Below are 144,179 nucleotides of genomic sequence, written 5' to 3' on the forward strand. Positions count from 1 at the left end.
GAAATTAATTATGTAATTGTGTTTTTTTTATCATCTTAGATTGTCTGCTACAGTGCTACTTGCTCTGCATCATGAAAAAGTTTTATATGCACACGGAGAGCGCTTGATGAAATATTGTAATTCATATTGTGTAAATCTGTGTATTTTTTTGATTTATGGTTGTATGAACTATTTGAAATTAGTCGCATTTTTCATCTCCTACTTGGCATCTGACTGCACCATTTTCATAACGTTACTGCTTTACGCCTAATTTGCATGTCACGTGATAAATTAGAAATGATGCTTACATGTTACAAGTATACAGTTTGTTCCTAGGTAAACTTGTCTATCAGAAAGAGAAATTTCTTATCAGAATTTCCTATTAACAGTTTTATGACCTTTTTCTTTCCTGTTCAGAAACTGAATCGGAAGCTTGTGCATATAAGCATTGGGCTAGTTTTCATGCTTTGCTGGCCATTATTCAGGTTGTCTTCTCATTGAGGTGTCTTTATCTTGTTTTACCAGATGTTTGTTGGCTAGAGACTCGTCTCTTTTCATATTATTATCAACATTAGATTATATTGATTCGTCTAGTTTGGAGTGAGATTTGTGGTTTTTAGAACCCTGATTTGAGACTTTCTCGTTTGTTTTTTTGTTTTCGTATATTGATTAAGGATGTTGCTTTGCTATATGCCCGTCGAGAGAGGAGGTCGATAAGGTGAGTTGCTGCAATTGTTACAGTAAGAAGACTTTGCCTGGGATTAGTTTTTTTTAAAAAAAATCTTATTTCCTTGTTGAGTCTTCCGAAGTTCCGGAAACTGTTGAAGAAGACGTATAAATTTAAAGTAATCTTCGAAACATTATTTACTACTTTGTTCATTTTCAAAACTGGCATTTAATAATTTCTTATATAGTTGAAAATGTTGGAACGCGCAAGACTCGAGGACGTACAATTTTGAAGGAATTATACCAACTTCCTCCTGGGCATCGTGTCAAAGTTTCAAGAAACGATGCCGGTCAACCTATTGGCCCAGAATCACGTCTTCTAGCAGGTTACTTAGGCATAGTTGGACGTAATGTGAATATGTTACCGATCAATTACGAGTCATGACGCGAAATGCCTAATAGTAACAAAAATCAAGTGTTGGATTTTGTTAATGTAATAATGTCATTATAATACATACTCTATAGAAATTCAATACTAATTTATACTTACGGTGCATACTTATTTGCTGTATAGGAGAAATTTTCTTTAGAGGTCTCTGATGATTATGTGAAGCAAACGTTAGGGAAGAGATGGAGGGATCATAAGAGCTCCTTAAAGAAGAAATACTTCAAGAATGATCTCAGCCTTGAAGAGAAGTTGCAAACAGTCCCACCAGGAATGCTCAGGTACCAATGGGAAGATGCAGTCAGATTTTGGAGTTCACAAAAAGGACAGGTATGATGTATTTTTCAGAAATAATTGTAACGAATTGTAAATCATCATTAAAAGTGGTTGTTTGACATTGTAGGACCGAGAGCATATTTGTGTTGCTAGCAAGCAAAAACAAAAGTTTACGTACACGGCTGGATCGAAGAGTTTTGCTTGTATAGCTCATGAGGAGGTATTATAGATTATTGAAATAGTTTTTTGTATTCCATGTACATACTAACTCATAGTAATTATATTATGGTACATTGTAGGAAAATATATCCGATTCTAAAGTTGGTCGAATCCAACTCTTCGACATGACACATACGAAGAAGGATGACACTCTTATGACTGCTGACGCTGCAGAAATTATGGTACGTTTTTTGGGTAGATGTTTTAAATTTACCAGACTTTATTTATATTTGTACCATGACATTTTTTATTTTAATTAATTATTCACTTTATTAGGAAAAATTGAAGGAGAAAAAGGTGGAGTATCATGTTACTGCTTCGAGTCAAGGTATTGTTAATGATGATGACATTGAACACCAAGCTATTAATGACGCTTTGGGTCTTGAAAGATATGGTCGGGTGCGCTATCAAGGATCATTCGTTACTCCCACCAAATATTTTGGATCTAGTTCATCACAGTACATGCCATCACAGTCTCGATTTTCCCACCAAAAAGTTTGTCGTTTAAAAGAAAAGTTGGCTGAGATGGATCAACAAATGGCTAACTTGAAAGCGGAAAATGAAGCAAGGGAAGCAGAGAGAGCAGCAACAGAAGCAGCTAGAGAAGCAGCGAAAGCAGAGAAAGAAGCAGCGATAGCATAGAGAGAAGCAGCGACAGCACAGAGAGAAGCAGCATATCAGTAGATATGTGAAGAATTTGAAAAACGACTCAATGATATGATGCTGATGATTCAGAAAACGCAACCTCAGAATCCACCATCGTAGTCTCATTTATGTTATGAGCATTCTTCTGAACCTTGTTTAATTGAACTTATATTATGTTAATGAAAACTTTTATTTATTATATTGGATTTGATGTTGTTTGTTATGGATATAGATTTTGATGTTATTATTATTTTGTTTGTTGGATAATGGAACAGGTTGAAAAAATAGTTTTAGGGTAATCAAGCATAATTTTTAGGACTGTTAAATTCTGTGTTATTTAGCGGCGTTTGTAACAAAAAATGTCGCAATATACCATACATTTATCGGTGTTTTTATCCTAGAAACGCCGCTATATACAGACCTTTACCGGTGTTTTTAGCAAAAATGTCGCAAAACATCAATACCTACTGCGGCATTTGTGAGAAAAAAACCGTAAAACATCAAAACCTACTGCAGCGTTTGTGAGAAAAACACCGCAAAACATCAACACCTACTGCGGCATTTTAGAGAAAAACGCCGCTAAACATCATAACCTATTGCAGCGTTTGTCTAAAAAACGCCGCTAAATATCAACACCTATTGCGGCATTTTTCTGACAAACGCCACTAAATATCAACAAACGCCGCTAAATATCAATTCCTATTGCGGCGTTTTTTGTTAAAAAAAACGTCGCGAACTTTAGCGGCGCTATTTTCAACGGCGGTTTTCGCGGCGTTTGTCTTAACGCTGATAATTAACGCCGCATGTGTTTTTAGCGGCGCTTATAAACACTACTAAAGGTAAAAAACACCGCAAAAAACCTGTTTTACTGTAGTGATACCATATCACCATTCATGTTCATGTAGACATGTCACATCAACATTCTTACTTATACAAATCTGATTAGACACCAAGATGTGTTGATTATTAGCTAATAGTTTTAATTCACATATAAGACATTTTGATTCAAAATGAAACGTTAAGGAGTTTCTATGCAACCAAAATGGAAGATGGAATTGAGCTAACCATACAAGCTGGTTGAGCCCTAAATCCAAGAATGATGTTCCTTCTTTGGGCTTATTCCCTATGTTTTCTCCTCCCAATTATCAAAATTAAAACATCACAACAAATAAATGTTGGGTGTAATAAATATGACAAAATCAAACACATTGTAAGGACGAATAACCACGAAATTCAGACATAAAATATTAAACAACAATAAAACAAGACTGTATATAAATATTAAATCAATGATAAGTAGAATACAAAAGGAGATGCCATGTATAATATGGTGGAAAATGGTTTGCATTTGATCCCAACAGCCAAATGCTAATAGCCTTATAGTTTGGATCAGAACATTTACAACATAAATATATACTTGTAAACAACAAAATCAATGATTATTCATTAAACCCTTTAGTATAGATAGATAATATCTGGTTTATTCATCGAATTTCTTATCACTCGATTTTCGATCACTTGAAGAAGGACTCACTTCGATCCTTCATACTCAAAGTACTTCTGATCTTCCTTTTAGTCTTGTTGATAAAATCCGAGAAATGATGATCCTTACTATAACCATGTCCGACCACTTTCTGGTAATTACCTCCATTTACTTGACGATCATCCGACATCAACTTCTCCCTTGTTTGATAGATAAATGCATCAAATTTAGCATCATAATGTTGTTGTGTTGGTTTCTTACAAGCTTCCCCCTTCTTGGCCTGATGTTGCTTCAACTTACTTGCAGCCTGCTGACCATTACCCGAAACAATCGGCCTCGGTGTTTTCGCCTGCTGAGCCACCAATGGCACAGCTTGGGTGCCATTGGTACCGTTGGGGGCTGCTGTTTTCGGCTTCGGATTAGGCAAGCGGCTGGTGGTATAGTCAAACTTGATGGGAACTTCCGATGGTGGATTCTGACTACATTTGGCGGCTGCCGAAGACGGTGTTTGTTGGCGGTTTGAGATGCGGCGAATTGTAGTGAAAGCAGGACTCAAAGTGATTGCCCTAAAGATCTTCTCATACACAAGCTTAGGGCAACTAGTTTCATTCTTTTCCATTGATGTATATAAGGAAGGGGATAAATTCTTTTTAGTAGGGTTTTGGGTGATTGAATGACAAGTAGAAACTGGAGAAGATGCTTGTTTAAGATGGATGAGCAAACACACACTGTTTTATACTTACCATATATAAGCCTAACAAAAAGAGCTTTAGAATCATTTAGGAAAGTGGGAAACATATATCGTATTTATTTTCAAATTTATCTAAGAAAAGGATTAATTGCATAGCTTAGGTTAGGCAAAGAATGAGAGAGAGGGGGAGTCATTAATGAGATAGAATTCTAGAAGGGATAGAATTCAAACCTTTTGTCAGGACCTACGTGTCAAAGGACATTCTTAGATAGACAGCCCCTACGGGACGTATGCCTCCCAAATGGTAATGGAGGCGTGCACAGATTTTCTGGGGCCAGGCGGAGAATAACCCTCGAGTGCAAAGGCAGAAGGAAGCTTGATTGTAAAATTCACCCATCGAGCAAACCGAAAGTCGACCTTGGTGATAGTCCTGAGTGAAAGACATATAATCAAAATTGTTCCTCCAATAGGTATCTCATGCTTTTTTTAGTACTGAGAAGAGGGTTAAGTCCTATATAAATCAAGCAATAAATTAACTCGTGTTTTAAACATAGTTAATGTTATATACGAAATCAAACAATAGATTAACTCTTGTTTTAAACATATTTAATATTATATATGAATCGACATTTAACGTTCAAATTAATAACCAAGCTGACAATATAATATGATTAATTAAAATGATAATACTTTGAGAATTCAATTAAAATATTCTAAAATTTAAAAATCAATTTGAAATATAAACAATAATTCTAGACGAGTTAACCCTTATTTGAATCATCGTCATGCACCATGTGTAAAACAAAGAAATGTATAGCTTAATAATAATAATTTGCAGAGTTTGGACGGCAGTTTTAGGTTAAGATTCCCAATTAATAATCGATTGATTGATTCCCTCTGCCATGTTTTTCAAACTGATGCGACGGATGAAGGAATTCAGGATCAAATTCCCTTCCCTTTTCCCATCTCCATAAACCAGAATCTAACCTAAAGTACAGCTTAAAAAGCATGCAAATCATTTCTCCTTGGCTGTTTTTCATGATGAAAACAACTGGGTAAAAGAAACCAAAAGCTTGAGGAAATTGAATGGGGTATCAGATTCAGTATCAGCCAATCTGGGTTTTGAAAATTATGAAACAAAAGACATCAAAGAAAGGGGAAAAACACAGTAATTTTACCGGTAAAAGTTTTGATCTTTGAAAAGTGAATATGCGAAGTTACCTACGATGAACATGGAAATCTCCTTGATCTTTCATGTCTTAAAGGTTAAAGATGAACACATTTGAAGTATATTAATATAATATAATATAATCACGTTTTGTTGGTTGAAATTTATTTAAGTGGATCACTTTGGAGCATTGATCAACAAAACGCTTTACGAGATTCCATTGATGTTTCTTCCCAACATTAAGAATTCCTTAGCATTACTGGTGTTTTAAAATACCATATTACATGCATGATAGTTTATTATTGTTATTATTATTATTATTATTACTACTACATGTCAGAAGATATTTATAATAAACTAATGGTTTAATATAAAAATAAGCATCTAAACTATATTTTTTTATTTAGGTGCCTAAAGTATTTTTCAATCAATTATGGTATTTAACATTTCCAACATTACACTTTTACGTGTTTAGACCGTCACAACCGTTAAATTTCTCTGTTAAATGACATGTGTCACCTTTATAAAATTTAAAAAAAATGGTTTAAAAAATACTTAAAACATTATTTTAAAACCCCCGTTTTTTAAAATTATATATTAAAAAACCTCTAAATCTTTTCAAACCCTAATTTCAATCCCTTTACCACCGTCGACCGCCACCAACACCGCCAATCAACCAGAATTTCAACTGCGTGTGACTTGTCGAACTCGCAACGATCGAAATATCCTACTCCAATCTCTAATTGCAGCAAAAATCGATGATAGTGTCGAAAATAGATGACTGCAGAATATTGCATTCATACACCCATTGGGTGTTCGATCGATTGCGAAAGAAAGGGGTTTTGGTCGTTGGGCGGTTGGCTGGTCACGTGTCATTGAGTGTTCGATTGATTGACAATGTTGATGGTGACTGATGGTGACAAATGGATTGAAATTAAGGGTCTAAAAGATTTTGAGTTTTTTTGTAGTTTTATAAATTTTTGAGTTTTCTTATTAAACAAAATATCATTTGAAGTTTTTTAATTTAAATAAAATTTTTAAATTTTATAAAGATTATATGTGTCATTTAACGACGATAACATTTCATACACTTAAAAGTGTAACGTTGAAATTGTTAAAAACCTAGATTGCCTGAAAATAAGTTTAAGCACATAGATGTGAAAAAGCGTATAGTTTGAGCACTAATTTTTATTTTAAGTCTAAACTAATAGTTTTTAGGGTAAGTTACACATTTAGCACCTAAACTATCGGTTATATTTCATTTTAATATATAAATTTTAATTTTTTTCAAAATCATACTTAATATTAAATTTATATTTCAATTTGATACATGCTATTAAAAACATAACGGCACAGTTTTATGATATTCCACATACATATTATCCACGTCACCTTTATACGAGGAAATGTGAAATATTAAGGCGTAAAACTCTCGTACTTTTTCCCTCCTCACCCCTCTTTCAATACCATATGGACACTTTCTCCGCAACAGCCCCTTTCTAAATTTCTTCTCTGAATCTTTTCTCTTCTTCGTTTTCTTTAGAAATGGTCGTGGGTCGCTAAAAATCCATTCTCAGAGCAATGGAAGGCAAGGAATCTCGAAACGACTCGGTCTTGGTTTTGGACGATATTGTCAAACCATACGAACCTATCGGATCAAAGAAGTAGTTGGATAATCGTATTATGTCATATAACATCAACAAGTTTTTGTTAAATTGTAATTATATCAAGAAAGTAACAATAAAGTAAGTAGTATAACATTGATGGGAGAGGAACAAAGACTAAAATGATGAAATTTTTAAATATGAAAGGTTAAATTTCTTGAATTATTTTAGAATATGACCTAATATATAAACTATATAAGTTTTAAGGACTAAAACTATTATTACATTAGGTCACATCACTGATTCTTCTAATATTCAATGAAGAAGTGATCTGGTTATAATAATATTTAATTAAGTGACATGTTTGTAACTTTTAGAAAAAAGTGGAATGCTTGTTACAAACTAATAATTAAGTGACCTTGAGTGTAGTTTACCCTAATTTCTATTATATGAGAAAAAATTGCCATGTCAATCAATGATGTATGTCATTTGTTAAAACTTTTTTACACGGTTAAAATTAGTATTGCAACATGACTTTGGATAATAGTTAATGACAGTTTAGTCTTCAATATTTTTATTAATTATCATGTATTTCGAGATAATGCACTTAATGAATTTATATCTATAAAAAGATTACGAATTTATCAAGTGATCTTAATGTTTAAAAAATATTTTTTCTCTAAAAGATTTAGATTTGAGTAGTTACATCTACATGATATATACACATTTAACTAAGATTCTTTAAAAAAATATTACATTGTAATCTCATGTTTTAATCTTAAAAACTAAAAAGATCGTATGATAGTTATTTTTTATTTTTTAAAAATGATAGAGCAAAATTGATTTTTTTTAAATTATATGAGGTGATTATAAGGTAGTATTTGTTTCAAATTTCAAAATCTTTTTTAACCATTGACAAACACACAACTTACTAACACAATTTCTCGAACTTAAGATATCTAGGGATGATAACACTCCCTTTACCACTAAGATCCCTTGATATGTTAAGAAAAACTAGAACTTTAAAGACACAATATCATGCATGGTTTTATTTGTTTATTTGTCTTGTTTTGATAGTGTTAATATGATACCAACTTGTTCTCTGCAAAATGGACATTCAAGCAAATTATTGCATTTGTTCTACCAATCATTTTGGATTGTTTGCGGCTCTGAGAACGATTTGTCTTTCCATAAAGTAAACGTGGCTTAACTAAGCGTTTAAGGAGGTTGAGCCTGCCTTTAATCTCCTATTTGTTTGGCTTTAAATTATGATTTCCACCACTCTTGCATGCCACTTATGTATCCCATATTGATCATAACCACCTTTCCAGCTGATGAAGGGAAGTTTAAATCTTGACGTATTAAAAAAATTGAATTAAAAGAATAATCTTATAACAAACCTTTTAGGGTGTGTTTAGTTGGTTTAGCAGAAATGTAAGATTACAGTGTTTGGTTAAAGGAATAAAAGATTATTGGAATGTATATTTGACTAAATTGTCCTTATTATATATATATATTTTTTAACAAGTTGAAAAATATTTATATATTTTCTTTAAAAATTTAAATTCATAAAATTTATATATATATATATATATAATATTTTACAAAATTGAAAATATAAAAAGGTTTAATGAAAGGGTAAAATTTTATTTTAACCCCTGAACTTCATATAAAATTTTAATGATAGATTTTTTTTTTAAAATCTAAAATAGTTTAAGGATAAATTTGTAATTTAACCTTCGTTGAATTTTTATTATTCAATGACATAAGAATGATACTTCTGAAAAGAATTAAGGGCATTTTAGTCCAAAATGCTGGTAATCAACAATACCTAAGGAAATGGAGGTAATGATATTCCCGATAATATACCCCAAAAAATCTACTATTAGTAATAAAACATTATCGGGAATGAGATTTTCGACCAACTAAACATGAAAATGTGGATTATATTCCCATGAGAATCCTACATTCCTTGAACCAATCAGCCCCTTAAGGCTTAAATTAATTAACTGATGAGTTGATATCAATAATTATAAAAAAATTATAAAAAAATATCGATTTAATTTGTAAATAATGAATTTTTTTGGCACACCATTCAATATTTGATCAAACTATTATTAATTATATTCACATAACCGTTTGGTTTTGGTTTTAGTCCTTTTATTTTTCTAAAATTTGTGATTTGATCCTATAGTATGACATAATTCAGTCTCTACTTTTATAAAGTTATTAGTAAATCCAATCTCATAATCAGAATTTGCTGAATGTCTCTCCATAAATGGTTTAATTAAGCCATAATTCAATTGATATTGTTGTTGTTATAATAATATGATGATTATTTAAAAAAAAAATATTATGATGATCATCTGTTTAAGCAAATAATTGTTTTCGATTTAAGAGTTTTAAGGATTATAGGTAGTGTAGGCATTGCATTTAAAAATTTAATCAACCGAACAAAACTTAGGTTAGACTTTCATATACACTATTGGTTAATTTATAGTTTCGATCCCTCTATTATACCAATATTTTGAATTAATCCTTGTATTTTAATTTGACCTAATTTAGTCCTATACTTTTATTATTTCTTTAGTTAATCCAATTAGTTATCACTATGAACTATTTTTATCAAAATGCAGATTTGTGTTTTCCCATGCTCATTCCAGCATAAAAAAAGTCATGTTAGCATATTTTTTAACTGAAATAATTAGTGCATTTTAACTATTTGGACTAAGAAATCCATTAAGCGACCTCAGTGGTTAAAGAGAGTGTTGTTCTTATATTATAAAAAAATAGAGGATTAGATTATGCCAAATTAAATTATAAGGAGTAAATCTCCAAATTAAACATAGTAGAGGAACCAAAACCATAATTCAGCCTACACTATTCAGTACTGATCAAAGTATGGCATTGTCATATAAAAACTGTGTAAACCAATAGGAAGTACAAAGTAAATACAACAACAATAACATTCATCTTTGGTCAGTTAACAAATGGTGAAGTCCCCAAATGAGGTGAATCTGTGTAGTTTCCTGTTAGAATTTGATCTGCAACAAATCTATTTGCCGCTTCAGTGTAATGAGTCCCATCCCAGTTTATGTACTCAGCTGTATTGTTACATGGATTTGCCGTCACAATGGTCCCGTTCAGATCCTTAGTCACACCACAAGGTACCCGGTTGTAGAAATTCAATGGAGGACCACCGTAGCCACAGCATGCTGCTAATGGTTGCTGGAATCCTGAAAGCGAAACCCGAGTCGATTCGAATAAACGGGACGATGAACATAAATGATTTTGAGTATTAGGGTTGCTTACCGTATAGCGAAGAGTTTGAAATAAGGTTTAGTTTAATCGAGTAAATGTTGGCGTATGTGATGTTGGCTTCGGGCGATTGCGCCAAGAACTGCAGGCAGATATCTCGGAGTTTCTGGTTGAAAATGGTGGCAGCTCGGTGTTGGTTTTTGGCAAAAGTCCCACATTGGTTGTGTATAAGGAGGAGGGGAAATTCTTTTGTTATAAATAAAGCCCTCCTCCTCCTTAGTTAATCATCCCACAAATATAAGCCTTCTTCTATTTTAAAGGCTATTTGTATTCTTTCTCTCTTTGTAATATTTCCTCTATTAGTGAAATATTTTGGTGTTCTCTTTTATGTCTATTTAATAGCTATTGTCGGGTATAGTTGTTAATTATTGTCCTATTAAAATTACTTGTCTTGGTAGTTCTGTCTAAGGAAAGTGGGTTTTAAGAGGGACCATTGTGACCCATCCTCTTTCCTGGGAATCTACCTTGGGGTGATTTTTAGTACAATCATTTTTACACTAGTCACCTAGATAATAGTTTTCAAGGTGAATCTGTTATTGGTGGAAATTAACCCGAATTCCACAACAATTGGTATCAGCGCTCTTGGTTTATTTTAGTATGCTCTGTGGTTGCGGCTTAGGCTGATCTTCCACATCAGAAAAATTTCCTTGGGATAATTGACATTCCGCATTGGCAGCTATTAAATAGAATTTGTAGCAGAAATGACAGACGCTTCTTCATCTTCAATTTTGGCAAGAAATGCTATGACAAATGTTAGATTTGTAGTGGAGATTTTTTATGGCACCGGTCATTTCGGCATGTGGCAAAGCGAGGTTCTAGATGCCCTATTTCAGCAGGGTCTAGACATTGCTATTGAAGGAGAGAAACCAGATGATGTTGAGGAGAAAGAATGGAAGAGGATCAATAGAATGACATGTGGTACTATTCGATTGTGTCTTTCTAGAGAGCAGAAGTATGCATTTTCTAAGGAAACTTTTGCAAGTAAATTTTGGAAGGCACTGGAGGAGAAATTTTTGAAGAAAAGCGGTCAGAACAAACTCTACATGAAAAAGAGATTGTTCCGCTTCAACTATGTACCAGGTACCACTATGAATGATCACATTACTAGCTTTAATCAGCTGGTGACTGATCTAATGAATATGGACGTGACTTTTGAAGGCGAAGATCTGGCTCTGATGTTGATGGGATCACTTCCTGATGAGTTTGAGTATCTTGAAACTACTCTACTTCATGGGAAGGTTGATGTGTCTCTCAGTGAAGTAATTGCTGCCTTGTATAGTTATGAATTGATAAAGAAAGACAAACAAGAAAACACAAGTGTCGAAGCAGAAGCTCTTGTTGTTAGAGGCTGTTCCAAGAGTCAGAATAAAGGAAGCAGAGGGAGATCGAAGTCAAAGTCCAGATTGAGCAAAGATGAATGTGCCTTTTGTCGAGAAAAAGGGCATTGGAAGAAAGAATGTCCCAGGCTAAAGAATAAAGGCAAACCTGAAAGGGGGAAGGCTGTCTCAGAATCAAATGTGGTCGAGTATGATGATGGAGATTCAGATTTCGCATTCGCTGCTACGCCATCAACCAGCTGTTCCAGTTCATGGCTGTTAGATTCAGCTTGTAGCCACCATATGACCCCCAATAGAGAATGGTTCTTTGATTTTAAAGAATTAAAAGGTGGAATTGTCTACACAGCAAATAATTCCCCTCTTGACACACTTGGGATTGGTTCAATTCGCTTGAGGAATCAGGATGGATCAATCAGAACCTTAACAGGTGTCCATTATGTACCAGATTTAATGAGAAATCTCATCTCTGTGGGAACCTTAGAGTCAAAAGGTTTAGAAGTGAGGGCAAAAGATGGGATTATGAGGATTATCTCTGGTGCACTGGTGATAATGAAGGGAATCCAAAAAAGAAACAATGTGTATTACTTTCTGGGTAGTACAATTGTTGGGACAGCAGCAGTGGCAGCTTCTACTGATGAACAGGAGTCAGAAGCAACCAGGTTATGGCACATGCGATTGGGGCATGTTGGTGAAAAATCCTTGAAATTACTGATAGATCAAGGATTATTGAAGGGTGCTCGGGCTTGCAAATTAGCTTTTTGTGAGCATTGCACCAAAGGGAAGAAGACGAGGGTGAAATTTGGAACAACAATCCATGATACTAAAGGTATTTTGGATTATGTTCATTCAGATGTATGGGGGCCTTCCAAGACAACTTCATTGGGAGGAACACACTATTATGTCACCTTTGTTGATGATTTTTCCCGGAGAGTTTGGGTGTATCCAATGAAGACAAATGATGAGGTGCTAGGATTTTTCCTTAAATGGAAAAAGATGATGGAGACTCAAACAGGCAGAAAAATCAAACGTCTCCGTACAGACAATGGTGGAGAGTACAAAAATGATCCATTTCTGAAAGTCTGTGAAGAGGAAGGTATTGTTAGGCACTTCACTGTCAGAGGTACACCACAACAGAATGGGGTGGCAGAGCGTATGAACCGGACATTAGTGGAGAAGGTTCGGTGTATGTTGTCTAATGCTGGGTTAGGCAAAGAATTTTGGGCTGAGGCTTTGGTCTATGCTTGTCACCTTGTCAACCGCTTACCATCGACTGCTATTGGTGGTAAAACACCATTAGAGAAATGGTTTGGAGTACCTGCTACAGATTATGATTCCTTACATGTGTTTGGTTCCACTGCATACTACCATGTTAAGGAGTCAAAGCTGGATCCAAGAGCAAAGAAGGCGATCTTTATGGGGATCACCTCTGGTGTGAAAGGCTATCGTCTTTGGTGTCCAGAAACAAAGAAAATAATCTTCAGCAGGGATGTTACCTTTGATGAATCTACCATGTTGAGAAAGGTGACTTCAGAAAAATTAGAGCAGACATATGGAACTCCCAAACAGGTGGAGTTTGAAGGAAGCAAATTTGTCCCAACCAGTAAAGAAACTGATGTTGACTCTCCTATGGTAGAAGAAGAGTCAGATGAAAAAGAGGTTCAGACCCAAGAACCTCCACAGCAACATGAATCAATTGCACTCAGAAAGGGAAAGAGGACCATTAGACAACCTGCTCGTTATGCTGATATGGTCTCTTTTGCATCACCAATTGCAATTGATGACATTCCTGCCACTTTTAATGAAGCAGTTCAAAGTTCAAAACATAAAAAGTGGAGGATCGCCATGAATGAAGAAATGCAATCCCTTCAAAAGAATCAGACGTGGAAACTAGCTAGTCTTCCGAAGGGAAAGAAGGCAATTGGGTGCAAGTGGGTATATGCAAAGAAAGATGGATTTCCTGACAAGAATAACATCCGCTACAAAGCAAGATTGGTGGCTAAAAGCTACGCTCAAACGGAGGGAGTTGATTATAATGAAGTATTTTCTCCAGTTGTAAAAAATTCATCCATCAGAATTTTGTTGGCTTTGGTAGCGCAGTTGGATTTGGAACTAGTTCAGATGGATGTAAAAACTGCATTTTTACATGGAGACTTGGATGAGGAAATCTACATGACTCAGCCAGATGGATTCAAAGTTGCTGAAAAAGAAGAGATGGTGTGCAAATTAGAAAAATCATTGTACGGATTGAAGCAATCTCCAAGGCAGTGGTACAAGCGATTTGACAAGTTTATGATAGGGCAGAAGTACACAAGAAGCAAATATGATCATTGTGTGTATTTACGCGAGCTAGAAGACGGATCCTATATATATCTTCTTCTTTATGTTGATGATATGCTGATAGCTTCCAGGAGTCAGACAGAAATTGCGAAACTAAAGACTCAATTGAACAGGGAGTTTGAGATGAAGGATCTTGGTGAAGCGAAGAAGATTCTAGGCATGGAGATATCAAGGGATAAGAAATTGGGGAGGCTTTGTTTGTCTCAGAAAGAATATCTGAGGAAGGTACTAAAATGTTTTGGCATAAATGAGATGTCAAAACCAGTTAGTACACCTCTTGCTCCTCATTTCAAGCTCGGTGCATCCATGTCACCTAAGGATGATGCAGAATGGGAATACATGTCAAAGGTTCCGTATGCAAGTGCTGTTGGTAGCTTGATGTATGCAATGGTGTGTACGAGACCCGATATTTCACAGGCAATTGGGGTTGTGAGCAGGTATATGCATGATCCTGGAAAGGAGCATTGGCAAGCTGTGAAATGGATTCTGCGGTATATTCTGAACACCGTAGATGTTGGTTTAGTCTTTCAGCAGGACAAACAAGATGGTCAGTGTGTAGTTGGATATTGTGATTCAGACTATGCAGGTGATTTGGACAAGCGTCGATCAACTACTGGTTATATGTTTACATTTGCAAAGGCACCAGTCAGTTGGAAGTCCACCTTACAGTCAACAGTGGCTTTGTCTACTACAGAGGTAGAGTATATGGCAGTTACAGAGGCTGTGAAGGAGGCAATTTGGCTTCAAGGGTTGCTTGGTGAATTGGGAATGGAACAAAAGCACATCAAAATGCACTGTGACAGTCAGAGTGCTATTCATTTAGCAAAGAACCAGGTTTACCATGCAAGGACGAAGCACATCGATGTTCGATATCACTTTGTACGAGAGATTCTAGAAGAAGGTGGAGTCATAATCCAGAAGATTCGGACCACTGAGAATCCTGCTGATATGTTGACAAAAGTGGTAACTGCGGTCAAGTTTAAACATTGTTTAGACTTGGTCAATATTGTTACAAATTAAAAGATTGTTTTTTTTTAGAGATGTGTGTGGAATTTGCCAAGGTGGAGATTTGTTGGTTTTTGGCAAAAGTCCCACATTGGTTGTGTATAAGGAGGAGGGGAAATTCTTTTGTTATAAATAAAGCTCTCCTCCTCCTTAGTTAATCATCCCACAAATATAAGTCTTCTTCTATTTTAAAGGCTATTTGTATTCTTTCTCTATTTGTAATATTTCCTCTATTAGTGAAATATTTTGGTGTTCTCTTTTATGTCTATTTAATAGCTATTGTCGGGTATAGTTGTTAATTATTGTCCTATTAAAATTACTTGTCTTGGTAGTTCTGTCTAAGGAAAGTGGGTTTTAAGAGGGACCATTGTGACCCCTCATCTTTCCTGGGAATCTACCTTGGGGTGATTTTTAGTACAATCGTTTTCACACTAGTCACCTAGATAATAGTTTTCAAGGTGAATCTGTTATTGGTGGAAATTAATCCGAATTCCACAACACTCGGTTGTGCGAGGCGATGCATGTCGATGTTCGACTGGTTTTTTTGGAATGTAGCTATGATTCTCGGCAAGCATCCGAGGGGACCTGTGTTGTGAACCCAGAAATTCCTTGCGCCTACATCGTATAGTCTCTGGAAAGGGGAAAAAAGAAGCATAAAATAGCAGGAAGCCAGGAATAGCTAATTCATCTGTGGTAGAAGCAGGATGAGAACTTGATGGAACCTTCATTCCGTAGTTGAGATCCGACATAAGCTGCGAAACGAAATCGAGAACTAGTTTATCTGATGCCAGTGAATACAACGCGCCGTCGATATCGTTCTGGCCGATATCGAACATGTAAAGGGCCTTGTTGAAATAATCTTCCGCAGGGAGATATTTCTCAAGTTCCTTGTCTGAATTGAAAAACAGATAGAAAAACAGGAGCCATTTCCGTCACAAAAAAAGCTTTTTCAAAAAGGAAGTACCTTTGGAAAGTAATGTAAGAACTCGTTTCTTGAATCTGAAGAATTGAGATATCTGGAGATTAAAGGAAAAAGGGTTCGTTGAAGCTGCATTTGCAGGTTGAATAGTGTCCCCTCCGGTAGCAAAATTGCACCCTGTTTGGAAACTGGGAGAACCAACAGATTCCAAATAAGGGTTCATGTATGGAAGCTCCATTGCTTCCACTGCACCAAAAAATAAAAAATTGAAAACATGTTATTACTACTGAATTCCTCTCAAAATGCAGATCAAATGAATGGAATACAAAGTATGGGAAGATTACAGAGTTTCAAACTTTTCATTCAAGGAGTACAGAGTTTCAGCCTTAAAGTTGGCTCCTTGCTGGATTTTTTTACTTCTCCGCCTGAAAGTAATCAATGATCAACAAAACAGAGAAGGGGAGATTACCTCAAAGAAGGAACAACATCTAAATTGTAATCCAAGTCTAGAACTTTACTTGTTTAATTAAAGGAAACTAGCTAAATTTTAAGCTTGAATATATTTATGGCTTGAACTCATCTCGATTTGATTGTCGAAACATAAATATTAAGAAATGGTTGATGTTTAGATCAATTCTTCAAAGCCACAAATATATATTTAGATAAGTTATTTGAGATTGAATATTTAATTATTTCGTTAGATTATTTCAGAATAAATTTATTTAGTTATTAGATTTATAAAAACCGAACCGATCGAATGTGTATTTCTCGAAGTATTATTTTGGGCCTAGTAAATATAATGATAAGGCCATAGAGTCCATGCCTTACGGATAGCTAATGCCGTGCTTAAAGGCCCAAAAATCAAAGCTTTAGTAAGTAGCCATTACCGGCAAACCAATGAAAATTAAACTCACCTCCGCCTCATACAGTGTCCGCTCCATCAAATTTTCATTTTGTTCGAATCTTTTAGCAAAACCCAGAAAACCCTCTCTCTTTCTAGGCAGAGGAATCGAAATCATTGTAATCTTATTCTTTCTTTTATTTTGTTTTCCGGGCTTCAAAAACATACTGATATACGTATGTTTTCATTCAATTGAGTTTCGAAACTAATGTTCCCCTCTTCATTCTCCAATGGGTGTCCTTTTTTCTTCTTTCTATTTTGATTGGTGCAGTTGTTCTTTTCGTATTTCAAAGATTTGGTGGGAAGAGAGGTGACGGTGGAGCTGAAGAACGATTTGGCAATCAGAGGAACCCTTCACTCCGTTGATCAATACCTCAATATCAAGCTCGAGAACACTAGGGTTGTCGATCAAGACAAGTATCCTCATATGGTATCCCACCTTTTTTATGATTTTTGTTTGTATGATTTTTCTTTTTCATGAGTGAAGCTGAATTTGGGGCTCATCTGTGTTCTTTTATGTGCTGCCTTTCTTTGTTGATTGTTTATTTAGATTTTCTTTTGTAGCTAATTTTATACTGAATGTATATCACTGCGTGCTTTTATTATCTGTGGTCAAATTCTCTTCTTTTATCAGCAATCTTTCCTTTAATATTATGCTTTGCATGAATAGTCTTTCTTTGTCTCGTGCTATGTCAATGAAAATTTACTTCTGGGGGGGTTTATGTGTATGTGAAAATTTTGAGTAGTTTTCTGAAAAGGGAATGCTTGAAATTCAACATTTAGATGATCTGATTTATCAATAAGAAGAAAAAAAAAGCATTAATCCAAAACTATCAAATTGAATTTTCGTTCTTAGATTAGCTAGCTAAGGTAGGGTGTCTGAGGATGGGAGTCCCTTGTCAACCTGGGGCATTTGATCAAGGCTTAACTCAGGAGCTTGTCCGTTTTAGCCTGTTGAAGATGGTCGAAATAAAACCAAAAAGGTTAAAGAAAACGTGAAACCTTGGTCGAACGTGATCCTCTCTTAAATTAGAAGTTAATTGGGTTCAATTTTCCTTTGAGATTTATGATGAATTGGTTAGCTAGCTACATTGATCCTATAGTAATTAAAGGAGTACGAAACTGTAAACCTATCATAATTGTCAAACTTTAACTTAATAAAACAAGATCAAAACTCAAAAACTATCTGGTTCAACACACACCTTCAATAGATTTCGGAATATAATTCCTATTTTGCACCAATGGTTATAGAGCAGCCGTCAGAAAATTGGATTCAGGAACATGGTGTTTTGTAGCATTGAATATGCACTGTCAATGTTTGTATGATGATACACGAGCTTGCATTTGCCACTTAGGGTTGTGACACTATATGAGCGTTCTCCACATTATGCTCCACCTGAAAGATTTTCATCTTATTCTTTGGCATTGGATTTAGCTAAGTATAAAATCAAACTTGTAATTGATGTTGCCAGGAAGAGGCTGGCAGGAGAGCCTATTCAAACAGCACAATATACATTTCAAGCACCTTAAGAAAAGAGTAGCAACTAGCAACACAATTTAACTTGCTAATGTAAAAAAGAAAAAACTGTTCAACTTGTTTGGTGATATAAAGGACATGTTAATGTTGGAACCAAGTCCAACCACTTGTCACCTTTTAGTTTCTGTGCCACAAGTGCAGTGATGTTGGAGTTTGACAGATTGGATGTCAGCATCTTCTGATGCTGATCATTTTTTGATTTTAGGTTTTGCTTTCTCCCCTTTTTTGCTACTTTTCTTTTCAAAATGCATTTGTTTTGAAATTCCATGTTTTCCTTTTGCCTTATAACTATGTCAATTCATTTCATGTTGAGTATTGATTGCTTTCTTTGAATGGGGTTTGGCTATTGGACTTGTAGATCATATGACACTTGTGTATGGAAATCCCAGTTTTAGTATCATATTCGGTCACCTTTTATGGTTTATGAGAAACAAAACTACTTTCGTACTTTCGGTGATCTGTTAACTCTTTGATTTGGAGACTGCTATAGCTTTGAAGCACTTTATTACTGCTGAATAATTTTTCTTTACTTTGTATATGGTTGGTTCCTTCAATCTCTTCCAATAGGTTATCAGTTTTCCTCTTCTTGCCATTCTTCTATTTTTCTTTCAACTTCAAGTTCCACCCTTCAGTGCCAACTGCCAAGCCTTGTAATTTCATTACTGGTTGAACTTATACTGAAAGTATAAGACATTGTTGTAATATTCTGTTACCCCTGCCCATAAAACATGTATTGGTTCAGTTTTCTCCTACATCGGCTATCTCAGTCTCGACAAAACCCGTCTTTGTTTTTATCGTTACAATTTTTTCCCCAGCTGAATTAAGAAGCAAATGTCTGGTTACAGCTTTCGGTAAGGAACTGTTTCATCAGAGGCTCGGTTGTGAGATATGTTCAGCTGCCTCCAGATGGTGTTGACATTGAATTACTTCATGATGCCACAAGAAGAGAAGCTCGCGGAGGCTGACAAAGCTTATCTTGACAAGTTAATGACTTTTTTTTGGCATTAATGTAGACAAAACTGCTATTGGTTTGGGTATCGAAAATTTTGATTCGACAAAGATGATGTTATTCCTCATGGATGAAGTGTCTTTAGTGCTGGTAGCTGGTTTAATTTTGTTATTATATCTTTCTAATATGATATAATAACTTTTTATTTATTTATATTAAAACTATTTTATTTTTACATTTTATTTATTTATGCTAAAATACTGCTCTGCAACCATACTTTTACCAACAAAAGTCATAGAGGCACGGATCCAATCGATTTCAAAATATTTTATTTTTCAATAGAAAATAATTAACCAACCAAATCATTGTTCATGATGAAATGAATAAAAAATTATGATGAAAACAAAACTGGAAATAGCAAAAAAAAAAAAATCTCCGTTGCCAGCCATGTCTGGGGTTTCTCTTAATCACCTTGGACAACCATTGCATGGTTTTTCAATCAAACGAATCAGCAAATTCAAGTCGTTCAATCTGGTTTCAAGATCTCCTTTACTACTTGCTTTGAAATACTCAACCGGCCGCTTCAAAATCTTGTCAACGATCTCTCTACTCATATTCTCCACCAACAATTTATCTTCATCACACGTTCCCTTTAACCTTCCGTTTATCTTCTGAATCTCCACCTCCATTAACATCTCCACAACTCCCCTCAGCCTGCACATAACCACTTCAACTTCTCTCTCCAATGTCTCATCGTTTCGCTTGGTTTTCATCCCCAGATCTTTCGAAAGCTGTCCCCCCCAACTTGAAGAAGACGTTGGTAAACTGTCGTTGATTAATTCATGGAGATTTTTGGATTCGTAAGATGTTTTCAGCGTCGATGAGATGATTGGAATGGTGTGGGGTTGATGGATGTTGGAAACGGAACGTGGGGTACTGGGAAAAGGGTTGATTTTGGGGTGCAATTTGATGGAGCATGGAATTGGCAAGATCGCCATTGTTGGTTCTGGTGATGTTGGGAAGGAGAGCTGAGAAGGTTGAATATAATGAAGTCAGGGCAGTGGTATGTAATGGCGGCGGCCAGCTATGGTAGGCGTTTAATATATATTGACTTTGTTGCCCGCCGTCAAGTTTTCAACTTTGCGGGTTCAAAACTAGTTATGGAAATTGATTTCATATAATATATATTGGTGTACGTATCTTCGACCTAGTTATATATTATAAAAATTTACTACTAGTCCTACTAAAATATCAAAAAGAATATATTTAAATATCTTATAATATATTGGGATTTCGTTAATTATTTCATCTTTCTCCTCCAATTAATTCTGAGTTCTGTCAGTTTCAATATATTTATTGAATTGTAAATAAATAGTATAAAACAGTCATTTTATTTACAAGAGCATATATTTAACACTGTAAACTGAAAAATTTAAGTAATCTCGATAGGAATATTATTATTTATTGAAATTTAAAGTTCAAGCACGATATTTGTAGAAATTAAATTACAAATTCCAATAAATTTTAAGCTCCCACAGTCCACTCCGAAGTTATGATCTTTAAGGAAAGAATAAATTGCAATGTTTGTTTGTTACCTATAATGTTGTGACTGTGAGTTCAGTTGAGTATTTCCATACACCTTCCTAAACCCTCTCCCATCACTCTTAACCTACCCTTTTTAAAATATAAATCATTAATTAATTAAGAATAAATATTTATTATTAGCTTATTGTTGATATAACATATATTAAATTATTGACATACCATAAAGCAAAAAAAAATCATATGGCTTAGTCTTACCCAAAAGAAAGGGGTTTGGGTATACCTCAAGCTGCAACAGTAGACAAATAAGACTATATTATATGTAGAGGTACTGTGTTGCTCCTGTGTTAGAATGATCTAACTTTCAGGTTTTGGAACGGGTCGAGATCTGTAATCTAACCTTAGTCTTTCCGTATCCGTTTATAGTCCACAAAGACTAACCTTTCGAGGTTCATACATACATGGTCAGGCAAAATGGTTGAATAAACATATCTCCGATTCATTAGAAAGAAGTCATACAATCATCCATCTGTGTTATTTCATACATTAAGTGAAGTTGCATTTTTACATCCAAGCCAAGATGCTCTAAACATGAAAAAGAAAGATCAATCCGACTCTGAACAACAGACTCTAAACAAAACATTTGTCTTGCCTACTATATTTAAGATTCATGCCTAAGATAGTTGGTTTGCTACTAGAGGTATTAACTACCATAAACAAAATTTGCCTTTTTTTTCTTTTACACTAGACATGCCTAATTTTCTAACTTTGCCTAATAAGAGAAGTTACAACACACGGTAAGGAGAGTAAGATGCACGTATTCGGTTATGCTTTGCATGGCTAAGATCGTTGGACTTTGCCTAAGATCTCCCTGTTTGTGAATCATCCATAGATTTCTTTGTCATTTGTCCCTGCTTGCCTTGAACACCCTGAATGATATGAGAAGGTAAATTGAAGGATATTAGTGAAACATTCTGTAGGTCTTTGAAAGTACAGAAAGCTTATATCTCGTAATGTCTTTGATGGGACAAAGTATAATGTCAATCAATTTCATGTCGGTGCGACCTATTGTTGTAGATTGAGGATAAGAGAGAAGAAATTATCGAAGAAGAAAGGTTGTAGAAGAAGAAGAAAAGGGATTACAGAAAGGGAATTCTCATTCATTCAAATCATAGAGAAGAAATGTGCTCTACAAGAAATTGATTGACAATCATAGAGAAGAAAGGTGCGACCTATTATTTAGTTACAAATTCGTACTGGTAAATCTAGTAATGCCAGCTGGCAATCTTCTATAATTGAATTGCTTAACAAACTGATTCCTTGTGTTGTTCAGGTATTGGGCCAATTGACTGGGCCGCTCCATCTCGCACCAAACTCCCTTGGCCCGCCTCCACTTCATCAGATAAGTCAAACTCCCCTCGTTTTTCAATTCCTTTTCTGATTTCAATCCCCAATATACTCTCCCAAATCCCTAACCCTTCTTTCTCCAGAATCCCAACCCTCCTTTCTCCATTCCCAAATTCTGCTCGTTCCTTCGTTCTTCGTCTTCTTCTTCTTCTCCAACTATAACAATACCCGCCCCACGAGACGAGCCTTGTCCCCAAGGATCAAACGTAGGAAACTGGCCACATAGAAACGAATAATCTTCCCAAGTATCATTCGATTCATCCAAGTTTTGCCATCGAACCAAAAGCTGAGTAACTGGTTTTCCATTTCTATTTACGATTCGTCTTCCCATAGTTTTCCAGGGTTTTATTTGCAACTGACCATCTTCGTCTATGACAGGAGGATCTGTAGCAGTCACTGATGAATCCCCGATGAATCTCTTCAGAAAACTTACATGAAATACAGGGTGGAGTCTCGAAGAATCAGGTAAATCCAGTCTATAAGCTACTTCACCTATTTTTTCGAGTATCTTGTATGGTCCAAAATATTTTGCTGCTAACTTAAGATTTTTTCGCAGGGTAATCGAAGAGTGTCTATATGGCTACAACTTCAGGTACACCAATTCTCCAATTTGAAAAACCCTTTCTGTTCTACTTTTATCAGACTGCTGCTTCATTCTGTTACTGGCTAATTCTAATGGATGCTTGACTAACTGCCTTATATACTCCCTGTTAGTCATAATTTCACTAACTGACTGAACTGTAGTATATGTTAGCCAAAGCATAATAGGTGGTTTGTACCCATATAAAGCCTAAAAAGGAGTTAATTTTAAAGTTGTATGGTAAGTGGTGTTGTACCACCACTCTGCCTGAGGTAGCCATTTAGCCCAATATCTAGGCTGATAAAAACAAATTCCCCTTAAATATTGTTCTAAACACTGGTTAACCCTCTCTGTTTGTCCATCCGTTTCAGGATGATAAGCAATGTTGAACAGTGTCCTTGTACCCAATTGTTTCATCAATTCTTTCCAAAACAAACTAGTAAAGGTCTTATCTCTGTCAGAAATGGCCATTTTAGGCTGACCATGTAGTTTATAAACACTGTCTAAGTAGAGCTTAGCAACCTCTGCTGCAGAATAAGGATGAGATAGAGGTAGAAAATGGTTGTATTTGGTGAATTTATCCACAATTACCAAAATACAATTTTTCTTGAAGGAAGTAGGCAATCCTTCAGTGAAATCCATAGTAATGATTTCCCAAGCTTGATTAGGAACAGGAAGGGGCTGTAGCAAACCAGGTTTTGCTACATGTTCCACCTTAGTTTGCTGGCAAACTTCACAAGATCTCACATAGGTAGCAACCATAGCTTTAAGATTTGGCCAATAAAAATTTGACCTAATCCTATAATATGTAGCATGTGCCCCAGAATGTCCCCCTTGAGGAGAATCATGCAAAGTCTGTATAACTTTCAACCTAAGGCTTCCATTAGCTCCAATATAAACCCTCCCATCATATCTAAGAACAGCCTTAGAATATTTCCATTTATTGTCAGCAGCAGGATTAATAGTTAGAATGGAAATCCAATTTTGAGCTATAGAATCATTCTTATAGTTGTCTTCAATCTCTTGAACCCAAGTAGGAACCAAAACAGTCACTCCCATAGCCAAACAATGAGTTTGATCCTCCCATGTTCTAGATAAAGCATCAACAACTACATTTGATTTCCCCTTTCTATATTGAATAGTATAGTCTAATCCCAATAACTTGGTCAACCCTTTCTTCTGAATAGTGGTAGTTAACTTCTGCTCCAACAGAAATTTTAATGGTTCATGATCAGTTTTAATAACAAATGGTCTATTCTCCAAATAATGCCTCCATTTAGAAACAACCAATAGAATAGCAAGATATTCCATTTCATAAATAGATAGAGCTGAGTGTCTAGGACTTAAAGCTTTACTTAAATAAGCAATAGGTCTTCCCTCTTGTGAAAGAACAACCCCTATACCCCCAGAACTAGCATCTGTTTCCAGATAAAATGTCTTAGCAAAATCTAGTAGTGCTAAAACTGGAGCATAAGACATAGCTTTCTTAAGATCCTCAAAAGCAGAATAAGCAGCAGAAGTCCATTGAAACCCATCCTTTTTAACATCTGTGTCAATGTTCTGCTAATAATGTCATAATTCTTAATAAATCGTCTGTAGTACCCTGTCAGACCAAGAAATCCTCTAAAAGATTTAAGGGATTTAGGCTTGGGCCAATTATGCATAGCTTCCACTTTACTAGGGTCTGTAGACACCCCTGCAGCAGATATAATATGGCCCAAATACTCCACTTTAATCTGCCCAAAAAAACATTTGGAAAGTTTTGCAAATAATTGGTTCTTTTGCAAAACTTCCAAAACTAACTGTAAATGTTCAACATGGTTTGTCATACTGCTGCTGTACACCAAGATATCATCAAAGAAAACCAAAACAAATTTTCTAAGGAAAGAATTAAACAATTCATTCATAAGGGCCTGAAATGTAGCAGGAGCATTAGTAAGGCCAAAAGGTATTACCTTAAATTCATAATGGCCTTGATGTGTTCTAAATGCAGTCTTATAGATATCTTCTGGTTTAATTCGAATCTGCTAATAGCCTGACCTCAAATCAATTTTTGAAAAGTAAACAGCCCCATGTAACTCATCCAACAAATCATCCACTATAGGAATAGGAAACTTATCCTTAATAGTCAGGCTATTTAGTTGTTTGTAATCCACACAAAACCTCCAAGTGTCATCCTTCATTTTAGTAAGAAGGCAAGGAGAGGCAAAGGGGCTCCTGCTAGGTTGAATGACAGAAGAAGAAAGCATTGTAGTTATCTGTTTTTCAACCTCAGCCTTCTGATTGTGAGGAAATCTGTAAGACCTTAGATTAACTGGTATGGCATTAGGTTTAAGTGGAATGGAATGATCATGAGACCTCTGAGGAGGTAAGCCTTCAGGTTCAACAAAAACTGAGTTGTATTTCTCCAATACATGTTGGAGTTCCATAGGAATATAAGAAGAAGCTCCTGCCATAGTCAATAGGACAATATGGCCCATAATATCATAATCCCTTGCACTCATTTTTAGTAATGTAGCCCCTGAAATTTGCTGCAATTCATTTGAGGGTTGATGTCCTTGAATACAAATTTGCTTCCCTTCATGATCAAAACTCAGTCATATTATTGAAGTCCATTAGTATTGGACTAAATAACTTCATCCAATCCACTCCTAAAACCATGTCACTTCCACCCAATTTAAGTAATCTAAAATCATGCAAAAAAGTATGTCCCTGCATTTGCCACTGTACTTGATTGCATCTAGCAATACTGAATAGTTGTTGGTCATTAGCCACAGTGATGGCCAAAGGATGAGGGGTAGTAATCTGAATGCCAGCATCAGCCCATTTAGGAGTCAAGAAACTGTGTAGTGTCACTATCAATTAGGATACTTAATGATTTTCCTTGTATGGTGCCCTGGATTCTCAATGTAATATGACCAATAGAACTAGTAATTGCATTCATAGAAATTTCTAAGGTTTTTTCTTCTGTTTGTGGAGACTGATCTGAGTCTATAGGCAAAAATTCTACTGGAGAAGTATCAATTTCCTTAGTAATCATGTTCAGTTGTTTGTTTTTGCACTGATGACCTGGGAAGTATTTTTCACCACATTTAAAACAAAGATTGTTCTGCCTTCTGTACTCAATAAGATTCTGTTTAAGAATGGATGTTGTTGTAGGTTTCGTAGTTACTGGCAGTGAAGATGTTTTTGAAACAGTAATAGGGTTTGGGTAGGGTGGGGATTTAAAAGAAGGCCTCAACCTTCTGTTCTCAAACTCCACAGATAGTTCATAGAGTTTAGCTTGCTTACATGCTTCAGACAAATTCTTAGGATCTAAAGCTTTAACTCTATGCTTAATATCATCTCCGAGTCCACTAATAAAAAGTGACACAAAAAATTCCTCAGTCAAAGTAGGATTCTGCAAGAGCATATTAGGTTGTAACTCCTCAAACTTCTCCTGATAATCCTCTACAGTCCCTTTCTGAGTCAATTTAGTAAACTCCTCTACAATATCATAAAAAGATCTGTCACTGAATCTGTAACAAAGATCAACCTCAAATTCATGCCATGTAACATGGTGTTTTTGCATAATATACCCATCAAACCATATTTCAGCCTTGCCTGTTAAATACATAGTAGCTACCTCTACTCTCTGCTCAACAGGAACACCACAAATGGAAAAATATTTTAGACATTTCTGAATCCATCCCCTAGGATTAACCCCCTCAAAGAATGGTAGCTCTATTTTAGGTCTATGCCACATAGTACCTGAGCTGTTAAATGAATCCCCTGAGCTTTTTTTCTGTTTCCTGACCTAACAGAATAGGTCTAGATTCACTATTTTCACCTTTTAGATTTTCATGTCTAGAACTATTCTTAAGGGCTAAACAATCATCAGGTTTAGTTCTTAATATCCCAGGCTCATCTGTTTTATAAGCAAATCTGGATTTGTCCTTAACCACAGTTACCAAAACAGGATTTTTCTCTCCATTTTTAAAAGCATTAGGAGTTTGTACCTGTTCACCATCAGCATGTTCTTGCTCCCCCGTTATGCCTGTTAGAATCTTTAACAACTCTTCAACATACCCTTGATTAGTAGCCATCCTTGACTCCAATGCTGTGATTTTGTTTTATTGTGTTTCCCACCACTTAGGTGGGTTAGCTTCATCCTGTCCCTGCTTCACTAATGCTGTCAATTCCTCCATCTGTTTTTGCAGGCCTGATAGATCAACTTCAGTCATGTTCTGAGTCTTCTTTGTCATGCCCACTGCTTGCCAGAACCGAGACTCTCGATACCAATTTGTTGTAGATTGAGGATAAGAGAGAAGAAATTATCGAAGAAGAAAGGTTGTAAAAGAAGGAAAGGGATTACAAAAAGGAAATTCTCATTCATTCAAATCATAGAGAAGAAATGTGCTCTACCAGAGGTATTATTTAGTTACAAATTCGTACTGGTAAATCTAGTAATGCCATCTGGCAATCTTCTATAACTGAATTGCTTAACAAACTGATTCCTTGTGCTGTTCAAGTATTGGGCCAATTGACTGGGCCACTCCATCTCGCACCAAACTCCCTTGGCCCGCCTCCACTTCATCAGATAAGTCAAACTCCCCTCGTTTTTCAATTCCTTTTCTGATTTCAATCCCCAATTTACTCTCCCGAATCCCTAACCCTCCTTTCTCCAGAATCCCTAACCCTCCTTTCTCCATTCCCAAATTTTGCTCGTTCCTTCGTTCTTCGTCTTCTTCTCCAACTATAACACCTATTTGTACACATGCACTTCCAAATAGGAAGGTTTGGGAGATAGCATAGATGGAGGATGCCCAAAAGTTTTCTTTCTACACCATATATAATCATGGACACGATTTAATTTATCTCCAGGGTCAACTAGGAGTATCACCAAATAATACTCCTTTTAGTTTGTTACTTCGCTAATGGTCTAACGATGCAAGCAAGAGACACATGATATTAAGAAGTAAATGTTGTTTACTAACTGAAGGCTTTTGAGCAGTCAATCTACGACTGTATGGAGCACGTGCAACAGATGAAGCCGCAGCAGCAGCCACTCGTATCCTTTATAAAAGGGAAAAATGATTATTTCATGTTCAATGAAATAATTAGCCAAACCGAAAGAGAGAAAGCATAAACGAAAATAGATGAAAACCAAAAAAACAGTACCTTTTATGTACATCAATATATACATCAGTCTCATCAACAATTTCCTCCTACAATGTAGAAAGGGTTCAGTAAGTACCACCTATCCAATTTGCATAATGCATTTAAAGAGAGACAATCTAAAAATTCCATGGTAAAACACATTTTTAGAAAATTAGTTGCAAACTACCGAGCTTAGTAAAATAAATTGGAAGATTAAGTCGGGTGAAAAAAGAATTTAATTTAGCTAGAAGAATTAGTGATAGAACAGACAGAAACAGAACATACTTGGAGAAGTTCTTCGAAAACATCTTCTAGGGTAATAATACCAATGACTTCCCCATCTTCGGTATCCTCTGAAAACTGCTGCAAGGTACCGGCTGTGACACCATTAGGTAGAAGAGTTGTCTTGATCGTGATAGGCCTAGGTTTCTCAACATCAATAACACTGTGGTTTAATGTCATATTTGGTCAGCAAAGGGGTTGTTAGTTGAGAATTCCCATTGGTAACTCTATGCTCATCAAATTTCTCTCCATAATCAAGGTATTGAGGGTCTTCGGTCTTTCCTTTAACCTTCACTACAGCTGCCAAATGACTGCTTCCCTTTTGAAATTCATTGAGGATATCATACAAAGGCATATGTGCTGGAACCCTGAGATGTTGATGCATGAGAAGTCATACTTTCTTCATGTATAGAGAGAAATAAAAAAACAATGGTATTACATGTATATACCTAGGAATTCTGCGAATGGAAACAGCACTAACTGGTGTCTCAGTCTCCGGACGTACTGTGAGAAGACTTTTCACCTAAATCTCATAGCAAAGGAAAATTTGTAAGAATCTTTAGAAGGAAAATTTAATTCAATGTTGAACTGCGACCAGTAACTTTCAATATAAAGAAAACCATTGGAAAGCCAATGGGTAACTTAACATACCAGTAACAACCCGATGATATTTTTCGGCTTCCCAACATAGACAGGGATACGACTATGACCACGTGCAAGAATTTTTCCAATCAACTCCCTGCACCAAAGGCAGATAAATCGATTTATGACCCAACTCCGATACTAATATTGAATGAAGCACTTAGGATTTTAACACCGAGAGGGGATGATCTTTAAAGTCAATCATGTTCCAATAGTGTCATGCTAAAAGAAGCGGCAGGAAAAGCATTAAAGAAGTAAAAGAAGGTATGCTCCACATTAGGATAGGGTTCTTAATCTAAGCCTAAAACTGTAATATTCCAAATTGCAGAACCAACTAGAAAATAAGTCCACCTATCACAAGATCCACCACTCATAAGAAAATTCATTTTCCACATAAACTCTTATTAAACTTCTAGCATGCCTAGTTTGCATCTTACCAATATAAGGTACAAATTAAATTCAATCCTTTCCTCAAATATACAGATAGAAATGTTCTCAGTTTTTTACTCTTTTCTTTCCCCAGAATAGCAAAGCAATAGGAGTGTGTGTCACCTCTAACTTGTTTCAATGGCTAGATGAAGAAACAAAAATGATGTGATAACAGAAACAACACCATCCGGATGAAACTAACCAATCCAATTTCGAATTAACATCCAAGGAAAATGTTGATTCAATGGGTGTCATAGCTTCCTTTGCAGTCTGCATGTACAAGAAGCATCATGATTGCACCCATTTTACAAAAGACTCTGGCAATGGACTTTTATCAACTTCTGAGCTATATAAAAGTGGGAAATTAAAAATGAAAGTAATAAACTTCAAAAAGGCCAAGCACTTCAAAAAGGAAGAGAGAGGGGGAGGGGGCAGCTTTAGAACCTTTAGAAGGCTATCAAAACCTTGCAGATTACAACCTAAGCATTTTGGACAGGGAAGTTTCCAAAACGTCAGAGGCAGGTGTTCACTGTCCAAATTCCAATTAAAAGATCTGTTACTATTTCGCAACTAGAACTAGTTAGTTTTTGTTAGAATCAACCGTGTAGAAGTCTTGTTTGTTTAGGAGTCTTTTATGATAAAAAAAAGGACAAGTCTTAGAAATCTTTGTATTCTCTGTCTCTAGATAGAATTTTATCTTTAGCAGATAAGTCCTATTAGAAGTCAACAATTCAGTTTATTTAAACTACTAAAATCTCCTAAATTCAATAATCATATTTCTCTTTCACTACCTATTTTATTCTTTCTCTCTTCTTTAGTTTATTTCTTTAGATTATAACAGATTTAGTGTTTGTATGTTTTATCAAGCTGCTTTTGCATAAATAAGATCCAGATTTCAATGTACTTGTTCATAGTGTGTTATCAAATAACAACATTTACTAATGGAATTCAATTCCAATAACAACATTTACCTTTTCGGTTAAATCCAGTGCACCACTAATGATGGTTGCCTCATCATGTGTTAGTTCACCACCTTTGCCGGCCTATAAAGGACACAAATGACAAGTCAATGGAAGTTCAAATGAAACAAAGACAACTTACTTCAGCAATATTATCTGGTCTAGTTTAAGCAGTTACCTCTTGGCTGTGGATGGAGACAAGGGCTTTTAATTGAGCCCGTCTAAACAATGCATCACCATGACCGATCACAGCATCCAAAACCTAAAGCCATATTTCCCAAGAACGTAGGAGAATAAGTAGAAAAGGGAATGCTATTTCAGAAGTTTGTGGTATAAAACCTCTAACAGAGTTCAACATCCAAGAAACCACAACTCTCAAAGAATATCATATACCTAGGGGTATCCAGAATATAATTGGACTGAATGGAGTAAAAAGGTATCAAGATTTAGGCATCAAATACTGAAGGTTCCAAGGCACTTTGCACACTACTGAATTCATTAGAACTTGTTACTTTGCTCAATGCAAATCCTCTAAAAGACCTACTAACACTTAGAATCGTATTGAACAACAACCCTTTTACTAACCAAACACGAATGCTTTCGAGGTGATTGAAGTAGTATAAACTCAAAAGGGAAGCTACCTCGTTATCCAAGTAATGCCAGTAGAATACTATAATCACAATTTTTAGTCAAGGAATTACGACGGGATACTACCTTTGCGATTGGGTAAGCAATGGGATAACAAATGATCATCAAAATACGCACGAGCCACACAAAATTCGCACCAATAGCGAGTCCGTATCTCGAACATGCTGCTTGTGGAATTATCTGATCCAAAAAAAGGACTTATATAAAGTAAATAAATCCCTTCAAAAGGCTTATATAGCTGAGAATGAAGCATTAAGAAACACAAAATGTAATACCTCTCCAAAAAACAGAACAAAAGTAACAGACAGCAACACTGCAACAAAGGGGTGAAACATTTTATCAAGTGTTATAGGAAGAGCCAGCAAGAACACAAAATCAAGAGCATAAGGATAAGGATAAGCAAAAGAAATGCTATTAGCTACCCAACTATATATATATATATATATATATATATATATGGCGTCATTAAAACCATCAATAATTTTAATAACAAAATATAAACGTTCACCTCCATGGCACAAGCATTACACAGAAGCAAAGTTACCAGAAGCTGACGTTGCTTTTTAACAACTGGTAAGATAACAGCTGCAGACATGCAATGATGTCAATAAATTATAATAATTGGGCATTAAACAAGGCTAAAGAAATTATGGGTTTTCACTCTGGTCTATGATATCAAAATTCTATAACTTGAAACAGTAAAGTCAGCGTATTTAATTACTCGGACTAGTTGTGGAAAATCGAAATAGGAATTTACCAGCTTGCTTCTTCTCGGTGATAGTTCCGCTTCTCTGTAGAATTTCGAGGTCAACAAGACTCAGAGACATCAATCCCAAGGTAAGACCGGACATTATGCCGGCAAAGAGCACGAGAAAGCAGGAAATTCCCGCAAAGAAGAACCACTCAAAGGAGCCGAAAGGGATGTCATCGGGCTCGAAGACGATGTCCTTGGGCGACGGCGACGCCATGAATGTCCGAGCTACGGCTCTGGCGTTTCCCAACAGCATTCCCGGTGAAGGGTCTTGCTTTTTGTTTGTTTGATTTTCTGAGTGGTTGGGGTGCGGTGCGACGCGTACGACTTACGAGTGAATGACAAAGGGACAGCAACGTTAGAGATTTTTTAAAAGAGAGATCAGAGACGTGAACAGCGGTCAAATTAGAGTTGAGAGCTTTGTTATTTATAAAATCAGTCTCCATTTCTACGTTATAATAATGAATTTTGCTGCTGTTTTTGTTCGGGAAACCCCATTATCGGCCCAAAATGCTGCTATGGGTCAAACCGACAACAACCTCAATTCAGGCTTTTTTATATATTATAAAAAAATACTCTTACAAATTAGTTACACAATTGTAAATTTATTTTAGTACAGAATAATTATAAATATTTATTTAAAAAAATTATAATTAATTGATAATAAGTGTAAATAGACACATATATCATACGAATTTCACTGCTCGAACCTAAAACCTCTAAAAAAAATAATATTTTCTTTTAACTACTTTATGGAAATGACAATTTTTTTATATAAACGGTAGAGTATATCTTTATCTGCCGTGAAATGTTTAAATACATAAAAAAATATTTTATTGGTTCAAATAAACAACGTGGCTAACGGAATATACATTTTAGATTTTTTTAAAAAAAATAGTAAATTGTCTTTTGAAATCTAATGTTAGTGTTTTATAGTTTTGGTTTAGGATTTTATAGTTTTGATTTTATATTTTATATTTTATGGTTTAGTTATTTTTAAGTTTTATTCGTATACTAATTAAAAATTTGTTGATGAATACATTGTATATAAAATGAAATATCTTAAGAGTAATTTTAGTTTAAAATATATGTATCATTTAGGAATTTTGGACTTTTTTTATATTTGTGAATTTATATTAAAGACAAAAGCCTACTTTTACACGTTAAAGATTAAGTACTTATTTAGATATCAATCAAAGTTTAAGCGCTTATTCATATCTGATTTGATCATTTGAATAAAGTATAAGGGCTTATATCACCAAATTTACATTTGTTTTGGAAATACCATCTCATGCAATTTCAGTAAACATTCAATTTCTGAGGATCCATATTTAAAAGTCTCAACAATTTGGTACCTAACAAAGTCTTCACACTCTATGAATGGAATGCCAATAATAATCAAACTCTTTGAGAACCTAACTTCTCTAATTAGCGTCAACAAACCATCCCTCATTCACTTTGTCACCCCTGTTGTTTAATCTTCTTAGTTGCCTCAAATTAAACAAAGCACCAACTTCATGAAATCAAGAGATTATATAAATTGAAGTAACAACAATGGTGAGAACCCCAAAACCCCCCTGCTTCACCGGTGCATAATGAGTAGGGCTGGGATTCCGATACTGTTTCTCGTCTCGATGTTCTTCGTGGCCTTGCCTACTCCACTGCCTATAATGCCACCAAGGCGAGAACTACCACCGCCCCACCTCCGTCCGCTATGCGCTTCCCAACTGACCCTAGTGAACTTCGCGTGCGGAACGATCCTGTTAGTCCCGTCGCCTTTTCAATCGTCCGATGCAACGGACGAAGGAAACGGACGTAGAAATGGAACTAGAAGTAGTCGTCGAGGAGACGGAAATGGCACGGGGCGGGAAGGAGACAGGCACAGGCACAAGCACAAGCATAGGGATAAGCCTAAGGGGATCTCGCCCGAACAAGGCTACTGTTGCCGATGGCTGAAGATGGTGGAGACGGTATGTGTGTGCGATATTCTAACACACTTGCCTCTCTTCCTGTCGTGGCCTCTGCATCGATACATTGTCAGTGTCGGAGAAGCCTGCAGTGTGACTTTCTCATGTGGAGGAAGACTAAGATCACCATGATTTTCACTTCATTCTCTTTGTTCTATGTAACTTATGGATAACGACTTTCATGCAAACATATATTAGTATTATCATGTTAATTTTTTTAAATCAATGTTCCGTTCACACGATAAGATGATATGAATAAAACAACATCGTTTTATTGTGATACTTTCTTATGTAACTTATGGATATCGAGTTTGATGCAAAGATATATTGCTATTATCATCTTTACTTGGGGGAATATCTTAATAAATGGGCATAGTTTTTTTTTTATTACTATCTATAGCAGAACACAAGAATAAGTGGTAGGGTGGTGGGTTTTATGTTGTTCCATATGCCTCAAGCTTTTGTCTGATTTAAAATAATCCGCCGCCGAAACCAACTATTGGACCACTGGGCAACTTTGTAGGTTGGAGAAACCATCCTTTTCTCTTTGGGGTTAAAGAATATATTATATACACATGTATCTATTTTAATGTCAAAGCTCAACCGGTTGTGCGTTTTCTTTTCACGGATATTATCGGAATTTGTCAGTATTCGTTATACACATTCAAATATATAAAAATATTAAACATATTCGCAAGAGATATATACACAGTATTTGAAACTCATCTTGGGATTTAGATAATATAAATTGCATTTTATTCAAGGTTTTCAATCCATACTTTGACATTCCTTTTCTCCACCACCATTGATTCTCTCGTGAAAAACAAACCCTAAATGATATATGAAGTGAGAAGATGGAAGGAAAAGGAGGAAGAGTAAATGCCCAAGAAAATTGTTGATTTCTTAGTTCGTTTTCTTGTTCGTTTGTGGGTCCAATGGCACATTTTTATTTATGCCACTGGGATATTGAAACTATATATTATATGTGAGTGTGAGGCCTAGTGGATCAATAACCCCCTTTATTTGTAAAAGTAGCCTATATTAAAAAGTAGGGAGGGGGTCAAGCCTCAAATCACATTCAAATGATCCCTTTGTTTCATGTACTATATTTAGAATCCCTTAATAAAAAAAAATGGCTTTTGAGTAAAATAATCAAAGATAAAAGGCACTGCGTTTTTGAAGAATTTATTACATTCTTTAGACTGTCATTGACCATAAATAAGTAATATTATATATAAACTTTTTATTAGGATAATCTACATCTTTAGTCATCATACTTTATGCTATATATTGATTTTAATATTAAACTTTAAAGTGTTTCAATTTTAATATTAAACTTTAGTTTGCGATTCAATTAGTGTATTAGATTGCTAAATTATTAAACTTTAGGTTGTTCATCTCCTTGAAAGAACGCTTCTCCCTGTTCAAATTTTTGAACAAACTTCCAAAACCCCTCAAATTCGGGAAAAAATCATAACCCCAAAATAAGTAGATTTTTATGTAATAAATTTTGTGAGTTTTAAAGAGGTATTGAAAATCTAAATTGATAAAGTGATTTAAGACGATGAGGCATGTTCATCAATGTCTAGGGATTAGGGTGACCAAATGAAAATGACGGATTCCAACAATAATAAAAAATGAGTAAAAAACCATAATTTTGATAAAGACGATGTTGAGGTAAAATAAAAAATATTATTTTTGACTTCCTCATCAGCACCAAATTGCCACATTATCGTATCTTTTCGAATTTCACATTCCAATATCTTAATTGAAACATAAATTAAAATTCAATGATAATGAAACGTTTCAAAGTTTAGTACTAAATTCTATACAAAATCTAAAATTTAGTGGCTAATGATATAATTTATTAGTATTTTATATGTAAATTAGCAAAAACTGCTCATAGTTAGTGGCGAATATCAGTATCAATACAGTGCTTATGTTGCATATTTTTTTGTTAATTAATATCAAAACTTTCCAGTCTGTTTTTCTTTTGACAAATATGGCCGTGAGAGAATCCGAATTAAGCAGCAACTAGCTATGATGTCGGTTATGGATTCACGATCGGTTTTGAGATATAAATATTACAATTTTTTAAGAATAAAATTATAAATTTACTTAATTTAAAATTTTATAGATTTTGAATTTATTCAATATCATCAGCGGTAAAGATAAGTGTTAAGCATTTATATTTATAAAATGTGTATATTGTCAATAGACTAAAAATACATCAGAACATATATCATAAGAAGATGTCACTCAAATTATCTCTCGTTTATTTATTAACACGAGTCCTTGGTCCTGCGAGTGTAACGACCTTATTACCTTGATGTGCCAACTAAAAAAAAAAACTAGCGCCCTAGGTAAGCTAGCCATGGGTGCATGCATGAGCCAGCCGGGCGGCAGGCGTGTACATCCAACAGCGCCAACTTCTCCCACTAAAAGCTTACAACCAAGTCAAAAGGAGTCAACACCTGGATTTCAGTGCGTTCCAACTGTACGGGCACTAATCTAGTAGATGAATCTCAGTTTCATTTTGCTGGCTATTCATATGATCCCAAGTTGTTTCAATGATTTGCTTTGAACAAAAGAAATGTATTTTACAGATCAATGAAATACCAAAACTGTAGTTTCTGTCTTTCTGATATAACAAGTAATATGTACATATATAAAGAAAATGGTATCTCATCTAAACTGATGAGACGCCAAAAAGGAAAAACAAAAATTGCTTTCATATCATTAATGGCAGGGGCCATGAAATCTATCTTTCTTTCCCCCCAAAAGTGACTTCCATTAAGAAGCAAATCTCCATTATTTTATGTTTTTCAACATTGAAATCTATAGCTTTACTAGTTATTCCTGTGTCAGATATGATTTTACAGCATTATACCACAAGGGACTCTAATGGCACCTGCAGGGCTAGTGAGTAGTGCCTTAGAGCTGATATCATATACAAACTCTGCTACGATCTCTGTACTTGGACCCGCTACAAGCTCTTCCCATGCCTCGTCGGCTTCTCCGCCGTGTCTACGAAATGCTTCGGTTGCGTTGAGCTGGTGTATCTTCCAATTCTTCTGGTTCCTCAACCGGTTAATCTTCTCCCATTGGCGACAAGCTAGTCTGCAAGTGTTTCTTTTGATTTCTTGGATTGCTTCTTGCAGCAGTTTAGAACGGCCTCGTTTGTCTAAGAACCGTTCGGCTCGGAAGTACCGGTCGAATTCGGGGACTCCGATGGCTTTCCCGATCCCCGTTGAATAATTGACGTTGGAATCAAAGAAACTCCTGACCTCATCAACCATCCCATTCTCAACCATCTTATCTACTCTGTCTGATACATACTGATGTAGCACTGGCATTGCTACGTCTACCCAAAGGAAACAGCATTCGTATCTCGATTGGAACCGAAAGTGTTTGTCATCAACCAAGGCCTCGATGAACGAATTCGAGCCGCCGGCTATGATCGGAAGCTGGCTTCGGGACACGATCGAATCCATGGCGTGTGAAGCCATGTCGACGAAATCTGTTACAGTAAAATCTGCATTGGGATTTATCACACCTAACAAATGGTGTGGAACACCACACTGTTCTTCCTCAGTGATCTTGTTGGTGACTATGTCAAGCCCTTCATGGACTTGTATTTTATCTGAATTGATTACTTCCGCTGGAAACCGAATGGCGAGATCAATCGAGAGTCTCGATTTGCCGGTTCCGGTTGCTCCCATTAGGATCACAACCTTTTCTTTATGTCGCGTAGGACAAAAGAAGTCCGATTTGAGCAACCCAGATGGTATGTCCAGTAAAGACGACACCGTTTCTTTGCACAAAGACAGTGAAACTCTCATCATCATTAACCTTTCAGAAAACAGCAACCTTTTGAAGTTAAAAAAACAAAACAAATGTTTCATTTCAATAAACAACAGTAATCAATGTTGTCTTGGGAAATCTTACCTTTGTTGTTCAAAGAATGACGGTATGAAGGCTTAGAAACTACCCAAAAGATGGAAGATTACAGCAAATGAGAGAGTGCTGAAAATATTATCTTGAGAGTTCAAAACAAGTGCACGAGTGGCAACAAGTTAGAGCAAACAGATTTATAGGCAATGTTAAAGGGTCAACTTGCACTCTCTTTTCGTAATTAACCATTGCCTAAATATATAAATTCAATAATAGCGAGTATTAGTTGATGTAATAAAATGAGATGTTGGTTCCTTCAAACAGTATTAAAAATTCAAATTTTAATAATAAACCTATGTAATATTTGATCTAAATAAATCAATCAATAAATTATATATTAATAATTATTATACTCAAACATAATATTAGATAAATTTTAGATGTAAACCCATTTATATAACATAGTTCATGTGAATACGAAGTGAAAAATGTCTTGTCCAATGACCAAAGATGTGATGCATATTGGTCGAATACTTTGCTACTAGTATATACAATTGATTCTTTTAGTTCTCATAGGGTTTCAAACTTTGAACTATTAAATGAATTAGAATCGTTCTATAGAGAGAGATCAACTGAGTTTATTTTTCATTATCTAACTATAAAATATTGTAAATCAAATCATTAACATTAGGGTCCTAAGAAATTATTATCGGAGTATGTTTAAAACGTGAAATGATTCAGATAAATATTATTTGTCATATTTTATAAATTAAAGGTAATTATATTTCCATATATTAAATAATTTATTAGATAATAAAATCGTTAAAATATTTTTTTAATAGAATAAAGGTCTCGTTAAAACCCTTGTCAATTATTATTATAAGCCAAGACAATAATAATGTATTGAGATATGCTATTAATTGATGATAAGCATTGTTATAAGTATGAGATATTGATAAATTAACATACGAGTACATGGTAGAGGATAATGTATTGGATTAACATATCATGAGACTACTTCTTGGATAGTTGATCACACTGGATATGGTAAAGATTCCCTCACAATCTCTTCTGATTTATTGTCTCTTGCCATATATGCACTATCTATGTGGGCACAATCTGATAAGGTGCCACTTTCTTTGTTTGTACGGTCAGTGTGAACAGGCTCGGTCCTTTTTGCACTTTCCACATTTTGGGCCAAGTCAATGGATTAGTCACGCCCAACACCTTCTTGAGAACCTATGTCCCGGTCTCAAAAACACATGTTTCGGGCCTGATCTCTGGGGACGTTACATTCTCCCTCACTAAACCTAGCGACGCCCTTGTCGCACCATTGGAATGTACTTGGACTTGTCGATCTCGGTTCCTTCCTGGTGCCTTGGCTTGTTGCGGCCCCCCTATATGGTCTGCTTGCCTTGGCTTTTACCTCCATGTAACCTTGTACTATTTTGTCTAATTGCGTATATCTTGATTGTAGGAACCCCCATCTACTCGTCTACACTTGCCTCCGAACGGACTGCCTCAATCTTTTGGCAAAGGCTTGGATGACTCCCTCGGTATCTTCCAACCTTAACTACTCCCATTTTGTGGTTAGGTCATCCTCGGCCTAGATTATATGAAGATGGTAAATTAGACTTAACAACACAAGAGTTGTGTTCGAGATGTACCTTGTCCCTTTCGCTTGCATTCACCCAAAAATGCATCAACCCTTATTTTTCCTTGGAGTCTGATGCTCTATGCATCGACACTTCTCCCTTGAAGTTCAGTGCCCCTTGTTACATCGACTCTTCTACCTTGAAGTTCGGTGCCTCTACCACCTCACCCATTGGTGGTGTCTCTATGTCTTTCCAAAGCTTGGGTCCCTTCGTTCCTTCCTTGATGTTCGCCTTCTTTGGAACATCCTCGTTATCCTAGATAGCCATCAGTGCCTTGGTCCCTTTTCCTTTGTCTCGATATGTTGCCACCTCACATTGCCAATTTTGATCCAAGATATGTATGGTGTCTTGGTGGGGAAGGATAAGAGCTTGATTCCGCTCAAGAAAACTCAACCCAACAACAAAGTCAAAGTTATCCAATGGGATCACCTTTAAATCTTCCATGCCCCTCCATTCACCAATATACAGTTTTATCATCTTCGTCACTCCAATAATCAGCACTGGTTTGCAATTGACGGTCTTGATCGTCATATTTTCTTTCTCCACTTGGAGATCAAGAATGTCGACAACTCTCTTTGATATAAATAAATCAGTTGCTCAATGTATACTAGAGCACTCCTCAGTCATTTCTTAATGATGATATCTAAATACATCGACCCTTTCTGCTCTTGGCCTCTACTTTCCTTCGCAAAATTCACTACCATTGTGCCAAGCCTCATAGCCTCATCACCTTTGGGATTGTTCTTTCTTCTGGATATCTTGGCTCAATCCCTATAACCATGTGACCCCTCACCTTAGTGGTACCTCGGTTGCTCAACTTCTCCTTTCAGCTTAGTCGCATTGATGCTTCTAATTATGCCAAGTGTGGCTACCTCTAGCTCATCCTCCTGACTTAAGATGGCAGTTAACTTGTCCCTCTTTGGGAAATTTATTTACATATGCTTGTCCCCACAAATATAGCACGTGAGATATTATTTGTTTATCTCTCGGTCTCTGTCTTTGTCACTAGATGATATGAACTTGCATTTCATATGAAATTATTTGGATCTTCCGCTCCTTGGCATTCCCTCGCCCTTTTGATGCTCTTCGGATGACTTCTCTCTATCTCCCCCACCATTGCCCTTGTATCTCGGCTTTGTCTCACTCTTCACAGTCTCGAACTGTGCTATGGTCTCGATTACTATTAGTGCTTTATAAAGGTCGTGGGCATATCTTCGTTAGATCTCAATCTCGACCTATTGTTGTAGTCCGACCATGAAGGCATAGAATCCTTCATATTCGCTCATGGTCGGGATTTCCAGATTAAGTTCTATGAATCATTTCACATACTCTTGAATGGAACCATTATGCTTAAGTTGTTATAGCTTTTTACGCACCTCATGTTCGGCATTCTTGGGGTATAATTATTCATTGAACTCCACTTTGAACTTATCTCAACTATTAGTTAAGTAATTGGAAGCCACATTTACCTTAGTTACTTTGTCCTCAACACATATGCCCCGAAAGTATTGCTCCATACTCCAAATGAAGTTATCAACTACATGTGCCGAGCGGGTTCAACTAACTCCTTCGGCTTCGGAACATCAATCCTTGGTTTTATCATTGGTGCTTCTCCTAGCGCCCCATTCATAACGGCATCCTTGTAAACCAACACAACACTCTAGAGCTCATTCTTTTCTCACATCATGTCCGCTTCCATGGCCAAAAACATGCTCTCGATACCATTAGTCCGCTCATCAACCTTCTCAACCATGCCATTAATGACTCATTTAGTCTTTGCACTGAGTCCCTCCTTGGTAACCTCCAACCTTAGGATGTGTTGAGACATATCCTCCATTGTGCTCTTGACTTTACTCATCTCTTGCCTTAGAGCCTCCACCTCGGCCGGTCGACCCCAATCGACTCACACTTACGAACCATCTTGTCACTAAACTCGTCGAGAAGCTCTTAAACCTTCCATTGGTTCTGGCTTTCCTATTCCTCCAACCTAGTGACCCTTTTCTCTACCGAATCTATCGACTCCCTTAAAGTTCCAGCTCTTGGTTTTGCCATCTCAAACTCCTTTGCCATGAACTAGCTCAATCACCCCTGACTAGCTCGAGTGTAAATCCTTGCCAACTTAACTACCAAAGTAAATTGGCAACACAATAAGTAAATCAAACTTACATGGTTTACCACTTCCACCAAACACGTACGAAACAATCGTTGTCTTCATATAATGACTTGTTTTGATACCACTTGTCACGCCCTTGGAACCTTAAACTCAAGAACGTGCGACCTTAGATGCTTCAGAACCACTCTTGGGCATTTTACACCTAATTCAGCCTGAAAAACACTAACCTAGAAGGCTTAGTGTAATGCAGAAGCACAAAAGAACTTGGGAAGGAGATAGCTCACACAAACAAGAGAAAGTTGGGTGAATTCTCTTTGTATTCCACCAAATGAAATGAAAAGTGAAATGAGTACAAATATGGTAGGGAATGCCTCTATTTATAATTGAACCCTCTTACAATAGACGACTAACATCAACGACTAAGATGAGCCCTATTAATTACAAATCTTTGTATGTAAGGAAACTCTATCAATCACCATATAATCAAATCCCGTATTTAAGGGAAAACACCCAAACCACCATCTCATCACATCAATTAGTCTGATTTTTTCCTTGGATGGCTGATCACACTTGATATGGTAAGATTCCCCCACAATCTCTTCTTATTTGTTGTCTCTTTCCATATATGCGCTGCCTATGTGGACACAATATGACAAGATGTCACTTTCCTTGTTTGTATGGTCAGTATGAACAGGCTCGGGCTCTTTTACACTTTCCACATTTTGGGCCAAGTCTAATGGATTAGTCACGCCTAATACCTTCTTCAGAACCTTTGTCTCAGTCTCAAGCACACATGTCCCAGGCCAAATTTCTAGGGGCGTGACATTAGATTCAAAACATATATCAAGTTAAAAAAAATTCACCACATGTCGACAAAGACGTAAAGTGAACTGATCTGACTATTATACGACAAAAATTATCAACTATTAATGAAATTTACATTGAATCATATCAAGAGATCGTAACTATTTAGAAATTTTGATAAACTCAAAAAATACAACAATGGATAGAAATTATTTCGAGATTAGCTAGCTTTTTAGATTAGGTCAGTGTTATTGTTTTCGTTATATTTTGTTTGTTGTCGAGAAATTTCATCACCTTTTTTTAGTATTAGTGGCTCATTAGGGTTGTGGTGGTGCTTAAGTAGGGTTTCAAGAAGCACTAGATTTGGTGCTTCGAGAGACTCCAAAAGAGAAATGACAACAAAACTAGTGCTCTCCAACTTTCGTGTTTTGGACTGACGTTTCTTTGTATAATTAATTAAATATATTTTTGGTACTAAAAATATATATTATATTTATAAAAAGAAAATTTAACTTTGAATAATAATATTATTAGAAAGAATAATCATGAGTTTTTAATATAGATTACAAAATGAATATGAAGAATTTAAATTTAATGTGAAGCATCTTTAATTAAAACATGTTGATTAAATTTTAAGTATGTTTATACATATCATATGAATAATTTGGATCCGATAACTTAAAATAATACATTTTCTAATTTTTTTTTTGAATTAATCACTAGTATCTGATCTATTGACCAACTAATTCAGATCAGGTATTGCAGAGGCGATGGCGTCACTCGCAACACAATTTGCTCTATTCGCAAACGTTAGAATTCGAACCCTTAATCTTACTTAAGGAATCTAGTGTCTCATTCCATTAAATCAACTGATTGTCGGTAAATTTTCTAAAGTTTGATTACTATATCTAATTTTTAATACGTCATATCCAAGCCATATGGTATACAAATGTGTTTAAAATATAATTTTTATTTTAAATATATTCTATGCTAAATTCAAGCTGATATTAGACGAAAGGAAAGTCATAATTGATATGATACTAAAATTGAAATTTTAAATTATAATTTGAGAATTCAATCCAAAAACCTAAATAATTTTCTCTCACCCTCTGCGGTGTGGATTGACGTTCGTGTACAGGATTATTGTTAAACTGAAGAAATCAAATCTTAAAATTAGGTTAGAGAGACCCATCACTTGATTTTGGTGAAGAAGCACGGATAAAGAAGACTTTCTGCACAAATTGAATTATTGAATTCCCAAAAAGCAAAGAAAAAAATCAAACAATAATTATATTTTAAAAAAATGTCAAAAAAGATGCATTGATCTTCCGACTTTCATCTTTTCTGGATTGATGGTTTTAGACTGTACACCTTTTTTAGAATGGGTGAAAACTATAGTCAGTAATAGTTTGGAGAAATGAGAAGAAAGCATTGAAGAAGATGATGAACAGTGAGTAGGACCCTGATACTAAATAGTGAGTTGGTTGGTGTGAAGTAGATTTAGTTGATAACAAGATTAACAGTATTTATGTCGAGAAACTATAGTGAAGTGGAAGGAATGCTTGGATTACCTCGAGTAAATCCTGAGGTATTTTAAGAAAATTTTCAATGGCTTTACAGCCAAATGATGTTTCTTCAGCATTAAAAAAAATGCAAATTATTGTGAAAAACATTGCATCTCACTGCCTTTACAACCCTCCATATTGTCAAAACTCTGACCTTTTCCTTTGGAGAGAAGAAACTAATGAATAATTACGAGATGATTAATCTGCATAATTTGTCAAGATTGACGTTTCTAGTATTCACCAATGGCTTTATTTCTGATTTTGACATCGGGAAAGAACGTGAGTGAGTTGACTCTTTGCACGGCTGAATGCGAAATGAGTACCCACTCCGAGTCGGAATCGGATTCATATAATTGTATTAGCCAAAGGCCAAAGCAATAGAGTACAGCCACAGCAAAATAAAGCTATTTTTTTTTACTATCCGTCGGTGTATTTCGTAAAACTAATCGGAATATATGCGCTTTATAAATATTCTTTCTTTTTTGTATAAATATGTGATGTTATTTAAATGGAATATATATGCTTTATAAAGGAGTTTCAATGTATAAGTAATTGTTATACGAATAAATTTATTAAATATTATCAGATGTTAAGATGTCATTTCGTAGATCCGTAATATGATTTTGGTTAATAAGTCTACTAGAAATTTTTTTGTGCATACAAAATCTCAAACTTAAGATTTACTTAAATAATATCAAATTACTTAATATTTGAACTAATTTGATTATATATTTTGTTAATTGATTTCTTAATTGTGATTTTAGCTTTTATTTAATGTATAATTGTGGATGTTCGATGGGTACATTGAATGTCATATATTAAACCTAGGAAGATGCATAAGTTATCAAGATAAGATTCATCGGTTTTAATAATCAAAAGAATATTTCTATTAGTCATAATAAGAATTATTTGAGGAAAGTTTTGTCGAGGTATAATGTTAAATTACTTAATTAAATTAAATTATATATTCTTATATTTTAATCAAATCTAACGGTCAAATCATTAATATTTTTATGGGGTTGACGCGACAATCAAGATTACAATACACATTTACTTCATTACTAGTATGACGATGAGTTTTATCAATAAATAATTTTAAAATCTAAAGACGTCATGTTATTTTATTATGAATAGATTTATAATCAAGTCATGTTCTTTATATTTTATGGTGATCTCAAATCTAAAAATAAAATATGCTATTATTATTATTATTATTATTATTATGAGTTTCCTTAGATACACAGATTTGTAATTAATATGGCTCATCTTAGTCGTCCATTGTAAGGAGATTTAACTATAAATAGAGGTCTTCTCAATCTCATTTGTACTCACTTCACTTTTTATTTCATTTGGTAAAATACAAAGAACATTCACCCAACTCTCTCTCTTGTTTGTGTGAGTTATCTCCTTTCTAGGTTCTTTTGTGCTTACGTGTTGCACTAAGCCTTCTAGCTTAGTGTTTTTCAGGCTAACTTAGGTGCAAAACGCCCAAATGTGATTTTGAAGCATCTAAGGCCACACGTTCCAGAGTTTAAGGCTCCAAGGGTGTGACACTAACATCTATATACATTAAAGATTGATATATAAACCTCAAGACATGGTAATTGAGGGGACATTTTCTTTCTATCTCTTCTTTTTCCTTGGAATGTTATTCATTGTTTTTTTCATTATATTTAAAAAAAAATCAATTATGATTTTTGTCGAAACGATTTTTTTTCTATAAATAAATTTAATTATTTTTAAAATCTCGTCTCGACTTATTTTGGTGTTTTTCTTCTTAAATTAGATAAAACACGATTTAAGGAGTCACCACCATTCTTTATTTAAGGTGTGATTGGACACATAAAACATTTTGTTATTTTAATAAAATTTGTTTTAAAAATTATTAAAACAACAAAAAAAATATTTGCATACCAGAAAATGAGTTTGGGAGTCGGTTACGTATGGGGAAGGATTAGCACCCCCACAATGCCCTAAATTGGTACATTGTCCATTAATTATTTGTCTTTGCAATAAAATTTACAAGTTTGAATTTAATTTAATTTAATTTAAGATCCCTTAAAATTCTTGAATTTTGGAATGAAATAACATAATATTTAATTATTTCCTATCGCAAGGAATTGATCTTTCGTATCTTGAGACAATCAACTTCTACTCCGATCAAAACAAATAAATATTATAATTTCAACCTGATATTCAAATGCAAGAAATGAAATGAAATTAATTTAAAATTACCAATCCTTTTAGAAAGAAGAAAAAAATATTCGATTATTTAAAGACGTTGAGATCAGATCTTAGATAAGTTTTAACGATCTTTTCTCGAATAATTTAAATAGACGAACATTTCTTTTTTCTTGTTCCCAAATTTTAGGTGTGTTCAAATCTTAGGGTTTCATGTAATGGGATGCACTTTCATTTTAAAATATTCGAAATTAACTTTATTATACATCAAGACAGTTACTTCGATAATTTTAAAATAAATCAATATTGCCCTTAATTAAATTATTTTGATACGAGTCTAATTATGCTTATGAGGTTATCATATATAGTGAATAGAATATAACTAAACTGTTGAGTTAATCGATCGATGGAATTGGCCAAGAGGGGGGTGAATTGGCAATTAAAATTTTGGTGGAAGCTTTTGCATAAAATTGAAAAGATTTGAACTGCGATTTAGAGTGGTTCGACTTTCTCAACCAAAGTCTACATCCACTACCTTAGCTATCCACACTAAGGATTTTCCAACAAATTCACTAATTTGTTCTTTCTTTTAAGGCCAAAGAGATAACCTTACAACTCCCTCAAGAATATACCCCAATTCTTGAGAACTCTCTTACTCAAAGAGACGATTACAAATTTGCAAACTTACAAGGAAATCCTCACAAGGTAGATTGTTTGCACAATTCTAGAACAAAGAAAAGAACACTAAAAAATGAATACAATTGAGTACAAGTAGTGTTCTTGAAAGCAAAATGAATATTGAATGAAAAATAGGCTTGAAATGCTCAAACTTGAGGTTTGATGCTTTCTCTTTGATTCTCTCTTGATTCTTGTTTCTTGTGTTTTCTTGTTGTTGATCAATGACTTTTAAGCTTGTTTAAATACTCCTTCAATTGATTCTGAACGTTGGGGATGATTAGTGGAGTCAATAGAGCCGTTTAAGTGTGAAAACAATTAATAAAATCAGTTGGGAGCGTCAGTGCATCGATGCATACACAAGGTGCATTGGTGCATCAAGTGTAAAATTCAAATATTTTGATCGTTGGACCCTTAGTGTGCATTCGATGTTTCAAAATAGCCTGAGTGCATCGATGCATGTCTTGTGCATCGATGCATCAAATGCATTCGATGTTTTCATAAAAACCTGAGTGCATCGATGCATAAAATGCATTCGATGTTCAATTTATTCATTGGTGCATCGATGCATGGATTGATGCATCGGTGCATTCCTTTGAAAAATTGATTTTAGGCTTGATTTTGGTTCAAAATACTTTGTGAAAATTGTTTAAAAAATATATTAAGTATAAAACACAATTTTACACATTTAGTAAGGTTTGAAATTGATCTTGAAAGACTTGGAGTAATAATTTGATATTCGATTAATTGAATCAAATATACTTATAAAAATCTTTTGTAAAATCTTAAAATTCATTTATACTTAGTTTGTTATATCGAAACATCAAAATGTTTTCAACATAAACTTATATGCAAACAAAAATAGAGATTTTGTACATATATTAAATTATCAACCAATTATTAAAACAACACCCCAAAAAATCATTAATATATACATATAGTGTTACCTAAAATTATTATTAAACATGCTAAAATATTTATTAATGAAATAAAGGAGTGACATAAAAAATATATGTAACTATATAAAAGGACCAAAATATATCCCACGAACACATATATGACGCATACGTAAATATATCAATAACCAAATATATTAATAGTATGAATGTAGTTAAATTTATGCCTTTAATATATAAATATGATGCTACGAATGGTAACATGAACTGTTAAGGAAACATACTTACCACTTTGGACTAAAATGTATATGTACAAACCTGATGGGCTAAAATACAAACTCAGCAAATTAATCATGTTTGGTAAATATGGATCAAATAATGAGAATAATAACTTTGGGTACACTATAGTGAACATATTGAAAATCATATCTAGTTGTGCAATTATTATGTAACATGTGTACTAATATTACAATAAACCCACAACAATATGCAGGATTAAAATGAGAATCATAAAATCTAAGGACTAAATTAGAGATTTACCAAAAACATGTGTAAACATGGACAGTGACTAAAATGGAAATGAATTAAAGCTTGAGATCCAAATTAAAATGATGAATCTTCATTTCAGTGACCAAATTAAAATTTTAAAACTATAGCATCATATTCATAAATAAAATAATAACATAAATAATTAATGACTAAAATGAAATAAAATAGAAATTAGAATGCAAAAATCGAAATAAAATAAAGAAATAATATTGGTGACCAAAATAAAAAAAAAACCTAAGCGTAGTTTACCCCCAAAACTGAATTAAACTCTTCAGTGGCCAATATGCGAAAATGCAACAGAGATTGGAGGATTGAAGTGTAGTTTTCCCCAAAACAGATGCCAAAATACAAAGGGGTGCTAAAATGAAGGAGCCTCTGCGTGAATAACTCAAATATTTTATAAACTTAAGAGTGCGTTTAGTTCACGGAATGTAAGATTACCGATAGGAATATGATTACCGGAATGTAACATTACCTAACACATTACTGAGAATGTTGCATTGTTGTGTTTGGTTCGATTAGTAGGAATGTAAGATTACATTGTTTGGTTAAAGGAATAAAAGATTATTAGAATGTATATTTTTTTATTAAACAACATAATAAAGATATTTTTGGGAGAAAAATTAAGGCATTTTAGTCCAAAACGTCGGGAATGTAACAATACCTAAGGGAATGGGGAATCACATTCCCGGTAATAAACCCCCAAAATACCACTATTAGGAATAACTTATTACCGGTTGTTGAGAATCTTTGCCATCCAAATAGGGGAATCAAATTACATTCCTCCGGTAATCTCACATAACCTGATCCAAACGCCCCCTAAAACTCATCTTCTTCCTCTCTTTTTCACGCAGAAGACCACACCAAAACTTCCACCCAACTTATTCGGCCAGCCATATCAAAACCCAAGGCTCCAACGCCAGCCACCGCTATGGTGGCCCCCCTCGCGCTCTGACCGATGACGGAAGAAAGCTCCGACCAAAGACCAACAATGAGGTAAAACCAATCCTATTTATTGTTTTTTTATTTATTTAACTTGATGTGCTGTTTTTAAAATAAAATATAAAACTGGAAAAAAATAAACAAAAACAAAAAAAATATGGAAGATAACAACCTTTCTGTTTTTTTATTTCCAATCTGCTGTTTTTTCTTTTCAATCTATTGCTTTTTTTGTCTGTGTATTGCTGCTGGATCGGGGAGATTACATACTGTTATGGGGTTTTTATAACCCCATTTTACATGTAAGATGAAAAAAAATTACACTCTTTTTTGTGATGAGCTGGAGTTGGGAAGCTGCTGGAATGTGGACGTGGAGGGACAACTGTTGTGGTGGAGCTGAAATGTGGAGGGACTGCTGATGTTTCTTTGGAAGTTGCTGGAACGTCGGCTGAAGCCGTTGCGTGGAGGGGGCAGCTGGTGGGTGTTGATTCGGTTGCATTTTGGGCTGGACAAAACCAGCGTCTACAAGTTTATTTGTCTAAGTTAAAAAGAATTAATAGTTTAGAATCGTTGCAACCCTTCTGACAATTTTTTAGGTTTAGGATTTTCATTTTCAGTTGGCAATCCCCATGCAATGGTGCCCCATGTATCTTGTCAACTTATTAAGCATTGCGTTATCATTGCATCAATCGACATGGCCTCCAATTAATACGATAAGATCATATATCCCACCAGACGAAATTACAAGGGAATTACGACTCTAGAAGCAACAAAAAGGTAAGCGTTCAATCATTGAATGGGGGGAGAAAAATTTTCCATTTAAAAACAATGTGATCCCATCAATTCAAACTCAATTCATGAATGCTAGCTAGGTTGCTTAATCAATAACCCCTCTAAGCAATTGTAGTCTCGTATGAGTGGCTGGCCGAGTGACTGCCGAGGATGTAACTTAATGTTTAGAAGGATACTGTCAAGTGGATAAAATTGAATGCAACCGCTTGAGTCTCGAGAATGATACATTTGGACTAATAAAATGAGTTGTTAGTAGATTGTATTTTAGTGTTGTTGATGTAAAAAATGAGATAGTGACAGTGGTTGTTGTAGGTAGTTCATCTTTTTTGGTTTGATTTTGATTGAAGAGTCATAGTCGATGATTGATAAGGTGTAGAAGATGAATAGTGAAGTATGCTCAGAGAATACCATATAGAGAGAGAGACCGAGAGGAAAAAAATATCTCTTTTTCAACTATGTATGGTAGTTTATATATTAGTCTTTAGTGTTGGTGTCAGGTCTAGGGTCATAATAGTTATCCATATGTTGACAGGACAAATAGATATACATATCTTATAGTAGATTTAATTGTAACATATCATGTGGATCTACGAATGATAATGTCAAAGGATTGTAACTAGTCAGAGGATATGAACCTCCAGAAGTTTCAAGGAACTTTGAAGGATATAACACCATGGTGGGATGGCAATAGAAGTGTAACCAAAGAAGATCCAGAGGAGGCATAACATTTGTCACCCTTAATCGAAGGGATGTCATAAAATAGCTTGAACCAATACTTAAAGAAAAAAAACATTTGTTGCTAAAACAATAAGAGCAAATTTGTTTCAATGCAGATATATACAGTGAAAGATCCTTGGCGCTTTCAAGGATGTAACATATAAGGCAATAACATCTCGACCCTCTGTAAGGGAAATGGATAAATTTTTATTACAACATTGGAGATATTTCAACTATTTTTGACCAAACATTAGAAAGATAATGGGAAATTTCATTAGCTAGAGTGGAACATAGACATCTCGACACTCTTAATCAGAACAAAAATAATCCGACGTCCATAGAAAAATCCAATGAATAAAAAAATATAAGAACTTATTAGTAGATTTATTAGTAGTTTATATTTTGATCTCTCGTAAACATCAATAATTCAGTTTCAGCTTTTTTAACATTAACAATATTTAATAATTTCATTTGATGATAATCAAACAAGATTATTTGAAATGAAGAATGATAAAATAATGGCAATAATAAAAACAAAAATCAATAATTAAACAAGATGTAGCAACTATACTATGTTTGGACACATACAATTATTAAAAAGACGACCATTTTGAGGTAATTAATGAGTGGACAATAGGAAGTAGTTTTGTAAGTTTTTCTTGCAATCATCCAATTGTGTAGTAAAAGACATGGAATTTATGTGTAAAGGCTATACAAAGGATCTATGATGCTATCTTTGGCAACCAAAATCTTTGTTGTTGTTTCATAGGAGTCTATATTGCGCATTTAGATATCATCATCATTGCCTTCATTCTTTTTCCTTTTTTTCTTTTTTGAAAAAAAGAAACCTAATGATTCCGACTCCAAAAGTCGCAATTTAGATCAATTTGATCCTTTTTATCTTTAGATTTTCGGTATTTGGACTCCACGAATGCCATGCCAAATTGATCAACATATTTTCTTAAAATTAGCGACTTAAATGAGACAAGATAGATTATAAATTATTTAAGATAGATCGGTTAAAGTTCGATCAACTTTCAAATCAATTGAACTCGACTCAAGTTCAAACTCAACTCGAATTCTTAATGAGTCGAAACACATTATTTCATACTCAACTTGAAAAGCTCGCAAGCAACTCGAAAAAATAGTATATTAAAATTTTAGATTTTTTAATTAAATTATTAATAATATTAACATTTATACATTATTCTTTTATATATATATATATAAGGGTTCATGTACTTAAAGTTTAGGTTCAAACTAGAATTTGAGCTTCAATCGAATTAAGTATGAGAATATTTCAAGTTCAAGTTTTCTCGAGCTCGAGTTGAGCTTTAATTTTTTATTTCGAGTTGAACTTGAAAATTTTAAGCTCGTAAGCTTTCGAGTCGAGTCGAGTTTTACTTTTTTATTTGGAATTCGAGTCGAACTTGATAATTTTAAGTTCACCGATTTTTAAATCAAGTCAAATTCAATATTATATTTTTTAAAATGAGTCAAGATGTACAATACTTAAATTTGACTCAATTGATTTACAACCTTACTTAAAACAACTTTCCCATGTTTATATTGTGTCCGATTGGGCCTAAAAGACAAACCCATAATCAAGAAAAATAAACCATGACTTTTTTGTTGTTGCTAATTTCGACAAAAGCTATCGGAGGAGGGGAATGAGAGGCAAGACATGGGCTAGGGTTTTCTTTTGTAGAGAAGAAAACATTATTTCAATTTTAAAAGAAAATCTATAATTTTAGGAAAAACACTTGAGGGGTAATAAAAATATTTTAATCATTGAAATCGTTTGATTCGTACAATAATAATGTGTTTGTAGACTATATTGATAGAATCGTTAATTACAGAAAATTAAATTAGTTAAATTATTTTAAATTAAGATTAAATTGATAGAATATATTAAGAATAATGACTAAGTGTATATAATTGATTGTGTAAGATAATTTGCTCTAATTTTTCTACTACTTAGATCCCTCCTCATACAAAAATCAAATGATATTGCACATTTAAATATTATCGATCTCCAATTTTAGATATTTGAATCCTGACGTTTACGTATTGAATAAATTGGGTTGGGAGTATCCTATAATTGGATATCAATTGTTATACTAAAAAAAGGTTTTGATGATTTGGCGATGAATGTTTTTCCTTCAACATAAAACTTAAATTTTAAATATTTTTTTTGGAATGATGGCAATTGAATTTCATTTATAAAATTAATGAAAGGAATCATAATTACGACATACCTAATCATAGCGAGGAAAATAAGAAAAATAGTAAAAAATCTCATACAAAAACAAAAATATTAAACCCAAAGATACAAAGAAAAATGAAACATTTCCTTGATAATAATGTTCAACTTCAAAAGAATCCAATAACCTTCATAAAACCTCATTGTCTCTGTCGGACGAGATGCTTTACGAAGTGATAAATGAGTGGTGAGCGAACTAAACTAGTTAGCAGACTGCTCCGCTACACAATTCTGATTATATCAACAAATAATTTTTTTTATCGAAGAGGAGTTCTGATTGTATGTGACCACCAACAAATTAATCAAAAAATAAAAATCATGTGAGTATTTGTGCAAACACCAAAATGACTGTAAATGTACGAGAAAAACGAACGAAAAGTCATAAAGAACGTGGTACAATAACAGAGAAAACGCATGCCACAAGAGTAGAGAAAAACGTGTCACAAGTAGATTCTTATTCAAAATTAAAAAAGAAAACTAAAGAAAAAAAGAGAAAACAAAAGACATAGCATGAAAAAATAATAGAGATAATAATCATCGATAATCGACAATCAACATTAAAATTAATGTCACCATTGACTAAATAAAAATCAAAGAGAGAAAATATCTATGACACAAAAATATTTAAAAAAAAATATTTGGGTAAAAATGGAGGAAGAAAAGAGTAAAGAAGTTTTAAACTAAATTTAAAATATTTTTCTATATTACTACTGATAAATAGTACAACAAAATAACAATATTTTTCTAAAATTAGACTTGACTTCTATTAATCGAGACTACGAAATTATAGCTCACAAAACAAAATCATAAAAATAGAGACATCAATAAGAAACCACACAAGGCATTGACTCCCGGAATATATGGATTCAATCCTATAATATAAAAATTAAAATATTTTATTTTAAAATTATATTTTTTAATTGTTTAAAATAAATATATTTAAAAAATTTTATTATATTATTCAATAAAATAATAATAATATAAAATAATTTAATGTGTTATAAAAAATTATTGTCTCTTACACTAGTTATAAAAAGTATTTCATAAATAAATTCAAAGAATATCATATATCATATTTAAATGACAACAAATTCTAAATTTAATATTCCATATTTTTTATCCTAAGCTCTAAATTATACATCTCAAAGTTTCAAAATTTAAAGAGAACATATTACAACTTGAGAATTCATTTATATAATATATATTTATTTAAATAATAATCCTATTATAATTTATTTAAATAACAAACTCGTGCGTCAAGTAAAAAAACAATATTATTATATACTGACCAAAATTTAAATCCATATGGTCAAGCAAATAAATTCTTGTATATCAAGTAAGAACTAATTATCCAATTTATGGAAAGAGAATAAATACACGGAATATTCTTCTTTCTTCGGTGGTTTCGTCTACTTCTCACACGTGCCATATCCTAATCTGATACGTGTCTAGCCACGAATACATTGGACATTGATCCAGTCCCAAGCCTTCAACACCCAAATCGGTCAAATCTCCTACAAAGCCGAAGCAGCTGATTTCAGGATTCAACGTGTTTTTTTGGTATTAGGGTTAAGCTAATCTAAATCTGATCATCATTGTTTCATTATCGTTGCCATCAGATCGGTGTTCGGATTTGATCATCTCCAGAACCATTCAATCACCGAAGAAAACTATCAGTCATGGCGACTCCTGATGTTCTGCAAAGAGAAGCCGACCTTCTCTCATCTCCCTTCATTGAGCTTCGTAAGGGTAAATTCTTTTTATGTTGAGTGTTTCGTATATATTCGTGTTGTTGGTGGAATGAAACCCCAGATTTCAATTTGCTGTTTATACGGTCATTTCTGGGAAAAAAGTTCAAACCTTTCCTTTTTGGGGGAAATTTAAGTGATGCTTGTTTCAACTTTTCGGCAGGAGAAAATGGAAAATCTCGTGGGCTCTCGATTGAGAAGAAGATTGAGCTTCTCGAGAGCTTGGCTGGAAAAGTAAAGTTCTTTATCACTTGCGAATGGATCCATTTTTTAAATTAATTTCCTGTCTGATCTTATTGATTATGAGATCCATTTTCTGGTCTCAATATTAGAAGATGAAATGATTGAGATCTCCTTTGTTTGGTGATAAGTTTGGAATTAATTTAACTTTTCTTTGCAAATTTCAAACATGTTTGAAAAAATTATCTCTTTAAGATCATTTTTGAACTAGCTAATGTATGAATTCTGTTGTGCTAATGGTTTCCTTTCTGTACTTGTATGGTATATTTCTATATTAAGCTATTCACTCCCTGAAATGCTTGCTTATTTGTCGCAGGTTACAAACAGGCGTTCTCGAAGATGGTTAAATGATCGATTGTTGATGGAACTTGTTCCTCGATTGAATGCTGAAGAAATAAGAGGCTTATTTGCTCCACCGCCATGGGGTAATGAACATTTCCTGCGGGATATATCTCATTTCATTGCACTTTTTAAGAGCTCCATTTAGGGATGGACAGGTGATTTTATATTAGGAGTACGAACCTTCTTTAGGGATGCGAAATTATAAAATTTCAGGGGTGCGAAATTAGATCAACTAAAGAAAATACAAAGGAAATACTGAAATTATATAGGAATTTGAAATTTCCGGGGGTGTGATCGCCCTCAGCACCCCCTTGGTACATCCTTGGCTACATTTGCGAGTACAGTAGCTATGTCACTTGAGCTATTAAGAATGTGTCGGTAAGTATCATAATATGGGTAGAACAACAACTTTAACATGATAATAGGTGAAGGGATGAGAACATTGCTGTTGTAGAGCATACTTATGGTCTTGGTCACTTGGTGTCCCATTATACTTTTGATTGATTTATCTCAAATGAAATGACAATCAGTTGCCACACTATTTCTTAGGCCATTAATTCAGTCTATTATACTGATATTTATTTGTATTTCATTCACAGGTGATGATGTGCCACCATCGGCATTTTGCATGACGAACGTGGGAGAATGGGACAAATTTAGGAATATAGACATGGATAAAGAGGTAAGTGTACAAGAATAAGGTTTTTATGTTGTATTAGCATGGCATCTATTGTGTCGGACTGGCATGTACTGGGGCAACATGCTTAAGTTACCATATATTCCTCTATGTTAGGCTAAAATTATTGGCACCTTAAATAATTCATCTGCAAAGAAGAAATTTCATGCTGATGCTGATAAGGCGGCTTTCTTGAGTGCATGGAAAAGAATTGATTGTCGAACAAGGGATGCACTTCGCCGTAGCTTCCTTTCAGATCTTATTGCAGGCTATGAGGTACATGATTTTGCTTTTGTTTCTTTGAGAATGATTATCATTATTGGTCTTCTCTCGAGCTTTTTCTTTTATTTTATTTACAAGTTCTTGACTAAGTTGTTTGTTTTCTCATCTCAAGTGTGAGGGGGGTAGGACTGCTTAGTATGTATGATATAATCAAAGGGATAAGTAGTGATTGAACAAACTAGTGGCATTAGTGTGCTTAGTAGCCTACCAGGCACCACTCTTGAAGGGCTTGATAGCAGATTTCAAGTAGAAAATTTTATTTCATCAATGAATAAAGTACTCTAACAACTAACGTATGCGAGTGAAATATAACATAAAACCAACACAAGTTGACAACATGACATATTCTCCGGTCTTCTGCTTAGGCATGAAACTTATCGTTAGGCGGAATAAATTTCTTTCCGTTTTCAGGATTGCATACGAACCTTTATCAAGGAAAGTGGAGAAGGAGATGTCCTTGCATTACCTGTCCAAGATCCTTTCCATAGATTGTTGCTGCACGGTGTCTGTGAGGTAGTCCTCTCAATCTGCTTTTATATTCCGAACATGCTGTGTCTGTAACTGATATGGAGAATTTTCTTCCTTTGACGTTCCTTGAACAGTTCTACAACCTGGTCTCGGTAACAGTTACACAGTCAAAGGATGTGGAGTCGCTGAAGGTGACAAGGATAAAGAAGAAGAAGAAAACAGGTGTCGTCGAGCTCCCAAATATCACGTTGTCGAATTTCCTGGTAATGTCAAAGGAGGGCACTTGGTAGTTCTAGGGGTCAGCAATTGCCCCCATCCCATTCATGTTTATAAATAAAGAAGTTTATGCACAATGCTGCATTTCTAACTTCATGTATCTCGATGGAGTATAATTTATTTCCATTAGTCATTACCTGTAAATGTAGTTTCATTGCCCCTATAGCCTTGTGAAGCTGAGGGTGCCTGAATTTATTTTCTAATTTCTTCCAGTTAACAGAACAGGTTGATTGGTGATTTAGGGTTTAGTTAAGAACATGATTTCCATCTGTTGTACGATAATATTTGGATCAAAAAACCTATTTTTATGATTTTCACGACCATTCAATAACAAATTTATGTATGCATGTTGACATGTCCAAGCATAATTAGGCAAATTAATACCTAATTTGCCAATTGATATGACAACCCTGTTATGTATCAATGATGTGTATGTCTATGTGGGAGATTACATCAAAGTAATGCTAAATGATGTATGAAGAAAAACAAAAAAAAAAATTTGCCTTTTTATAGTATTATCTGCGTGGATCCTATGGTGGAATCCATTAAGCTTACCTTTTTAATCAATAAAGGTGAATTTTTATATAATTTAAGAATTAGTGTACAAATTAGAGCCGGCTGATGATTCTAATGGACGTCGCTATCTCTTTCCCTTTCCCTCCCCTATCCCTTACATAATTACATTTCTTTTCTAATTATTTATTTATGTCTTTCTCTTCTATGTAATGACAATGAACCCTAAAGAATTAAGATGTTAATTTCAAATGGACCGTGCAATTAACAATTACAAAAATGAGAAATGCATTCACCAATGGTTCCCTGCTTTAAGGAACAACAACAATGAATACGACCTGTAATTAAAGTAGATTGTTGATTGATAATGAAGTTAATGTGATCTAAGAGAAATGAAAGTACTCTTCTTTAATCATACATGATAATTTGTATATAGACCTTAAATGTTGATGATAGATATATAATGATAATAGTTATTTGTAAGTTGATAAAATAAAACTATTTGACTATTGAATATATGTGTATATATATTAATACAAGTGATTACAAGTAATATATGTTCTAAAGATTTTTAATCATTTGACATTGAAAACCTAAATAACTTTATAGTCTCTAGTGTTTTAACATGTACTTCTAAGAATAATAATAATCCACCTAACATTTAACTACCTCTAAAGTTTATCGGCAGTCATCTCAAAATCCATAAGTTATAACTAGTCGAAACACAGTTCATAGCTTCCAATAATGTTATAATGTTGACTTCGTGGCTGTCCAATTATTTGCCTTCATTTTGCTGCCCAATACGTCATAGCCATGGGAAGCATCGACAACAATATATGTCATGAAATGCCATTTTTAACCTTGTCTATTTTTCTTATAAAATGGTGGTACATGACATTCATACCAATTTTCATTGGCTAAACACGAGAGACGAGATAACCATGTTAGGCGTTTTTGGCTGTGAAATTGTAACGCCACCGGAGGAGCTGGTTGTTGCCGGAGACCGGAGTTCGTCACCGTGAACCACCGCCTTGACGTTGATGAAACGTTTCGTCAACTCGAATCCTTCTTTGGTTTCCATACAAATCGGTGATGAAGTTGACTTGGCTTACTCTCGCGAAAACGAATATCTTCTCCGACCAAGGTAAACACGCTCAACACTTACGTCTCTTTGTTCTTTGAAGCAAGAAAAATATGGGGTTTGATTGTAGAAGTTAGAACAGGTCTTTCATTTTGGGACCAGGGTCCACCGTGAGTTAGAGTGAAATATTCAAAGTCCGATCACATTTGCATGTTTGCCACGTTTCAAAATTTTCAGGTCCGCATTCTATAGCCTCAAATTGTGATCTAAATGATGGGTGCGGATCATTTGGGGTGAAAGATGATATATTTTGCTTGTTTCAAGGCATGCTTGATAACTTAGGTAGCCTGAGACAAGAGCATGGACTAGCCAAGTCTGCCGATGAGGATATGCTGGTGATCGAAGCTTACAAGGCGTTACGTGACAGAGCTCCTTACCCTCCTAGCCATGTCGTCGGTCATCTTGCCGGAAACTTTGCATTTGTGGTATTCGACAAGTCCACGTCCACATTGTTCGTTGCTTCTGTAAGTGAATTTCGGTAATCGTTACCTTTTTTGCTTGCAGTTTTTACTCGCAATCTATTTGTTTACCAGGATCAGTCTGGCAAGGTTCCTCTTTACTGGGGGGTTACAGCTGATGAATTCGTGGCATTTTCCGATGATGCAGAGATGCTTAAAACTGCTTGCGGCAAGACAATTGCTTCCTTCCCCCAGGGTATATGAATATCATCATTCTGCAACTAATTTTGATTGTTCGATATATTGTTAGGGACCCACGTAGAATTTTTCGTTAATCAACCCGACTTTCAATTTTTTTTCTGCAGGATGCTTCTTTTCGACCGCAGCTGGCGGGTTATTAAGCTATGAAAATCCCAGAAACAAGATCGTTGCTGTTCCTGTACCAGAAGAAGAGATTTGGGGTGCAACCTTCAAGGTTTTAAAAAACACTTGATTCAATCGATCTGTTAATGTTTTTTTTTTTCTATTTATGAAAAGCATGTAATTGATGAACAGGTGGAAGGACCGGCGGTTGTTGCAGCAAGAGAGTAAGTGAAGAAGGAAGGCAGTATCGTCTAAATATCATGTAAATAATTAGTTCAAGCTCTTTTTATTTTTTCCTTTTCCGGTAATCGTCGTTTAGTTAATTTATCTTTGTTCTAATGAAGTTTTTTCTCGGTAACAATTCTATATATTAACGAAGTTGTCTTCAATAGCTTAGTAGTTTGAATGGTTTCATAATAATAATAATATTATTATTATGACATTTTATCTTTTTCATACTTTTTTATATTTTTATATGAAGAGATAATTAAAAACTAATCACATTGAAATCTGTGTATTTAATATGATTTATTGATAAAGTTATTTAAAATATTATTTTACACATATATGAATGTGGTAAAATTTAAAATAAATATACAAATAATTATTAAATTATATTAAAATACTTTTTATCTTTAAAATTTTAATAATTATTCTATAATTTTTATAATTTTCAAATATTTATAAAATTATAAAATTATTTTTAAAATTTATTAAATTATTATAAATTAATTATTAAAATTTTAATAATTAAAATAATCATTTCAATGTTTACTCATCATTTCTATGCTTCATCTTAAATTAAATTAAACTAAATTTGAATATTTTCTCAATCCAAGTGAAACCTATAAAGACCGTTTATTTATTTAGGTTGTTTCATCATACTATTTTATTGGGTAAAGTACACCAATGGTCCTGATTATAGGCTATTCAATGTATTATTTTATTGATATTCTCAACTATTAAAAATTATAAAATAATTCCTCAACTATGAAGTGTTATCTTGTTAAGTCCCCCAATTATTAAAAAATTACAAAATTTTCATTTGACTATTCATATGTTTTAAACTCGTCATTTTTAATTAAAAATTGGTGGTCATCTAAGTTGGATATCAACCTGTTGACTAAGATATGATAAAATATTATTATAGAACCGTTTAAGTTGTAATTTGTGGATCTAATATCCATTTTATGTCATCGAGTTGGTGCTTGAAATATGTCGTCTAGCCATTACTTGAAAACAATTGTGGCACCACTAGATATCATTAGAATATAGTTTTATTATATCTCAATTAGTAAATTTGTGTTTAACTCAAATGATTGTAAATTTTTAAATAAATAAGGACGAGTTTAAAACATATAAATAGTTACATGATCATTTTATAACTTTTAGTGATCAAAAGATTTAACAAAACAACGTCTTATAATTTAAGGATCATTTTATAAATTTTTAATAGATAGTGAACTCAACAAAGTAATCTCTATTTTAATAAGTGACCATTTGTATACTTTGATTTAGGTTGCTTAGCCCAGTCCACTTTCCTTCGTCATCCAATTGTGCAAGTGTTATATATATATATATATCTATCGATTAAGGAAAATTAACCCCTAAAAAGTTAGAAAAAAGAAGAAAAATCAGAGCAAAAAGAAAATGGGGAAGTCGTCGACTGTGAAGCAAGCGGCGGTAGTTGTAGGGGCACTGGCTTTTGGGTGGATGGCTATAGAGATGGTGTTTAAGCCTTTATTGGACAAGGCTCGCGCCGCCATGGACAAGACCGACCCTGATTGCGATCCCGATGATGTTACTGCCGCGAGCAGTGATGATTCCGGTGTTCAAAACGACGTCGGTGAGGGAAACGACGATTCTGATCGGAAACCTGTCTCTTATGCTGATGCCGTCGCCAAGAACGCTGCAGGTGCAAGTTAGGAAGTAGACATGAGAGATTTGAGTCTAATCCATGAAAGTAGTTTACTTTTGTTATGGTTAACTGGGGATAATTTATTTTTCATTTCCTGCTGTTTTCTAGCTTAGGCTTAAGAATGAAGATATTTGAATAAATGTCAGAGAATAGTTGATTGCTGCTGTTTTTGTGTTTCTACAGTATTACATTAGGTTTTGCATTTCAATCTTAGAATCAAATCAGAAATCGATGGGGGTTTTTTTTTTTGGAAAAAAAAATAGCCTTTAGTAGATAGAACTGAGGATTGTGTCTTTTACTGGAAACAATTTTGAATGCCGTGCCTGATTTCTTTTGGCCGAGGATTTTCCTTTTGGAAAAAGAAATATAAAATATTTAAACGGATAGTCGCTATGGGTTGAAGATAAACAAACGAAGATTCTCCAATTTGGGCCCAAAAAGCATGAACCAATAGGTTGAATTCAGGCCAATTTGACATTGGAAGGTAAAGTGAAATAATATTTTTAATGAAGTATTTGATTTAAATTTAACTGTGAAAATAAATAAATTTATTTAAATATACTTTTGGAAAAATTAAAAAAATCGTTTAAAGTCCAAAATCGATAAATAATTTTAAGTGTGAAACATGCTTTTGGAAAACTTTGATTTAAATAATTTTAAGTGTGAAATAATAGTTTTGATTGTAACTCGATTTTAAAGGTCGATTAAATTATTTTGGTTTTGGTTTTGAAATTATAATCGTTTTCACTGACAAAATCAACTTTGATCTCTTATGACTTCAAAAGAGATTTGAGATGAAGCATGTTGCAACAAAAATTGATTAGTTTCACTCATCAACCAAATACGCGCACTAGGGATGGCAGTATGATCCGAACCCGACGGAGAAACCCGAAACCCGGTCAAGTTCGGTCGGGTCGGGTTGAATGATATCGGGTTCAGGAATTTTTTTCGGGAATTTTTTCGGGTCGGGTTCGGGTTTGGGGAAAGATATCCCCGCCCCGCCCTGCCCCGATTATATATATATATATATATATATATATATATATATTTTTTATTTTTTATATTAATTATATATATAATATTTTATATTTTTTATATTAATTATATATAAATATTTTCGGGTTCGGGTATAATATTTCGGGTCGGGTTCGGGGACGGGGCAAAAAAATCCCCGACGGGGCGCCCCGATAAAAAATCCGTCGGGGATCGGGTCGGGGTCGGGGATGGGAATTTATTTCGGGTTCGAGGACGGGGCGAGCAAAACCCGTCCCGAACCCGACCCGTTGCCATTCCTAACGCACCCAAAGATCTGCTTGTTGGCAGATGTCTTTTTGTCTTAAAGGCCAAATTTACTAAATCTGTCAATAACAAAAGATAAATGGTTCACTCGAGGTTTCAACAAAACTTTGGCACACGTCAAAATGATGTGAAGTTCTTGTGTTTTGGGGTTGCCAAGTTCATGTGAGATTTTGAGTTCAGCTTTTAAAGGTCAACAACTGCAAACATGCAACGGTTTTAACATTTCAGGTAGTACCAACCTTATTTTCTTTGCAATATACACAGGAGCTAATAAACTAATCGAAGATGGAATTTCCGACGGATTGTTCTATAATTAGTAACACTTTCTGCAACTAATTTGGCATCATAGTGTTTCATCTATTTACTACAGAGTAGAGAAATCATATTATGCAGGATGAGAGTTACCTCTAGTTCAACGCACCTGTTTTCATCAAAGTAATTCTTACTCTGCCATATGCAACCTCAAAAACTGCTTGAAACTTCAGCCACACGCATTTGGTTAGTTAATTTAATGAGCTTATGTGTTTCCTCGTCTTGTGGTACATTATCCTTCTGCATCCTTTCAGCAATAATGAGTGGCATTTTACCAGCTTTTGCATATGCTCGAAGAAGTGAATTGTATACCTTAGTACTGATATGGTCAACATTCCGAAGAATAACTAACAATTTCTCTGCCCCTTCAGTATCACCTAGCTCCTCGAGTTTCTTAAAAACTTCTCCGACCAACCTGTCATTTGGATTCCATTTTTTTACACTACAAACAGCTTGCTTAAAACAATCTAACACTTTTTCCATTTGTTGCTTCTTTAAATAGCCCCAAGTAAGAAGTTCCCAAGTAGTGTAACAAGGGGAAATACCCCTCCGCACGATTTGCTGATAGAAGTTTTCAGCAATTTCCATATTGTCTCCATTGATGTAAGCTGCAAGCAGTATGTTTGGAATTCTAGTATCACCGCTTCCGGAAACAGACACCCACTCATTGTATAGTTTCTCAGCCTCTTCAAAATATCCAAGTTTCACAAGTGACGATATCATACACATATACTCGGCATCGTTCATTTTGCGGAAGCATGATTTCATCTTCTTCCAGATTCGATCAACCCCATCTTTGTCCCCCATGTTTGTATGCAAACTGATAAGGGAGGGATAAACAACTCGATTTTTCCGAGAAGCCTTCTTTTCCATTTCCTTCAAAGTTGATGTTGCCTTATCAAATTGCTTTGCTTTTATGTATAGGTTGGTCAATGCACTATATGTTACCCAGTCGGGTTCTATCTTCGCTTTCTTAAGATCATCATAAATTTCTTCAGCAGATTCAATTTTATTTTGGGTGGCACAAACAGATAACAGCAAATTATAAGTAACAATATCCGGCGAAGCGTTTTTCTTCAATTCACTCACTATTTCAGGAACCTTATCAAATTGTCCTTCTGAGATGTATAGAGAGAGCATGTGATTGTAAGGAAGATGATTCTTAATGAGACCACATTCAGACATTTTCTCCATCAAAGCCTTGGCTTTAGCAGACAACTTGTTCTGGACATACGTGTGGAGAAGAGCCGAACATGCAGCTTGACCTCTCATCTTCTCGGGAAGGTCTTCGAAGAACTTTTCCGCACTAGCTAATCCACGAACTTTTGCAATCAAGTCTAAATGAATGGCATAGTCACCAGGCAATAGCTTGATATCTTGTTGCAATCTCATCCATTCACATATCTAAAATAAAATAATCATGGTAATTGATAAGGCCAATTATCATATACATACATTTCATTGCAATTTCTACATACCCAGTTCCAATAGGCAACAATTATTCGATAAATGGGATTCAATTCAAAATACACATTTATTCTGATTGTGGTTTCATTACCCATTAAGACCAAAATTCCCTCCCCTAGGTAGAATTGATTGGGGGTAAAAACAATATATTCTGATTAATCAGAACAAGAGTTGCATTTCACAATCAATCCTAGTTCCCGATTGAAATTAAGACTTAATTGCAACATCCTAAGGCTACAAGCTTCATTGATGTAGACAATTGAGGGGGGTGATAAGAATGATTACCTCGAGGGCGTGCTTATAGCGCTTGAGCTTCCGAAGCTCTCGGACAATCCTATTGAGCTCGTACTTTCGAACCGTATGGCCTTCTTCTATCCATTTCCGTATCGTGATCACGGCGCTGCGTTTGGGATACACAAGGCCTATAAGCCTCCATCCCAGCGTCTCTCGTCCAACCCCACCTCTACTACCAGTTTTCGCAGCGCCTTTATTAGTTGCCACGGCTTTCTCAACTGCCGCTTCCGTCGAGAAAAAACGCGCCGCGAAGAGTGACGCGCAGACGTAGCGCCTCAACATTGTCGGATTTTTTTTTTATCCAGTCGGCAAGCTGCGAATCAGGGTTTAAGATTTTTTTCGCCTAGGGTTTACTGGATTAACTAAAGGTCTAATTCTGGTTTTAGTCTATCTAGTCTCTACCATTCTGAAATTGAATATTTAATATCTCTATTTTAATGTGCCATAAGTCTGTTCTTTAAAATGTGTTAAAAGGATATCTAGACATTTTATGTTTTAACAATTGTATTTATAACGTATTTATAAGTTATTAATTATTAAAAATTCTGAATAAATATTATCTTATAATTATTTAAAACTACTAAAAATTATATTATTAAGTTACTTATATTTGTTGTAATTACAACAAATATATAAAGTTTATTTTATTAAAAGATCATTCGTATAATTTAATATCATGTGAAAAATCGATTAATTATATTCAATTAATAACAAATTTACATATGTATTAAATATTTAAAATTATTTTTAAAACTTTCACGTCTCCATTTTAATAACAACAACTAATAGAGTAGTGTTGTCCTATTAAAAAGCGTAAAGTAGTATTAAAAAGCAATAAAATAGTTACCCGACTATTTATTATGTACTAAGCTCATTATTTTCTATTAAAAATGAATTAGGCGTTAACATATTGATTGAGATATGATAGTCGTTTGAGATTATGAGATCATATTTTATCATATCCCAGTCAGTAGGTTAACGTCTAACTCAGACTATCTTCAAGTTTTAAACGAAAAATTATGAGTTTGAAACATAATTAATAGTCGGATGACCATTAAGTAACTTTTAATAGTTGATGAACTCAACAAAGCAACATCCTATAATTGATAGACTATTTTATAACTTTTAATAGTCGAATATAACAGAACAATATCTTATAGATGAGAGACCACATATGTACTTTACGCTTTAAAAAAAAACTAATAATGTTAGTCCATTTAGATTTATTGTTATTATACAAGAGTGTTTAAATAATCAGTTCAAATATTAATCAAATAGAACTCTCATTAACTTAACAAATTGAAAATTTAAAAATAATTAATTATTATCAAATTAAATTAAATTGAATTAATTCGAATTAAATCGGTTTATTTTGAATTTAATCAAAATCTATCATATTTCCTTTTTATTCAAGAGAGTTTATAAACAGTTTGAAAAAATTAATTGCAAACATTACAGTACAGTGATAGTGTGTATTAAACTGAAACAAAACCTTGACTAATTAATTAATTGAATTTTGTTTTTTTTATTGTCCTTCCGATTCTAATACTTTAGATTAATCAAGACGAAGTTTGAAAATCGTGAGGGCAACAAAAAAAACATGTATATTAATATTTATTATTATTAATTTCAGTTAAAAGATTAATTAATTAACTACTTTCAAATCAAATTAACCAATAACTGATTTTTTTGAGAAAAATATTAATCGATTCGCAATTAAACTAAACTCATGGTCTATTGATGAAATGAACTATTTTGATTAATTTGATTATAACCAATCTTTTTACATCTTTACATACCAAAATTAGCTCCTAGCGTTTATTGAAATGATTATTTTGACCTTTACCTCAAACGTTTTATTTAAGGGGAAAAACCTCTCACGTTTGATCAAATAGTTTTTGGTTTTTATTCTTTTTTTTCCTAGAATATCTTGACTCTCAACATTTCAATTTAGGGTAAAAATGTCTCTATTTTGACTCCTTAATCGGTTGTTAACTATAATAAAAAAAATCGATTGTTAACTAACGATTTTCATCTATAGAGATATTTTTTTACCCCAAATAAAATGTCATAGGCCAACATATTTCACAAAATATGAGTAAAAGCGACTATTTAATCAAACGTTAGGGACATTTTTTGATATTATGTATAAATGCAATATCAAATAAGAGGGATTAAATATGGAATTTCAAACATAGCAGAGGGACTAAAACCAAAAATAGACCTGAACAAATCGAGTGTTTCTGGGTTTAGAAAAGCCCACTGGACCGGAACATACCGAACAAACAGAAGACAATTAACCGTCAAAGAAGGCGTGTTTGAATTAACGAAAGAACGGCCCTACACTTGCTTCCCTCGCCATGAATAGCCAAATCTCTCCATCGAATAGCAACCCCCAAGCCTTTAACTACTGTCCTACTATTCTCTAGCCTGTCTGATTTGAAACCTTCTACGCACCCCCTAAAAGGAAAGAAACACCAATTCCTTTTTTTACCACCGGCGTCTCGATGCCTAGTAGATCAGCTCATGGGGCTCGAACCGGCGTTAGAGTCGTCGTTGCCGGCGATCGGGGCACTGGTAAATCCAGCCTCATCTCAGCTGCAGCTTCCGACTCTTTCCCCGACTATGTTCAGGCTGTTCTTCCCCCAACTCGCCTACCATCTGACTTCTATCCCGATGGCGTCCCCGTTACAATTGTAGACACCTCCTCCAGGTATTTGTTAGTTTTGATTTTTTTCTCGAATAGCTATGCACGTTATTGTTTGTTACTTGTTTTCATTGATCCGGCTGTTCCAGATCTTGGGAGTAGCTGTTCTAAAAATTAAATTGTCGATTGAGGGATTCTGGTTTTGTTTTTCAATAGTAAACAAAAAAATGTAAGAAATACAAAATTCTTGATCTTATTTTATATAAATATATATGTATATGAGAAAATAATGTGAGAAATGCTATTTCGTTTAAGTAAATAGTGCATACTAACAAGGGGAATAGAAAATGCAACTTTAATGTTTTAGAAGTTTGATGAGTTGTGGATGTATGTTGAATTGCTGATATTTTGCCCTTTTTGTTGACCTTTTAGCATGGAGAGCAGAGTAAAGCTTATTGATGAGTTGAAACGAGCTGATGCCGTGGTTTTAACGTATGCTTGTGATCAACCTATGACACTCAGTCGTTTGAGTACTTTCTGGCTGCCCGAGCTTCGTAAATTAGAGGTTTGTATTTGGCATAATTGATTGGCACATGATATATATATATATATAATTATATATATTCATATTTATTCATACAATGACATGTTTTAATTATGTTGATATGTCATATCCGAATAGATCAAGGCACCAGTGATTGTGGTTGGGTGCAAACTTGATTTACGAGATGAACGTCAGCCCATGAACTTGGAACAAGTCATGGCACCAATCATGCAACAGTTCAGGGAGATCGAAACCTGTATAGAATGTTCCTCTGCTACTCTAATTCAGGTTTCATATTCCTTCTGTACGTTTTTTAGGTTAACATCACACACATTTTGTAGTTTCTATCCCATCTATCTTTATGATGTTATGGCAATGGCATTAGGATTAGCAGTTCACCTTTTAAATGTTGGCTGTCGACTATAGTGAGCATCAAGACTCAAGCTTCCGTCGTTGTTTTCTTTTGCTGGAATATACTTCCTGTTGTATACTTAGTTTGAGCAATTGGTAAACGTTACCTTTATGTTTGTTAAATCCATTTACCATTTTTGCATGTTTAGTAGGTAGAGAAATTCGAAGGTCGAAGTATAAGTGTTACGTTTTTTATCTCCAGGTCCCTGATGTATTCTATTATGCTCAAAAGGCAGTTCTGCATCCAACAGCTCCACTATTTGATCAAGAGAAACAAACTTTGAAACCACGATGTATCAGGGCATTGAAACGGATATTTATGCTTTGTGATCATGATATGGACGGAGCCCTTAGTGATGCAGAATTGAATGAGTTTCAGGTATTTTTTTCCTTTTGTTTGTTTTTTTTCTTAGCCACTACTTCTCTCCTACAAACTTGGACTGTTTGACATGTTGCACAATATATAAACAGGTTAAATGCTTTAATGCTCCATTACAACCTGCTGAGATTGTGGGTGTGAAGAGGGTGGTTCAAGAGAGGATAAGAGGAGGAGTCAGTGACCTTGGTCTTACACTTGAAGGTTTCCTATTTCTTCATGCTCTTTTTATAGAAAAAGGGCGCCTTGAGACAACTTGGGCGGTCTTGAGGAAGTTTGGATATAATGACGAGTTAAAGCTTAGGGATGATATACTTCCTGTTCCAACCAAGCATGCCCCTGACCAGGTAGCTCTTAGGTTTGATAGAGGACATAACTGTTATTTGTTCAAATTGGCATGGATGTTGTTGGCTCACTTTTTCTTGTATATATTTTGGTTAAATTCCTAAGCACTTGATTAATCATATATATGGTAATCGTTGTTTGGATTCCTTGTGGTTGTGAACAGTGATTGTTCTTCATCTGACTTGTTATGTTTGGTCCGAGTCTAGAATTAGGTTGGTGATTTTCTCTGGAATATTAATCAGCTCTGTCAATGCTTTATGGATCTTGATATGAAGGAAACATGGAGCTTTATGTTGCATATATATCATCAATTCTGAAGTTTTAGCTACTTTACAGCATCATTAATGATTCTCCCACCCGACCTACATTCTCTTTTCTTTATGTCCCAATAACAAATTCGTTTGTTTGTTGATTATTTGTACTTCCTATAATTTTATATTATTTTAGGCTTTTTAGCCCATGATAACTTCTTTTATGGGGATAGTGTTATACCTCTAAATATCCTGCAGAATGTGGAGCTGACAAATGAAGCTATAGACTTCTTGCGTGGGATCTTCCGATTGTATGACAGTGATAATGTACGTGTTAATCTTCCAAATTCTTATCACCTGTATGGAATAAGAAGAAAAAAATACATTCGTCATATTCAGAGTTTTTATAATGCTAAATTTTGGACAATCACTGTATTCTGCTTCTTTTTGAGTTTGCCAGGATGGATCCTTGCAACCTTCCGAATTTGATGACATCTTTGTAACTGCTCCGGAAAGGTGAATGTAGTTACTGGATGTATCTCCTTCATTTGTAGACATGTATAGAGTTAACTGTACAGAAGGGATAGCCTAAAAGATAGATGGGATAGAAACTACTTCTACTTCTACTGCTTTATAAATACAGTAAAATACTTGAAGCCTTGTCAATCTACTTCTACTGCTTTCATCTACTGATCTTTTTTTTCCTCGTATGACAACTTAACTTTTAGGCTTAGCCTCTGTTGCTGTTTACCCATTTTCTCCCGCATCCTATTTGATTTTCGGACTATATTTCTATTAAACGTATTTGTTGTCTTTAATTCAGCCCGTGGACTGCAGAGCCTTACGTAGATGCTGCAGAGAGAACGCCTCAAGGAAATTTAACTCTTAATGTGTTTTTATCTGAGGTTTGTTGTACTTACTACTTCCTTGATTTCTCTCTCTTGTTATAACATGTGATGGCATCTTAGTGGCTATCTTGGCCATTTATTACTGTATGAGTTTTGTTCATATCCTAAATTTTCTGCACAACAGTGTCTTAAGGATCCTACTCATGGCACGAATAGCATTCAAGGATTTCACAAGTTTTATGTGGATTTTCTAATTTGCATTTGTAAACCATATGTCGATAAGTAATTACCACTGGGATGCTGTTGATCTGACGTTCCACTTGCAGTGCATGGTCTTATTAAGTGGCTAATATTGCTGGATAGTTTCATAATTTCTTTAATGAATTTCTTTATGGAAGTACTTTACCATTTCACTATGTTTTTTTTTATAGGAATTGGAGGTCTCATTAAAAACCTCCTTCTTAGTTGGCTCTTGTGGAAGAGGCAACATCGGAAGGAGGAAAAGAGTACCTCATCTTATTAATAAACCAGAATTACATAATCTTACATCTTACATAATAAACTTCCCGAAATAAAATACAAACCAAACCAGCCATAAAGCTATAAACATCAACCAATCCCCTCCTTAGCTAACTTGTCTGCCTCCGAATTGCAACTCCTAGGAATCCATCCAACATTAATACCCCTAGAAGAAACTAAGGTCCCAATTTCCCCAACCAAAGTACTGAAAAACGTAGGGGCAGAAACTGGTAACAAAATCCAATCAACTGCTGTTTTACAATCACTCTCTAGGATTAGTCTACCCTTCGAAGCCCATTCAGAAGAAAGGAATAAATCAATTCCTTGTTTAATAGCTTTCAGCTTAGCTAACATAGGAGGACCAGGACCCACCGCTATATAAAAAGAGTTTAAAATATAACATTTCACTATGTTTATTGTCAACTAAACATCGTTGGCTATACTATTGCTTTGATCTACACGTGGAAAAATATGATTGCCTCCCACCTCTGTGAATATTTTGGGTTTATTTGTTCTCTTCTCTCCATTCTTTTATCCTGGGACTTCAAATCATGGTTCCGAGATCAGATTTATTTATTGAGTTTGTTAAAAAATACAGGACACGGTTTCTTTATCTTGTTGGTATTAATTGATATTTTAACAATTTTATTCTGGTCAATCTACTTCTTAACTGTAACTCTCATCATATATGTGGTCTGCAGTGGGCCTTGATGACAAGTCTTGAACCAGCATTGAGTTTGGCTAATTTGATTTGCATTGGATATGGTGGAGATCCAACTTCAGCCCTTCGTGTCACTAGGAGAAGATCTGTAGATCGTAAGAAGAAACAGACAGAAAAAAATGTTTTTCACTGCTTTGTTTTTGGTCCTAAAAAATCCGGGAAGTCTGCATTGTTGAATTCATTTATAGGAAGGTGTTGACTCTCGACCTCTAACCCGTTTATTGATCTTTGCTAGTTCTGTAGATTCTTTGGTTCTTCTAGTAAAATTATAATATTCTTTTGTCTTCATATTCTTGATACTATGGCTTCATCTATGAGAATAATAATTGAACTGCAGGTCTTTCTCAAGTAACTACACTCCAACAAATGATGTACGTTATGTGGCGAATGTAGTTGACCAGATTGGGGTGAGTAATAACCGCTGATATGCCATATGACCTGGAATTTTCATGTAATTCACTTGTTTCCTCTTTCTTTTTTACCACCCTACCTTTTCCCTGTGAGATCATTGACCATGAAGGTGGGGTGTAAAATATTTGTTCAAAAAGACTAGGTTACTACAATGCCCTTTGGAAAATAAATTTATTTTATTTTCTTTTGTTTATATGATTCCTGTGTATTGAAAACATGGCTGTTCATTTCGGATGAGAGATTTCAGATTTAATGTGGCAATTTTTGTGACCCTGTTGACATTACAGGGTTCTCAGAAGACCCTTATTTTACAAGAGATACCAGAAGATGGAGTTAAGCAATTGCTGTCCAATAAGGAATGTTTGGCTGCCTGTGATGTAGCTGTGTTTCTGTTTGACAGGTAAAGTTAACATTCTATTTTCTGAAGTTGTAAGATGAAAATATCATGAATGTTATAGCGCACTTACAGAGCAGTGACTGTGAACCTCTGTTAATTAACAGTTTAGTGGGTATCTGAAAATTGAAGAATGGCCAGCACCTGAAAGGGCTGTAGAGATCTTTTGTTATGTCGGTAAATGGCCTCTTATCTTACATGATAATGTATTCCTATTGCCAGTTCAGATGAATATTCGTGGAAAAGATCGAGAGAATTGCTTCTGGATGTTGCTAGGCGAGGAGAAGATAGTGGTTATGGAGTGCCTTGCCTCCTTGTTGCAGCAAAGGATGACTTGGATCCATTTCCAATGTCACTGCAAAACTCAACAAGAGTATATATCTTATCATTGGCTACTTTGTTTGTCTATACCCAACAAAACTATGGTAATATTTGAGGTATGATGTCAATTTCTCTATTTCAGGTTACTCAGCAGTTGGGGATGGAAGCTCCGATTCCTGTAGGGGTAAAATTAAGAGATTCCAAAAGTGTATTGTCTAGAATCCTATGTGCAGCAGAACACCCTCATCTGAGCATTCCTGAAACTGAGAAAGGGAAGAAAAGGAAGAGATATCGCCGGCTTGTTAATAGCTCACTTATGTTTGTTTCAGGTTAATATTATTATGCCAATTCTTAATGCACCTCTTTCTTTCAAACGGAATTGAAGAATATAATTGTTTACATTTTGCTTGTTAATAATTGGTTTTCTGATCAAGCTACAGTGGGGGCTGCTGTCGCTGTGGTCGGATTGGCAGCTTATCGTGCCTATGCTGCAAGGAAGAATACTTGAAAGACAACTATTGCTTTTGTCTGCATTTGCAACTCAAATAAAGGGTCAGTATATTTGTATCCTTGATTGGATTTTCAAGCTGATACCTGTAAATAATTTTTGACAATTATTTCAGCGAGGCAGGAGGTAATATTTTCTACTTCACTTATATCGAATCAAATAATTTCTTTTAAGCCAATATTTGTAAACTATATGCAATTTTGTATCAATTTCCATTGTGGAATTTCATGCCAGTTATCTATTATGACTGGATCTGTGAACCTTGAAATAAATCATTATTGTTATCCCCCTTAGCCCTTGGATACTTGTCTGTTTCCCTCTTACATGCACATGGTATGTTGGTTTCACCAGAATGAAGAAATGAACTTAGTATGGTAGGATTCTATACTTTTTTCACTATGTTTTCATGAACTTTATTTTAATTGAGTTAGGCGTGCAGCTTGACATTTGGATAGATGTATTTAGACACCAACCAACAAAGGACAATTCTTTTAGTTGAAATTAATTATGATTATTTATGCACTAATTATATATTTGGAAGTATGAATATGATAGCAAATGGGTGAGGGAATTTGGTTGTCAGTTGGTTCTTGAACATGTTGTGGGTTGGGAGAAGAAAACAAGGAGAGACGACAAATGTTGGATCATATAGGCCTTCCGAAAATCCACGGCTATTCTTGGAAGATATGGTCAAGGAAATAATAATAGAAAGGAGGGGGAGATCTGGGAGGATATCGTAAAAAAAGAAAGCAGTTAAAAAAGAGAGGGTTGATTGATCATTGATATGAAAGGGGAAGATGCTCTGTGCAAAAATATGGTGGAAGATCAGTGATTGGCATTGTCATTTGCCAATTGTCATTTGACATCTCTCTCTGGGTATATAGTCCCAGTTGCATAGGCTTTTCCGTTTTATATTTTCTTTTTCTGCCGCGTGCTTGTGGATAGTGTTCCCATTTGTGACAAATAAGTTAATGCATTTCGACATTTATTCAAATAATATTCACTGATTGGCAATTGGCATTGCCATCACTCTCAGGGTATACAGCCCCAGTTGCTTAGGTAGGGAACATGGAAGAGTTGATTCAGTGAAGCAATTATATGTGATTGACGTTAACAATTATAGGAGTGGGCTCTGGCCTACCTAATAACAATCAGTGAAAGGTGTAGTATATACGATTTCATTAGACATATTCTCCAATATTTTTTTATATAAAAAAAACTATATGTAAAAATGAAAATATTATATGCTTTTAACTTAAGTTAATTTTATTTTAAAAATAACTATGTTTCAAGATATATATGTCTTGCTTGTAGTTATTAAAGATTCAATCGACTTTTGTCATTGTGAAGGATTCTCATTCTCCAACTTATATTCTATTCGACCTACTTCATGCAATGTAAAAGTTAAAATTAAATAATTTTAAACTGATTATAATATGACATAAATTAGAAGGAAAAAGAAAGAAAGAGAAAGATGTAAATCAAATGATTCGAAGATGGATAGAGAGTAAAAGGTGAAGCAGAGAAAAGAGAATCAAAATACAAGGGTGGGGTTTTGAAATAGACGCCCTTATAGATACTCTGAAAAGTTGAAATCCCCATTTCCACACTTTGTCAAACCACTGATCGCAGAATTATTGTATCTTGATTCCTCCATATTCTATTTATTCTTATTTAATTAAATAAATTTACATATTACAAAAAATAATTTTCTTAATCCAATTTACTCTATTCATATAATAAAAATTCAAACTTTTATATTTAATATTATTAATAATTGAATTAAAATTTTGGAATCTAAAAAAATAGAAAAACGAAACTACAAATATATAAAGAATACAAAGGGGTTGAACCATATTTTAACTTATACATATATGGTGTTGTTTGGTAGAGCATCACCATGGCCAGATTCGTGATGATGCTGACGAGGAACAACGATTAAATATGAAATCATGCAACCAAAAAACGTAACGTATTATCCACATCTATATATATTTCAATTATTCAATGTGAGTATATTTTCCACGACCCACTATATATCCTCATGTTAGCCATTTTTATTTTATTTTATTTTCATACGCGAATTGCATTATCACGACCTGTATATACAGTGGTGGATTCACATCTTAATCGACTTTAAAATCCGATTTTTTATAATTATTTATTTTATATAAAAACAAAAAAAAATTATATTATTAATATTTATATTTTCATCTTTAAAAATATATATTCGTTTAATAGTCTGAGATGATTATAAGATCGTATCTATTCAACTTTCTTAGTATATTGATAACGCCCAGACACAATGCATAGTACAGAAACAATTGCTCGAACCCAAAACCTTTAAAGAGAATAATATTCATTTTTACCACTGAAGCCACTTAATAAATACTCTTAATATATATATATATATATTTGAGAAATTTTAAATTTAATCCTAGAGGGGAAGGGAGAATCTTAAGGGAAAGAAAATGAGTGCTCTTCATAAAAAATATAAAAAAAAATAAAAATGAATAATTTAACAAATCGACCAAATATATTTACACCAAAAAGTATTTTTAGATCACTACGGTATATATATTAGCCATATTAGTCATATATATATATATATATATATATATATATATATATATATATATATAATATAGATATATATATATATATATATATATTATATATATGAGTGTGTCGCCTTCTTGCCTAGTGTTAGAAGTAGCTTCAACTTCCAAAATGTTTGGGAGGATTGTATCACTGACTAGTGGAATACCATCCAAATTCAGCAGAATTTTGAATTTCACAATATTAACGGTTAAATCAGTAAGAAATTTCAAACATCCAAAATTTTATCTTTTATTTTCAAGACTCAATTATTTTTACTAACTTTACAATATTAAGGTTTTAAACTTTCATGTCATCTTCTTCGTTGATATTTTTACAAAATTATTTCTAAAAAAAATAAGTGTTGATCTAAATGTTAAACACTTAGTTTAATAAAAAAAATTAATTTTTAAGTTTGGGAAAGTTTCTCTTTTCATTATTGAAGTTTAAAAAGTTATAAAATGGTCACTAATTTTTTCAATTTATAATAAAATAATAACTCAACCGTTAACCTTCATTACCCAAGTCATGAAATGTGATGCACTTGTCGCCGCTGTTCGTCTCCATTGTTCTGCAAAACCATAAGCATTTTTTTCTTATAAATTGCAAATTTGAATAAGTTACTGGTCAAGCAATCATCATCTGTCGTCGGCCGCCGTTATTCTCCGACCAATATTGCTACCAAACTTCTCATGTTCTCTCTCTCTCTCTATTTTTCGATTTAAATTTCTAAAAAGCAAACTCAAATTCAATGAAATCAAAACTAAAGTCGCAGACTAAATTTTGTCGAATCTGTACCAGTCACCGTTGGATTGAATTGAATTTAGGTTATATAGCTCCTTGTGTCCTCCAGTGTCAGTGAATGACATAAAAATTTTCAAAATCCTGGCCTAGCTAGGCTAAGGAATAAAGGAAACATCTTTATATCAATTAAGCATATCTTTCTTCAGTGAAATTATACGATATTTTTCTCTACAGGACAGTAAAAGAAAAAACAAGAACGGAGACATGGTGATTGCCTAAAGATTTTGGTTGAATTTAGGTTATATAGCTCCTTGTCCTCCAGTGTCAGTGAATGACATAAAAATTTTCAAAATCCTGGCCTAGCTAGGCTAAGGAATAAAGGAAACATCTTTATATCAATTAAGCATATCTTTCTTCAGTGAAATTATACGATATTTTTTCTCTACAGGACAGTAAAAGAAAAAACAAGACACGGAGACATGGTGATTGCCTAAAGATTTTGGTCACTGGTGGGGGTGATATGGTGAGAGAAAGGAAAGTCCATAAGGGTATTCTCAAAGCATATCGATGCTTTAAGACACAATGAATAAAATACATATACAAATGTTTGACAAATTCTTCATTTTTCCACTCCTAAAGGAAAAAAAACCCTAAAAACCACATAAAATCATGTCTTTTAACTTTAAGTTATCCAGCGACGGATCTAGAAATATTTTTTAAGATAAACATATATATATTAACAATATAAATTTTTTATATGAGTACGCACAAGTAAAATTTTACGATAGACATAATAATAATATAAACAATTATCTAAATAAATTCGAATTTCATCATGATGTTTATCGGAGAGTACATCCACCATTGAAGTTATGGATACCCTAACTCCACGATGGTACACTGCCCTCCTCTGTTAAGGGAATGTAGCCCTTAGTTGGTGTGGAAAAAATGATCATTTTTGAAAATCTAGATTGATATGTTTTTCAACTTTTTTCCATGAGCTTTCATCTTCACTACAGATGCAGAAAATATTCAGTCACGTGACATGGAAAATAAAAAAGGGTAGGAGAAGAAGAAACCTGAGGCTGATGAATCGTTTGTTGAGTTATTCAACAAGTGTTGGACCTAACAGGCGAGCAGATAACCTTCCCAGGCAAAGCACACATGAATGAGGGTCAGTTTGCACGTTCATGTTTGTCGGATTTTATGTAATAACGTAAATTTTAAAAAATTATATGAAAATTTAAAAAATTTAAAATATACTACCACATCCAACATCGGGTCAGTTTGCATGTTCATGTTGGCCGGCCCTCTCTATTTGTGGGGTCTGAGACGTGATAGTTACGTGGCGTTCGTACAATGGTGTGCCCCAAACTTGCATTCTCCCTCTTTCACACTATAAATAGATTATTTTTCAACATTTTGATTGTGTACGGTAGGACTGAACTAAATTTAAATATAATATTTAAAATTTTAGATATGTTTTTATTCATAAATTATGTGCATATTATATTATCATCTAAATCTTTTATATTGGGATCTAATAGGGTTTCTAAACCCTGAAAGAGTATCGATAGTATTTTAGAAAGTACTGGTATTATTACGTAACATTGATATCATATCAAGGTTTGATGTTTCATTTAATTAAAGGGTATATATACCCAATTTATAGTGTAGACACCCGTTTTTGCCCGGGTTTTTTATCGTTATTTTATTATTATTATTATTATTATTATTTATTATTATATTATTAATATTACATTTTACATATTTTGCAGGCCAAAGCCCAATACAACAAGGCCCAACAAGACCCGGTTCAGGCCCAATACTCAAACCAGGCCTGGATTTGGCCCAAGTAATTAGGGTTTCAAAACCCTAAATCATCCAGCCGCCGCCAGCAACAGCACATGGACAGCCGCGCCGCCGTCACTGTTCCGGCCCACTCCGATGGTCCAGCCGCCGTTCCCACGTCACCAGCGTCATCTACAGTGCAAAACATCCCCAAATCAGTCCCAAGTTATCATTTACAGTAACCTATTTAAAACCCCATTTTAAAATAAGTTAAATCCCGATTTTTCGGGATTTAACATAGCAAAATCTGGAAAATCATTTCACCTATGTAGAGGCTTCATCATTATCACCAAAGATCCCACATAAATCAAAGGAAGCAAAGAGAACAGGGGGTCATTCGGTTGGTAAAAAAAAAACGGAGAGAAGAACAAGAGAGGATTCGGGTTCAGAGACAAAAAAAAAAGAAGGAAAATACCAAAAAAAAAACAGAGGAAATCAGAAAGGAAATCAGAAAGGAAATCAGAAAGGAAAAAAGGAGGAACCGAAGCTTACCCATAACCGACCACCATTGCTTCATCGGGGTGATTAGGCTCTATCTTTGGAGGTATTTTTTTTACCTTTCGGATTTGGGGGTTTCGGGTTTGATTGTGAGTGGGGGTTTAGTTTCAGGTCTATTTTAGGGGGGAAACTGTGTAGTTTGTGAGACCCCGTGGCCACCGTTCTACGGTGGCCGGGGTCGAGTGCTCTGCTTCGGCAGCGAGGGAGGGAGAGATTACAGAAGGGAGAGGGATGGTCGAACGGCTGAGGAAAATGGGGATATGGCAAATGATTTAGGGTTTCAAAATAACCCTTAAAGGGTTATGTATCAGACGCCAAACGACGTCGCGTAGGGAGGCCGAGCGCCTGGGTCTTTTGGGGTTAATATCCCATTTAGTCCTCGCTCCTTTGTAAACTCTTACCCGTGTCCTGGACTTTAGGGGTTAATGTTATATTTGGTCCTTGTAGTTTGTAAACCTTCGGTTTTCTTTCATGAATGGAAGTTTAATGGCCTTTCATTTGAGCTCATATCTTGTTTAACGTTGCAATTTAGTCCTTGTCTGTTTTAATTTTTTTTTATGATAGTATTTCAATTTGGCCATACTATTTTAGTATATTTGTATTTAAGTAATGTATATTTTATGTATTTCATTCCAGTCCTATTTACTTATTATTATGGTGTTTTTGTTTAAATTATAATGGTGGCCTGATATTTATATCTTTTCATTTTGATCCCTATTTGTTCATTATTGTATTTTGGGTAAATACTTTGTTTGAGCTCATAGTTGTAATTATTTCATTTTAGTCACTGTTTTATCTCATTGTGTATTTTTCTGTGGTATTCGAATCTGGCCACCATATTTATAAATCTTTTATTTTAATCCTTGTTTTACTTTTTGGTTTAATCATTATTCAGCCTTCATGTTTCTGTTTTATTTCAATCTAGTCCTAAGTTTTATTTATGGCTTATTCACATTTTCTGATGTTTGTATTAGTTGTTGTTTGTGATTTGGGCCCTGTTTATTTTGTAATTACTTTTTAGCCCTGTTAATTTCTGCTTTACTAATTTAGTCCATGTTTATGTATTTCTATTTTAGTCCTACTAATGTATATTATGTCATTTTTGTGGATACTTGACTTTGGTCCCAATGTTTGTAAAAGTTTCATTTTAGTCATTGATTTTATATGTTAGGTATTTTTGTTAATGATCAAATTTATCCCCGACATTTGTGAATATTTTATTTTATTCATTTATGTATGATTTTATTGTACTTGTTATTCGGTTATTTGTATTATAAATAATGTTTTTAGTAATGTGATATTTTGTTTTGTTTCCAATTACATTTATTTTCATTATATTTTTATCTATGTATGAAATATTCGATTATATTTTCAAAAAACACGTATGCGTAGAATGGGCGTGGAAAGTACCACTTGATCGAAGTGGTGTGATCCGGTACGGCATTTTAACGACATAGAAACTTGAAATAAGTCGAGTATATTTCGTTAATTAATTTGTTCAAACGATGCAATGTGTGTTATTTTAAGTGACAATTTATTTTATTTTATGTGAATGTAAATTTCAAATTTTGCATTTGTATTCAATTCACATTTAGTTAATCAATTTATTTTGTTGTATGCAAACATCAATTTTATTTATATTCGATTCACATTTTATCAAGAAGGAAATATTCTTTATGGATGAGAAATAGTCGAGTTAGCTTTTCCGATGGAGGATTACTAATTTCGAGATTTCTTTTCGAGTTAAAGAATTTTCTCTAATTAAATAATTCGAAGCAAATTAATTAATGTTCGATAAATGGATCATAAATTAATTTTATATTCGACTCATAAATTCCACCATTTACAACGATGTGTAAGCGACACAGTACCAATTTTGGGCGTTGCGGGGTGTTTACCCTTCCCCGCACGTAACCGACTCCCGAATCCATTTAAATGAATCTTTGGTAATGCAGACCGAATCTTGTCTTAAAAAATGATTTTTCTTAAAATTGTCTTAAAAGACGTTTTTAGGTATTCGACCTACCTAACCCAAAGGTTGATGGCGACTCTTTTTAATTTTATTCAAATCAATTCAAAATCACCCATTTTTCCAAATTAAAGTCATAATTGTTCTTAAAAAATAATATTTAATTGTTTTACAAGAAATGGTTATGACAGCTTGGCGACTCTGCTGGGGACTTTTTTTTAGAGAGTCAAGCTGTATGTCGCTTACACATTGTCGTTATGGTCGAAATTATGAGTTCGAGTCTTTAGTTAATTTATGATCCGTTTATTGAAATTTTTAATTGCTTCGTTTTTTTGTCGTACTAACATTTTATTTTTGGCTTTCAGCTTTGTCAGGATTTTATCTTTTTTTCCTTGTTTTGTTTTCCTTTTGGGTCGAAGGTAGGTATGTTCCTCCTCACACACATCACTCGCATTGGCATAACATAAGCTCTAGACACGAGCTTCGATCCAAATTAGTTGGGGTGAATGCTTTACTCTCGTAAGAATTTATTCTTCGTATGAGTGTTAGCAAATAACTCATGGGATACATACCTTACACCTTCGTAGGAATTTATTCCTCGTATGGGTATAAGACAGTGAATCCCCTCGAATTGAACTCGTCCCGTTTGAAACCTGTAATGGGTGAGGATTGAGGGTTTGGCAGCCCAAGGGGGCACCGACATCAAGGACAATTCGAGTCCCTTCTTTCCGTTAGAGCCGAAACCAAGCATATAGTGAACCGTCGAACGATCACCCTAGATATAGTCATACCGAACCTCTGTCCGTTAGTAGGTACCCAAAATAGGTGTACACAAAGGATGAGCGTTTCTAAACCCTTATCTTTTGCTTTAAGTTTGTAGAATCTGTTTTCTTTTCGAATAAAAGCATGCGAACTAGATACCATGCGGTTAGGACCAATTTCTTGAAAATAGATCATTGTGGGTAGAAAGCATATCCGGGTAGGATTGCTATATATCGAAAGCATGTTCGGGTAGATATCATGACGGGGTAGGTGTTATATCCATCTCTGAATTACATTTTTATTTGTATCAATTATTTTACATGTACTAACTTATTTTTTCTCTTTTGTTTGTGTATACTAACTTATTTTTCTCTTTTGTTTGTGTATACTAACTTATTTCTTCTCTTTTGTTTGTGTCATTCTGTCATTTGCATTGCATTGCATTGCATCATCATAATGTAAAAGTGTTGATCCGTAAGGGGATATTCGAGAGAAAATTTTCACAAGAAGAGATAAAAGTTTTCAATCAAACGATCGCATATACAGACATGCATCGAGGGCTAAAAAGAAGTCCAGAGTACAAGAATGAGATTTTCTCGAAGATCGTGCATCATTCGAGACTGATATGATAATCCACTGATCTACGGAGTAATCCAGCAGTAGATTCTCATCCACAATTATTCCATCGTTAACCATCAGGGAGTGAAGCACAAACTTCAGTATAGACGAGGTATTAATGGAGTTAGTTTACAGAGCATTGAGGGGCATCGGTTCCAAGTACAAAGATCCGAGACGAAGCAGTGAGCTCGAAGATCGTGCATCATTCGGTACTGAGATGATGATCCACTGATTCAAGGAGTAATCTAGCAGTGGAGTCTTATCTACAATCATTTTATCGTTAGTTATCAAAGAGCGACACGCCGACCTCACTACCACCGAGGAATTAACGGAGTCAGATTACAGAGCGCTTGAGGGGCATCATTATTGAGGACGAAGATCCGATATGAAGCAGTGATCCATTCCAGGCTCACCATCTAAGCGAAGACATGTCTGTAAAGTGGACTGTCTTGTAATGTGAAATTTTTATCTCTGGTGGGAATTGTTCTACGGTATTTATCGTTGGGATCAATATTTTTGCATCCGCATTTGTATCATTGCATTTTATTCAACATTCATTTAAGCATTGTTACGTGCATTAATCATACCTTGTGGGAAACTTTGAGGAAGCGCTTCTAACTGTGCAACTGCATTCACACAATATTGAAAATGGATGCAAAATTTGAGGAATTGAAGAAAGAGCTGAACGAGAGTTTGCAAAAGTTGCAAGCAGAGTGGGAGGTTAAAATGGAGCAGATGCAAAAGACCACCGTGGATCGTATCTTGCAAAACCAAAAAGACCTAGTTGACCAAATGGTAGCAAAGATGGCTGAGCTCAACCAAGAAAAAGGCAAAGAAAAGATTTCATTGACCCGTGAAACAGTTAAATGTGTGAAAGCACAGGCTAGTTCGCAACCAATTATCTCGCCCAACAGGATTCCTAGTCACCTAGCGACGAGAAGAGCCAAGAACGAGATCCCAGATAATTTGAAACAGTGGTGCAGAGACATTTTCCATGGAATGAGAGGACAAAACTCTCAACGGGATGGATGCAACAGAACTAGTACTAGTTCCTAACCTGGTGCTTCCGCCCAAATTCAAGATGCCCGAGTTTGAAAGTATAGTGGAACCAGTTGCCTTAATGCCCACCTCACGATGTTTATTCGAAGGATGACTGGATACACTAACAATGATCCGATGTTGATCCACTGTTTCCAAGATAGTTTGATTGGACCCGCTCTAGGGGGTATAATCAACTGAGTCATACTCAAGTCCGCTCCTGGAGGGATTTGGCTAGTGCTTTTCTGGGCCAATACAAGCACATGATTGATGTGGCCCCGATCGAACAATGCTTCAGAATATGAAGATGAAGAATTATGAGAGTTTCCGACAATATGCTCAACGATGGAGGGATGTCGCATCTCAAGTGCATCCACCAATGACTGAAAGAGAGTTCATCACTCTATTCATCGATACATTGAAGTCTCCATATATCGACTACATGATAGGGGTTGCCACTAAGAGTTTTTCTGACATTGTCATGTGTGGAGAAATGATCGAAAGAGCAGTCAAGAATGGCCAGATAGGAGGCACTAGTCATTCCGACAATGAGGAAAGATATTAACATTGAAGGATCTTATCTAGCTAATCTGGGGACCAAACCTCATAAGGCATTCTGTCGCATCAATCCAATCCCAATGACATATGAGGAATTGCTCCCAATGCTAGTTGAGAGGAACCTTGTGACTCCAGTTCAATCCAAACCAAGAGAGACCCCATATCCTGAAGGCCATGATATTAACGCCATATGCAGCTATCATGTTGGGAGCTCGGGCATACCACTGACAACGGCAAGACACTAAAGCACAAAATCCATAATATGATTTATTCAGGGGTATCCTAATACTAAGCCAGAGAAGTCATTGCATCAACCACTTGCATCCATAGAGATTGTTTTGTTTGAACTCGTTTTTTGTTCTTTCTTCAATGTTTGCTTAAATATTTTTAATCTTTGATGACTGAAATGCTACCTTCTAAGGTTAAATAATTGAACAAATTTTAATCTTAGTTCTTTGAATATCGAATGAATTACATATTCTTTTAATTCTTCAAGAATTATAGATTTTTGACATATGGCAAGATTAGACCTATTTTATCCTGTCTAAAACCCAAAATAAAATCTCTCGATTTTTTTACCCGAAATAATTCCTGGTCACTACCAAATAACCAATTTTGACATTCTATCTCTTTGAGACCTTGAAATATTCTTTTCGACCTTGAAACATTCCCTCTCTTTGTGACCTTGAAATATTCTTTCCACCTTGAAACACTGTATTTATTTTTTGAGACACAAAAGTCATACCCATACCTTTCTTTGAGCCAATAAAGTCACCATCTTCTTAGACGTAAAACCAACATTTTCTACCAATAAAACCTACAGACATTGAGTACAAGATGTTCACTTGAACATAAACCTTCCTACAAAGAAGACACAGTGTGGGGCATCTCGCATCAATTTTCTGAAGACGAGCATGAGCAATTGAGACATGTTGAGAGCCAGAAGCGAAGAGAAAAAATACAATTCATTCAAAATAATTCTATCATGCATTAATTACTGTTTTCATTTAAATAAAAATTAATCCTGAAAATCTATCCCCCTGGGATACCTCTTCGCAAGGACTTCTGTGTATGAGATGATGAACGGCTTTCTTTCTTTATCCCTTCACAAAAGGAGAAAAATATCCCTTGTGTCCCCTTTGAGCCTGAATGATATTTTCTTTTGATTCAACCCTAACCAAGGATCACCCTCCACATGGGGGTCAATGTGAAGGAAATCTGAGTGAAGAAAATTGATCCAAATGAGATACCGAAAGGTGAACCAGACGCAGAGTGCAAAGATCAAACCAAAGAAAAAACAAAGAGCAAAGAGAAAATCAAAGCAAAAATCAAAGAAAAAGCAAAGAACAAAAAGAGGACAAAGAACACAGACAAAGAGTCTCCTGACTCAAATGACGCATTGAGCTTCAAACCGTGAGATTAATCAAACACAATCACTCTAGAATCGCTTAACTCGAAGATCATAAAACATCAAGAGAAGGACATGCGAGTAGATTCAAATTGAGCAAAACAAGATCGAAGGCCTCAGAGTTAATTGATCCTTGGTTCAAATACCCTTAAAACACATGTTGGGCCTTTTATCCCTTTCTTTCATAACCCTGAACTATGACTTACATTACGTGCCTTACAAGTCCCTTCTAATCATACATGGATTTCTAAGCGGAAGAGACTATCCTCATATTTCATCCCGCCTATCAGGATTAATATTTTACTTATAAAGATTTTCTAAAATCTTTAGTGCATGATAGAGAAAAATAACAAAGGGGGGTTAAAGACGTAAAATCATGAATAACGTTTTGAAACCAAAGGAGGATTCGAGTTGAAAACCTGAAAGGGCGGCTCGAATATGAAGATTATTACATCGGAGACGATTGCTCAAATCCCTTGATGAGGCATCACACAACATGAATGAGAACATGAGAGTTGGGAGTCAGAGAACACTTCCAATAACTGAGTACAGAAGCTACTCCATCAGATCAGAGAACATCAAATAAATGAGAACACTATACTTTTGACCAAAATTAACCACTTGAGACTTTTTTATCCTTCCTTACTTAACCATCTCTCAAAGATAGCATTGATCTTGACACTTGTTAAATAGCTATAATTTATTGAAAGATTAAAAGAGTAATTAATTCTTTGATATCCAATGAACTCTTGTTTTATGATTTGTCAATTGTGAACCTTGAAAGGAGCAATATTTTCAAAACTTTTGATTAAACATTTTTCAAAAACTATTGATATTTTCAGACTTTTGAAAATAAAAGAAGAAGAAAAACATTTTCAAACAAGATAATCTCTCTGGAGGCGTATCTTGGAATTCAACAAATATATCTCCGAAGCTCAGAGTCGAAGTTGGGCAAGATAAGCTATTTTGGGGCAAAATTTGATGAGGCAAAGAAAACAAATGGTCTCCGGTCAAGGTTTGTAAGAGTACACATTGGTGGAAATACGGATAAGTTGAATCAATGATAGAGTGAAGACTGCTCTCGCGATCATTCTCCTTCTAGATCGAGAAAAGTACATACATACATACATACATACATACATACATACATACATACATACACATACATACATGATACATAAATTTGCATCAAACATTTATCATCATGTGTATTAAAGACATTTTTCTCCTCGCTGGAGGACAAATTCAATAAAAAAAAATCAAATAAATTTCATCTTGACATCCATCATAACATCCAAGATAGTCAGTCAAAAATACATCATTTTGATCTCTCAGGAAATCAGAGCTCGGAAGTAACCAGATGTTTTCAACTTGAAAGAACAATGTAATCCACATATTTGGTTTCCTGAAGTCAGCAATCAGATCTTCTGAAGACGTTTCCTCAACATGCAGGAATCAATAGACAGACTATGAGCTCTTGAGATTTTCTTTAAAAAAAATAAAGTGTCGTCTCACTTGAGATAGTTTTCTTAAAACAAATTTTATTTTGTCTCGCTTGAGACAACATTCTCTTTAAAACAAATTACGTCTCGCTTGAGACATTTTTCCACAAATTTTGAGAATTTTAAAACAAATTGCGTCTCGCTTGAGATATTTTTCCTTTGAGATACAAATTTTGAATTTGATTCACTTAAAACAAATTAATCTCACCTTAGATTGTTGTTTCTTTCAAAACAAATTGCGTCGTTTGAGACATTTTCCCTTTGAGATCCAAATTTCGAATTTGTTTCACATTAAACAAAGTTGATCTCACTTGAGATCGTTTCTCAAAAACAAACTTTGTCTCGCTTGAGACAATTTCTCTAAAAACAAATTTTGTCTCATTTGAGACTATATCTAAAAGCAAATTTCGTCTCGCTTGAGACATCATTTTCTCTCATAATACAAATTTCAAGGTTGTTGTACTTAAAGCAAATTAATATCACTTGAGATTTTCAAAGCTGATTTGTCTCGCACGAGACATTTCCCCTTAACAAATCCTGAAATGTTTCATTTGAAACAAAATGAACGCTTTTGAAAACACCTTTGAGATTATTCCATATAAACAAAATCGACAATATTTGAATCTTTTAAAACGATTTTTTATCTCTTAAAGACAATTTCTTTTGAAAAAAATCTTTGAGTTTGTTTCCTTTGAAACAAAATTTTGTCTCTCGAGACAACTTCTTTTGAAAATACCCACATTTGAGATCGTTTAGACAATTTCTTTTAAAACTACCCACCTTGGAGATTGTTTTTATTAAAACAAATTTTGACTCCTTGAGGCAGTTTCTCTAGAAATACAAAATCTTCGAGTTTTTTCACTTAAAATAAAACCATTTTTGAGTCGTTTCACTTGAAACATTTTCTCTTAAAACAAGATCATCTTTGAGTTGTTTCTCTGGAAACAATGTTTTATACCTTAAACAATTTCTTTTGAAGAAAAATCTTTGAGTCTATTTCTCTGGAAACAAAATTTGTCTCACTAAGATACCATTTTCTGAAAAACAAAGTTTTGTCTCTTATGACAATGTCTTTTCAAAAAAAAAAAAAAAAAAAAAAAAAAATCATTGAATCTCTTTCTTTGGAAACAAAATTTTATGTCTCTCGAGACAGTTTCTTTGAGAAAAATCTTTGAGTTTGTTCTTTGGAAACAAAATTACCATCTTTGAATCTGTTTCCCTTGAAACAAAAAACATCTTTGAGAACGTTTCCCTTAAAAACAAATTTTGTCTCATTTGAGACAATTCCCTTTAAATGCCATCTTTGGGTTGTTTCCTTTGAAACGAATTTGTCTCTTTCGAGACAGTTGCTTTTGAAAAACTTATCTTTGAGTTTATTTCACTTGAAACAAAGCAAATATCTTTGAGATCGTTTCTCTTGAAACGAATTTTGTCTCCCTTGAGATAATTTTTATCAAATTCAATTTTGAGTTTGTTTCTACTGAAACACATCTTTGAGTTGGTCTCCCTTGAAACCATTATTCCTAAGATGGCCAGTAGTCCTCATCACATAGGAACCGTGTCATCCCCAGACCAGATCTCCTCATCACGTAGGAGTCGTGTCAACCATGGATAACCAGCCGTCCTCATCACGTAGGAACCGTGTTATCACCTTAAGATGGCCAGTAGTCCTCATCACATAGGAACCGTGTCATCCCCAGACCAGATATCCTCATCACGTAGGAGTCGTGTCAACCATGGATAACCAGCCGTCCTCATCACGTAGGAACCGTGTTATCACCTTTAGATGGCCAGAACTCTTCATCACGTATGAGCCGTGCCATTCCCCAGACCAGATCTCCTCATCACGTAGGAGCCGTGTCAACCATAGATAATCAGCCGTCCTCATCACGTAGGAACCGTGTTATCACCTAAAGATGGCCAAGAACTCTTCATCACGTAGGAGAAGTGTCATCCCTCGATCAGATTTCCTCATTATGTAGGAACCTTGTCACTTTTAGACGACCAGAACTCTTCATCATGTATGAGCAGTGTCGTCCCCAACAACCATATTATCCAATTTCTATGTATAAATGGAAGAGAACCAGACAAAAACGTGTTGTCTTATCATCTTTGCCCTCTTGTTAACACAAGAATGTGCAAAGAGGGGCAGCTGTAGACACCCGTTTTTGCCCGGGTTTTTTATCGTTATTTTATTATTATTATTATATATTTATATATTATAATATTACATTTTACATATTTTGCAGGCCAAAGCCCAATACAACAAGGCCCAACAAGACCCGGTTCAGGCCCAATACTCAAACCAGGCCTGGATTTGGCCCAAGTAATTAGGGTTTCAAAACCCTAAAATCATCCAGCCGCCGCCAGCAACAGCACATGGACAGCCGCGCCGCCGTCACTGTTCCGGCCCACTCCGATGGTCCAGCCGCCGTTCCCACGTCACCAGCGTCATCTACAGTGCAAAACATCCCCAAATCAGTCCCAAGTTATCATTTACAGTAACCTATTTAAAACCCCATTTTAAATAAGTTAAATCCCGATTTTTCGGGATTTAACATAGCAAAATCTGGAAAATCATTTCACCTATGTAGAGGCTTCATCATTATCACCAAAGATCCCACATAAATCAAAGGAAGCAAAGAGAACAGGGGTCATTCGGTTGGTAAAAAAAAAAACGGAGAGAAGAACAAGAGAGGATTCGGGTTCAGAGACAAAAAAAAAAGAAGGAAAATACCAAAAAAAAAACAGAGGAAATCAGAAAGGAAATCAGAAAGGAAATCAGAAAGGAAAAAAAGGAGGAAACCGAAGCTTACCATAACCGACCACCATTGCTTCATCGGGGTGATTAGGCTCTATCTTTGGAGGTATTTTTTTTACCTTTCGGATTGGGGTTTCGGGTTTGATTGTGAGTGGGGGTTTAGTTTCAGGTCTATTTTAGGGGGGAAACTGTGTAGTTGTGAGACCCGTGGCCACGTTCTACGGTGGCCGGGGTCGAGTGCTGCTTCGGCAGCGAGGGACCGAGCGCCTGGGTCTTTGGGGTTAATATCCCATTAGTCCTCGCTCCTTTGTAAACTCTTACCCGTGTCCTGGACTTTAGGGGTTAATGTATATTTGGTCCTTGTAGTTTGTAAACCTTCGTTTTCTTTCATGAATGGAAGTTTAATGGCCTTTCATTTTGAGCTCATATCTTGTTTAACGTTGCAATTTAGTCCTTGTCTGTTTAATTTTTTTTTATGATAGTATTTCAATTTTGGCCATACTATTTTAGTATATTGTATTTAAGTAATGTATATTTTATGTATTTCATTCCAGTCCTTATTTACTATTATTATGGTGTTTTTTGTTAAATTATAATGGTGGCCTGATATTTTATATCTTTTCATTTTGATCCCTATTTGTTCATTGTATTTTGGGTAAATACTTTGTTTTGAGCTCATAGTGTAATTATTTCATTTTAGTCACTGTTTTATCTCATTGTGTATTTTCTGTGGTATTCGAATCTGGCCACCATATTTATAAATCTTTATTTAATCCTTGTTTTACTTTTTGGTTTAATCATTATTCAGCCTTGTTTCTGTTTTAATTTCAATCTAGTCCTAAGTTTTATTTATGGCTTATTCACATTTCTGATGTTGTATTAGTTGTTGTTTGTGATTTGGGCCCTGTTATTTTGTAATTACTTTTAGCCCTGTTAATTCTGCTTTTACTAATTTAGTCCATTATGTTTATGTATTTATTTTAGTCCTACTAATGTATTATGCATTTTTGTGGATATACTTGACTTTGGTCCCAATGTTTGTAAAAGTTTCATTTTAGTCATTGATTTAATGTAGGTATTTTTGTTAATGATCAAATTTATCCCCGACATTTGTGAATATTTTTTTTATTCATTTATGTATGATTTTATTGTACTTGTTATTCGGTTATTTGTATTATAAATAATGTTTTAGTAATGTGAATATTTTGTTTTGTATTCCAATTACATTTATTTTCATTATATTTTTATCTATGTATGAAATATTCGATTTATATTTTCAAAAAAACACGTATGCGTAGAATGGGCGTGGAAAGTACCACTTGATCGAAGTCGAAGTGGTGTGATCCGGTACGGCATTTTAACGAATAGAAACTTGAAATAAGTCGAGTATATTTCGTTAATTAATTTGTTCAACGATGCAATGTGTGTTATTTTAAGTGACAATTTATTTTATTTTATGTGAATGTAAATTTCAAATTTGCATTTGTATTCAATTCATTTTAGTTAATCAATTTATTTTGTTGTATGCAAACATCATTTTATTATATTCGATTCACATTTTATCAAGAAGGAAATATTCTTTATGGATGAGAAATAGTCGAGTTAGCTTTTCCGATGGAGGATTACTAATTTCGAGATTTCTTTTCGAGTTAAAGAATTTTCTCTAATTAAATAATTCGAAGCAAATTAATTGTTCGATAAATGATCATAAATTAATTTTTATTACTCATAAATTCCACCATTTACAACGATGTGTAAGCGAACAGTACCAATTTTGGGCGTTGCGGGGTGTTTACCCTTCCCGCACGTAACCGACTCCCGAATCCATTTAAATGAATCTTTGGTAATGCAGACCGAATCTTGTCTTAAAAATGATTTTTCTTAAATTGTCTTAAAAGACGTTTTTAGGTCGACCTACCTACCCAAAGGTTGATGGCGACTCTTTTTAATTTTATTCAAATCAATTCAAAATCACCCATTTTTCCAAATTAAAGTCATAATTGTTCTTAAAAAATAATATTTAATTGTTTTACAAGAAATGGTTATGACATATAGTATCGGTAATATATATATACAATATCAATATAAATTGGGTTGTATCGATACTAACCGTTTAAAATATCAAAATTATACATATGGTCCATGATAAGTGAAATGGTCGTGAATGGCCGTTGAAATTGTATACAGTTGATATTGATGACCCCAAACATCAAAATGTATATGAATTAGTCAATAAAGTCATAATTTGATTAATTGATTATTTGGTAAATGGATTAGGATTAATAAAGTTATTGTTATTGTTCTGATCAATCAATATAACATTATCGATCCAATTCACAGTTAAATAAAGTTGAAAGTATTATACAATATGTATATGATATGATTAAAAAGTCATTCAAAAAGTCACGGAATGGTAAGAAGGTCATTTAGCCACTTTTAGAAGGACATGTCTTGCATGAATGCATTGTTGGTCAAATGGGTACTGAGGATGCTAAATCATCATTCATTAAATAGTTTTGGATGTCTTGAATAGGTTTGCATGTCATATGTTATGTGCTAAACATGTTTGTATAGGTTGTACCAAGTTCTTGAATGGTTTGGGTATGATTCAAGGTTCTCAAAGTTAGTTAAACTTAATTTCAGACTATCGAAACGTTAGTTAATAATATCGATATCTTGCTAAATAAACAATTTCATAAATTTTTATATGCTTAAATGGTACCTATATAAGATATTGATATCTAACCACTAGTGTCAGTACCCTTGATAATGATATCAATACGTTAGGCTTAAAAAGGGTAAAATTTGTTGCTTTCTTGCCTAAAGTTTGTTTATATGCTTGATTAGTCCCTAAGACTTATATGACGAATAAAATTCCCCCTAAAGCCATGAATGATTGACTGAGATATTCAAATATTAAAAATTTAATTTAAAAGAACAATTTTATCAAATTGGATTAAATTGAAACACGTTACATTTAAATATTTTTCTCATAAAGAAACCTTTCATTAATGGGTAGTTGAATTCACTGTACTAGGTGGTTGGAAAATTAAGGCAATCCTTAATTGACGTTGGTATGCTTAATTAAATTCATTTTGTCATGTAAATCTTATTAAAGGAAGTATTAATCGATCATAAAATGCAAGTAATTAAAGTAGGGAAATTTATAGGAAATTGGATAATAATAAAATAAAAATAGGAGACTGCAGCATGGGAGAGAAGGGAGTAAAGTACGTGACATGGTCTGGTCCCAAAACGATAATAACTACCACGACAGCATATTTTAGGTAACACATGGTTCGGTAATCTCTAACTTCATAATATATAACTAAAAATTAGAAAATTATTAATAATAAAGGTAGGAAAATGGGAAAAATTAGGGGATCCAATAATAGTAATTCTCTCTAGTAGGGTTGAGAGAAATCTTCCAGCTCTTAGCTTTTAAGTAATCACCCCACCAACAATGGGTGCCAATTAAACAACCCTTTGTGCCTACGCCCACTTTCTTCACCTCGGTTTCGGATTTCGGACCCAACACCCCCACTATCTCGTTCCATATCCTCACCTCCATTATCAGACTTTCTTCATTATTAATTTCACCATTTTCGTTATCTTCGCCGTCGTATTCGTCGTGTTTGACCTCCTCTTGGTCTTTCTCCTCATCATGGTTGCCTTCGAACATTGCGTTGGCATCGATGTCCTTGAAAAGGGAAAGCCTAAGCCTGCCCTCGCTTCGTTCTGTATGGAAGTAGCTATTGCAAGGAGGGCTAGTAACGGCTTCAAGAACTAAACGGCCGCCTTCTCTGCGAGACTTGACTTTGACACCATTGGAGCCACTGATGGATGTCAACGGAGGCGGAAAGCTCTTGACACGGCTCGTTTTCATCCTCGCCGCCGAACTCTCTCTGGGTTTCGAATTGTAAACAACGTTTTCTAATGAAAGCAAGGAGATGTCATCAATGCTCTCGCTAACGTCACTTCCGGTCTCGCTGCCTAAGCTTTCTGTGCACATTTCGAGACTCCTCTCACTTAGCATAGAAGTCGAACGCTTCACGAGAGGGTGTACGTAAACTTCGTCATTCGGAGTAGAGTTAGAATCTTCGGTGTTGTCGGCGGGCGACTTGACGAAACTCCAGCAGCCCGTGTCGACATTTCGATTGCCTATCGGCTTGCAGTCGTTAGTACAAGCGATGGCGTCTTTTACTCCGGTAAATGGCATAGGTTTCGGCTCCGTAGAAGCAATGGATGAGGCTGGGAAATTCGTTTCCTGTGGAGCCAATTTCAGTCTCATAAAACGTGATTCAATGTGCCGTAGGTCCATGCATGATTGCAACCCTTGACAGACGCTTGACGACATGTTTTTTATCCACAACAAAAATGCTGGGGGGGAAACAGAGAAAAAAACAGGGGAGCTTAAATCAAAGAACCAAAAAAAACCTGTGTTCCACACCTTTTTGGAGTTTAATGATTATTTTTTTTAAAAAAAACACACTATTTGGTGTTGGATGAGGAAGAGAAAGAGGTAAGGAACAAAGGCAGTGGAATATGAATGAAAAGTGTAAGCATTGGGGGATCCTTTATAGTAGGAGAGTGTGACCTGTTAAGCCCACTAAATCTTATCTTTTTACTCTACCACACATTCCTTATAAAAATTAATATTATAACGATAATTATAAAACATATACAAAAATAAGAATAAGGATAAATGGACATATAAACTTTTAGGATATTTTCACTTTAGTTATTAAATTTTTAAAATTTATATTGTATTGTTAAACTTTTAATTTTCTTTCTTTACGGTCATTTTTGTTAGTTATCGTTAAAAAACTTGACGTGGCAAGTTAAGTATTCTTTCTAGAAAATCTTAAGGTTCCAAATTAATAATCATTGCACATGTCAAGTTGTTTATGAATAGAGCGGTTGTCAGTCAATCCTAACTGTAGGAAAGCTCTACTTGATCAAAGATATATAGTTTAGTTTTAAGTTGATTCGACGATTGTCGTGACTGATAAAAAAGTGCTAACTTTTAGTTTTGATTAAGATTTGATGCATTGCACATGTCAAGTTTTTTATGAATAGAGCGGTTGTCAGTCAATCCTAACTGTAGGAAAGCTCTACTTGATCAAAAGATTAATATAGTTTAGTTTTAAGTTGATTCGACGATTGTCAGTGACTGATAAAAAAAGTGCTAACTTTTAGTTTTGATTAAGATTTGATGAGATTAGAAGATTTTCTCAACAAGTTGAACTGAATGAAAGAAAGAGAAGAAGAAGATGAGTAGTTCGATGATCTTTTTGATCAAAGAAACTGTTGAACAAGAAAGAAAGGAAGAGCAACGATTGTAAAACTTTCAGGATTTTTTAACGTGTCACGTCAATTGTTGTTAATGGTTTAGGGATAAATTCAATTTCAAAGACCAAAGTGGAAGTGATTATTAGTGTAATTTATCCTAAAAATAATAAAGATGATTGAATCGTAGTCAACATTTATTGGAACATGGTAAAGACATCTTTGGTGTTAAGAATGACCATTAGTTTAACTTGTTTCTTGTTTTAGGGAGTGTGGACCCAACAAAACCCATAGTTGGAGACTGCCACTCCAAACACAAATCCCTACAAATGCAAATATGTGGATGAGAGATGTAGGTTATGTTTTGCCATTAAAAGAAAACCAAGCACATCAACATTACACAGAGAGAAAAGGGTTGACTCTTCTTTTAAATGTCATTAATTTGGAATTATAGTTAAATAAATCAAACTTAGGGTTCATTCAGGTGAAAGGCCAAACAAACCCTATTTGCTTTATAATTACAAACATTTGCATTCACCTTTCCAAGCGATGTATTGAGAATAGAGAAATGTTTTAAATGTTAGGATTCAAATTGCATATATGTTGATTATTATCATTTAAACTTTTAGATTGTTTCTGTTTTAGGGTTATAAGATTTTTATTTCTGTTTTTTAATAAAAAAAAGCTAATATTTTCTCCTCAATGGTTGGAATCTTTTTCTACTGTCGTTTGATTGTTACAACCATCCTTTTAAACGCAATTAGTACCAAAATTTCTCCTCCCCCTTCTTCCTTCTTCTCGATTTGGCTTTTCTTGAAATTGAAAAAAAAATCAAATTAAAGTTTCAACTTATCTTATTCAACTATACAATCTCCATCGTTTAATCAACGTGGAATCAAGATGTATTATTTTCCCCCCTTCTCGATCTACCCGTAGTTTAGATTTGGAAGAATACTTGGGCATCGATGAATCAGATGGAGTCTAGAAATTGGATTTGAGATATAAAAAATCGGGGGCTTTTGCATAAATTTACCAAATAAACTCAAATGGATTAACACTTAACAATTGAGGGATCAAAACAATAGTAATTTAAAAGTTTAGTGATGGAATTGATTTTTTAAAATCTGGTGACCAAAACAAAACCAGAAACAAAGTTGAATGACCAAATTAATAGTTTCCCAAAAAATACACGAGAAGCACACAATTTATGAGATAGACCAAAATAATTATATTTTTATTTGTTAACTAAATGCCCCCCCCCCCCAAAAAAACAGTACGGACAGGTTTGCTTTAAAATATAGTACCAAAATCATTTCAAAATCCTTAAGCATAAAGGCCAAAAAGTTCTTACTAATTATCTCTCCATTACATAACTGAATTTAAAGTAGAATAAATTTAGATTGAAATATAATAAGAAATAATAATATTATGTTTGACGTAGATTTATCATGCCAAAGGGTAATATTGTTTTACCTATAATAACATTTTTTGGGTGCAAATAGTGGAAATATAATTCCACTCCAGTCTAAGGTATTAGACAATTTCGACTATTATAAATGACTAAACGCTACTTAAATCATAAACCAAACACCGTTAAAAATTTTATTCTCGAAAATAATCTTATATCCCGTAAGTCCAATGCAACTTAAAATGATTTTTATTTAATCCGACACAATTAAGACATGTAGGTAACAACTAAGGTACTTTGTGTGTTTAAGAATTATTTCCTTATTTGCCCGATCCATGAAGCTTTAACCCTAAAGATTTTGAAGGGAAATACATATCATAAAGGGGACAGTAATGGTCGATGGAAAATGGAGTTCATATGACTGACACTTTCTGTATTTTGTTTGTTGTTAATTGCCACTTAAGGTATTTTGCAAAAACTCGAAACCGGGCAGATGGATGATGCATTATTTGCTTCTTAACTTTTATACCAATAATACACTCTTTTACTTCCTTTGTTCCTTAATGACTGTTGAACCATGGAGATTCCAAAACAACTGTTATAGTACTTTTTCTTTTACTTGTTTTTAGTTTGTTAAGATGTGGAGATTTTAATCACAATTATTGGAGCAAAACCCTAATACCAAATTAGGGGTTTAATTATTGGTTTCTCGATATTAATGAGAAGAATAATGATGGGGGCGTGAAATTGATCCTTCTAAATTCGAAGGGTTTTTTATATTTTTAAATTTTCATTTTAAAAATTGAATTCTAAATTATTTAAATCAAGTATAAATCAGAATTTGTCGTGATTATAGACGTACTAGATATATTAAGAACGAACCAAGTTACTTCGATGGTTAAATGAATGATTATTATTCCTAGATGTCCTAGATTCGAGCACTAGAGACTATAGGATATTTGAACGTTTATTGTAGAATAGTTGAGTCTTTATAACATATACTACCACTTGTAATCACCCTGCATAAAACTAAAAACGTTTTATATTGTGTAAACGAATACTACCCATTAGCGAAGAAAGGGAGGAAATTTATCCGATTAATTAACCTCGCAAAAGCCGATAATAGCAGTTGAAAAATGAATAATTTTGTCCCTAATCCACCCTCCATTGAAGGACATGCAAAGTACCCTAGCTTCAAAAACCAAGGGACAGTTTTCTAATAATAGGGAGGCAATCCCTCCTCTTAAGCCTTATCTATTGGGTTTTGGTCCTCCATTAATAGGGAAACCCTAGTTGTATCACACTATTATCATCCATCATGCAAGCTTCTGTCAAAAACAAAACCTTAAGAATTTTTCTGTATTTGGCAATTAATGGAAAGAATTATATTTGCTATATACTGATGCCTAAAATATATAATCAGACTACACCCTATAATACTTATTAAAATGCCCCTCTTTTAGTTTATAACCATCGTTTATATTTTTAAATTTTACAAGATTTTATAGTATATATTTTAAAATTTTAAATATTTAATATATATTTTTATATTCCTTATACAATTTTATAAAAATTAATATAATATAAACTGTTTATAATTTTTTATTCAAGTTAAAATTAAATTAAATTCATTTTAATGATATATCATCATTTAATTTTCTAACAATACATAAATTATGCATAAGTGTATTAAACACTCACCCTTTAAGTAAATAATTGGTTTCTCCAAATCCTTCAAACATAAGATTGATTCGAAATTCATTTAACTTATGTAATTATCTTTTTGATAAATGACCTGTAAACAATTTTAAAAGTTTTAATATCGGTAATCTTTTTCTTTATCCTCAAACTAGGTCCTCTCCAAGACAATACATTTTATATATTTTCGAAAATTGATTAAATATGTAGTTATTTAAAAGTAGTCTATAGTTGTTTGACAAAAGTTGAAGGTCTGAATTTGAAATCCTCCTTAATCTCTCAATTATCAACACAAGTAGAAAGGATTGGAGTGTTGAGTTGGTAGGCTGTGTAGGTCTAGGGTTTTAGCTTTATATATGTAGTAGTGATGAAGAATATGTGCCCATTGCATTTGCACACTCACCCTTTGCCCTAACCATCAAATTTGCTTTCAAAATCATTCCTTTTTCCCTTCTAGGTTAGCCAACCAATGGACTCTTTGAATACCAAGGGGAAAAGGATACTCCCATTGGACATTGGTCATACTTCCTTAATCTTGAAATCATGTTTGTTTATTTCTATATACTTTTTCCATCTTTATATATATATATTTATCAAAGAAAGACGATGGAATCAAAGTCAGGGCTTTTGACTATTTTCAGCAGCCTTTTTTCTATTTTATTTCAGGGTAAAGTGCATAACCAGTCATTAAACTATGTTTGAATGATCTTTTTAGTCACTAAAGTTTTGAAAGTTACAAAATGGTCTTTGAACTATATCAAACTATTACAAAATGGTCATTAAATTTATCAAACTGTTGTAAAATGATCATTAAACTTGTCGAAATTTAGCACTATTTTATAACATGCAACAACCATTTTGTAACAATTTGATAATTTAATGATTGATTTCTTCCGAAACTTCATTGATCAAAATATTCATTTGTGTATTTTACCTTTGATTTTATTATTTTTCCAATTTTTTTGTTTTTTGTTTTTATTCTATGGAAGATGACTCAAAGTAAACTTTGTTTAAGTATTAATAAATTTACAAAAGACTAAATTATAAAGTGCTTACGACAAACTATGTGGACGGCGCATAATGTATGATTGTTGACCCTTTCTGAGTTGGAATCTCAACCAGCACTCACTCACTGCTAAAAACGAACTCTTTGTACTAGCACTAATATAACACTAGTTTCCTGTCTTAATCATTGTCCTAATACTATGGTGTTACATGTCTGGTCTTAATCATCTTTTATTTTATATTACTAAATCAAATATCTTTGTTACTCGAACTTGATTTAAGTTCGAGTAACTCAAGTATTCAAATAAGTCGAATTTCTTACTGGCTGAAGTTGACAGTTGCCATATATGGCAATAAGATTGAGAGAAACAACAATGGATGACAAAACATAATCATTAATCGACAAAGTTATCAGTAGAAAATTGTTTTGTAACTCCCTAGACCCGGCCTATGCGTTTCGACTAAGTCTTGTGGATCACATTCATGATTCTTAAAGACATTTTTCCGAAACCGTTATTCAATCAATGTAAAATCACATTTATAAATGACATATATGAAATTATAATAATTATACTATATAAAAAAAACCAACTCATAATTATGAGAAAAATAACAAGTTAATTTAAACATGTCTTAAAAATTCAAATTACGATAAACCAATATAAATACCAAAAGAGTAATCATTATAAAATCCAATACTTTTAAAATAATGCCCATGTTACCAAAATAGAGTTAACTTGAAAGATAAAACATTACAATAAGATATACTTCAAGAGATATGTTGATCCTCCAAGTGCTCGATCAGGTGTATCTAACCAACAGTATCTCAAAGAGTAAAACATTTTCGAAAAGTGAGCTAGGCTCAGTGTGTCCCAACATTACTATAAAATCATGATAGGTACACTAAACAAATCATAGTCCCGTAAATCTCATAAAAATTATATTACAGTAAACCCCATAAAAGAGTTATCCTAAGAGAACAACTTAGGGCCGTGGGGCCTACCTAAGAACATATCTTAGGGTCGTAGGGCCTACCCGAGAATGATCTCAGGGCCGCAGAGGCTACCTAAGAGTCACATTAGGTCCGTAAAATTTTTCAGCTTGATCAGAGCTGTACTTTATAAATTCGTATTCCAAAAATTCAATTACAACGTGACATAAATTCCATAAATTCTTAAATATGGTAATCATATACCATTTCAAAACAAAAATCATATAGCAGTCATAATCCATAAATCATCACATTAAATCGATGCATCAATAAAACAGTAACCATAGAATTTAGTGTACCACATATTAAAACAAATAAAACAGTTCAGTAATAAATAGGGAACACACCTCGATAATAGGTTCAAATAGTAGATCTACTGATTGCTGGTCTCACCACGCTCTGCTACAGTTTTCGAACCTAATTCATAATAACACTATATTACTAATGGGTAACATAATTAATTTCTAAAACCATAAAATTTACGGGTCTTACGGGTGAATACTGGCACACGTGGTTTAACTGATCTAGAGGAGTTGGGTCGAGCTGTCGAACGGTCAGGAGAGTCTCTTGTACCTTCAAACATTAATAATTTATCAGTCCCAAGTCTTACTCAGTCATTCAAAGTTAAAACTCTTAAGTACATAAGCATTTTCAGGTTTGACAATCAATTTGGAGGCTTTCGAGTCTGAATTTGACCAAACGGATTCCGAAATCGGAACCAGAACATCGAAAAACATAAAGTATGACTTTTCGAAAATTCAAATTCTTGGTCAAAATCAAATTCAACGGGTTTGACTGATGATTTGGAGGCCTTCGGGTTCGAATTTTGCAAAATTAACTTCGGAAACGGATTTGACACGTCGAAAAATGTCAAAATAGATATACTCGAACAAAATCAAAGGTCGTTTAATGGCCGTTTAAAGCCGGTCAAAGTTATGGTCAAAGGGGTTCAATAGTCCACATTCGAAAATTACAAAAATATCACCTTTTTTAAAATAATTACCAAAAATATCATTGTTTTAAAAATAATTACCAGAATATCACTGTTTTAAAAATAATTCCTAAAATATCATCGGGTCGGGTTAACCCAGTCAGGTCGGGTCAGACCGGTTTGGATCGGTCAAGCCGGTCAAAAACATCACCCAGCAGTTCGTAACTCCCCCACGCGCAGGGGCGACGCGTGGGGGCGCGTGAAGCCTCCTCCGATCTCCAAAAATTCCTGAAAAAGAATCCAAAAAATCTTTTAAGCAATTTTGAGTCACTTACCAACCTCGGTTCAAATTTTTGAACGGTGGAGAGCTAGATTTTAACTCGATCGGAACTTTGACTGCTTCACCTCCCTCACGTGTTGCCGTCTACGGAGACAAAGAGGACACCGTCAGACTCGGAACAACACATGGAACACGATGTTGCGGGAGGTGTCGAAAACCGATCAACGATCGAGATGAATTTAAGATTTTCTCGACGGTGGTGCTAAAAAAACATCAAGACTTTGACTCGAAATTCACGTCGTTTGGCAGCGTTTCGCTATAATTGGTTTATTGGGTTTTGATCTCGGGTTGAAGATGAACGCGCTGGTGGTTTTAATTTGACGATCGGATGTCGAACGACGTCAGGATCAGTCTTGAAAGAAGGTTGCAGGAAAGGGAATTTTATGAATTGGGTTTCTGTGTTTTCACGCAGAAACCAATTCATTTCCTTTAAAAGAAAAGCTTGCCGACACTCAAAGGTATAATTCAGTGCTTGGTTATTGAATTTTCTTCAACTTCTAAAATGGAAATTTTCAAAACTTCCAATTTAATCCTCAAACTTTGCCAAATTACTTAATTAATAATATTTTTTTCTTCAAATTTTTCCCGGTTGTTACAAATCTCCCCCTCTACAAGAAATTTCGTCATCGAAATTTACCTCATGAGAATAGTTGAGGAAACTGAGCCTCCATTGACTCCAATGTCTCCCAAGTAGCTTCCGAGGGGCCTCGATTACTCCATTGAACTTTTACCATTAAAATACGCCTATTCCGAAGAACTCGCTCATCACTTTCTAAGATCTGAATGGTCTCCTCCTCATATGACAAATCAGGTCTCAGCTCTACTTCCTCAACCTGAATAATGTGACCTGGATCTGGACGGTATCTCCTCAACATTGATACATGAAAGACATCATGAATACGACTGAACTGTGAAGGCAACTCAAGCTGATATGCAACAGGTCCCACCCTTTTCAAAATACGAAATGGTCTAATAAATCTTGGACTCAATTTACCCTTACGCCTGAATCTCAATACTTTCTTCCAGGGTGATACTTTTAAAAAGACTTGATCTCCAACTTCAAACTGAATATTTTTTCCTCCTTTGATCTGTATAAGACTTCTGTCTATAAAATGCCTCTTTCAGACGGTCACAGATCAATTTGATTGTGTTCCCCGTCTCGCGTACTAACTCAGGTCCCAAAGTCTTCCTTTCACGCAACTCAGTCTAACAAATCGGGGTGCGACATCTACGCCCATAAGGTGCTTCGTAGGGTGCAATACGAATGTTGGTCTGATAACTGTTATTGTAAGAAAATTCAGTCAACGACAAAAAGTTCTCCCAGCTACCATGAAAATAAATTACGCAACCCCGCAACATATCCTCCAAAATCTGAATCATTCTCTCAGATTGACCATCAGTTTGTGGATGAAAGGATGTACTATAATCCAATCTTGTTCCCAAAGCCGTATGTAGCGCATTCCAAAATCTCGAAGTAAATCTCAGATCTCGATCAGAAATAATAGACAATGGAATACCATGCAATCTGAAAATCTCTGAAATATACAATCTCGCCAGCTTGTCCAAAGTATAATTTACCCACACAGGAATGATGTGAGCTGACTTTCTAAGTCTGTCAACAATCACCCAAACTGAATCTTTTTTCGAAGGAGTCATAGGTAAGCCAGTAACAAAATCCATAGCAATACACTCCCATTTCTATTCAGGAATCTTAATAAGCTGTAACAAACCTGATGGATGTTGATGTTCTGCCTTAACTTGCTGACAAGTCAAACACCTAGCCACACAATCCGAGATGTCATTCTTCATGCCGACCCAATGATACATCTCTCTCAAATTTCTATACATCTTATCTCCACCGGGGTGCATAGCATATGGACTACTGTGAGCCTCATTAAGAATAATCTGCCTCAATTCAGCATCATCAGGCACACAATATCGACCCTTAAAGCATAAAACTTCATCCTGATCAAGAGCGTAATCTGAGCTTGTCCCCTGCTCTACTTGCTCAAAGATGGATAGCAAGGAGCTATCAAGGGGTTGTTTAACTTTAATTTCATCAACCAAAGTCGGCTTAACTTGTAATTCTGCTAACAAAGTGTCATCGTCATATAAATTCATTCTGGCCATTAAAGACCTCAACTCCAATACCGCCTTTCGACTCAAAGCATCAACCACAATGTTAACTTTACCAAGGTGATAATCAATCACACAATCATAATCCTTTAGAAGCTCTAGCCAGCGCCGTTGTCTCAAATTAAGCTCCTTCTGGGTTAGAAGATACTTTAAGCTCTTATGATCAGTGAAAATATAGCACTTCTCTCCATAAAGATAGTGTCTCCAAATCTTCAAGGTAAAAATCAATGCTACTAATTCCAAATCATGCGTAGGATAATTACACTCATGCGATCGCAGTTGACGTGACGCATAAGCCACTACCTTAGCCTCCTGCATTAGAACACAACCAAGTCCTGAATAAGAAGCATCACTATACACTGTAAAATCATTCCCGGACTTTGGTTGAATCAACACTGGTGCTTGAGTCAAAACAACCTTTAATTTCTCAAATCTCTCCTGTTGTGCCTCGCCCCAGTCAAACGGCACGTTCTTCTTTAACAGCTTTGTCAAAGAAGCAGCAATGATCGAGAAGCTCTCAACAAAACGTCGATAATATCCAGCTAAGCCCAAGAAACTGTAGATCTCAAAGACTTTCTTGGGTCTTTTCCAATTCACAATAGCCTCGATCTTGCTTGGATCAACCTGAATACCTCGAGCAGAAATAATGTGCCCCAAAAATGACATTTCTTGAAGCCAAAACTCACACTTGCTTAGTTTGGCATATAGTCGATGCTCTCTCAAGGTCCGCAGAACAATCTCCTAATGCTCGTCATGCTCTGTTTCCGTCCGAGAATAAACCAGAATATCATCAATAAAAATAACCACAAATTTATCCAAATATGGTCGGAACACACGATTCATCAAATCCATGAAAGCTACGAGAGCGTTCGTCAAACCAAAAGGCATTACTAAGAATTCATAATGACCATATCTAGTGTGAATGATTGTTTTTGCAACATCGGACCCCTTAACTTTCAATTGGTAATACCCCAAACGAAGATCAATCTTAGAGAATAAAGTAGCTCCTCACAACTGATCAAATAAGTCGTCAATCATGGGTAATGGGTACTTATTCTTGACCGTCATCTTGTTCAACTTTCGATAGTCAATACATAGCCTTAGCGACACATCCTTCTTTTTCACAAACAGAACTGGAGCTCCCCAGGGTGAGGTACTATGCCGAATAAATCCTCGATCAAATAATTCTTGTAATTGGACCTTCAACTCCTTAAGTTCCTTTGGAGTCATTCGATAAGGTGCCATAGAAATAGGTGAAGATCCCAGATAAGTCTCAATCTCGAACTCTACCTCTCTATCAGGAGATAACCCAGACAAATCCTCCGGAAAAACATCAGGAAACTCGCTAACTGTACGAATCTCCTCAATCGTGTACAAGGAACCTTTAGTGTTTAAAATACAGACAATGAAAGTCTCATATCCCTTCCTGATCATACGATCAATTTCCATAGCTGAAACAATATTGGAGAGATAGCCACACCGTTCACCAATTAACACAACAGTCCGACCATCTGAAGTCTTCAGAGTAGCTCGCTTGTATGCGTAATCCAGATTTACCTTGTGTTTATTCAACCAATCCATCCCAAGAATTAGATCAAACTCCTCTAAAGGAAGCTCCATAAGATCAGTGAGAAAAATTTCTCCCTGAACCTTCAGAGGACAACGCCGGAATACTTTATTCACTAATACTACATGTCCTACTTGAATCGTAACCGTAACAGTATTATTAGTGTTCTCGATCGGAATCCGAAGGTTTCGAGATAGTGAGCTCGATACATAGGAGTGGGTGGAGCCATTGTCCAGAAATGCAAAGTATGTAATAGAATAACTAGTAAATGTACCTACAATAACCTCAGGCTCATCTTTGTCATCCCGACGTCTAGTGGCGTAAACCAAAGCTGGCTGTCTAGCCTCAGAAACTGTTGGCCCTCTATTCTGCTGAGGTCGGGCTCTACTGTCTGTCCTAGACGCTGATCCACGAGCCTTTCCTTGGCTACGATCTCTAATTGGAGTCTGTACAGTAGTCTGAGAATGCACAGGAGTCTGAGTAGCAGTCCGTTCAAACGAAGCTAGCTGAGGACAATCCCTCCGAAAATGACCACTATATCCACAATGAAAACATGCTTCGGTCTTCCTATAACACTCTCTCGTGTGTCGTTTACCACAAAAGTCACAATGAGGCACTTGAAACGGAACCGAATAACTACCTCTACTAACAGCTGCAGGCCTGAAGCATGTATTGCTTCTCTGAGGGGCTAAAGTATGAGTCCTCTTACTGGACTGTGCGGATGATTCAGTAGGGCCAAAAGATTTCCTAGATCGCTCCTGATCAACACGCTCTCTTCCAGAAGCTAAAGCCTCCATCTCCTTAGCATCATTGGCTCTGCTCACCAGCACATCCCAAAATCTCATCTTGGAGAGCAACAACCTGTCTACGTAGCTCGTATCTGAGTCCGAGGGCAAATTTACGTCATCGATCTCTCTCGGTATGCACTAGACTGATTCTATACTTTAACAATTTCAAGAACTCTATCTCATACTCTGAAACAATCATGTCACCCTGAACCAAGTCTTGAAACTGCTATCGTCTCTGGACTAAGTAACGCTCACCCAGGAATCGGCTCCGAAAGCGCTCCTTAAAGAAATCCCATGTCAAACGATCAGTAGGAACACTACTGGTCACTAACTCCCACCAGGTGTGGGCATTGCCATCAAACATCGCTACTGCCCCCAAATATCTCTTAGTTGAGTCCAAACCCAACTGATCAAAACGTCTCTCAGTATCCTGGAGCCAATCTTTTGCTTCAGTAGGAACTCCACCAAACTGTCCTCCAAAAGTTATGACTCCATTGGCAATCAGAGTCTGAGAAATAGGCACCTCGGATCCAACACCAACCGCTCTAACTGCTCATTGAATCAATTGTAGAAACTGTCTACCAAAATTCTCATCAAATGCAACTCTGGTAGAATCTGGCTCACTATCGGTTGCTCCCCTGATCGATGTAGTCATGCCAATACCAGCGACAGAAGGTAAATTTGTTGGGGTCGCAGGAGCAGGATCATCTGTCGGAGGTGGGGGATATACTCGAATCTCATCGATTTGGTCTGCAAATCTAGCCACTCGACCTCATCCACGACTAGTTCGACGTCCACGCCTAGCACTCATTTTGGTGGATCTCGAGTTTATTACAAAAGATAAAACTTAGGGTTAGATAAGCACTTAGAGTCTCAAACATAGTTAAAACCGTAAAAACTTTGAGAAATGGCCTTAGTAACTTATTTTGTCAAATATTTCAAACCCGTATTTTCAATTTGGACTCATACACAGTCCGAGGTTTAAAAACCAAAAGATCTAATACTAATTAAATGTAACCCCCTAGACCCGACCTATGCATTTCGACTAAGTCTACTGAATCACATTCATGATACTTAAAGACATTTTTCTGAAACCGTTATTCAATCAATGTAAAATCACATTTATAAATGACATTTATGAAATTATAATAAATTATACTATATAAAAAAACCAACTCATAATTATGAGAAAAATAACAAGTTAATTTAAACATGTCTTAAAAATCCAAATTACGATAAACCAATATAAATACCAAAAGAGTAATCATTATAAAATCCAATACTTTTAAAATAAGGCCCATGTTACCAAAATAGAGTTAACTTGAAAGATAAAACATTACAATAAGATATACTTCAAGAGATTTGTTGATCCTCCCAGTGCTCGATCAGGTGTATCTAACCAACAGTATCTGAAAGGGGAAAACATTTTCGAAAAGTGAGCTAGGCTCAGTGTGTCCCAACATTACTATAAAATCATGATAGGTACACTAAACAAATCATAGTCCCATAAATCTCATAAAAATTATACTGCAGTAAATCCCATATAAGAGTTACACTGAGGGAACATCTTAGGGCCTGAGAGCCTACCCAAGATAGATTTCTGGGCCATGGGGCCTACCTAAGAACACATCTTAGGGTTGCAGGGCCTACCCGAGAATGATCTCAGGGCCGCAGAGCCTACCTAAGAGTCACATTAGGTCCGTAAAATTTTCCAGCTTGATCAGAGCTGTACTTTATAAATTCGTATTCCAAAAATTCAATTGCACCGTGACGTAAATTCCATAAATCTGTAAACATGGCAATCATATACCATTTCAAAAAAAATTAGATAGCAGTTATAATCCATAAACCATCACATTAAATCAGTACATCAATAAAACAGTAACCATAGAATTTAGTGTATCACATATTAAAACAAATAAAACATTTCAGTAATAAATAGGGAATACACCTCGATAATAGGTTCAAATAGTAGATCTACTGATTGTTGGTCTCACCACGCTCTGCTACAGTTTTCGAACCTAATTCATAATAACACTATATTACTAATGGGTAACATAATTAATTTCTAAAACCATAAAATTTATGGGTCTTACGAGTGAATAATGGCACACGTGGTTTAACTGATCTAGAGGAGTTGGGTTGAGCTGTCGAACGGTTAGGAGAGTCTCTTGTACCTTCAAACATTAATAATTTATCAGTCTCAAGTCTTACTCGGTCATTCAAAGTTAAAACTCTCAAGTACATAAGCATTTTTCGGGTTTGACAATCAATTTGGAGGCTTCGAGTCTGAATTTGACCAAACGGATTACGGAATCAGAATCAGGACGTCGAAAAACATAAAGTATGACTTTTCAAAAATTTAAATTCTTGGTCAAAATCAAAGTCAACGAGTTTAACTGATGATTTGGAGGCCTTCGGGTTCGAATTTGGTAAAATGGACTTCGGAAACGGATTTGGCACTTTGAAAAATGTCAGAATAGGTATACTCGAACAAAATCAAAGGTCATTTAATGGCCGTTTAAAGCCGGTCAAAGGGGTTCAATAGTCCACATTCGAAACTTACAAAAATATCACTTTTTTAAAAAAATAATTACCAAAAGATCACTGTTTTAAAAATAATTCCCAACATAACACCGGGTCGGGTCGGGTCAACGGTCGGGTCGGGTCAACCCAGTCGGGTCGAGTCAGACCGGTTCAGACCGTTTTGGACTGGTCAAGCCGGTCAACAACATCACCCAACAGTTCGTAACTCCCCCACGCACAGGGGCGGCGCGTGAAGCCTCCTCCGATCTCCAAAAATTCTTTTAAGCGGTTTTGAGTCACTTGCCAATCTCGGTTCAAATTTTTGAACGGTAGAGAGCTCGATTTCAACTCGATCGGAACTTTGACCTCTTCACCTCCCTCACGCGTCGCCGCCTACGGAGACAAGGAGGACACCGTCTGACTCGGAACGACACAAGGAACACGATGGTGCGGGAGGTGTCGAAAACCGATCAACGATCGAAGATGAATTTAAGATTTTCTCGGCGGTGGTGCTAAAAACGTCGAGACTTTGACTCGAAATTCACGTCGTTTGGCAGCGTTTCGCTATAATTGGTTTACTGGGTTTTGATCACGGGTCGAAGATGAACACGATGGTGGTTTCAATTTGACGATCGGATGTCAAATGACGTCGGGATCAGTCTTGAAAGGTTGCAGGAAAGGGAATTTTATGAATTAGTTTTCTGTGTTTTCACGTAGAAACCAATTCATTTCATTTAAAAGAAAAACCTGCCGACATTCAAAAAATATAATTCAAGGTTTGATCATTGAATTTTCTTTAATTTCTAAAATAGACTTTAAATTTTCAAAACTTTCAATTTAATCCTCAAATTTTGCCAAATTACTTAATTAATAATATTTTTTTCTTCAAATTTTTCCGGGTTGTTACACGTTTTCACAAGGACATAAACTAAAATAAACAAGACAAAAGGAATAAACATTAAGTAAATCAAAGTCTAATTCAAAGCTTATAGACAAATTAGCTGGAACATGCAGTCTTTCTTTACCCAAAAATCTCTAATCCAATCTAAAGTGTGAAACGCAGAATATGACGCTTTACTTGCATTGTTTGCATCTTCAGCTGCATACAATAACAAACTCACATTCTTGCCTGTTGAATATGCTGCAAAATGAATGGGGAGGAAAAATGCTTGTTTTTTTTTAATTAGTTTATGAAGATATTGTACACTTGAGGCCCCGAGAACTCGGGCTTCGATATGGTATAACACCGTTTTACATAAACAACCCGCCTTGCCTCCGTTAACAAAGGGTTTGCTTCAGGCAAATTTACCAATTAAATCGATGTCATGATACATGGAGATTTTGAATTTCAACTTGCAGCATCTTAAGTCTTCCCCTTACATTTGATAGTTCATCTTTTACCTCTAGAAGTTTGTCCAGTCTATTTTGTGCAGCATCTCGATAAGGCTCCCCGATAATTCTTACAAACTTTTCCAAGTTCTCAGTGGTTTCTTGAAGATCCTTCTGCATTGCATCTTCAAGCTCTCGTCCTAACACGTCTGCCGTCTTTTTCACCTTTTCTATTATTCCTTGTCTACGGGCTGGGAAGTTCGAAATGGCTATATACCTATCATGGAGAGTATTGAAACAATAACTGATCAAAATCATGAACTCCATTCGGAATAGTTAATGTTAGAAGAGGTTCAAGTCCAATACCATACAGACCTTAAGTCACACAGATTACCAATAATGTTACGAAAACTTGGACAATGCAGCTTGAAGAAATATAATTAATCAAGAAATAAGAATATATGAATACGAGAATTCGAGAATATACATACCCTCCAGCCGAGCATAGGCCAAGAGCAAGAAGATCTTCTAAGGTGGTAGGCAATATAGATGTTAGAAGTGAAGCTGACAAACCGGCTGCTCCGAGTCCACCAAAAGTTCCTAAGAACTAAGGTTGAAAATAAAATAAAATTATTTCAATTCCGGCCAAATGAATCATATGTAAAGAAAGTGCTCTAAGAACAATCAAACAACAGTTGATATGATCTTGGCTTGCATTCAGACATCATAGAGATTACAGCCTGTTACCAATATATTGCTTTACTAGTTTGGACAAGTTCTATTGTTATTTAGAGGAACTCTTAACTCACCGCTTCACGAATTTCACGCTCAAATAGTTTGGAAGCAGCATTGGCACTGATGTTTTGTATCACTCTCAAGCTGAGTTGATCTAGCTTTCTCAGCAGTTCATAGGTCTCCAGTGGACAATGTTTGTCTGAGAAGGTAACAGATGGCCATCTTTTCTCGAACGATTCCTTGTAAAGACTTCCTTCACGTGCATTTTTTGACTGCAACCATGCCACATAGTCTCCAAGCAAGTTCTATATGCAGTTAAATATAACAAATTAAGACATAGTAGAAAATAAAAAGATGGCCCCAATGGCCAACACTAGAAATAGTCATCTGAGTTTCACATGATGTAGACCATGAAGAAGTTTAAGCCATTAACTCACTTGTGCATCAGTAAGTGCAGGATCAAGTATGTCATTTTGAACCCTTGAAGTGGCTGGCAGTGAGGTGGCGGATGATTCCCCCTTGAGTAAAAATGAGGCGACAATATCAATATTTGATAACTGTAAGGTAGATTCTACGAGCTCTAGAATCCGTGATTTCGTAGCATCAATCTGCAATATCAGGCACAAGAATAAATCACATGGATATAGACAAAATCATGTAAGAAACAAAGTCATCTACTAGCCTACTGAAAATATTAGTGCTTCTAAATTTGTACCATTGATAAAGTTCGTCTTCTCCAAGAGATACTTTCATCTTCCATCTTTATCACATACTCTTTCACACTATTAACAATTTCATTTGCAGAAGCCAAGTCCTGCTCTGCAGTCTCACAGCCTTTTCTATTAAGAGTCTCACAAGCAGAGAGTATTCGCTCGGCAATTGCAATTGGTGTTCCAAGTTTGAGCTTCATTCTCTCCATTCCTCTACTAGTTGATCCATCTAAAAAACTATACAAGAAGTCTTCAAGCTTGTAAAAGCTACTGGTTCTCCAATTTGAATCAGTGACTGCTAGTTCCCTATAGTTCGTGCAGCCACTGGAAATAACGTCACATCTTCTGTGTTTAGCAACTTTTGTGTATTCTCTTTGATGAATGAAATTGCTTCCTCTAGCTGCAATAAACAAAGATAACTTATAAGACCTGAAAAGTGTCGTAGTAGGTCAATCCAAATTAAAAGTATCATCAATTATCACAGAGTGTGGCAGGTAAGAATTGAACCTCTTGCACATTCTGATAAAGATCAGCCTTGTTCAACACAAACACGGCTTTCTTCTTCCATTGCTGAGTATAACGAAGAAAAGTAACCTGGAAAAGTAAAAAGAGCACATGCTAGTGGATTCAGCTCACAAAAATTATGAATTGACACATTTTAGTGGGCTAATGTTTATATAACTTTATAAAACTTTTTTTTTGATAGGAAGTTAAGGCCTCGTTAAAAACCCCCTTCATGATTAACGGAACACTGATTGGTGTTCCTTAATCAGCGGAAGGAGGAAAAGAGTGCCTCATAATGAAAAGCGTTTATGTGTTGGATGACATTTCCCAAAGCCTTGTTAAGTTCTTAAACCATTCTTTCATAACTCAACTAAATTCATGCCTTCACTTAATGAACCTTTGGGTTCATATCATAACAATTTCAGAGAAAAATAAGTGTCCAAGAAAAGTCCCTACATATCACATGAAAATACGTTCTATAGAACTTCAAAATTATAGCATTAATTTTTTGTATGGCAATAGAATGCCATACAAAAACTTCTCAAATTCCATATAGAATTAAGTATGGCGTTTCTACACAACAGCAGCATTGATTATGTAAGTGAGTGCCCCAGGAATTGAACTTCTTGCTCCACACGAAAAATTGAGAACAAAAATGAAACATGCTATGCCACATTACATGCACAACTAGTCTTACCTCACTCTCTGTTAGCGGCCGATCTGCAGATATAACAAAAAAGAGCAAATCGGCACGAGGCACAAATTCCTCTGTCAGGCGTTGTTGCCTTTGAAGAATCACATTTGTCCCTGGTGTATCAACAATATTCATCTGCTCTCAAGAGGAATTATTAAAAATTAGTCATGAATAATAAAACTATAAGGGCATTCAGACCTATTCCCAGGAAAAAAAAGAAAAAAAAAAATGGGGAAAGCAGGCAACAGTTATCAGCTATCTACATTTTGTCTATTTTCACCGAACTTTTCAATTTATCAATCTTCCCTGTCACTGATTTTCATCTGATATGCTCTACCTAAATGATCTTCAGCACACATCTCAAATTTTCATTAGTATTATGGGTTGCAGGCTCGCTTTTAAGCACCTAGCATTATGAAACCTGTGCCTAATTCTCTTTCATTGAGTAAAACAGCTATTGATTCACTTCAATGTGAATAATAGAACTCTTCACAATGTTTAATCACAATTGCATGCCGTATCCAAGAATCACGCACAATCAATCAAAACAGATTCTAGAACTTTTAATTCAGAAGGATAATGAGGAAAAGCCAAATGGACTCACTTCCTTAAGGATTGGAGCAGGAAGGTAGCATATTAGTTGCCCGTCTGGGTGCCTTTCACAACGCTGAATGTCCTTGCCATCCAACTCAGAGTAGCACAAGAAAGTGATTTCATTAGTTGTAGGAATAACCCCCTCGGCGAGGTATCTTTCCCCAAGAAGAGCATTAATGACAGTAGATTTACCAGAATTGAACTCGCCCTGAGAATCCAATATATATTATATCATATTTATTATATATATGTGTCATGGCAAAGCCAAAAAATTTACAGGATCAGGCAAAATTCTTATGCATGAAATAAACCAACAATTTCCATACAATGGTTAATTTCTCACTGCAGAACATATCTCTTTTCATTGATTAATATAATGCCAACAATGATCTTTAAGATTATGATTAGGGAACATTTATAACGAAACAGTAAGAAAGATAAACCCGTACACAAATACCATGAAACAAGTAATCAATTAATTCAAACAAAAAAATACTAATATAAGATTCTAAGATTGAGTAGAGACATTCCGTCAAATATGACCGAAAAGTATAATTATCATTAAAACTGCAAATAGAATGTAACTAAATAAGAATTAAGTTCAAGAACTCAACATAGAAAGGAAACTTGCAACAAGAAAAGCCCCGGTAAAGGACTAATGTATGGTGGAGCTGATTCGACTGCCATCAAAAGTAAGAGACATAAGCATAGCAGAAAAGGAGCACAAGGTTAACGTAGTTGATTCCTAGTGGTATTGCATTTAATCTAACTACCTATATGACATGAACACGTTTTCTGACGCCACTGTGAGAACTAATGAGATGTATGGGGTAGCATACGAACCAAGACTGATGACAAGCTTAAGAATTCCTTCATTTTATATTTCTCTAAATCAAAAGTGAATTGAAGATAAATAGTCATTCTATGGGTATATGTTTTCAAATAAAGAGATGGGTTTTCATTTGAAATGTAGAGCTAATACCAATGTAATTCCAGCAACCAGAGTTTGTTGAAGTTCAGCACACAATTACCACTATAGCCAGAAGAAATGGCTTGTCAATTTGAGCAACAGCATCGATAAGAAGTGAAATCTCCTCCATCTGTCATTTAAAACAAACAAGAGATTCAACCAAAAAAGTAAACTAAATAATTGATAATCTCATATCCTTTAGAGAAAATAACTTCAACTACCAAAGCTTAATTAAATGATCACCAGAGGTGCAGCTTTCTGGAAGACATTTATTGTTTCAGTTAACACTGATCTCTCCTTCTCGATAAGTTGCTTCTCTCTATCCTCCACATTAATGAAACCCGCCACACCCGTTTCCTGGTGAGAGTCGTGAACGATGTACGCCATTTTCAGTTCATTGAAGCTCTCATCCTGAGGTTTGTAATTTGTTGTATAGACAATGTTAAAAAGCTGGCCCAGAACATCATCAGTAAACAACCTCAAATCTTCCAATGACAAAACTACACCACTAGCACCTGATTTGAGAATGTTCGACAACTCGGCATATGATGGAACCTCTGCTTGCGAATTATTATTAACTATAAATATCGGTATCTTCACATTCTCATAAACAGACTTCATCGTCATATCAGCATGCTCTTCTTGACCCACATCATATATAAGAAAATCAGCACCTTCAGAACTTGAAGCATTTAAAGCAGCATCTGAAGATTGCACGGTCCTAGCAACCACAGGTAGAAAGATAGAATCCGATTTCGATTCCATCATTGTGTTTCTTGCCACAATGGCAGGGAGGCCTGTAAAAGAAACAAATACAACGATGTAGGATATAAATATAAATATAATTTTTCAACAGCTTTAATATTGGATAAATTTCATTACTTTAGACTATCTAGTTAGAAGAAAAAGGGAAGGACGAACCAACCTTGATCGGAGAGGACCACGCCACTAGCACCAACGGCGGCGGCAATGTCAACGCGCTCCGTGATCAAAAGATAAGCGCGGTCTTTAACAACCGCTTTTACCGAACGGGCAGCTTCATAAACCGTGCCACCGCTTCCTTTATCACCATTGAGCACTACAAGACCAACCCATTTCGAGACAGCCTTGTCAATGAAAGCCAGTGCATTATCGTCAGCCAAGACCTCATCGGGGTCCAACTGCAGAACGAAATTCGGGACCTTAATCTCTGGACGCTTGTAGCCGCCGGGGAATAGAGTTCTGGGAGGCTGCTGGTTTTGAAGGCCTTGGGGACCAAGTTGCTGTGAAGTTAAGCTGAAAGAGTTTTTGGAAAGGGAGGATTTCGTCTGAGGAAAACGGCGGAAAGGGGATTTAGTAAGGCGAGAAAAGAAAGGAGGAGATGGGGGTGAAGTGGAGAAGGGCGGCGGAGGGAGAGGCCGGGTACTGGAGGGAAAGGAAAGGGGTCATCGAAAACAAAAAGAGGAAACTTTTTGTTGTACCAAGTAATTTGGTTATGGAGGCAGAGAATAGAAAAAAGCAGAGAGAGTCGAGCAGTGACGGGTAAGAGATGAGTTATGTTCATCTTCTTATCCTTTGGGAATTTAAGTGATACCGATGAATCCACCTCCGATTTGCTAAAGTTAAAAATCTAAAAGATAAGTAATCTGACGGTCGATATGCTAAGAAACCTCAATGGGCAGCATTAGACTATTGTCAAAAGTTGGGAACTTTTCAAAGTCAAAATACATCACTCGCCTCAATTCAAAAGCATGAAGGTTCCACCGCCAATCCATGGTAAAAGTAAACTCAATTTCAACTTATTGCTGTTATTTTATATAAACCGGTGACCAAAATAAGACAAATAGAAAATAAAAGTGATCACCTTTGTAGTTTACCCTATGAATAAATAAACATTTTGTTAACAAAAGTTCATTTTTGCTAAGAAATTTGTGGGTGTTTTCTTGAGTTTTTTTTAGTGCTGATATTCACTTTCAGTGGTAGTGGGCTTAGGCAGAGAAAGGATGGAAAACTTCTGCAGAAACAAGATTTATAAATATATATTATTTGAGATTAAAGGACACTGATAGATATCTCTTACCAAGATTGATGGAAGGGAAAGCATAATATACAAAACTTGAAACAGTATAAATAACCAAGATCATTGCTTCATTTTCCTGGTTTGCATGAGACCTGATGCTGTTGCTCTTCATCAAAGTACTCATCAAGAGAAGTGGACAAGCCAAGGATATCTGCTCGAGGTGTTCGAGTAATCTGTCGGTACTTATCAGCACCAACAATACCACCTTCTTCTCCTTCATTGATTTCCTCTTCTTCTGCAATGGGAGATGAAAAATCCAAGCACGTTCCTCTCAACACTTCTTCATACGATGCGGATAGATCTTGGGAAGTCGTTTGATGGTACTCCACAAGCTGGTGAAGGCATTGGTTTTCCCTCACCAGATTTGCATTCTCATTCGCAAGCCTTGATTTCTCTGCAAGCAGTGCTTCCAGTTGAAGCCTCACCAGATCGTCTTCCTCGGGTCGGACCCCCTTGGTGAACCCGTCTCGGAGCCTCCTGTTCTCTTCCTCGAGCAGACTGCAACGCTCTTGCATGAAAAATAAATCATTATTTATTGACTTCAACTCTCTGGCGAGTGAAGCTGCCTTGGTTGCCATGCAAATCGCAAGCTGTACAGATGGAAAGAACAAAAGGGTTACAAATTTGAGAGCTTGGTCGATGAACAAGTAAAAAGAAAAAAGAACTTTTACATTTTTGGCTTTCTTCATCATCTTGTTGTTCTTGGGGCTTTGCTCGTTCTCCTTTTGTGAACCATTATCATCCGAGCTCTCACTGTGGTCAAATTTCCTCTTCAGACCGATCTTACCCTCTTCTCCGACTTCGAATTCTTCCTCTTTTGGCTCTGAATTCTTGAGGTTACTATGAAATATATCGGTCAACGTTGGAGGTTTAGCTAGCTCTCTAGCTCCCTTAAAAAAACAGAACAAAAGTTTCAGCAAGTCTGCAAATTTGAGCTACTAAATCTAATGTCATAAACAGAATTTAAAGAGCGTTTTTGCTTTAAATTTACCTGGAGAGCATTGTCGAGGTTATTCGATAGCTGAGAGAGAGTATGTGTGATGGAATCAAAGCCTCTAAGCAAAAGCAATGAATCCTCTTTCAATCGCTTAGCTCTGTTGGATTCTCTTGGATTCTGCAACCAAAAATAAACATTAGATCAAAATTTTCACAGCGTATCAAATTAGCTTCACAAAGATGAAAATAGAACATAAAGAAAACTCACAATCTCTTTAAGCAAAGAAGGATCGACATTTCGGTCACCGAAGAGTGCATCGACGCGGCCACGGAGGATGCCCCAGAAACGCTTTTCGGAAGCCGGGCTGAAGAGTGGAGATGGAGAAGAAGCCATTAAAGTAGTAGGCTCCTGCAAAATGTACGTATTCAAATGATGTCTTAGAATAAAAGAGAGAGAAAACAAGAACAGACCATTAAAACTAAGAGGAAGAAGAATAAAGGGTAAAAAAGAGAAAAGAACCTTGGTAAGAGGAAGTGGAGGAGTATCAACAGATAGTGAAGCAGTAACCATAGCTATGGAGAGAAAAGCAAAAAGAAAATCAAAGAAGGGAGAAAAAGCCAAGGAGTAACGGCTAAGTTTGATGCTGGGAATTTAAAAGAGTGCGCCTTTCGGGGCCAACGTTCATAAGTCTAATCTGAAATAAATAAATAAATTTTGGTGTTATCATATACATTATCCTATTAAAATTAATAAATAAATATTTATGATTTTTCTTTTTCAAATATTAATATACTAAATAATATTTAATGAAATTTTTTTTAATATATATATAACTTAAAAGTGAATTATTCAAAATTCAATTTTTTAGAAAAGCAAAATTTTAATTATTAATTTAAATTTGTTTGTTATTATTTTTTAGGTTAAAATATGCAAATGGTCCTGATCATAGGACGATGCTTGGTTGAGTAATCGACTATTGAAATTTTCAATATTATTTTTTGTTTATTAAATGTTGCTATACTTAGTCTCTTGACTATTAAAAATTACAAATTAGTCAAACAACTATTCATATTTCATTTTCTGTTAAAAAATTGATGATCGTTTAAGCTGGACATTATCATGTTGATTGGGATATGACAGAATCATTTTTAATGATGTATACTGGCACATTGTTGCTTTCAAGCACTGGTTCGACAACATAATATTTTAAGCACTAACTCAACACCATAATGTTAACAGAGACTTGATCCATAAAATACAACTCAAACAGTTTTACGATCAGATTTTATCGTATCCTAGTGAGTAGATTAACGTCCAACTCAGAAGTTCATCAATTTTTTATGAAAAATGACAAGTTTGGAACATATAAATAGTCAGGTGATCATTTTGTAATTTTTAATAGTCATGAGACTCAACAAAGTAATATCATATAGTCGGAGGACCATTTTATAACTCTCAATAGTCTGAATACTCAACAAAATAGTATCCTATAATCGAAAAACCATTTATATATTTTACTCTAATTTTTAATCAAATCATGATTTCATTTTTAATATGTTTATTTGCATTTATTGAAGTAAACACATCATAAATTAACAAAAAGTAATTTTATCATATCATTGATAAATGTTTATTATAAAATAAATGGTAAACTATACGGGTGGCGACTCAACTATGGTCAAAAATCATTTTTACCACCGATGTTTCAATTTGATCAATCAGACCATCCAACTATTTAAATGCTTCAATCAAGCAATATGTCGTTAACATTTAACGGAGTAGGTGACGTGACAGTTAAAATATTTTGGTATAATTACACAATTGGTCCATGTTACGTATATATCCTTTCAATTTAGTCTTAATTATAATAAATTAAAATAAATTTAATCCTTAAATTAGGAGGTGTCATGTGTCATTGGTGACACATGTCACGACACCCTCTGATTGGTAGAAAATAAATATGCACAACAAGAAGGGGCAAAGGAAATTTAACCTAGAACCATTGGTTGAAATAGAAGGAGCGAAACCATTGAGCCAAGGCAATTATTTAGAATGCTTTTGACAACAAATGATATATATATATATAGTACCTTAGTATATAAATGTTTTGCTCAAAATTAATAATATTTTATATATCTTAAATTTTAAAATTATCTTTTATTTTTTTTTAACTTATTAAATATATTTTATTTTTATTTTAATGTAAAAATATATATTTAAATATCTTAGATATTTTATATTAAATTAAGAATAAAATATATTTTTAAGTGAAGATAATAGTAAAATATATATTTTTATATTAAAATAAAATTAAGTATATTTAATAAGTTAAAATAAAAAAAATAAATTTAAAATTTAAGATATATAAAATATTATTAATTTTGAGTAAATCATTTACATACTAAGTTACAATATATATATATATATATATATCATTTGTTGTAAAAAACATTCCAAATGATTATCTTGGTTTAATGGTTTGGCTCCTTCTATTCTAACCAATGGTCTCAGGTTTCCCTTGCGCCCCTTCTTGTTATGCAGATTTATTTTCTTTTAAACAGAAGTGACATGTGTCACCTTCTGATGTCACTCTTTGATTGATGGAAAATAAATCTATTAAATTAAAATAAATTTAGGTATCTGATCTAATGATGACACCTGTCATGATAGGTGTCACTAATAACACACGATAACTCTTAATTCGAGGATTAAATTTATTTTAATTTTTTAAAATTAAGATCAAATTGAAAAAATATATAAGTAACAGGGACCAATTGTGTAATTATACTAAAATATTTTAACTGCCACGTCATCTACTCCGTTAAATGTTAACGGTAGGTGTCTTGATTGAAGCATTTAAATAATTTGGTGGTCTGAATGATCAAGTTGAAACATCGATGGTCAAAATGATATTTGATCATAGTTAAGTGATCACCTATGTAGTTTACCCTAAAATAAACACTAAGCCATTATCGTAAATTGAGATGACATGACACATTAAAATCAATGGATAATATCTTATTCACTCTTTTATTATAACTAAAATTTTATTTTAGTATTTCTATAATATTTTTAAGTGATAACTTCAATAAATTGTAAAAGTATAATATTTAACACTCATTTTGATTTAAAAAATAGACAACTAAAATAAACATGGGGTATAATTTTTTAAAAAAAAATCAATCAAGTCATAACATAAATACATCTAAATTAATTAAATCATTAATATATAAAATAATAATATTTTTTTATAACTTTTGATATAATTTCGGATTAAAAAATACTTAGATTTACCAAAAAAATAATGAACTAAAAACCTCACTAGCAGTAATATTTTGATGCTTCAAACTTCACAAAAATCAGATGAATAGAAATTTTCAGATACGAGAAAATGCAAGGGGACCAATCAACAGCCGTGACCTTAAGATAAAGCCTTAACCATCATCCACGAAAATTGCTCGTCAGAAGCAAGCACTAAACATCATTTCAATGGCTGCCCTTTCTTCCTCCTCTCTCCTCTCCACCTTCCAAGCTTCCTTCACCTTCTCTCTATCCTCTTCCTCGCTCATCTCTTCCCACTTCTTTTCTCTCTTCTTCTTCTCTTTCAGTGTCTCCTTCCTCCCTTACCTACCCCACAATCTCTAGACACTATACCGCTTATTCTTTCACTGTCAGGGCCGCTGCTGCAGACAAGAAGAAGGTCCTCATACTTAATACAAACAGTGGTGGCCATGCAGTCATTGGTTTCTACTTTGCCAAACAACTTCTGGGTTATGGCCATGAGGTCACCATCATGACCGTTGGAGATGAGGGCTCAGATAAAATTAAGAAGCCACCTTTTAACAGATTCTCTGTAAGATCAAATATTATTGCTTTTTGTATTTTGTATTTTTGTTTATCATTGGTTTCTGATTGGAAGTTCTTTTGTTGCTACTTTTTGTATGGGGTATGAGAATGTTTATAGGAAATTACGAGTGCTGGAGGGAAGACCGTGTGGGGTGACCCTGCAGATGTTGGGAATGTTGTTGCAGGGGCAACATTTGATGTGGTGTTGGATAACAATGGCAAGGACTTAGATACCGTCAGGTTTGTTGCATAAATTATGGCTCGAAATTCAAGTATCACAAGAGAAGCTTGTGTTTACAACACCATCATTACTCTCTTCTCGAAAGACATGTATGAGTGAACTCTCTTCTCGAAAGACATGTATGAGTGAACGTGAATAATTGTTCCGGTTCTATTTTGAGAAGAGAGCAATGGCACGCATACATGAGCGTATATAGAGTGCAAATTGAGTAACTTGAGAAAACATGAAAGAAAAGCATAATCAAGAATGAAAGAAAGAAACTGCGTATACCTGCATGTAATGTGAATATAGCAGTTCATTCTAATTTCAATCTTCTCCGCATAGGCCGGTGATAGATTGGGCAAAGAGTTCTGGAGTAAAGCAATTCTTGTTCATCAGTAGTGCTGGAATCTATAAGCCAACCGACGAGCCTCCTCATGTCGAAGGGGTATACATATAACAATATGTGAATGTATATAATGTTATCCCAAGCATGAATAAACAAATACATCCATAGTTTAAGCAAAATCTTCACTATTGCAGGATGTTGTTAAAGCTGATGCTGGTCATGTTGGAGTCGAGAAATACATTGCAGAAGTTTTCAGTAGTTGGGCTATATTCCGACCACAATACATGATCGGATCTGGAAACAACAAAGACTGCGAGTGGTTCTTCGATCGTAAGTGAAGCCATACTTTCAACTTATCCATAGAACTTCACCATCAGATATTGATATGGATGACATTTTCTTGCAATAGGAATTGTTAGAAATAGACCAGTGCCAATCCCAGGCTCAGGGATGCAACTTACAAACATTGCCCACGTTAGGGACCTATCCTCTATGCTTACCCTAGCTGTTGAAAATCCGGAAGCAGCATGTTGTAACATCTTCAATTGTGTGAGCGACTGTGCAGTGACTCTCGATGGAATGGCTAGATTATGTGCTAAGCTGCAGACTTACCGGTAGAGATTGTTCATTATGATCCAAAAGATGTTGGAATCGATGCGAAGAAAGCTTTTCCTTTCCGTAATACACTAATATGGTAGAGCCTTCGAGCATATATATGATTTCACTGCAATATGTGCACAGGATAGACATAAACTTTATGTTATCTTTGTCTTGAATCAACCGATTAGATGATAAATGCTGAAGTCTATAGAGTCCACTAACCCTGATGGAAAATTGATGTTAACTGTATAATCAGCATTATCCTTCTTATGTGCAGCACTTCTACACCGAACCAAGAGCTGCAAAGGACATATTAGGGTTAGGGTAGAAGGGCACCACAAATCTGCCGGAAGACTTAAAGGAGCGATTTGAGGAGTATGTAAAGATCGGGCGTGACAAGAAACCTATGCAGTTTGATATAGATGATAAGATTCTAGAGGCACTTAAAGTTCCGGTAGCAGTTTGATCAACCACATTCAGGTGGCATTCCAAAGTTTTGAACTCGTACGAGTCCACTCTGCAATACAGTATGAGGAAGTTCGTTCTGTTTCTCTTTCCCCTGCATGTTATCTCTCATAATTCATTCCCTTTGATAATAAATAAAGCTTTTACATTTCCATAAGCCAAGTAATGCATTTACAAATATTAAGAAATCAGATGACTAATGGTCTTAACCTAATACCACAATAACAATAACGTAAATTTACAATCCAGACAATGAACAGAACAGACTTGAGTGAAAACAGCACATGAGAGTAAATGAGTCAATCCCAAAGCAAGCAGCAAGCCCCCAACAGACAAATGTAAGACCATTTTCCAGCATCGGTCCAACAGAAGCTCCACCAATACATTACAAATATAATTAAACAAGATGAAAACACAAAAGCAGGGGCATAAGGAAAGATATGCAGAATTCTTTATTCAAATAATATAAATAACAAAAATACATTTGAGAAAAGAAAAAATGCATGCTAAACCATTGAACAATGGTGTCTAAAACAGATGACTGCTGAATACTGGTACATCACAGCTGTAACTAAAGGAATAATAATAACCTGTCCAAAAAGTACGTCACTCCATGAGAGTTTAAACTAAATTAAGCTCCCTCCTAAATAAAGCTACAACTATTCCGGATGTTCCAATACCTGAGCAACAATGGTTGATCTACCACACTAATGTCGCACAGCTAGAGTAGCTTATAATAAATCATAGAAGATTGAACAGATTTTTTAGATGATTTTTAGCTGGATGTCACGAGAAGCAGATGGCATACACAGCATGATTATTCTTCTTGCTCGATCTTGAGATCCTTAAGTTTGGAGTTCAATACATTCCCGTCTTCTGCATTCTCCTCATCCTCGTCGTAGTCCTCATCGTCATAGTCCTCTCCTTCTGGATCGTTCTCATCCAAAGGTCCAAGCTTGTCAGGGGAACTTTTAAACAATTCCTTCACCTCATCTATTCCTTCATCAGATATGAAATTTCCATTGATATTCAGCAACTTAAATCTAGGTATTTTCACAACCGCTTGGGTCAAAAGCCTAGCCCCAGCTCGCCTAATAGCATTTGTGCTCATATCAACTTCATTCAAACGACCATGAACCTCTCCTAATGCCTTACCAATCAAAATAGCACCTTCATCCTTGAGTTCATTCTCAGCCAAGTTTATTTTTGTAAGGAATTGTTTTGAAGCAATACAGGCTGCTAAAGAGGCAGCACCTTTGGCTGTAATGTCATTTCCAGCCATTTCCAGAACTTCAAGAGAAGGTGCCGACTCTTTCAGAACATTGGCAAGTGCTTCCGCCCCATCATCCTCCAGGTTCAAATAACTGAGGTAAATCTCAGTAAGATCTGCAAATAGAGAGAGAGCATTGCTCAAAGCAACTCCAGCTTCCACACCAAACATGTTGTCACGCAGATCAAGCTTCTTTAAATGGGTACATGTCTTTAGTGCTTCAGCTAGAGCGACACCACCGTCTGCACCAACTCTTGTTGAAGAACACCGGAAATCCTCCAATGCATGGGAACGTTTCACAATTTCAGAGATAGCAATTGCGCCTTCATCCCCTGTCATGTTGTTGTGAAACTGAAGAACTTTCAACTTCTCAGTAGAAGGAACTAGCTCAGTAACCGCTCGTGCAGCTTCTCCTGAGATACCATCACTAATCAAATACAGCTCCTCCAAATTATTCTACGACTTCAGGAGTGCCCCAAATGCCCAAACACCCTTTTCACCCAAGGCATTGTTTGAAAGGTTCAAGTACCTCAGCTGACAACCTTCCAAGGCAGAAGAAAAAAGATTCATGACTTCAAGTGCTTCAGACTCTGGCCTTCCTGCAATAAAATCTGAAAGGTCTACTCAGTCAACTGTTGCTTAATGGATGACAAGATGGATGCAGCAACATTTGCTGCATCCATGCCAAAACTTCTGTTGCTAAAACATATCTTAGTATATGAATTTCCTGGCTCTCTGAGTGGTTTCAAAATTTCCTCGGCCTCCTCTGCATCTATAAATGCCCTGTGACCTCCAGATATATCAAAGACATTTTCATGAAGAATACTAACTTTATCTGCTACCTCTTCATCCTTTACTCTAGGGCCTCTTTTAATAACTCCCAGCATCACTTTACTGGATTCTTTGGCATATACTTGCACTGCAGAACTTCCATCACCATCAGGTTCCTTCTTGTAGTGTTGATCAGCAACAGCAAAAGCTAGCTCTTCTATTTTCTTGGCATCCTTCTCAGCCTCTTCAACGCTTAACAGTCCATACTTCCTAGAGAAAATGGATGGTGTTGTAAGATTCTTTGTCATCCGCTCTACAAGCATCAGCCTTGTACTATGACTAGGTGGCCACAATTTCACTGACGGCATGCAGTGTTCGGATGGTGCTGTTCCAGACTCCATAATCTAATTAACCTAGGACAATCAGAGGTTGCAAATATATTACTAAGATGAGATGAAAAAATGACACATAAATTTAACAAAAACCAAAACGATCAGCAAAGCTGAATTTCTTATTAAGCCACTTCTGTTAAATGAAGTAATTGTACAACATATTAAGAACATGAGTTAAACTGCAACCCCTGAAAACAGCATAGAACAAATAATAATCAAAGAAAACAAAATTTTTGTTACTCTAAAAAGAAATTTAATTTAAAAATCCATCCCTTATGAACAGCATCCTTATAACCTCTTACCATGAAACTCTGGTCATGATAGATCTACTAGGCAATTCCTTAACAATCGGTTCATGCAACTTTAGTGAGAAATAACCAGAATCGGTCTTATTGATTCTAACTAAAGCAGCATGTCATCAATTACATTTCATTCTTGCACCAGAACAAATTACCAAAATATTTTACTAACAGCCATCAAAGGATTAGAAAAATGCACGTGTTACCAAAGATAAACAGAGAGAGCAGAAGTGCAATAGAAAAGGCAGTGCTAAGATGGAGGAAGGTAGATAAAGTTAAATTCTTCTGAGAGGGGGAAAAACTTGAAATTAGCCAATCTGAAAACTTATGCATAGATCCAAATTCATGGTATTTTTGGTCCATGAACATCTTCAACAGCACCATCTGACAAAAAAGTTAAAACTTCTGTATTTGAAAACAGATCACCAAATCAAGAAAGTAAAGTTTAGGTTTTTGTGCACATATGAGATTTGCTAAGAATACAACCCATCTTCTGAAACCCTGAAGTTATTGAGCAAAGCATATTGATAAATGTGACTTATTGCACATATAAACACTATTGTCTCCAATCCCCCACAACTGAGTAGTCAGAATAATGCACATGAAAACTACTTATGATAGTTTTTTTTCCTCCTCAAAACAGAAATAAAAGCTATATATCCATCATTAGGCTGTTACAAACACATGGAAATAAAGATTAAACTTTCAGTTAATTTATCCAATCAATCGTTGGGCTTTAACAGTCCTCGTCAACTTAACAAACAAATCACGAGAAACAATGGGAAAAGCCCTCTTGAATAAATGAGGAAAGAAAAAATAGAAGAAAATTGAGAAGTGTTCAAACGCCGAAACCCTAAAATGTTAATTCGCAAAATTACTGAATACATAATAATTTATTTTAAAGTGGAAATAAATAATGTTTCAAATTCTTACCAGCAATACTAACCGGTTAGCCAAAAAACAGTTGAAAACTTTGCCAGTCTATCACCAGCCGATTCACCGAGAACCTGAAACAAACCCCCAAAAAACCCAAAATTCATCCGCTTAGATTTATTGTTTGGGATTACATAAAACAACTAAACAAATAGTATAAGCAATACCCAGGGAGAAGAAATGAAAGAGACCCTAGACTGATAATCAAAAACCCTAAATGGGGAGAAAATTAAAAACCTTTATCTCTTCTTCTTCTTTTCTAGTTACCCGCGCAGAAGCTTGGGAGTTTGGGGATTTAGAAAAGAAAGAGGGGGGTTTAGAAAGTGAAGAGTGGAGCAGAAAGAGAGAGAATAGTGATGGAAACGGTGATAAAGGAATAATCAAAAGAATTGAATGCGTTCGATGGAAAATGGAGGGAAATGAAAATGACGGCTTTTTCTACTTCAAAAACAGGCGTAGGTTCTCCGCTTCCAAATTAAATTTTGAATTGCAAATTATCCCCTACTTTCTTCCGTCTTTAAACAATTTCGGCCTTAGTGTTTTACTATTATATTTGGGCTTAAACCTAACCCAAAGGTATTGGGTATAAGTCTGGGAAAAATTGTGCATTCAAACCATTTCATTAACAAGTCTAACTAAAGCTTATTGTTCCATTCTCCTAAACGAATGAAATGGATAAAGGAAATTCTAGTTATTTTTAAGGTAAATTATATGGGTGACCATTTAATTATTGTCAACTATTTAAATGTTTCACTCAAAATTATTAATTTTTAACGAATGAAGTGACGTGATGGTTAAAAACTTGATATAATTACATATTTACTTAAAGAAATTGAACTTGGGACAAGAGGAAGGTCTTTGCCCGCCTTAACTACCCAACCAATACCCAAACTTTGTAAGATTTTACAACATATTGTATATATTTTATAACAGCTGATGATAGAAAAAAGGAAAATCAAAATGCTGGAGTGAGGACTCGAATCTAGAAGGCTAAGCAAAGATGCATACAACTTTACCAATATATCAGATCAAATATTTAAACATAAATTACAACATGTTTAATATATTCCTAGATGTTATTAATGACAGAAATAATTGAATGCGAGATTTAAAATAATTAAATGTTATATGCAAGATTTGTGTTTAATATATGATCTGACGTATTGTTAAAGTTGCATACATCTTTGCTTAGTATCGTGAGTTTGAGTCCTCACTCCAACATTTTGATTTCCCTTTGTTCTATCATCAGCAACTATAGAATATATACAATATAATATGTTGTAAAATGTTATAAGGTTTTGGTTTTGGTATATACAGTAGGTCTCACTCCAATATGTTGTAGAATATATACAAAGTCCAACACTTTTCCTCAATAATTTATTTTTCATAAAATTCTTTCTTTCTTCTAACATGAAAAATATTAAATTAAATAAATTAAAATTAAGAAAATATCTTTCAACAGATATACTGACATGTGTCACCATCTAATTAAGTTTTAAAATTAACAAATTGATTACTAAGAAAATCGATTTATAATAAATCGGTCACTCGCTGTTAACAATCGTTACTGGGTAACAAAATGTTGATATGACACTTTATAACCACTTTGACTTAAAAAATATTTTTTTATAAGCATCCTTTCTCCTTTTCCAACCTTTATTGTGAATTTATATTCAATTGAAATATGATATTTAGGTGGACTCAAATACCTTAATTTCAAAATATATTTTCAATTATTCTCCTATATGAAACTACATTAAATATTGTCAGACAACCAAAGATCTCGAGTACCAATAAGTGGTCAAAATTTTATCCCAAAGAAATTGTATAGCTACATGCCTCAACTCGTTTCCATATCAAACAAAAATCAAGTATTTATTTATATCATGTTCTTTTTTATTTTTTAATAAGATTTTCCTTTTATTTTTATTGTCTTGTATTGTTATATTTATAACAATCTTAAGATAAATTCTATCTTCTACCTTTCTTCTAATCCGAGACGATTCAGAATTTTTGGTGAAATTGAGATAGCAACTAAATTCGTTTTTAGGATTTATTTTATCATTTTAACGGGTTTGTTTAATCTTAAATTGGACAAATCTATTTAATAGAAGGTATCGGTTAAGTAACATTGATTGTTTATTTGTTTCAAAATGTTGATTTTGCCTGATAATAAAATTTAAAATAAATGAGAATTAATTTTTTGTTTATTGGAATTATTATTAATTCTATTTCTGTTTTTTACATAACAATAAATACGAGAGCCTCCACTAATTCACCCAGTTTGAACGTCAAATTATTGATCCCGACTCAGAATTCAAATTTGAACATGAATCAGACAGTGGCAGTTGACCAATGTGAGAAGCCAACAAAATTCTATGTACAAAATTCTAAGGCATGGAAACAAAAGATATTTTCTATCTAACTATAATGGACTTTGCTAATTTGAAGAAAGATCCTTTAATTATTAAAAAATGAGAGGGAGAAGAAGAGGTAGACAATATTCATGCCTTCATTATTAATGAAGCTCGAAAGAACTCTAATTTCTTATGCTGAAACTACATCCTTAATAGTTTACAAGTTTCACTGTATCAGGTGTATGTTGTTTATGAAACAACTGAAAAAATTGTGGGAGACATTGAACCACAAATATCAATCCCAAAATGTTGGAACTAAAACGATTTTAGTTGTCATGTTCTTGAATTATATGGTTGATTTTAAACCAACAATAGGTCAAATGGAGAAACTTCAACTTATTGTTTATGAAATTTGTGCTGAAAGAATGGTCATAAGTGAATCTTTTCAGGTAATAACTATCATTGAAAAGCTACCTCCCAGATAGAATGACTTCAAAAATTACTTGAAACACAAAAGAAATGAAATGATAGTGGAGAAATTGATTCTGGCATTATCTCTATTGTCATTTTCTATGTGAAGTCTGATAATCAGTTCTTCCATTGATTCTAGTACCATGATTAATACCATCCCGAGTACAAACAGAATTTGTTAGTTTTATTAAAAAATAAGAAATATCTCATATTATGATGAACATATAATCAAGACATATACTTATAATTATTAACACAAGAAACTAGCCATTTAAGATCATAGAAGAAAAATATTAAAAATTAATTTAAATAATTTAGACAAAATATAGATACAAACATATTTGAATGTATCAGCAAACGAACCACAACAAATGATCAAATTATTAAAAACTATCGACAATCATAAATCAAAATCGAGCGTAAACACAAATCAAAGTTTGAAAATGTTAAAAATGTGAAATAATGTAAGAGTCATGATAAATAATGTTTCCTTAAATGTGTATTGCATTTACGTATAATAAAATAAATTTTTAAAAGTTTTATATTAGAATAACATCTCTTAAATTAATAATATATTTATATTAATTACCGTCCATATATATATATTTGACTCTATCTTTAGCATTGATGTTATTATCTTTTTTATTTTTTCTTTTTGATAAAAGAGAGATGATTAAAATGAAGAAATCATACACTGGAATCATTTTTGCAAGCCTCTTTAAAAACGGAGGAAAAGAGTACTTGCTTTATACTTTTAAAACAAAACTTATCCTAACAAAGGAAACTAATGGCAAAACTAATAAATCCTAATTAAATGAACCATCAGCATCAGACTGTTATAAGTCAATTATCTCATCTGGGGGATCATCAAGGTAATGTATCTCCAAATCAGCACAAGTGGCTCGTTTGGCCAAAAAGTCGGCCACCCGATTTCCTTTTCTTGGAAGTTTGGATGTGCAATATAGTATCGACAAGGTATTGTTACGTTTACCACTATCTTGTAGTAGGGTAGCCGCTTCCTTACAGTCCAGTTCCACATCAACTTTCCGAGTCCTCCCTAGTTCCCATGCACATATTAATCCAATTAGGACACCCCATAATTCAGCTTCTACTACCGAACATATGCCAGTATACTTATAAAAACTCGTCAGCCATTGTCCTTCATCGTTACGCACTACTCCTCCGTTCTATGCCAAGCCATCGTTGGGGTTTCGTCCCCCGTCAGCATTCAACTTGGCCCAACCAGTGGGTGGTCGGTGCCATCGTTCAGTTACTTATTCCATAACCACATGCACAGTCGATACAACCCGCCCTTGCTTAACACTTTGTCGTGCTTCATTACACAATTGTTGCAGTCTTGTACTTCTTTCCATAATGGTGCCAAATTCGTCCAGAGAATTATTGAATACTCTTGCGTTTCGATCCAACCATCTATGTCATAAAAGTGACCCAAATAAAATATCCCATTCTCCAGTTCTTGAAATACACCACGAGGCATTTTTGAGGTTGATGAACAACCACTCCTTTAGTTGTAAAGTCATGAATTCTTGTAACTTGTCAGCTCGAATGAATTTATTCCAAATCACCACCGTTCTTGGACATCCTCTAAAAACATGGTTTACGTCTTCTTTTGCATTAAAACACACGGGGCATTTGTCGTATACTGCCAGATGACGGTTAACCTGTTGTTCATTTGTCATTATCTTATTTGCAGCAACCAGCCATAAGATCGTTTTAACTTTTTGTGTACCTTTCAATCGATGAATCACTTTTCACAATCTATCATCTTTTCCTACCGATGGTCCGCAGCGGATCTGATAAGCAGTCTGGATCGAGAATTGCAGGTCGGTGCTCGCCTGCCACCCTACAGTGTCTCCCGTCATTACGGACAGTGGCCCTCTAGTTGCAGCGGTTCGGAGAAGTACATCGGTTGGTAGAAATTGATCAAAACTATCCCAAAGCCAATTCCCATTACCGTCTCCCATATCTGCCACTGTAGCATTCCTTATTCGGTGGTGCAGGCTTTCAGGTATATACGAGATCAAAGGATCACACCCTAATAACCATTTGTCCCGCCAAAAGTCTATGGATCGACCACCGCCTACGCAATGGATAATATTCTCTTTCACATCATTCCACACCATGCATATGCCTTTCCATAACCGTGAGCAACTTCGCTGATTAAGCTCACTGGGTACCAATTCATGGCACTTATTTCAACCCAAGGAAACGAACCCATAGTGCATCTCTCTTTCGAACGAGGTTAAACGCAAGCTTCATTATAAATGGTTCATTTTGAACGTTTAGCTTCTTGAACCCCATTCCTCCTTGCACGGTCGGTTTACACAACTCCTCCCATCACATCAAATAAACGCCTTTTCCTTCATGGGAGATACCCCATACAAATCTCTTAATCAAGCTTTCCAGCTCCATGCAAATTTTCTTGTGTAGCACTGCCGATTGCATAGTGTATAATGGGATAGCCGCTAAAACTGCTTTAGCTAATGTTATACGCCCAGCCAGATTAAGGTTCTTGGCTGCCCAACCAGATAATTTGGTTTGCACCATGTTGGTCAAGTATCTATACGAGTCTCTGGTGACTCGTTGATCGATGTAACAACGGTACACCTAAGTATCGCCCTAGATTACTCACCTCATGGTATCCAAACTTCTTGTTGATTTGCTTTCTTGTATGAGCCTGAACATTCTTTGAATAGAATATAGTTATTTTAGGTAGGCTAACTTTATGGCCAGAGACTTCACAAAAATGATCCAGAATGCGGCAAATTATCTCACACTGTTCCATCGATTCCTCGGTAAAAAGGAGCATATCGTCAGCAAAGAACATATGTGAAATTTCCGGCCTTCGCTTATTTGCTTTTAACGGTTTCCACAACCCATTATCTATAGCTAATTGGATAACTTGTGCAAGTCTCTCCATACATAAAACAAACAAATAGGGTGATAGAAGATCTCCCTGTCTGATGTCATGGGAGAGACTAAAAGAATCTATTTGTTCACCATTCCATAATATTTGCGTAGACACTATAGAGACACATTGCATGATCAGATTACGTAAGGAAGATGGTATGCCAATGTCCATGAGAGTGTCCTCAATGAAACTCCACTCCAATCAGTCATAGGCTTTCTCAAGGTGTATTTTAATGTCCATCCAACCCTTCTTTCTTTTCTTCCTTTGCATTGTGTGAATCACATCTTGGGTAATAACAATATTACACTACAAGAAAATTTTAAATTACCAATGAAATTTTTTTGATGGATTTAAAATCTTTCACAAATTACCGATGAAAATCAATGATTCCGTCACAAAATTATTAATTTTCGACCGAATTACTTTTTTCGTCAGAAAGTCTATTCATTTAAGTAAAAAAAATTAATTTAATTTATGACTGGACAATGATTCCGTCGGAAATTGTGTTCAACTTTAATTAAAATACACTAATTTAATTTGTGATGGAATAATCATTCCGTCGGAAATAAAAAAATCAATTTAATTTATGACAGGACAATAATTCCGTCGGAATTTTTTTAATTAAAATATAACAATTTAATTTGTGATGGAATGGTCATTCCGTCGGAAATAAAAAATATACATTCATTTCTTCTCAATTGTTTTAAAAAGATTATTATTCGATTCCTCAATCACAACAATGTAATGAGGATAATGCTTCTTGAATTTCATATGATATTTATTTTTAGGTTTCCAACTTTACTTCAAGTTTTTTAATATTATCTGATGTTTTGTTGAATTGTAATACTTCTAATATATATTATTTTCTTATCAATGAAAATACAACAAGGCTTTCTTTTTGATTCTCTGTAACACCCTCAACCCATACCCGACCCGGATACGAGTCCAGGATGTCACATTGACTAAACAAAAATATACTCTAAAAAACCAACAAAACATTTGAACTTATATTATTAAAATACAATAATATACATATGTTAATACAAATTTATCAAAATACTCAGAGCATACACAACTTAACATTCTATTACATGCCAACACTGATTTACATAACAAAATGACATACTATTAAGTTGCTTCTGATCTGATAGTTGCAGGAGTAATGTTGTCCAGCTGCTTAACCTTGATCGTCTACTTTCTCGAATCCTACGTGTGAAACACTCACACGCTAAGTCATCGACTTAGTGAGGCAATATAATAATAATGATAACAAAGAAATGTAATGGAAATGCCATAATTAAATGGAATGAGATGAAATCAAATGCTTAACCATGCAGTTTATATTACCATGTTCTTTACCTGTAAGCATAATATATTGACATTCATGAATTCATATTAATAAGATTATTGGCCCATGATACCATACTGAGAACCTAAGGTATGTGAGTACTGTGAGGTTGTGCACTATGCTGTCACCACAGCTCATATAAATGCAACGAAGTGCCACGTAGAATTGCACCGAAGTGCCGCATAGAATTGCACTGTAGTGCCATATAAGATTGTCCCTAAGGACCACGTAGAAAATTTCCTTAAGAATCATATACATATGCCAAGGATCAAGTATGTGTCTTAAAAGACCTCACACATGTTCCAAAGAATACATATATGTCCCGAAGGACCACGTAGACCCTCTACTCTTGGCATGCCAACTATACCTATAGTTCTCATCTACATAACATGGGCTTTCACCATTCCCATAATTTATATTGTATAGACATATAATTTCCATACCTTTATCACATAAACATATCATATTCCATCACTTTATCACATAGCTTATATAACCTTTCCTGTATATTCATGTCACTTAATGCATATAATATGAATTCATGTCATGTATCATAATATGAAATGCGATCATGTATCAAAATATTGAATCTAGACTTATCACAAGTCTAGAACTGAATAAAATACATATTCGTGCTATGCATATGCACTCACCTATATTTCCTTGCTTTTTCCTCGATCGATCTTACGAGACAATTATTCTGGAACTTGTTTAGGCTTGGTATCTACTGTAACATCCTCAATACCGGGTTAGTGATCAAATTGTAAAGTTTCAGAATTTGATGACTAAAGTAGAAGAATGAAATAATTCAATGATTATTTGAATATATAATGAAGGTTATTTAGTAATTATTAAAGGAAATTAAGGGTATTATGGTTTTTTCCTTTAAAAGATATTCTTCCACCTTTTATAAGAGTGAAAAACGTGGGAAGAGAGCTATCTAGAAGCTTTCTTCTTCTTGCTTTCTTTTATTCACGTGGGGCTTAGCTACAATAGGTAAGTTTAATTTCAGTTGGTTAATTCTTGAGTTTTAAGCTTAGTTTTGATTCTTTGGGTATTAAATAAGTTTAAGGAAAGCTTATATGGGATTTAAACAATAAGATAAAGGAATTAAGAAGGAATTTGTAATATGAATTTTAAGATGAAATTTTGATATGGTATGGTTGTTGAAGTTTTATGGATGAATTTGACTTGTCATCAATCTAATTAAGAAGTATGAAGTGTTAAAATTGGAATTAGAACACATTGAAAATTTGGTATGATTTTTGAATCTCATATGGAAGATAGGATTTTGAGGTTTAAGATGAAATAAATGAATACAGATTGGTTTAAGTATGTGTACTAGAGTTAAGAATGAAAAGGGGATGATATATGAAGTGTTTGAGAGAAAATGAAGTAATTTTCGGGCTGAAAAATGATTTCTGGGTTAGGGGGAATCGGTACCCATTCAAAGGGGTACCGATACCATCTCAAACGACAGAATTTCAGAATGTCATGAGGGTATCGATACCCCCAGTAGGGAATCGATACCCCCTAAAGGAAATTGTGAATATGGGTTTAATAAGTTCGTTTAAGTTGCTAGTATCTAATTACAAGGTGTAGGTATCTAATGATTGCCTCAAAATGTACATTTATGTAGATTCTGCGCGTAAAGCAATTCCGGAACATTTGGCAAGTAAGATCGATCAAGGGAAAGATAAGAGATTGAGATTGACTAGTGAGGCCAGGTGAGTGCATACTAGTGATATGTAGTGTTTAATGGAAATAAGATTTGCGATGAGTCTATTTCCTAGAGTAATATGCATGAAGTCCTGGACATGATTATGTGTGGTTATAATTATATGTGATTATCTGTATTACATTGATTGTATGTATGCATGACTAAAGATAATGATATGCTTTGTATATGTTATATGATGTATGTAAGACTTTAATATGTAATAATGGAAGAACATGAGATAAGTTATATGATAGAGTCATAAGAAATGAAACGAACATGAGAGAATAAGATAATCAAGTATAAGTTATATGATATGGTATAAGTGATTATACGAGAAATGTTAGGAGACTCTAAGAGAATAGTATGAATTCGAAGGCATAAATAAGGATACATAAGTAATATAGGGAAGATTGATAAATTAAAGGAAACTATGGTTTATGTATTATAGTGAAGAGCTACAAAGTTTTATTAAAGAGTATTGTGGAAGTCATGAGAAATTGAACTAAATAAATAGATGGTTTATGTGAATAAAAAGGGAAAATGATATAAAATAAGTTATGAAATTATAGGAATATAGAAGATAAGTCAAGAGATGTAGGGAAATAAAAATAGATGTTTATTAAGGGTCATAGGAGAACAAATATATGTAATATGATAATGAAATATAAGACTATGTGGATACATGGTTATGAGATAAAATATGTAATAATAGGAAAATATGATGAAAGTGAGTTTATAAGAAGTGATATGAACTAGGTAAACATGGGTAACAGTATATGCATAATGGAAACATGAGTTAGACAAGTACCTAGTGGTATGATTTATTATGAGAATTAGTATAATGGAGCTATATGAAAAGATTATAATGAATATATGAAATTGAATTAAGTAAAGAGATTAAATTAGTACCTAAATAAAAATACTATTAAATGATATATGTTTAGAAATACGGCATAATTTATAATCTAAGGGAATGCAAAGAAATAGAGCATAAGGTAGATAATATGCTATCCGTTATTATATATCTATATGATATATGTCATCAGGTAATATGAAAGGACTCTGAAAATTGATATAAGCTAGGAGAAAGTGTTATATGTGTTATATGAAGCATATATGATCATATGTGAACAAGATATGATATGTATGTTTATATGAATATCTGAGAAATGATCTAAGCTATATGATATGATATGTGTGATTATGTGCACTTTGTGATATATGTTATATGATATGGATCTATGTAACTACGTGAGAAAGTATATAAGCTATGTGACATGTAAATGTGACTCATATGAAAATGTTCTATGAGTAATTGAACTATGTGTTATGTGAAATGATAAGTATAAAAGAAAATGCCCATGTTATGTGTTTTGAGAGCTAGGGGTATAGTTGGCATGCCAAGAGTAGAGGGTCTACGCGGTCCTTCGGGACAATATTCTACGCGGTCCTTCGGGATATATATATATTCTTTGGAACATGTGTGAAGTCTGGTGAGACACATATATGATCCCTAACATATGTATATGATTCTTAAGGAATTCTATGTGGTCCTTATGGACATCATTATATGGCACTACGGTGCAATTCTACGCGGCACTTCGGTGCATTTATACGAGCTGTGGTGACAGCATAGTGCACAACCTCACAATACTCAGATACCTTAGGTTCTCAATATGATATCATGGGCCAATAAACTCATTAATACAAATTCATGAATGTTAAAGTAATATGCTTACAGGTATGGATATTGGTGATATGAGAACAATGTATGTGATATATGTCTATGATTTGTGATATGATGTGTGCATGATATGATATATCTGTGATAGGGGTAATGGTATCTGTTACATAATATGCACGAATATATGTTGATGTATATGTAAATGAGTTGTATAATTTGATAGCATAAAACAGTCATGCATGATTAGTGGGTATGAATTCCACTAGATGTGTTTTCTTTATGCCTCACTAAGTCTTCGACTTAGCGTGTGATTGTTTCACACGTAGGTTTCGAGAAGAGTAAAGAGTGATGCGGAGCAAGACAAATCAGTTCTCCTTACCAAATGTCAGATCAGAAAATATATGTACTGTTTATAGAGTGTAGTTGGCATGTAGTCTAAAGATATAAATTGTATGAACTCTGATATATTTTGTAAACGTTTTGAATAAGTAAATGTTATCAAAGTTTTTAAATTACTCACTATTTTATACGAATAAATGTTTGAAAAGTCAATATGACACTTCGGACTCGTATCCGGGTCGGATACGGGTTGGGGGTGTTACATCTACAGAGTAATTCATTGATGCTAATCAGTATACTAATTAATATATTCTAAACTATCATTTCTTAGGCTAAAAGAAAAGCCGTTTTCATCTTTTAATGAAGGTATGCATCGATGCACCACACCATGCATCGATGTATAAATCCTATTCGATGTTTATATTTAAGGGGATGCATCGATGCACTCTTTATGCATCGATGCATTGATGGCATTCGATGTTTGTATTTTAAAAGAGTGCATAATTTTTAGGATTTATCCTTGATTTATCGGTGCACATTGAATGTGCATCGATGCACATAGCCTAGAAATGTCATTTTAAGCACAAAAATCTCTTTATAATCTTCTCTACACTTTATATTTCACCTCTTTTTATATCTCTAACTTGCATACACTTACTTAAACTAATTATTATTCATTCGATACCTTTAAAACTTAGAAATCCAATTCTCCATATAAAATTTAAAAATTTCACTCAATTTCCAACATGTTCTAAATCGAATTCTGACACTTCATATCCTTTAATTAGCTTGATGACAAGTTAAATCCCACTTCTAATTCTTATTATGAACTCTATTCCAAGATTTCACTTTTCTACTTCCTTTCTTTAATCCTTCATTTACTCCTCATCTTATTGTTTTAAGATAACCTAAGCTTTCCTTAAGCTTAGTTATCATCTAATGATCAATAAGCAACCTTCAATTCATCAAGAGTTTGATTAACAAGAAAACTTACCTTTAACTTTGTCTTCACGGGGAAAAAGAAGAAAGAAGAAGAAGAGAAATCTGGAAACTTTTGGTCTTTCTCACTAGCTTCCACGTGGGAATAAATATCCTCAAACTAAGATTTATTTAATTTCCTTGTTAAAAGACTTATTTACCCCTTTAATCTCCCTTCTTTACTTATCCATCCTACATGAAACATTCCCATTAAATATTTCAACTATTCAATTTATCTACTTTGGTCACGAAATTTTAAAATTTCACAATTTAATCACTAACCCGGTATGGAGGATGTTACAAATCTCCCTCCCTTAAGAAAATTCATCCTCAAATTTTCATTACACGAACAGATGAGGATATTGAAGTCGCATATCTTCTTCACGTTCCCAAGTGGCTTCTTCTACCTTGTGATTCCTCCAAAGAACTTTGACCAACAGAACCGATTTATTTCTCAATTGTTTAACTTCGTGAGCCAAAATTTGTATTGGTTCCTCTTCATAGGTCAAATCAGGTTGAATTTCTACTTGTTCTGGTGCAACAACATGAGAAGGATCGAACCTGTATCTTCGTAACATGGATATATGGAAAACATTATGGATTTTCTCCATTTCCGGTGGCAAAGATAACTGATATGCTACTGGTCCTATTATTTTAACAACTTCATATGGCCCGATGAATCTAGGGCTTAACTTTCCTTTCCGACCAAATCTTAATACTCTCTTCCAGGGAGATACTTTAAGGAAAACTTTATCTCCAACCTCGAATTCAATCTATTTCCTTTTATGGTCCGAATAGGACTTTGGCCGATCAAATGCCACTTTTAGGTTATGCTGAATTTCCCGAACTTTCTCTTCCATATCTTGAATCAAATCTGGACCAATTACACTTCGATCTTTGAGCTCATACCAGTTTAACGGCGTACGACACTTCCTCCCATATAATGCCTCATAGGGTGCCATTTTAATACTGGACTGATAAATATTGTTGTAAGCGAACTCCGCCAGTGGTAAGTATTTCTCCCACAACCCTTTAAACTCAATGACACATGCTCGCAACATATCTTCTAATATTTGAATTGTTCTTTCTGATTGTCCGTCTGTCTGAGGATGAAAAGTTGTGCTAAAATTTAAATGAGTCCCCAACGCTCCATGTAAGGATTTCCAGAATCTTGAGGTGAATCGAGGATCTCGATATGAAATTATAGAAACAGATACTCCATGCAATCTAATAATTTCTCTAATATACAGCTCCAAATACTTTTCCATAGAGAAATCTATTCTGACATGAAGAAAATGTGTTGACTTGGTCAATCGGTCAACAATTACCCAGATTGAATCTCTTTTGTTCGGAGTCAAGGGTAACCCCGAAACAAAATCCATCGTCACATTTTCCCATTTCCATTGAGGAATGGAAAGTGGTTGCAACAATCTAAACGGAACTTGATGTTCGGCTTTAACTTGTTGACATGTTAAGCACTTGGACACAAATTCAGTAATGCTTCGTTTCATCCCTGGCCACCAATACCGATCTTTTAAATCCATATACATCTTAGTTCCACTTGGGTGCATCGTTAATGGACTGCAATGAGCCTCTGTTAATATTTCTTTCTTCAAATCCTTATTATCGGGTATCACAATTCTTCATTTATAATAGAAAATTTCCATCCGACTTAACCTCAAAGTCTTTAATCTCTTTGCTCTTTACTTGATTAATTCTTTTCAAACACCATTCATCTTTACTTTGTAATTCTCTTATTCGTTCTAACCATACTGGTTTAATTTTTAACTCTCCACATAGACCACCGTCTCCAGTTAAAGATAACCTTGCATCCATAGCTCGTAAAGTTGTAAACGTCTTTCTACTCAAAGCATCTGCTACCACGTTAGCCTTTCCGGGATGATAGTCAATTATTATATCATAATCTCTCAAAAACTCAACCTATCTCCTTTGTCTCAAATTAAGCTCTTTTTGAGTCATCAGATATTTCCAACTCTTATGATCCATATACAAGTAACATCGTTCTCCATACAGATAATAACGCCAAATCTTGAGAGCGAACACCACTGCAGCCATTTCTAAATCATGAGTGGGGTAATTCTTTTCATGTGGTTTCAATTGCCTCGATGCATACGCTACCACCTTCCCTTCTTGCATTAATACACACCCCAGCCTGTTATGGGACGCGTCACTGTATACGACAAAATTCTTGCCAGATTCCGGTTGAACCAATGTAGGAGTTTCTGTCAGAATTCTCTTTAAAGCTTCAAAACTTTCTTGACATTTAGAAGTCCAAACAAACGATACATTCTTTCTCATCAGCTTCGTTAAAGGTAGCCCTATCATCGAAAAATTCTTAACAAATCTTCGATAATAACCGGTAAGTGCAATGAAACGCCGAACTTCGGATACATTCTTTGGAACTTCCCAATCCATTATAGCTTTTACCTTTTGAGGGTCCACCCGAATCCCATCTGCAGAGATCACATGCCCCAAGAAAATTACTTCATTTAACCAAAATTCACATTTGGACAATTTGGCATAAAGCTTCTTATCTCTGAGAATTTGCAAAACTATTCGCAAATGTACGCAATGCTCTTCCATAGACTTCGAGTAAACCAATATGTCATCAATAAAGACAACAACAAACTGGTCCAAATAGAGCTGAAAAATATTGTTCATGAGATCCATGAAAGCAGCAGGTGCATTCGCTACTCCTAATGGCATTACAATGAATTCATAATGACCATATCTCGTTCTGAAAGTCGTCTTCAGAATATCTTTCTCATGAATCTTCAATTGGTGATAACCCGAACGTAGATCGATCTTCAAAAATACCAAAGCTCCTTTTAGCTGATCAAACAAGTCATCAATGCACGGGAGGGGATACTTATTCTTGATGGTCACTTTATTAAGCTGTCGATAATCTATGTAGAGACGCATTGATCCATCCTTCTTCTTAACGAATAACACCGGAGCTCCCCAAGGAGACACACTTAGTCGAATAAATCCCTTTTCTAACAACTCTTGCAATTGATTCTTTAACTCTTGCAATTCTTTCGGAGCCATCCGATAAGGTGCCATTGCAATCGGAGTTGTTCCCGACATTACTTCAATTTGAAATTCTACCTCTCTATCTGGAGGTAATCCTGGCAACTCAGCGATAAAAACATTAGGGAATTCCTGAACTATTGAAATCTCATCTAATCCTTTCTCTTTAGCTCTGGTATCTATCACATTTGCAAGAAAACCCTGACATCCTTGTAGCAATAGCTTCTTAGCAGACATTACTGATATTACATTTGCTAAAGGATTAAATCTTTCACTGATCACACTTATTTTTGTTCCTCTTGGACTCTTCAAAGTTACCTTTTTCGATCTGTAATTAACATCCCCGTAGTAACGGAACAACCAGTCCATTCCCAGAATCACTTCAAACTCGCCAAAGGGTAATTCTATCAGATTAGCAGGGAATTCAATTCCCTGGATCTTTATGGCACACCCCTTACAGACTTTATTCACCCGAGCACTATGACCTAAAGGATTAGTTACTATAATCTCATTACTCGTAGCTTCTAAGAAAATCCTCAATTTCTTTACTAACTTACTTGTAATATAAGAATAATTAGATCCTGGATCAATCAATACCAATAATAATTTATCATACAACTGAAAAGTACCTGCTATAATATCAGGGTCATCACGTTCTTCACTTGTCTTTAAATTATACACCCGTGCGGTTGACCGAACTTCAGGTTGAGCAGAGGATTCAGACTGGTTCCTTCCTCTGCCTCTTCCTCGTCCTCTCTGTGAGGCAGAACCAACTCTTTCAAATGGTGCAGGCTCACCAACCATCAACAGACAATCCCGGATAAAATATCTGACATCTCCACATCGGAAACAAGTCCCAACAACCATCTGACAAGCCCCAAAATAGTTTTTCCCATAGTGCTGACATTGTCTTGCTTGACCCTGATTAGATCTCCCAGCACCAGATCCCACTGACTGTTTCTGTCTAGGTCTTGCCTGACTTGCTCCCTTAGCAGATGATGCAACTGATTCTGATCTAGCTTATGATCGAAATCCTGAGTCTCTTCCTCTTTTTGGTGGTGCCGAGCTGGAAGAAGCACTTATTCTCTTTGATGTCTGAACTCTAAAATCCCCGAATCTCTCATTCTGAGCTCTTTCAAGAGCTTTGGCACAATTGATCACCTCTTGGAATAAGGACAAATTCAATACTATCAGCATCTCTTTCAATCTAGGGCGTAAGCCCTCCATAAATCCTTCACAAGCCTCTTTTTCAGTAGGCACAAGCTCAGATGCAAGCCTACTCATCTTGTTGAACTTGCATTCATACTCATATACAGAGTAGTTCATATGTTTCAAGTTCATAAACTCATGCTTCATCTGCTGAATAAATTGATCTCCAATGTACTTGTTTTTAAATTCATCTAAGAATAAAGACCAAGTCAATTGGTTACTTGACATCCTCATGGTGATGTTCGTCCACCATATTCTCGCCTGACCCCTCAGCAACGAGACAACTCCATCTAACTTCTCTACTTCAGAGCAGTGGAGACCATCCAACATGATTTTCAAGTCATTTAGCCAAAGATCCACCGCAACCGACCCTTTCTCAGCTTCTCCCTTAAATTTGAAAGCTCCTAAACCTCTCAACTCTTTTGCTATATTCATTATTTGAGTTGGTGGAGCAAGAGGTTGATGACGCGTCAGAATATCGTCTAACATTCTGAAGAACGTATCCTGATCTTGCACAGGCACTCCTTGAGATGCATGTTCTTCACCTTGCCTGGCCAGGGCCGGTGAATTACTGCTTTCAGCAGGCCTATCTTCTCCCGCTTCACTTCGTGAGCTATTATGTCCGGACATCTAATAAATAAACACATTGTTCTATTAGCAAAACAACATACTAATACTATACCAGATCAGAAGTTCTCACTCTATGTTGGCATGTATTCCATTTAAAGACTCTATAGACTCTGGTTTATGCTCTGGTTTATGCTTAGAATCGGCTAAAACATAGCTCTGATACCATTAAATGTAACACCCTCAACCCATACCCGACCCGGATACGAGTCCAGGATGTCACATTGACTAAACAAAAATATACTCTAAAAAAACCAATAAAACATTTGAACTTATATTATTAAAATATAATAATATACATATGTTAATACAAATTTATCAAAATACTCAGAGCATACACAACTTAACATTCTATTACATGCCAACACTGATTTACATAACAAAATGACATACTATTAAGTTGTTTCTGATCTGATAGTTGCAGGAGTAATGTTGTCTAGTTGCTTAACCTTGATCGTCTACTTTCTCGGATCCTATGTGTGAAACACTCACACGCTAAGTCATCGACTTAGTGAGGCAATATAATAATAATGATAACAAAGAAATGTAATGGAAATGCCATAATGAAATGGAATGAGATGAAATCAAATGCTTAACCATGCAGTTTATATCACCATGTTCTTTACCTGTAAGCATAATATATTGGCATTCATGAATTCATATTAATAAGATTATTGGCCCATGATACCATACTGAGAACCTAAGGTATGTGAGTACTGTGAGGTTGTGCACTATGCTGTCACCACAGCTCATATAAACGCAACGAAGTGCCACGTAGAATTGCACTGAAGTGCCGCGTAAAATTGCACCGTAGTGCCATATAAGATTGTCCCTAAGGACCACGTAGAAAATTTCCTTAAGAATCATATACATATGCCAAGGATCAAGTATGTGTCTTAAAAGACCTCACACATGTTCCAAAGAATACATATATGTCCCGAAAGACCGCATACACCCTCTACTCTTGGCATGCCAACTATACCTATAGTTCTCATCTACATAACATGGCTTTCACCATTCCCATAATTTATATTGTATAGACATATAATTTCCATACCTTTATCACATAAACATATCATGTTCCATCACTTTATCACATAGCCTATATAACCTTTCATGCATATTCATGTCACTTAATGCATATAATATGAATTCATGTCATGTATCATAATATGAAATGCGATCATGTATCAAAATATTGAATCTAGACTTATCACAAGTCTAGAACTGATTAGAATACATATTCATGCAATGCATATGCACTCACTTATATTTCCTTGCTTTTTCCTCGATCGATCTTATGAGACAATTGTTCTGGAACTTGTTTAGGCTCGGTATCTACAGAGTAATTCATTGATGCTAATCAGTATACTAATTAATATATTCTAAACTATTATTTCTTGGGCTAAAAGAAAAGCCATTTTCATCTTTTAATGAAGGTATGCATCGATGCACCACACCATGCATCGATGCATAAATCCTATTCGATGTTTATATTTAAGGGGGTGCATCGATGCACTCCTTATGCATCGATGCATTGATGGCATTCGATGTTTGTATTTTAAAAGAGTGCATCGATGCACTTCCTGTGCATCGATACACCTTGAACAATTTCTGGGATTTATCCTTGATACATCGGTGCACATTGAATGTGCATCGATGCACATAGCCCAGAAATGTCATTTTAAGCACGAAAATCTCTTTATAATCTTCTTTACACTTTATATTTCACCTCCTTTTATATCCCTAAGTTGCATACACTTACTTAAACTAATTATTATCCATTCTATACCTTTAAAACCTAGAAATCCAATTCTCCATATAAAATTTAAAAATTTCACTCAATTTCCAACATGTTCTAAATCGAATTCTGACACTTCATATCCTTTAATTAGCTTG

General features: G+C 34.8%; 12 protein-coding genes and 3 pseudogenes across 14 annotated transcripts; 7 read left to right on the forward strand and 8 right to left on the reverse strand.

Moving 5' to 3' along the window:
* Nucleotides 1-11,457: 11,457 nt before the first annotated feature.
* Nucleotides 11,458-16,332, reverse strand: LOC120189009 (GDSL esterase/lipase At1g54790-like). The gene is made up of 4 exons (XM_039192360.1): nucleotides 16,138-16,332; nucleotides 15,896-16,065; nucleotides 15,675-15,804; nucleotides 11,458-11,492 (listed from the first exon to the last, which is right to left on the reverse strand). Exons 1-4 carry the CDS (start codon nucleotides 16,328-16,330, stop codon nucleotides 11,458-11,460), a joined length of 528 nt encoding a protein of 175 aa, XP_039048291.1. The 5' UTR covers nucleotides 16,331-16,332.
* A 615-nt stretch (nucleotides 16,333-16,947) lies between these two features.
* Nucleotides 16,948-19,612, forward strand: LOC120188922 (sm-like protein LSM2). Its single transcript, XM_039192300.1, has 3 exons — nucleotides 16,948-17,112; nucleotides 17,265-17,423; nucleotides 19,376-19,612. The coding sequence occupies exons 1-3, from the start codon at nucleotides 16,990-16,992 to the stop codon at nucleotides 19,493-19,495; spliced, it is 402 nt and encodes a 133-aa protein (XP_039048231.1). The 5' UTR covers nucleotides 16,948-16,989; the 3' UTR covers nucleotides 19,496-19,612.
* Nucleotides 19,613-21,560: 1,948 nt separating this feature from the next.
* Nucleotides 21,561-32,205, reverse strand: LOC120188921 (annotated as a pseudogene).
* Nucleotides 32,206-33,453: 1,248 nt separating this feature from the next.
* LOC120189010 lies at nucleotides 33,454-33,957 on the forward strand. The gene has a single exon (XM_039192361.1). It carries the CDS (start codon nucleotides 33,454-33,456, stop codon nucleotides 33,955-33,957), a length of 504 nt encoding a protein of 167 aa, XP_039048292.1.
* A 2,580-nt stretch (nucleotides 33,958-36,537) lies between these two features.
* On the reverse strand, nucleotides 36,538-37,885 carry LOC120188888 (adenylate isopentenyltransferase 3, chloroplastic-like). The gene is made up of 2 exons (XM_039192265.1): nucleotides 37,774-37,885; nucleotides 36,538-37,677 (listed from the first exon to the last, which is right to left on the reverse strand). Exon 2 carries the CDS (start codon nucleotides 37,671-37,673, stop codon nucleotides 36,702-36,704), a length of 972 nt encoding a protein of 323 aa, XP_039048196.1. The 5' UTR covers nucleotides 37,674-37,677; nucleotides 37,774-37,885; the 3' UTR covers nucleotides 36,538-36,701.
* Nucleotides 37,886-54,352: 16,467 nt separating this feature from the next.
* On the forward strand, nucleotides 54,353-56,935 carry LOC120189177. Of its 2 annotated transcripts, XM_039192516.1 has the most exons (7): nucleotides 54,354-54,617; nucleotides 54,780-54,850; nucleotides 55,173-55,281; nucleotides 55,798-55,880; nucleotides 55,992-56,150; nucleotides 56,568-56,669; nucleotides 56,759-56,935. In XM_039192516.1, the coding sequence occupies exons 1-7, from the start codon at nucleotides 54,548-54,550 to the stop codon at nucleotides 56,912-56,914; spliced, it is 750 nt and encodes a 249-aa protein (XP_039048447.1). In that variant the 5' UTR covers nucleotides 54,354-54,547; the 3' UTR covers nucleotides 56,915-56,935. The 2 variants fall into 2 exon arrangements, with proteins under 2 accessions (XP_039048448.1, XP_039048447.1); XM_039192517.1 differs by lacking the exon at nucleotides 54,780-54,850 and having other exon boundaries at nucleotides 54,353-54,617.
* A 1,407-nt stretch (nucleotides 56,936-58,342) lies between these two features.
* LOC120188782 lies at nucleotides 58,343-59,556 on the forward strand. The gene is made up of 5 exons (XM_039192182.1): nucleotides 58,343-58,557; nucleotides 58,778-59,018; nucleotides 59,088-59,208; nucleotides 59,318-59,427; nucleotides 59,508-59,556. The coding sequence occupies exons 1-5, from the start codon at nucleotides 58,454-58,456 to the stop codon at nucleotides 59,541-59,543; spliced, it is 612 nt and encodes a 203-aa protein (XP_039048113.1). The 5' UTR covers nucleotides 58,343-58,453; the 3' UTR covers nucleotides 59,544-59,556.
* A 1,374-nt stretch (nucleotides 59,557-60,930) lies between these two features.
* Nucleotides 60,931-61,397, forward strand: LOC120188714 (outer envelope membrane protein 7-like). The gene has a single exon (XM_039192122.1). It carries the CDS (start codon nucleotides 60,966-60,968, stop codon nucleotides 61,239-61,241), a length of 276 nt encoding a protein of 91 aa, XP_039048053.1. The 5' UTR covers nucleotides 60,931-60,965; the 3' UTR covers nucleotides 61,242-61,397.
* A 1,325-nt stretch (nucleotides 61,398-62,722) lies between these two features.
* LOC120188556 (pentatricopeptide repeat-containing protein At4g02820, mitochondrial-like) lies at nucleotides 62,723-64,966 on the reverse strand. Its single transcript, XM_039191947.1, has 2 exons — nucleotides 64,597-64,966; nucleotides 62,723-64,248 (listed from the first exon to the last, which is right to left on the reverse strand). Exons 1-2 carry the CDS (start codon nucleotides 64,885-64,887, stop codon nucleotides 62,995-62,997), a joined length of 1,545 nt encoding a protein of 514 aa, XP_039047878.1. The 5' UTR covers nucleotides 64,888-64,966; the 3' UTR covers nucleotides 62,723-62,994.
* A 2,065-nt stretch (nucleotides 64,967-67,031) lies between these two features.
* LOC120189094 (mitochondrial Rho GTPase 2-like) lies at nucleotides 67,032-73,041 on the forward strand. 2 transcript variants are annotated; one of them, XM_039192428.1, is made up of 14 exons: nucleotides 67,032-67,318; nucleotides 67,685-67,817; nucleotides 67,935-68,084; nucleotides 68,410-68,586; nucleotides 68,679-68,930; nucleotides 69,438-69,506; nucleotides 69,640-69,695; nucleotides 70,003-70,084; nucleotides 71,248-71,459; nucleotides 71,605-71,674; nucleotides 71,966-72,078; nucleotides 72,295-72,445; nucleotides 72,536-72,722; nucleotides 72,828-73,041. In XM_039192428.1, exons 1-14 carry the CDS (start codon nucleotides 67,113-67,115, stop codon nucleotides 72,899-72,901), a joined length of 1,932 nt encoding a protein of 643 aa, XP_039048359.1. In that variant the 5' UTR covers nucleotides 67,032-67,112; the 3' UTR covers nucleotides 72,902-73,041. The 2 variants fall into 2 exon arrangements, with proteins under 2 accessions (XP_039048359.1, XP_039048360.1); XM_039192429.1 differs by having other exon boundaries at nucleotides 67,033-67,318; nucleotides 72,834-73,041.
* A 19,403-nt stretch (nucleotides 73,042-92,444) lies between these two features.
* Nucleotides 92,445-93,640, reverse strand: LOC120188656 (protein FANTASTIC FOUR 2-like). Its single transcript, XM_039192070.1, has one exon. The coding sequence runs from the start codon at nucleotides 93,563-93,565 to the stop codon at nucleotides 92,585-92,587; it is 981 nt and encodes a 326-aa protein (XP_039048001.1). The 5' UTR covers nucleotides 93,566-93,640; the 3' UTR covers nucleotides 92,445-92,584.
* Nucleotides 93,641-109,036: 15,396 nt separating this feature from the next.
* Nucleotides 109,037-114,933, reverse strand: LOC120188654 (probable transmembrane GTPase FZO-like, chloroplastic). The gene is given in 13 exon segments (XM_039192068.1): nucleotides 109,037-109,493; nucleotides 109,708-109,823; nucleotides 110,026-110,256; nucleotides 110,389-110,559; nucleotides 110,667-110,974; nucleotides 110,977-111,061; nucleotides 111,169-111,255; nucleotides 111,863-111,994; nucleotides 112,464-112,661; nucleotides 113,485-113,553; nucleotides 113,667-114,220; nucleotides 114,349-114,805; nucleotides 114,807-114,933. Coding segments are annotated over 13 exon segments (2,736 nt in total). The 5' UTR covers nucleotides 114,852-114,933; the 3' UTR covers nucleotides 109,037-109,210.
* A 498-nt stretch (nucleotides 114,934-115,431) lies between these two features.
* Nucleotides 115,432-117,021, reverse strand: LOC120188655. Its single transcript, XM_039192069.1, has 5 exons — nucleotides 116,939-117,021; nucleotides 116,687-116,827; nucleotides 116,474-116,596; nucleotides 116,154-116,372; nucleotides 115,432-116,072 (listed from the first exon to the last, which is right to left on the reverse strand). Exons 1-5 carry the CDS (start codon nucleotides 116,987-116,989, stop codon nucleotides 115,551-115,553), a joined length of 1,056 nt encoding a protein of 351 aa, XP_039048000.1. The 5' UTR covers nucleotides 116,990-117,021; the 3' UTR covers nucleotides 115,432-115,550.
* A 2,887-nt stretch (nucleotides 117,022-119,908) lies between these two features.
* On the forward strand, nucleotides 119,909-121,467 carry LOC120188657 (annotated as a pseudogene).
* Nucleotides 121,468-122,437: 970 nt separating this feature from the next.
* LOC120189099 lies at nucleotides 122,438-125,905 on the reverse strand (annotated as a pseudogene).
* Between the last annotated feature and the right edge of the window lie 18,274 nt (nucleotides 125,906-144,179).

Source organism: Hibiscus syriacus, unplaced genomic scaffold (genome assembly GCF_006381635.1).
Source record: "Hibiscus syriacus cultivar Baekdansim isolate YM2019G1 unplaced genomic scaffold, ASM638163v2 tig00116951_pilon, whole genome shotgun sequence".
NCBI lineage: Eukaryota > Viridiplantae > Streptophyta > Magnoliopsida > Malvales > Malvaceae > Hibiscus > Hibiscus syriacus.

Coding starts and splice junctions, on each gene's coding strand:
- LOC120189009 (XM_039192360.1), bottom strand. CDS start 16,330: ATGGAGCTTCCATACATGAACCCTTATTTGGAATCTGTTGGTTCTCCC. Junction 15,805..15,895: donor ATCTCAACTACGGAATGAAG/GTTCCATCAAGT, acceptor TCCCCTTTCCAG/AGACTATACGATGTAGGCGC. Junction 11,493..15,674: donor GCATCGCCTCGCACAACCGA/GTGTTGTGGAAT, acceptor TTTCTCCTCCAG/TGCCTTCCAAAATTTACTTG.
- LOC120188922 (XM_039192300.1), top strand. CDS start 16,990: ATGAAAATTAAACTCACCTCCGCCTCATACAGTGTCCGCTCCATCAAA. Junction 17,113..17,264: donor GCAGAGGAATCGAAATCATT/GTAATCTTATTC, acceptor TGATTGGTGCAG/TTGTTCTTTTCGTATTTCAA. Junction 17,424..19,375: donor AAGACAAGTATCCTCATATG/GTATCCCACCTT, acceptor GTCTGGTTACAG/CTTTCGGTAAGGAACTGTTT.
- LOC120189010 (XM_039192361.1), top strand. CDS start 33,454: ATGAGTAGGGCTGGGATTCCGATACTGTTTCTCGTCTCGATGTTCTTC.
- LOC120188888 (XM_039192265.1), bottom strand. CDS start 37,673: ATGATGATGAGAGTTTCACTGTCTTTGTGCAAAGAAACGGTGTCGTCT.
- LOC120189177 (XM_039192516.1), top strand. CDS start 54,548: ATGGCGACTCCTGATGTTCTGCAAAGAGAAGCCGACCTTCTCTCATCT. Junction 54,618..54,779: donor CTTCATTGAGCTTCGTAAGG/GTAAATTCTTTT, acceptor ACTTTTCGGCAG/GAGAAAATGGAAAATCTCGT. Junction 54,851..55,172: donor TCGAGAGCTTGGCTGGAAAA/GTAAAGTTCTTT, acceptor TATTTGTCGCAG/GTTACAAACAGGCGTTCTCG.
- LOC120188782 (XM_039192182.1), top strand. CDS start 58,454: ATGAAACGTTTCGTCAACTCGAATCCTTCTTTGGTTTCCATACAAATC. Junction 58,558..58,777: donor GAATATCTTCTCCGACCAAG/GTAAACACGCTC, acceptor TGATGGGTGCGG/ATCATTTGGGGTGAAAGATG. Junction 59,209..59,317: donor AATTGCTTCCTTCCCCCAGG/GTATATGAATAT, acceptor TTTTTTCTGCAG/GATGCTTCTTTTCGACCGCA.
- LOC120188714 (XM_039192122.1), top strand. CDS start 60,966: ATGGGGAAGTCGTCGACTGTGAAGCAAGCGGCGGTAGTTGTAGGGGCA.
- LOC120188556 (XM_039191947.1), bottom strand. CDS start 64,887: ATGTTGAGGCGCTACGTCTGCGCGTCACTCTTCGCGGCGCGTTTTTTC. Junction 64,249..64,596: donor GCTATAAGCACGCCCTCGAG/GTAATCATTCTT, acceptor ATTTTATTTTAG/ATATGTGAATGGATGAGATT.
- LOC120189094 (XM_039192428.1), top strand. CDS start 67,113: ATGCCTAGTAGATCAGCTCATGGGGCTCGAACCGGCGTTAGAGTCGTC. Junction 67,818..67,934: donor CCGAGCTTCGTAAATTAGAG/GTTTGTATTTGG, acceptor ATATCCGAATAG/ATCAAGGCACCAGTGATTGT. Junction 68,587..68,678: donor CAGAATTGAATGAGTTTCAG/GTATTTTTTTCC, acceptor ATATATAAACAG/GTTAAATGCTTTAATGCTCC.
- LOC120188656 (XM_039192070.1), bottom strand. CDS start 93,565: ATGTCGTCAAGCGTCTGTCAAGGGTTGCAATCATGCATGGACCTACGG.
- LOC120188655 (XM_039192069.1), bottom strand. CDS start 116,989: ATGGTTACTGCTTCACTATCTGTTGATACTCCTCCACTTCCTCTTACC. Junction 116,828..116,938: donor CTCCACTTCCTCTTACCAAG/GTTCTTTTCTCT, acceptor TACATTTTGCAG/GAGCCTACTACTTTAATGGC. Junction 116,373..116,473: donor ACCTCGACAATGCTCTCCAG/GTAAATTTAAAG, acceptor TGTTTTTTTAAG/GGAGCTAGAGAGCTAGCTAA.